General features: G+C 39.8%; 3 protein-coding genes and 1 non-coding gene across 11 annotated transcripts in view; 2 read left to right on the top strand and 2 right to left on the bottom strand.

Moving 5' to 3' along the window:
* PAIP1 (poly(A) binding protein interacting protein 1) overlaps positions 1 to 15,106 on the bottom strand; it is a 31,019-nt gene extending 15,913 nt beyond the window's left edge. Inside the window, exons 1-4 of one of the 4 annotated variants that reach the window (XM_011286290.4) lie at positions 14,906 to 15,106; positions 13,365 to 13,534; positions 4,508 to 4,693; positions 988 to 1,100 (exon numbers count right to left, since the gene is read on the bottom strand). In XM_011286290.4, coding sequence (XP_011284592.1) covers positions 988 to 1,100; positions 4,508 to 4,693; positions 13,365 to 13,463 — 398 coding nt within the window. In that variant the 5' untranslated portion in view covers positions 13,464 to 13,534; positions 14,906 to 15,106. Of the gene's footprint in view, positions 1 to 987; positions 1,101 to 4,507; positions 4,694 to 13,364; positions 13,535 to 13,733; positions 13,861 to 14,123; positions 14,654 to 14,905 lie in introns of those variants that run through there. The other 3 variants (XM_023260866.2, XM_023260868.2, XM_023260871.2) reach the window with 3 other exon arrangements.
* Positions 15,107 to 36,616: 21,510 nt separating this feature from the next.
* Positions 36,617 to 131,403, top strand: NNT (nicotinamide nucleotide transhydrogenase). 5 transcript variants are annotated; one of them, XM_006928023.4, is made up of 22 exons: positions 36,617 to 36,755; positions 42,119 to 42,322; positions 47,281 to 47,510; positions 50,287 to 50,504; positions 55,147 to 55,234; positions 61,404 to 61,492; positions 66,691 to 66,878; positions 85,396 to 85,529; positions 85,830 to 86,021; positions 86,642 to 86,795; positions 89,834 to 89,995; positions 91,509 to 91,619; positions 92,629 to 92,774; positions 94,016 to 94,211; positions 96,518 to 96,751; positions 97,924 to 98,084; positions 100,091 to 100,270; positions 108,027 to 108,186; positions 109,102 to 109,183; positions 127,272 to 127,390; positions 128,634 to 128,749; positions 130,436 to 131,403. In XM_006928023.4, the coding sequence occupies exons 2-22, from the start codon at positions 42,166 to 42,168 to the stop codon at positions 130,583 to 130,585; spliced, it is 3,267 nt and encodes a 1,088-aa protein (XP_006928085.1). In that variant the 5' UTR covers positions 36,617 to 36,755; positions 42,119 to 42,165; the 3' UTR covers positions 130,586 to 131,403. The 5 variants fall into 5 exon arrangements, with proteins under 5 accessions (XP_006928085.1, XP_003981475.1, XP_011284587.1 ...); XM_003981426.6 differs by lacking the exon at positions 36,617 to 36,755 and adding an exon at positions 36,784 to 36,896; XM_011286285.4 differs by lacking the exon at positions 36,617 to 36,755 and adding an exon at positions 36,877 to 37,010.
* LOC111557031 lies at positions 49,437 to 49,565 on the top strand. Its single transcript, XR_002736778.1, has one exon. It is a non-coding gene; the product is annotated as a small nucleolar RNA SNORA33 (small nucleolar RNA).
* On the bottom strand, positions 83,464 to 84,245 carry LOC101090993 (ubiquitin-conjugating enzyme E2 N-like). Its single transcript, XM_019811190.3, has one exon. It carries the CDS (start codon positions 84,209 to 84,211, stop codon positions 83,795 to 83,797), a length of 417 nt encoding a protein of 138 aa, XP_019666749.1. The 5' UTR covers positions 84,212 to 84,245; the 3' UTR covers positions 83,464 to 83,794.
* Positions 131,404 to 144,179: the final 12,776 nt, after the last annotated feature.

Here is a 144,179-nt window from a genome sequence, read left to right as displayed (position 1 = left end):
GTGTTTCACTTTTGAGTCTTTTACAGATTTGAAATATATTTTGGTGTAGACAGGAACCCATCTTTTTTCTACCCCCAATGAATGGCTAGCCAGTTGTCAGCAGCACATATCTACATACATACATACATATCTGAAGTAGGACCTTCATCAAAAGCCTTATTTTCAACAGTCTCTGGAGTCACTTTTGGAATCCTTATTCTGTTCCAGTGCAATTTAACCAAATTATGGAATACACTACAACCATTAAAAGTATCCTTAAAGAACTAATGGACTAACTGTAATAAACTTGAAGACAACCCTGTTATTGAATAAAACGATTCCAATAAGAAAATGTTTCCCTAGATTAGCTTATGAATTCAAAGTCATGCCAAAAAGATCTAGTAATACCAAAAAGATTTATGTAATTTCACATGTTGATTCTAAGGTTCTTTGGAGAAAAGCAGCATGCAAGAATAGCAAAGGAAACTCTACCCAAAAACTATGGGGAGGAGACTAATATACTAGGTATTAAAAAACTAGAGCTTTTTAATAGTATAATAAAATAAAAATAGAACAAGTAATAAATGGAATATAATGAAACCCAAATATTAGGATGTAGTTTAAGGAAGTTAACAGTTCAAATCAGTAAGGAAATGGATCATTTTAAAAATGGTAGGGATAAAAAACTAGTTCAGCCTGTAGCAATTAGGACCTATTCAAATTGAAAGTACAGAGTACTAAGAAATACATAAGTGATCATATTTAAGATCTTGGAACATGAAGGGCCATCTAAGCACAAAACCAAAAGCAGAGATCATTACAGAAAAAAAGAGACTGATATGTGGGACTATAAATTTTTTAACAGTACATACCATACTATAATACAAGAAAGAATGGTCCACCCTAACTTCCCCTGCAACTTTCCATAATACACACAGTCTTTAGAAAAGAATCGTCAAATTCTAGTATGTTTAAAGTTTTCCTTTAACTTCATATGTTCACACTGACCTTTGAAGCAGCAACTGACGAAAGTTGCCACTCTGTGGGCTAATTGTCAGATGATGGGACAGGTAATTACACAGGCGAGCTCCCATGTAAGAGAAATTTGGGATAGATGTGGCCTTTCAAAAAGAAAAAAAGTTGTTTGTAACACAAATACATTGTTATTAATGCAAATACTTAACAGCAACATTCTAAGAAAAACATTTCTACCCCTAAAACTGACATTATACAAATGAACAAGTCTTTATCGTTTGGCGTAAGGAAATTAAGTTAACGCTCCCTCCCAACTTCATACCAAGAACAAGAACAAAGGAAAATGTTTAAGGCAAGTTCTCCCCACAATTTACTTGAGGTTACCAGAAAGCAAATTAAGAAGATCTCTTTATACTAGCCAATTTTTGCATAGGATGTATACATGTGCTCAGTTGCACAGTGCTAATTATGAATAAGAGTATTTGCCAAACGATTCTTTTTCATGGTGTTTTTTAGGGCAAGGATAGCAGAGACTTTGGCATCTAGCAGTCCAGAACAACATTCCCAGGCCTGCATGGAGACCTTGGACATCAATTACCCTCCATGGGCTTCTGCTTGATTCCTAGGAGAGGTGATAAATGGTACCTGGTATGAGAGATTAACACTTAAAGAGTACTCCAAAAACACTTGGGGTAAAGAGGAAATGAGAAGCTCTTCCAAAAACTAAGACAGTGCAAGACACTATGTACCGAAGATAGTTTCACATAGCCAAAGCAGTACTAAGTTTTAACTTTAATTACAGCTTTTAAAGAACAGTAGAGACAACATAGCTTACTATCCAATATTAGGTAACACATTAAAAGGCTAAGGGACTCAACCAAGGTTACAAAAGGTAGTAACTAACCAGAGAGTATAGATGTAACGGATGGTCTGATGCCTCTCTGACCCGATACTGAGTCTACTTACGGAGTTGTGGTAAATCTTAAACAAGTCACTTAACTTCTGTTAAGATGTGTATAAGGGAGAAGAGTAATACCTTGCAACCATGGAGGATTAAGTGAGTTAATTCATTACATGTTAAATGTTTAGCATTGCATACAGTACCTATGTTATAATTAGATCTTTTTATTTCTAATTATTTCATTGCTCACAAGAGACCCTTCTTATCACAGCAGACAGACTGGGTTCTCCTGAGATCACGTATGCGTATCTGGTACCACAGAAGACTTGAAATTCAAAAATCATACTTTTCCCATTATGGACATTGCCGGTTTTCCTTTAGTTTACTTTTAAAATTATCACATACAACTTAAAAGGCAAGAAGCTCTACAAGGCTTGTTATTAAGTGTCATACTTCCCCACTACACCTCACCTTTACACTCCACAGACAACCACTTTCAATTCTTTCAGCTGAAAAGGTTTCAACCTCTGTATCTCCATGCTCCGGGATTTCGGTTTAGTTATTATTTCTTACGAGTTTCCCACCATGGAAAAGGAATATCCAGTTTTCACTGGATATTCACGTAACACCACTCCATTCTGCTATTTGCCAATCTTTCCACCTACCAATGTCGTTATACCATGATCTGATTGGTTTTGTGTTTCCATTTATGGCTGGACCACGTAACACAGATTTCTCCTTTCCTACACAACTTTGTTTTCCCTGGACTTAATTTTTCCACACTGTTCTTTACTTAAGTCTCATTGATGTTACCCCTAAACTCACAAGTTTTTAAGTTTCTTAACATCTTCAACCACAGCAGCTATGCTCACCTTACCAGGAATCATGCCTGGAGCCTTCTGCCCTACGCCAGCAAAGCCTGGCCATCATCTTGGGATCTTCTTCACCACCATCTAGATAATCCACTTAGCCACTCCTCTAAAATGCAGTTTCCTAGTTTCTACATCTTTGTCCTTGGCTTAATTCTTTTTGGTGGAGTACTTCCCTTCAAGAACGTCTCAAGAAGGGTTACAATAAAACTTCAAACTGGCTACTCAGTGCAAAAAGAGGGAGAGGGTCTCTCTCTTTCTTTTTTAAAGATTTCCAAGCAATCTTTTTAGTCTCATTCCAACCGTGTCCTAGAGCTTTCCAAAGGCTCTACTCAGTAAATCAGGGGGGATTTTCAGCTTTCCCCACTGGCTTGGAATTCAACTTTTTTTTAGATCTGCCAAGTCAGTTACCACTCACCCACCTGCTTTCTAGTCTCCATCTCTTCTCCTCATCTCAGCCCCTACAGGCTTATGGCTTCTTAAAAATCCTGTCATTTTAGCAGTATTAGGGGAGGAATCAAAGTTGAATATGTAGGTTTAATCTGCCATTTTTATAACAGGCATTCTGTTACTATACATTCCCTCAATGAAATGTAAAAACAAGTAAAAACCTGTATCACTGACACAGAGTATCAAAACTTAAAATAAGGAATACATATTCTAAGAATTGGCTTTGAGACAATCACAAAAACTGTAGTCTGTCAGGCTACAATCCTTTTGTCCAGCCCTGAAGAACTAGAACCAGGCAGCCTATGAAGTGCTGCAACTAAAACAGAAGAGAAACCAGAAAAGCAATTTCAAGTATATTTCTCCATTTTCTTCTCCTATCCTTTGCAATCTACCTAGAGGCCAAAAGTAGGTATGAGGACAAATAGAGCAATTCTATCTTCCTAAAATCTCAGGCATGTTCCAAACCTGAGAGTTGCCAGGTAATACCAAGGGGTCCACGAACTACCCAGAACCAATTGTAAAAGCAATCAAATGAAACACTAAGTAGGATGAAAATTATCCAGCCATCATAATCACCCTTCCATATACTCCAAATTAACCGGCCACCATGATCACCCTTCCAAATACTCCAAATTCGAGTTGCTCTTTCAGCAAGGACTTAAATAACACTTGTGTTTATAATTCTAGTCCCCTCCCACTGTTTTTGGTCAGTTTCAAACACTGCCCTTAAATTGGTCTTCAAAATCTAGTGTTATCTAGTTGCCCCCCTTAAAATAGCTTTAATGTATCACTGATCAATACACTAGGATCAAAACTAAACTTTGTGTGAACAATCTAGAATTACGGAATTAAGATGTAAATCCTTGGAAATTTAAGATATAAGCATTAATGTTAAGACTCAACAGTGTTTTATGGGTTTTTTTTTTAAATGACTCCTTTATGAGGCAAAAAAGTTCTCCCATGATTTTTTTCTCTTAATCCAAAAATGCTATATAATTCAACACCTAAGAGAAAAGAACTACAGTTAATTTCAGATCCTTTAGAAACAGAGTGGGATGGAAAAAAGGTAGGATACTTACCTAGCCTTCTTCATAAATGTCTTAACATTCCTTCTGACTGACTGTACAGAGCCTTGAATCTCCAGTCTGGCTCCAGCCCTAGATCCCCACTACAGGGATTTTATACAACAGAGACTTGAGAGTTCCCAAGAACCTTAAAGAGTTAAGGAGTGTGGAAGCCAGGAAACATGAACCTGGCCTCCCTGAAGGAGCAACACCACTCTGGGGCTTCAAGAAAGCTATCTGATGATCACCCATGCCATCAGCCAACCTACCTGTTGATAGATGAGTTCTACAAGTTCTTGCAAAGCATCATCTGTTGTAACCCAGCCATTCAGGGTCTCTGCAAACTGCTCAATTTCAGTTTCAAAACTGCCAGGCTGTTCTGTGAGATGATTCAAAAAATCCTGAACATATTCTGATAGAGTGGGATAATCCTCACAACCATCTTCATAGGATTCCTATAGATCAAAAGTTAAAAAAAAAAAAAAAACGTTTTAATCCTTGCAACTGGCTAAAATAAAACTAAGGCAGCTTTAAGGTGAGAAGTCTCTAGAACAAACAATCCTTCACACGATAAAATTTGTTATTTTCTTTAGCAAAATTAAGTCCACTGAACTATTCTTCCTTCCCCAATAGCCGAAGTGTTACATTAAAGCAGAAGGACACCACCTAACTGGGTGGAAAATGGTCTTCTCATCCCTGGCAGATTTATAAGATGAATGACAAAATTTAAACCAATATTTTACTATAACACCAATATCAAAATTAAGATTTTGATCTATTTATGGGTACAAGAACTGAGATTTGCTTCAAAGTGGGAAGGGAGAAGAGGCCACAGATAGTGACATTAGAATGCCCACAGTTAGGCCACAGGTACCTAACTGTTGGGGCCATGGGGGGGGGGGGAGGAGTGGGGGGTCATCACACTCTTCATATTCTTACAGTTATTTAACAATTTCTATATTGAAAAAAGAACCCAGTAAGGTCTGTCATCTGTTAATTCCCAAGGACAGAGAAATATATAGTTAAGGGACTACAAATTTCACCACAGTGTAACTGGCAGACTTGGGCTGCTATATCCAGGCTTCTAGCCAACCTTGACTGTAGCAGTTTCCAACTATGTTTTACCACGATCACCTTTGGTAATTTTCAGTCTTTTAGTGAATGGCAAGAGGCTGAACAGGGTGAGTACTGCAAAAGGTTTCAGATGCGATTATCAACCTGGATACTTGCAATGCCTCCAACACCAACCAAAGTATTCTGAAATTTGCTTAATAGTTATGACCTAATAAGAATTATACTAATGAAACTTACCCTTTTCCAAAAGGAGTCAAATGAGAAACCACATGAAAGAATTATGACAACATAGAAGCATTTTATGAAGAGATTAGGTTCTAAAGCCAGTGAGTGCATAAAGAAAAAAAAAATCAGGAGTCCAAATTTTCCTTAGGAAAATTAAAGGGATGCTACTTTACATTAGTTGCATGTACTATGAGACACACTAAGGAAATAAGACCAACTGCAGGAAGAGCAGATTCACGTGCCCATATCATGCTCATAGCGTTTGTTGAGAAGAGCAGGTAAACTGATACATTAAATGTTCTGATCTCAAAACTGAATGCAAATTAAATGACTCTCCTCTAGGGGCACCTGGATGGCTCAGTTGGTAGAGACTCCTGATTTCAGGGTCATGAGTTCTAGGCCCACGTTGGGTACAGAACTTAGTTAAAAAAAAAAAAAAAATTTTAGGGGCACCTGGGTGGCTCAGTCGGTTAAGCTGCCGACCTCGGCTCAAGTCATGATGCTGCAGTTTACAAATTCAAGCACCACGTTGGGCTCTGTGCTGACAGCTCAGAACCTGGAGTCTGCTTCAGATTCTTTGTCTCCCTCTCTCTCTGCCCCACCCCTGCTTGCATTCTCTCTCAAAAATAAAAACATCAAAAAAATTAAAAAATAAAATTTTAAAAATGACTCCACCCTAAAATAAAGAAATTAACATTGATGAAATTCAAATTTATTCATCATAAACATTACACCTATATGACTGAAGATTAAATGAGTTAATGAGTAAATGCCCTTAGACCTGTGACTAGCACATAGTAAGGCATTAAGAGTTCAGCAAATTTCTACATTTCTGGGAAAACAGTAAAACATTACAAATGCCACAGTCATGTTCTCATACCTAAAGAACCACACCTAAAAGCATCTGAAGAACAGAATAAAAGTCCACACTTCTTGGTATATAAGAGGATACCCTGATTAATAAGCTATGTATAATATGCGACAGACACTGTTAAGAGCTCTGCAAGCTTGTCTCACTTAACCCTAAAAAACTTGGCACAGATGGAAGAAACGAACCCAGAGCAGTTAAGTCACCTTTGGTTATTTATTCAAAAGTGTTCACTGTTGAGTTCCTACTAAGTGCCAAAAACTGTTCTAGGTGCTGGGGGGGTACTGTCTTGGCATGAACAAAGGAGACAAAGTCCTCCTCCAGTGGAGCTTATCTTCCACCATGGAAGACATTATTCACATGTTAGGATATCCTATGAAAAAAGGTGGGCTAAAAGTAATAGAACACTGTAGATTAACTATATTGGAATAAAAAAAAAAGCAAAAACAAAAAAAAAGGAAGGATTTAGAAGAGTTAACATCTCATTTGAAGATGAAAAGAAAAAAAATAAACCCAGCCATACAAATATCTGAGGCTTAGAAAGTAGGCTTACAAAGCACATAGGCCCCAAGGCGCTTGGGAGACTCAAGTCAGTTGAAAGTCAAACTTTGGTTCAGGTAGTGATCTCAGGGTTCAGGAGTTCGAGCCCCACAGGAGGCTTGCTGCTGTCAGAGCAGAGCCCAACCCGGATCCTCTGTCCCCACTCTGTCTGCCCCTCCCCCGCTCGTGCTCTTTCTCAAAAATAAACATTTAAAAAAAAAGAAAAAAAAAGGGCAGCACACAGGCCTCAAGACGATAGGTGCTTATCTGATACCTTTAAGAAAAGCCAGAACAGACACTGAAGAGGGGGTAATAGCTAACAAGATCAATGAGGCAGATGGGAAATCACGTACAATCTTAGGGACCACACTAAGACTGGCTTGAAAGCCAGTGGAAAAACCATTGGGCAAAGAAGGCTGGAACAAGGAAAGACCATGTACCAACTTAAGTAATTGCTGCAGTCACACAGCTAGTCAGAAGAACTGAGCACAGAACAAACCCTGTGGTTCTAACCTCTATGCTACACTCCAAGGAACTGACAAAGGCTTAAAATCCAATTTTGACATATGTACAAGAATATTCATTGCCAACAATCCACCTAACAACAAAGAACTGGCTAAATATACCACCTTATATCCATGTAATAGATCAAATAGCCACGTAAACACGATAGATTTACATCTATTAATACAGAAATCACTAATGTTAAATGCAAAGAACAGAACTGTATTTTAGGACAGCTTAATTTTAAGAGATTTGGAGACGGTGAAAATTTCTGGAAAGATAGACAAGGGATTACAGCTCTGGAGTCCATGAATGTTCATATTATAAATAGTGACCACTGTTTTATAAAACTGAAAGCAGTTAAGCATTATAAATGCATACATTAAATACACTTAATATTAGCTACGTATACATTTTACATTAAAAATACTTTGACATACAGAGTTTTATAGATTTGGAGTGTCCTGTTACTACTGACAGAAAAGCAGGAATCCGACACGTCCTAGCTGAAGGTATTAATTTCTGGTTTCTATCAAATGTCACTCACTGTGGCAAAAATGCAGTCTCAAAGAAGCAGAACTCTTTTAAGAGAGCCCAAAGTCCAAAAGTAAAGAAGGGAGAGTAGAGCTGTTCTGATTATAAGCATTACAGGGGACTGGTTCACAAGCTGCCATTTCAAGCAAAAAAGGAAGCACAGAGTATTCTGGACAGACCAGCACTCCGATGTGTTTGCATTATTTCTCTAGTACCAGATTTTTCCAAGTACAAATTTCATCAGTCTTCAATGTGGAGTTAAATGGCTTTTAAGCTGAGGGATGAAGTTTTACTTATTTTTCTTAGAATTCTGTGCCAAGAGATTAGGAGGGACAGTTAGACAATGCACTTTTCATGGAAGATACTTTGAATACATTGGTACAGAGAAGACCTTAATCCAAAGCAGCAGGAATAAAAGGAAACCGATCAGACACCTAGACGGTGGCAGAGTCAAGACTACTTTAGTTTGAAGGGGGCAAGAGTGTGAAAGACAAACAGGAGTCAATATACTGTTTTTGGCCTACACAACTAGTTAGAATATAAAAAAAAAAAGGCTTGCAGAAGATAAATTCTTTTTTTATACTTGAATTTCAACGTGAGATCCTCATGAACAAGTCAAAACAAACACAAGGCAGGAGTTCAGAGAAAGAATTAGATTTCAGTATCAGTAGACAGGCAATGGTCAGATTCTAAGTGACAGGTAGGATCACCAAGGCAGGTAATAAAATGTGGGGGGGTGGGGGGAAGAACCTCAGGGGACTACAGTCTGAGTGAAGAAGGAATGATCTGCAAACTGGAAGGATGAAGAAAGCACTGCCCCAGTGGCCAAAGGAAAAAGAAGAGGTGCTCAGAGGCAAATGCTACAGAGGCAAATAATCTTAGGAGTTGAAATCTGAAAGAACAATGGTTGCAGTCTTAGGAATGAAACACTAGGCAGAGAGAGGGAAAAATTAAAATTGGTATCTTAAATATTCAGTTTTTATAAAAACAAGAGGAACTTCTAAAAGACTGAAAAGGTACCCTTGGCCCCTAGCACAGGACCAGACTCACTGGGACTTGTTAAACTGCACAGATCATACGGTGGTCAGTCTACTAAGATGAGGGTTAAGAGGACAATAGATTTTAGGGGTACCTGGGTGGTTCAGTAGGTTAAGCATCTGACTCTTGAATTCAGGTCAGGTCATGATCTCCCGGTTCGCGAGATCAAGCCCCATGTCAGGCTCTGCACTGACAGTATGGAGCCTGCTCAGGATTCTCTCTCTTTGCCCTTCCTCCGCTCGTGCTCTCAAGGTAGATAAACAAATAAATAAAAAGAGGACGATAGATTTTAAAACCCAAAGAGCATCAGTAAAGGTCACAAAAATAGTACCAAATCAAATAGGGGGATCAGCCTACAGAGGTTTGATCACTGAGAAGTAAAATAGTACTAACAGTGAATAAGTTTACATTTAGGAGAACATCACTATTGAAAGGCAAAAGAAATAGGCAGTAACTTGAGGGGAACATTCTTAGAAGAAAGAAGGGATTTTGACGGGTGGGAATTTTTGTTTCTTAATAAATGCTTTGTGAATTCCTATGTAGAATTTTTGGTTCTTGTAAGTGAGCTGTGATTAAATATTCAAGATGTAATGGTTGATCCGAGAAGAAGCAATAGCCAGGAGTTGACAGATACAGCAACTCCCTGGTAAGAAAGCATAGAAAGCAGGAAATTCTAGCAGTGGGATTAGAGGAAGGACTCGAGGATAAAAGGGTTCAGAACCTTGGCAGGGTTGAGAAAGCACAAGCAACTATCATAAAGGTTTCAGAAAAAAGTATGAATACTTGAGAACAGATCCAGTTCAAAGATACCCAGATTTTCATGCATATCAAAGCAGACTTAAGGCACTTTTATTTTGTTCACTGCTGTATCCCCAGTGCTTGACTCACAGTAAGAATCCAACTATCTGTTGAATGAGTGAGTGAATATAACTAACTTTGAATTATGGCTACTGTTATCTGTCACAAGACCCTATCCTAAGAGTCAGGGAAAAAACCAAGAATACTGTCATTCTGTGACTAAGTGGACAGAGTAAAACACTTACCTTTGATAGAGGGTAAAAGGGTAAATGAGGAAGACTAGAGAATGCACCAGAGCAGGGGTAGCAATCTTGAATGATTATAGAATAGAGGCGGATTACAAACAAATGAGGCAAGCCAATGAGCAATTAGAGGTCATGTATTCCATCTAAGGTGGCTGCCTCCATTCGCTGCAGACAATTTTTTGCTCTAGCAAAGTTAACAGTCCGGTACAACCCCATCTTATGATTTTAAGAGAAACCAGAAAATTTAGATTTGCAACATCTAATTTAAGTACTGGTTGGTTATTAAACAGGCCTTTAAAAAAAAAAAAAAAAGGAAAAACAATGAGGGCCAAAGACGACACACCTGCAGGCCACATACGAGCCATGGGCTTCTGGTTTGCAATCTGTTCTGGCCAACTGAGCATAGAAGAAACTAATCTAATAGAAGATATCAAGGAGTGCCTAACAGAGGACAATGGCTCAAAATAAGTGGACCAACATGGCTCTGTAGCCCAGGAGTCACCTGAACTATGTAAACTAGTTGATACAGAACTCTGGAAAAAACAAAAAACAAAACAAAAAAAAAAAAACACACAAAAAACACATCCCTATCATAAAATGGCCCAACAGGGAGACAAATGGGAAACAGTTTGTGGCTGTCTGAAAGTGCTCTTCAAGAGTTAATTCAACTACTCACAGCTCTCCAATGGTTCTTTCCCTCTCCGAGCCAAATACAACTTTTTGGCAAGAATCCAAGCTGTCCTCGCTTCTATTTTACATGACTGACATCAAATCAACTGCTCTTTCTGAATGCCTATCCTTTCCCCTTCCCGGCCACAAAGCTTTTTTTTGTTTTTTAAGTTTATTTATCTTCAGAGAGAGCATGTGAGCGTGCACACGTGAGCGAGTGAGTATAAGTGGAGGAGGGGCAGAGAAAGAGGGAGAATCTGAAGCAAGCCCCTTGCTGTCAGCCAAGAGCCCATGTGGCACCCGAACTCATGAACCATGGGATCACGACCTGAGCCGAAATCAGAGTCAGACGTTCAACTGACCAAGTCATCCAGATGCCCACCAAAGCTTTTTCCTACGGCAGTCTAAGATGCATGGAGTTTCTAAAACATGGGGTACAGTTTTTCCATACCTTTTCTATCAAATATGGAAGGAAAGCACTGCCCCCCACCCAAGAAGCAACAAAATAGGTGTGCCATCATTAGTTATCAGGTAAACACAAATTAAAACCACAAGTAGTGGGGCGCCTGGATGGCTCAGTGGGTTAAGCATCCAACTTCGGCTCAGGTTATGATCTCATAGTTTGTAAGAGGCCCACATCAGGCTCTGTGCTGACAGTGTGGAGCCTGGAGCCTGCTTCAAGTTCTGTGCCTGCCTCTCTCTCTCTCTGCCCCTCCCCTACTCAGTTTCTCTCTCAAAAATAAGCAAACATTAAAATTTAATAAAAAACCACAAGTAGATACCACATACCCACCAGAATGGCTAAACTTAAAAACAGAAATTTCCAAATACTGACAAGGAAGCAGAGTAAGTGGAAATTACATACTACTCAGAGTGTACATTGGAACATTCTCTTTGGAAAACTATTTGGCAATCTCCATTAAAGTTGGCTACCGGTGCAACTGGGTGGTTCTGTTGGTAGAGCATAAAACTCTTGATCTTGATGTGGACTTCAAGCCCTATGCTGGGTGTAGAGATTACTTAAAACCTCTGGGGGGAAAAATGAGTTGACCACCCTATGTCCCTGCAATTCCACTCCTAGGTACGTACCCATGGGTAGAATAGCAGCCCTATTTATAATAGCCCCAAAGTGGAAACAATCAAATGTTTATCAAGAGACAAAGGGAAACAGGTGCCTGGCTGGCTCAGTTGGTAAAGCATGCAACGCTTGATCTCAGGGTCATGAGTTCAAGCCCCACGCTAGGCGTGAAGCCTCCTTAAGATTAAAAAAAAAATTTAGAGAAGACAAAGGGGACAAGTGTTAAAACAAAAACAGACAAGATGGGACTGTGGTATATTCTCACAATGGAATGCTAGATTAAGTCACCTTCAATTATAAGCTAAAACATGGATTAATTTGAATGTCAAAAAAAGTGAAAAAAATATATTCTGTATGAGTGCTTTCATATAAACTTTGAAAACAGGCAAAACTTGTAAATCAAAATAGTAGTTAACCTGGAGAGCAGTAATAATTAGGAGGACACATAGGGAGCTTTGTTAATGTTCCTTTTTTTGGTTTGGACACTGGTTGCTTAAGTGTTCATTTTGTAAAACTTTGAGCTAACCTTTATGTACCCTATTGGGTTAAATGTCAGTAAAACTAAGAAATTAGGAAAGAGAAGACTTCTGTGCTAAAGTATCATTTTAACCCTCTAATGGTTCCTGCCCCACTTATCTACAATCAATTGCTATGCATTTACCCAGGACATATTCCCAATTGTGTTGTGTTTTCTCCCACTTAAAAGGAGTTCAGTTTATTAAGTTATTGACAAAAATGAACCTGAAAGTTTAAAAGTTCTTCATACTTGTGTAAACACTTTATCAAAACCTCCTACGTTTCTTTAATTACAACCAGAAACACCTGTTTTAACATAATAGAGTCCAGATGTGTAACATTAAAAAACTTACCTCAAATTAGTCCGCAGCATAACTATGGTTTAATTTACTCTAAAACTACCAATGAATATTCAGTTATCTTGCTGAAATCCAATTTAAAATCAGCTTTGCCAGGCCATTATTCTATAGATCATCCACTTAGTCTGGACACAAATTTTGTTATTTTTTTAATGTAGTTTTTTTTTAATTTAATGTTTATTTTTGAAATAGAACCAGAGAAAGTGTGAGTGCACAGAAGCAGGGGCGGGGGGGGGGGGGGGTACAGAGGATGGGAAGCCAGCTCTGTGCTGACAGCAGGGAGAACCCCATCAGGGGCTGGAACTCACTAACCTGAGAGCATGACCTGAGCAGAAGTCGGAGGCTTAACCCACTGAGCCACCCAGGTGGCCCTGGACACAAATTTTAGTTTTATATATTGAAAATACCCTAAGTATATCCTTTACTAGGCTAGAAATACTCTATAGATACCGGGAATACAGTGAAAAAAGACAAAAAGGTCTACTCTCAATTTACATGGATATTTTGAACATCACAAACCACAAAACATATTCCTGAATCTGTCTGGTTTCTTGGAGAGTGTAAAGAATTCATGACGTTTTTATGTGTAGTAGAAAGTTCCAGCATACCAATTGACATAAAGTAATCACGTTATTCCAGTAATATTAACCCAGAATTGTAGTAAAAAGGCATACTTACTGTATAATTAGAAGAATAACCTGATGGATAAAATTCAGGAGCGTTCACAGAAAGCTTAGACATTAATACAGGAGCTACAACCACCTGGGGTTTAGCCATTGCTGACTCCAAGTTCTGCTGTGGGATATTATCCTGTGAACTAGGTGGAGCTCTCAGGGGCCTCGTTTGCTCTGAGAAAGGAAAAACGGGGTGTTAGATGCGTTCATTCCTTTGTATAGCAACTTACTATCTGCTGAAAAGCCACAGGAGAAGGACTGGTTTTTAAGAGTTAAACAAGAACTGTCACGAATATTAAGGTTATCGCCAGGATATATACAGAAAGCCTGCAAAAAGGAACAATAGGCTGCTTTAGCTCATTTATGGCCATACCTGCCTCCTAAATGAATGCTCGAGAGCTTTCTTTTTCCTTTTTTCGTTTTTAAGGAGTTAAAAGAGGTGGTTGCACGCTTAAGGTCTCCCTTTCCAAGGCTGGGAAGGGGGAGGCGATTTTTACTTCCTCCCCGGACGGCAGAACTCAGAGACCGCGCTTGGGCCCCTCCCCCCAGCCGGGGCGCACAAAGGATTCCGGCAGCCACCTTCCAAACCCCGTTCCGGGCCCGTCCCCACCCCGGAACAACCGGGCCCCTCGGGGAACGCTTTCGGGGAACGGGGGGGTTGGGGGGGGGGTAGAAGGAAAAAGAGCGCCGGCCTTGCCTCGCGCCAAGGGCCGTGGGGAAGCGTTGGCCCAGGAGGACAGGGTCCCCTAGAGCAGCTCCGTACCTGGGAGCGCCCCGGGCCGGGGAGGCCTCTGGGGGCCGGCGGGGACCTCGCACTGGGCCCCTGGCGGCGGGGCCGTCCTGGGCTGGCGCAGCGGCGGCGGCTGCAGGAAGCCCGGGGCTTTGGGCTGCGGCGGCGGCTGGTGCCGCGGCCGCTCAGCAGCCCCCGCTCCGTTCGGGAAACCGCCGCCCTCAGGCCCGCCCCCTCCGCGGCCCAGGCCCCGGCTCCGGCCCCGACCAGCACCTGGGGCCCGATCGAAACCGTCCGACATGCTCCTCCTCCTCCGCCGCCGGGGGCCGCTGCCGCTGCGCTCGGGAGAGGACGCGGGGGGGGGGGGGGAGGCGCCGCGGGCCGGCTCTCGCCGCCGCGCTCACTCGGGCCTCATGGAGGAGGAGGACTGCGGGCCCCTGCGCGGTTCCTTGGCGCCTCGGGCGGAGCGGACCGCAGCCGGAGCACCCGCCGAACCCGCCGCTCCAGAGCGCCCGCCCCCCGCGGCTGCCCTCCGCTTTTCGATTCTCCCCCAAACCCGGCTCCCCCGCCTTCGGCGCGGCGGGGGCGAAGGCGGGTCACAGCGGCCCCCCGCGGCCCGGAGGCCCCGGGCGCGTCCTCCGCGTCTGCTGCGGTTCGTGGCGGGCTGGGTGCCGCGGCCCAGCAGGCCGCTCGGCCAGTGGCTTCCCGGCCGCCGGACAGCCCTACCCGACGCGGGGACCTGGCGAGGGCATCTCGGCCCACCCCCCGGGGCGGGCCGAGAGCAGAGAGGGGTGCTCACCCCAGGCAGGCCTTACCTACGCGGTGCCTCTCGGTAGAGAAGTGCGAGACTGACGGTTGATGCCAGGAAAATAAAAATACGGGGGGAGGGGGCGTGGAGGCAGCGCCAGGGTTCGCGGACGCGCACCTCCGTGGGCGCGCAGGTGTGTTCAATGACCCGGAGCCGGCCGGCCCGAGGACTGGCCCGGAAGGACCGCTGCGGGAGAAGCTCCGCCACCTGTCTGGTCGGCCGCGGGGGAGGGAGTGGGGAACGCAATCAAAATGCACCTCTCTCCCCCGCCCCTTTCAATTCACATAAGGTAGTTATCAGAGTAGGTCCTACCTACTGTGCCCAGGCTTCAGTCTTCTCTCTTTTCTCTTCCCGTCCGGAAATGTTCACAAAATGCACTACCTTTCAATGAAATTACCCTCTTTTTCGTCGTCTACCAGTACCGTCCAATAAAAATATAGCGCGAGCACAAACGCAAGCTACTTATGTAATTACAAATTTTCTAGAAGCCACATTAACGAGTAAAAAACAAAAAAAACAAAAAAAAACAGGTGGAATTATTTTAATCTATTTTACTTTACCGAATATATCCAAAATGGTATTTCAACATGTAACTAACACAAAAAAATGTTAATGAGATGTTTTCCCCTTTCTTGTACTAATTAAAACACAATGTGTATTTTATACTTGCAGCACGTCTCCGTTGGGATTGGCACATTTCAGGTGTTCAGTAGGTACATGTGGCGAGTGGCTACCGCATTGCACAGCAAAGTTCTAGACATTACTTATGTGTAAATTATTGTTTTTGTCAGGTCTGGTGCTGTGACAGCCAAATGAAGAATGAATGTAAGTAATGAAAAGGAGAAAAAATTCATTTCTTTACTGTTATACTGAAATATCCTCACAAACTCTGATTGTAGCCCTTTATATTAAGTCAGGTTTAATGTTTTTCAATCTTGTCTTGAGAATCATTTCAATTAGGAACAAAACTCATGTTAACCATTTTCTCTTCTTACTAATAAAAACAGTATTAACAGCTTCACCTAAATGAGTGAGAAGAATGGCTTTAATTACGGCAATCCTAAATAAATGATTCATGCTGTTGATTGTTGGCAAAAATTGAAGGGAAGGAAGCCAACAAAAAGTAAAGTTCTTTGGTGTGGTGAAAAATGTAGGATTCAAAGTGGACCAGAGCTTGGCTTAGATCCTGGCCTTGACCCTTAAAGCCTGTGTGATCCTAGGTAAGCCAGGGATTTAGCTTCTCTGAGCCTCATTTTCCTCATCTTTAAAATAATAAGTATGTTGTAGCACTGAGCATGTATTACAAAGACAAGACAACAGTGTAAAAATTCGATGGGGACATTGAAGTCCATTCTTTTATGTAGCGGTCAGTCACTTCTTACTTTTCTGTTCTTCAGGAAGGACTCACAAACTGTATATTCCAAAACAGTGAGAGTGAGTTATCCTAATGTTCCATTAGGTAGATACCCTCGACCTGTGCCAGGCTTTTGTTCGCATTCATTACCCTTTTGTTCCCCTAGGAACTTTGATGATGGCTAGCACTTTCTTTACACCTGAGACATTCTTATCTGAGACTAAGGCTACTATGCATCCATGGAGACATCAGGGTTTCTTTACAGGGTATCTTTAATTGAGATGTTATCCTGTGCCTTCTCCCTATTTACTGTTACGTAACTTTACCCCTATTCTTATGAGATGTGAAAGGTAGACTTAGAGATAACAGGGATGGATTTAGCTTCATCACAATAACAATAGTTAATATTTAGTATGTGCCAGCCATTGTTTCAAGAGCTTTACTTTTACCATTTTATTTAATCCTCACATCCTATGAGACAGCCATTCCAATTACCCACATTTTACAGAAAAGGTGCCAAGATACTACAAGGACTATATCCATATCTGGGGACTGTTACAGGACTAAGTGGCAGGTGGTAGGTAATGCAAAATGCCAAGAGGCCAGGGGCACCTGGCTGGCTCAGTTGGTAAAGCTTGCAACTCTTTTTTTTTTTGTTTGTTTTTTCCTATTTTAGAACCTTTTCTTTAAATTTCATTTTAATTTTTTTAAATTTACATACAAATTAGTTAGCATATAGTGCAACAATGATTTCAGGAGTAGATTCCTTTGTGCTCCTTATCCATTTAGCCCATCCCCCCTTCCCACAACTCCTCCAGTAACCCTCAGTTTGTTCTCCATATTTTTGAGTCTCTTCTGTTTTGTGCCCCTCCCTGTTTTTATATTATTTTTGTTTCCCTTCCCTTATGCTCATCTGTTTTGTCTCTTAAAGTCCTCATATGAGTGAAGTCATATTGATTTTTGTCTTTCTCTGACTAATTTCACTTATAAAGCTTGCAACTCTTGATCTTGGGGTTGCAAGTTTGAGCCCTACATTGGGAGGAGAGACTACTTTTTAAAAAAATGCCAAGAGGCCACACACACACAAACATGAGCACCAGGTAGGACTCTCTGGAGAGAATCATCAAAAATGCTCCTTCTCCACATTTACGCCTTTCTTATTGATTTATGAAGGTAGGGCTAAATTTGGAGAGGCTGGAAAATATGTTGTAAATCTGGGAAAAGGACCTGCTGTAAACTATGGAAAGAATTTGTTTCCTTAAGCTGGGTTTGAAAGAACTTTTCTGGAAGACTTCCCCAAGCTGTCTAATCTTAGATGCTTCCCTTATGATAGTTGTATCTTGGAAAAACTGTATCTTGGCACTTAGTATGCCGGATTTTTACTGTTTAGTCTATTTAACTGTCCTCTTCACTAAACTACTTCTGAAGTCAGAGGACACATTTTTTTTTTTTTAAGTAAACTACGCACCCAACATGGGGCTTGAGCTCACAACCCCAAGATCAAGAGTTGTACGTTCTACCCACTAAACCATCCAGGCACCCCAACCAGAGGCCACCTTTCATCTCTACACCCTTAGATCTTAGCCCAGTACTTGGTACGTAAAGGCTTTTAACAGTGATGGGAATCACCTGCAATACAGCTTTTCCTTTCCTGTGTCACCAGTATAGTGATGATGAAAAGACTGGTTTTCTTTCCTAGTTCTTGAGAGATTTAAGTTAAAAGATGAATGCTTTAAAAAAGAAAAGATTGTTTTTCAGAAACCAGTAGCACTTGATGGCTTCAAAATCCCCATTGGTTGGGGTGCCTGGGTGGCTCAGTCGGTTGGGCGGCCAACTTCGGCTCAGGTCATGATCTCGCAGTCCGTGAGTTCGAGCCCCGTGTCGGGCTCTGGGCTGATGGCTCAGAGCCTGGAGCCTGCTTCCAATTCTGTGTCTCCCTCTCTCTCTGCCCCTCCCCCGTTCATGCTCTGTCTCTCTCTGTCTCAAAAATGAATAAAACGTTAAAAAAAAAATTAAAAAAAAAATCCCCATTGGACCATATGGGAGTAGACAGTGCAGCCTTTCAAGTCCAGCTAATAGGAGAAAGTTTTCATAAAAATTTAAATAGGAGAAGATATTTACAACCATATACTGACAAAAGACCTGTACCTAGAATATATGAAGAACTCTCAAAACCCAACTGTGAAAGAATAATCCACTTAGGGAGCAGACAAAACAGACATTTCACTGAAGAGAATGTACAGATGGCATTTAAGCCCATGGTGGAAGAATGTTCAACATCATTAGCTATTAGGTAAATGAAAATTAAAACCCCAATGAGATTTCACTACCTACGTATCACAATGGCAAAAGAAGAAAATCGTGACAACACCAAATGCTTGCGAGAATGTAGAGAAGCTAGAAACTGAGTCACTTGTTGGTGGGAATGTAAAATGGTATAATCATTCTAGAAACTAGTTTGACAATTTCCTTAAAAGTTATACATATGACTACCATATAACCCAGAAATTGCACTCCTGGGTATTTGTGATGGTTAACTTTATGTGTCAGTTTGGTCCATGGGATGCCCAAGTAACTGGCTAAGCATTATTTCTGAGCATGTCTCTAAGGGGGCTCCTGGAAGAGATTAGCATTCACGTCAGTAGACTGAGTAAAGCAGATGGCTCTCCCCAAAGTGTCATCTTAACCATTGAGGGCCTAAAGAGAGCAAAAAGGAGGAGGAAGGAAGAATTCCATTCCCTGACTGATTGCTTGGGCTAGGACATTGGTCTGGCCTTGGACTGAGACACCATTAGTGGTGCTCTGGTTTCCAGGCCTTCAGACTTAGACTGGAACTATGCCACTAGCTTTCCTGGCTCCCCAGCTTGCAAACAACAAACCCTGGGACTTTTCAGCCTCTATAATCATGTGGGACAAATCCAAGGACTGGTTTTGAGTATTAAGATATCATGGAATTTGCCTGCTAGTAGGTTTGAGATTTGCTTGGGATCTGTTACCCCTTCTTTTCTATTTCCTCTTTGGAATGGGAATGTTTGTCCGATGCCTGCCCCATCATTGTATTTTGGAAGCATATGACTGGTTTCACAGCTTCGTAGCTGGAGAGGAATTTTGCCTCAGGATGAATTGTACCTCAGATCTCATCCATATCTGATTTAAGCAGACTCCATGCATGGGGCTTGAACTCACAACCCTGAGATCTTGATCTGAGTCAGACATTGAACTGACTGAGCCACCCAGGTGCCCCCATCCATATCTGATTTAGAGGAATTTTTTTTTTAATGTTTATTTATTTATTTTTTAGAGAGAGAGTGTAAGTGGGGGAGGGGCAGAGAGAGAGAGGGAGACAGAGAATCCAAAGCAGGTTTTGTGCTGACAGCAGAAAGCCCGATTCAGGGTTCAAACTCACAAACTGTGGCATCATGACCTGAGCCACCCAGAAGCCCCTGATTTGGGTAACATACAGATGAGATTTTGGACTTTAGATTTTAAACTTGGTGCTGGAATGAGTTAATACTTTTGGGGTTCTTGGGATGGAGTGAATGTATTTTGCATGTCAGAAAGGCATGAATTTTGGGGGGGGGCAGGGGCAGAATGCTATAAATGTTTGTCTCCTCCAAATTCATATGTGAAAGCTATAATCCCCATTAAGATGATATGTGGAGGTAATTAGGTTTGGATGAGGCCATGATGACAGCCTCCATAATGGGCCTCTTGCCCTCATAAGAAGAGGAAGAGATCAGAGATCACTCTCTCTGCACCATGTGAGGACACAGCAAAAAGATGGCCATCTGCAAACCAGAAAGAGGGCTCTCACCCAAACCTGACCCTGCTGGCACCCTGATCTTGGACTTCCCAGTCTCCAAAACTGTGAGAAACAAATTTATTGTTTAGTTCACCCAGTCTGTGGTCTTTTGTTAAAGCAGCTCAAACTAGGCGCTTATCCCAAAGAAATGAAGATTTATGTTCACACAAAGCCTGTACCCAAATTTTAATCACAGCTTCATTCATACCATCCCCAAGCTGGAAACAACCTACGTGTTCTTTAATGGATGAATGGTTAAACTGTGGTGCATAGAATACTACTCAGCAAGAAAAAGGACAACTACTGAGACACAACAATTTTGATGGCTCTCACAGGAATTATACTGAGTGAAAAAAAAAAGAGCCAATCTCCAAAGGCTATTTTGTGATTCCATTTAGACAACCTTGAAATGACAAAATCATAAAGTCGGAAAATAGCTTAGTGGTTTCCAGGGATTAGGGAAAGGCTGGGGTTTAGGGGGAAGCAGTGTGACTATTAAAAGGGTGGCTACTGGGGCACCTGGGTGACTCAGTTGGTTGAGTGTCTGACTTTGGCTTAGGTCATGATCTCATGGTTCCTGGGTTCGAGCCCCATGTCAGGCTTTGCACCGACAGCACGGAGCCTGCTTCAGATTCTCTGCCTCTCTCTCTCTCTCTCTCTCTCTCTCTCAAAAATAGACATTAGGCACACCTGAGTGACTCAGTTGGTTAAGTGTCCAACTCTTGATTTTGGTTCAAGTCATGATCTCACGGTTCATGAGTTCAAGTCCCACAACTGGCAGTGAAGAACCTGCTTACGATCCTCTCTTTCTCCCTCTCTCTCTCCCCTCCCCCACTCGCTCTTTCTCAAAATAAATAAACTTAAAACAAACAAACATTAAAAGGGTAAGTAGTATGAGGAATCATTGTAATGGAACTATTTTGTTCTTGACTGTGGCGATGCTCACCCAAATCTACACATGTGATAAAACTGCATAGAACTAAATGCATATATGCTTGTGTAAACACACGCACAGATGAGTGCATGTAAAACTAAGGTGGGCATATTGTCAATTTCCTGGTTGTGATATTGTATTATACTTATGCATAGTTACACAAGATATCACCATTGAGGGAAACTGGGTGAAGGGTAAATAAGATCTCTCCATATTATTTCTTATAACTGCCTGTAAATCTAAATTATTTCTAAATAAAAAGTTTTAAAAATGGAACACAGAAATAAATCTTATTTCCTCTTATTCTATCACTCCCTATACTTCCCTAGTTACTTCAGTTCCCCACCCACATTATCATGGCAACATACATACCATAAATTAGTGGGGTCATCATTAAGAGAGAGAAAAATTAGCTGGCATGTTTATTCTCTTGGGTTTCATTTGTGTAAATTATCTTTCTCTCCTAGTCTCTTGGGCCTTCTATGAAATGTAGCCCCAGCCAGTCAACACTTGACTGCTGGATCAAGGCTCCAATCCATCTTTGAGTGCTAGGAATGCTGCTTGGGATCTCCCCAATGTCTGCTGTGGTTACTTGTTTAATGATGATCTCTTAGCTGGACTGTAAACTCCATGAGGGCAGGAATTCAGTAAATTCATTCAGTAAATATTTATTGCATGTCTGCTCTGTGTCAGACACTGTTCTAGTGCTGAGGATAAGCAGCGGTATGAGATCAGTAGCTGTGAGGCGTCTGAGACTAGAAGCAGGAAGACCTGTGATGGCTGTAGCAGAAATTCCAGAGGGAAATAATAACGGTGACTAAGGTAGTGGTCGTGGGGTTGGAGAGAAGGGCCAAATTCAAGAAATGTTTCTGAAGAAATTGACAGTTGTATGTGGGGCTTACTGAGAAGCTGGAGACAAGGTTGACTCCCAGGATTCTGGCTTTGATACATCATTCTCCAAGAGTGGGTGTCCCAGAGGGGAGCAGGTTCAGCGAAAGAGGGGACTCTCACTAGCTTTATTTTGGACATTTCATTTGGCACTTGGAGCATCTGAGTGGAATTGTTCAGTGGACAGGTAAAAAAAAAAAATGGAGTTAGATTTCAGAGGAATGTTGTCTACAGTTAGATATTTGATAACTGAAGCCACAGGAGAAATGAGATTACTTGGGGGAAAGTGGAAAGAGGCCAAAGAAGAAAGAGAAGTGCAAATTCCATGGCTGGGTTGAAGAAGAGGAATCTGTTTACTGTGTTTACATAGGACTGAAACCGAGAGAAGCCAGCGGCGATGTTAAAAAGGGAGAGCCCAAGAGTGTTGTAGGTTAGAGAGGTCAAATAAAAGTAGGATTATAAAGAATCTAGGGGTGCCTGGGTGGCTCAGTTGCTTGAGTGTTCGACTCTTGCTTTCATCTCAGGTCATGATCCCAGGGGTGTGAGATCAAGCCCTGAGTTCCATTCTGCGCTGAGCCTGGAGCCTGCTTTAGATTCTCTGTCTCTCTCCCTCTGCCCCTCTCTCCTGCTCACTCTCTCTCTCTCTCTCAAAAATAAGAAGGAGAAAAGAATCTGTGAAAGTGCACCTTCTCTGAGCTGGAGCTGTCTACTTGCCTTGGCAGGTACCTACTGCCTGATGCCACTAGACGCTTGAACGACAGCCACCTCTGGGAACCAAGTCCTCCTTCACCAACCGATCTTCCGGTTATAATTTGCCTAAATTTGCACTTTGAGAACAACAATAACAACAATAATAGCTAATATTTATCACTTACTGTGTTCCAAGTAAACACATGGGTTATCTCACTTAATTGCCTCATTTAATTTCCAAACAGCCCTGTGAAGTACGTACTATTATTTACTATTTACCTCATATTATAGATGAAAGCGCTGAGATTCAGCGAAGTTAATTAATTTGCCTAAGATCACATAAATAGTGAGCAACCCAGTTCCGTTAAGTCCAGAGTCCACACGCTGAAACAACACTACATTTTATCTCTAGAATAAGCGGGTCACAGAGATGCAAAGATTCTATTCTCTTGGAGTTATACTGCTCACTGTAAATTAATAAATAGGTATTCTCATGATATTAGCAAATGAAATAATAGAGATTTATGAGTGATTTGGGTGCAACCAGTTGTCAGTATTAGGAAGTATTGACAGCTCTAAACTTGACAGTAAAATAAATGGGAGAGACATGGCAAGTTTTTAAGGCAAGTGTATTAAAGATGTTGTGTTGCCATTATAGCGGTGTTTTTTTGTTTGTTTTTTTAAGATGGGAGAAAAATGCATTTGTTAGCTAAAGGCAATGAGGGAAAGGAAAACATCAGGGGAAAAGAAGGAAACTGAGAGAATAAAGGACTAGAGGAGGAGGCAGGTCACAAATTCAGAGTCTAGGTGGCAGAAATAACTTATGATGAGGGAAAGCTATTTCACTAAGAAACGGAAGCAGATGCAGAGAAATTGCAGGAGAGGGAGGGTGCTGGAAACTTAACACGATCTCCATGTTCTCAGTAAAAAGGGGAGGAACTGTCTTTACTGTGAGGGTGGGAGACATAAAAAGAGGGAGTTTGAGGAAAGTGGCAATGCTTGCACGTGGTGCTCTGGGCGAGGAAGCTGCTTAGGAAGGGGGTCAGTTCACAGGAGAACCGCTGGGTGCTGCACAAAGTCCAGCTGAGGTCAGAGACCAGAGATTTGCAGGGGCAACGCTCTGAACAATTTTGTGATTTTCCTCTAGCAACCCTTGGCAACCTGATGTAAGAATTGAGAAGCCTGTTAGTGGGAGTGAAATTTCATGATGCAGTTGAGGCAGAACAGTAAAGTCAGAAGGGGCTGAAAGGTTGCTCGTGGCTTAAACTAGATAGAGACAGGATTGAAGATGAAAGATAAGTGATAGCTTGGAAGGAAAAAGGAATCAAGAGTCAGAAATAGGGGAGCTGGAAAGGAAGAATGTGGTGGTCAGAGCATGAGATAGGAGTTGAAAATTTTAGAGGAAGTTCTGGGTGAATAATTACAGCAGGCAATATTCTACTGATTGCACAATTCAACTAATTGAACTGAAATGCTTGCTGGCTAGCAACAAGGTAATGTAATAGCTAGAAATGTTATTTTCAGAGTCCAAATTTGGCATTCAAAAGACAATTGGGAACATGAGTGTTTAATATATAAATATCAAATAAGACATCTTTTGCTACTAACGTGTTCTGCTTCCCTATCTCTCTGGCACAGTCTATGTACTGCTCTTTTGTTGGCATAAGGTCAAAAGCCATACAGTTGATCTCTGAACAACATGAGTTTGAACTTTACAGGCCACTTACATGCAGATTTTTTTTGCAATAAATATAATATGGTACTGTAAATGTATTTTCTCTTCCTTATTATTTTCTTAACATTTCCTTTCTCTAGCTTAAAGAACATAGTATATAAAACATGTAACATACAAAACATATGTTAATTGACTGTTTATGTTATTGATAAGGCTTCTGGTCAACAGTAGGCTCTTAGATAAGTTTTGGGGGCATCAAAAGTTATATGTAGATTTTCAGCTGTGGGGGATGAGAGAAGGCCAGGGCTCCTAACCCCTCATGTTTTTCAAAGGTCAGTTAAATCTCCTTTCTGTTTCAATAGTACATAAAAATTTTATGTTAAAATTTAAAAAAAATGTTTTTTTAATGGTTATTTATTTTTGAGGGAGAGAGACAGAGAGCAAGTGGGGGGAGGGGCAGAGAGAGAGGGAGACACAGAATCTGAAGCAGGCTCCAGGCTGTCAGCACAGAGCCTGACATGGGGCTCGAACTCACGAGAACCAACCATGAGATCATTACCCTAGACGAAGTTGGATGCCTAACTGAGCCACCCAGTCACCCCAAAGCTTGGGTCTTAATGAGAGGGCATCTTACTCAACCTTGGTTAGTCAGGAAAGGCTTTCGTGAGAAGGTCTTATTTCAAATGCAATAAGGGAGTAGAAGCTATAATCCAGGTAAATGAATTGGGAGGTACTAATAAGAAGGACTCTTGATGTTCACAGAAATGTGTCTCCCTCTGAAGGGGCCTGTTTTCCTTATCTTCCTTATCCTTCACCCCACAGGCCAGTCAGTTATCTTAGCATCCTCTGCCTAGAGGATGCTCTTCCCCACCAGGAATCACTGAACTAGAAGATCTGCATCCACATCTCAGCAATATCTCTTTTTTGATGTGACTTTAGGTGGGTCAGCTAACCTCAAACCAGTTTCTTCATCTTAAAACATGAAGAACAATACTTACTTCAATTATTGAAATGATCAGGTGAAATCACATATGTGAAGGTACTATGTAAATTGTAACATATGACACAGATTTTCACTATTCTTAGTATCCTAAAGTGGAACGTTGTATGCTTTGGTATTCTTGAGCCCATAATGGATATTAAAAAACAAAGAATTCTTAATGATCGCTATGAATTTATAGGTACTTTTCAGGTCAGCCAAGTTTAAACTCTGAAATGAATTGTTCCCTGAAACTACTTAAAATGTTTGAGTTAATGCCATAAATTATTGTAACTGGTCTTTGATTCAAAATCTACCACAGAGATGTGATAGCTAAAGTATCACCTAGTGGTAGAGTAAGCAATGTGATCCTGAGAGTATGCTGGTCATTATATAAATAAAAAGAGCAGTAGAGAGGGAAATTTGAGAATCAGCAGGCCTAATAAATATTGGAAATGTTGAAAAAAAACTGAAGTGGGGTAGGGGGAGGATGAAAAATTTCATTACCCCCCCCCCCAATTTATCATGGTCTCTTGAACCATCAACATTTTCTACCTCTATTTCAAAAAAGCCCCACTACTGAAAAACCATTTCATGAAATTTATTTCTTGTGCAGTGGGTAAACTCACTTGACAAATCTGTATCACGAAAAAGAGGCACTTAGAAGTGAATTGAATATGGGGTGCCTGGGCGGTTTAGTTGGTTAAGCATCCCAACTCTTGATTTCGGCTCAGGTCATGATCTTGGCTCAGGTCATGATCTTGGCTCAGGTCATGATCTTCTGGTTCGTGGGATAGAGCCCTGAGTTGGGCTCTGCGCTGACAGGGCAGAGCCTGCTTGGGATCCTCTCCTCCCTCTCTTTCTGCCCTCCCTCGCTCATGCATGTGATCTCTCTCTCTCTCTCTTTATCAAAATAAATAAATAAACTTAAAAAAATAGCTTATAAAAAAAGAAATGAGGGGCACCTGGGTGGCTTAGTTGTTTAAGCATCCAACTTCAGCTCAGGTCACGATCTCATGGTTTGTGAGTTTGAGCCCCGTGTGGGGCTCTGTGCTGACGGCTCAGAGTCTCGAGCCTGCTCTGTATTCTGTGTCTCCTTCCCTCTCTCTCTCTCTGCGCCTCCCCGTCTTGTGCTCTCTCTCTCTCTCTTTCTCAAAAATAAATATCAAAAAAAAAAAAAAGAAAAAGAAATGAATTGAATGTATGTTACTAATGAGTTGAATCTGTTTCACTTTTATCCTCTAGATGACAGGAGTGGAAAGACTGCCTCAATCTAATTATAATAGTTTGCATTAAATTTTTTCTAATTATACTAAGAAAAATTTCAATAATACAGCTAATTTGAAAGAATTTTACGTACTAGCCTGTATACCCTCCTTTTAGATTTCTTCATTAATGTTTTACCACACTTGCCAGGATTATTTTTAAAAATAAGTATTTTATTTTGAGATAATTGTTGATTCACAAGCAATTGTAAGACATACATGATACAGAGAACATCAGTACTCTTTACCTAGTTTCCTCCAATAGTAACATCTTGCAAAACTCTAGTACAATGTCACAACCAGGATATTGACACTGATACAGTCAAGATACAGAACGTTTCCATCATCACAAGGATCCCTCATGTTGCCCTTTGTTAGTCACATCCACCCTTATCTCCTCCTTAAACGCTGGAATCTACTAATCTGATCTTTATTTCCATAATTTTGTTATTTTACCAATGTTATATAAATGGAATCATACAGTATGTAATCTCTTGATATCAGCTTTTTTCTCCCTCTCAGCATAATTGTCTGGAGACTCATCAAAATTGTATGTGTTGGTGGTTCATTCTTTTTCCTTGCTGGAGAACTATTCCATGGTAAAGCTGTGCAACAGTCTGTTCAACCATTCACCTGTTGAAGAACATCTGGGTTGTTTCCAGTTTTGAGCTAATATGAAAAAAGCTAATGAAAATATGTGTATAGGTTTTTGTGTGAACATAAATTTCCATTTCTCTGGGACAAATGCCCAGTGTAATCGCTAGGTCACAGGATAGGTGCATGGCTAGTTTGTAAAGAAATTAGAGAACTGTTTTCCAGAGTGACTACAAGTTCCATTTTACATTCCTGTCAGTAGTGTGTGAGCGATCCAGCTTCTCACCATTGCTAGCATTTGCTATTTGATATTATTTTTAATTGTAGACATTCTTATAGATGTGTAACATGTCTTTAAAAAATTTTTTTTAATGTTTATATTTGAGAGAGACAGAGAGACAGAGAGCAGGCAGGGGAGGGGCACAGAGAGAGGGAGACAGAATCTCAAGCAGGCTCCAGGCTCTGAGCTGTCAGCACAGAGCCTGACACAGGGAGCAAACCCATGAGCCATGAGATCATGACCTGAGCTGAAGTCTGACACTTAACTGACTGAGCCACCCAGGCACCCCAGATGTGTAATGTCTTATTGTAGTTCTAATTTTCATTTTCTGTTTTCATTTTCAATTTTTTTAATGTTTATTTTTGGGGGAGAGAGAGAGAGAGAGAGGCAGAGAGAGGGAGACACAGAATCTGAAATAGGTTCCAGGCTCCAAGCTGTCAGCATAGAGCCCCATGCAGGGCTCAAACTCTCAAACCATGAGATCATGACCTGAGCTAAAGTCGCACACTCAACCAACTGAGCCACCCAGGTACCCTTAATTTTCATTTTCTTAATGACTAATGATACTGAAAATCTTTTTATGTGCTTATATCCCTCTTCAATGAAATATGCTTTTTGACCATTTTCTATTTATTTTTTATTATTTTATTTTTTATTATTATATTTTATTATTTATTTTTATTATTTTATTTTTCTATTTATTTATTTATTTATTTATTTATTTATTTATTTATTTATTTTTATTTTGAGAGACAGAGAGAAAGCAATATGAGTTGGGTAGAGGGGCAGAGGGAGAGACCGAGAATCTCAGGCAGGCTCCACACTGAGCGTGGAGCCCAACGCAGGGCTCAATCCCATGACCCTGGGATCACGACATGAGCTGAAGTCAAGAGTCAGATGCCCAACCGACTGAGTCATCCAGGTGCCTCTCTCTCTTTCTCTCTTTTAAAGTTTATTTAAGTAATCTCCGTCCCCAACATGGGGATAGAACTCACGACCCCAAAATCAAGAGTCGCATGCTCCTCCAACTGAGCCAACCAGGCACCCCTACCCATTTTCTATTTGGATTTTTAAAAACTGTTGAATTTTGAGAGTTCCTTATATATCCTAAATATATGCCCTTTGTAGATAGGAGTTTTGCAAATATTTTCTCCCATTATGTAGCTCTTCTTTTTATTCTGTTAATCAGGTCTTTCACAGTACCAAAGATTTTTATTTTTTTTTAAATGTTCATGTATTTTTGAGAGAGAGAGAGAGAGAGAGCGAGCATGTGCGCATATGGGTGAGGGGCAGAGAGAATCCCAAGCAGGCTCCGCACCCCCAGTGCCACCAGCGCAGAGCCTGATCTGGGGCTGGAACCCACAAACTGTGAGATCACGCTCTGAGCTGAAACCAAGAGTCAGATGCCTCGGTTGAATGAACAAACACGAGTTCATTCCTTGGTGAGTCAGAAATTGCACCAGGTTGAGTTGTTGCCCAAAGAAACTTTCATCTGTAGCAAATAAGGAGATCACAGGGAATGGTTTCCAAAGCTGTGAATACCCAAGGGAGGGTGAATGGGTTCTTTTTGTTTAGGGTTAGGATGAATATTTAGATAAGGAAGCTTCATCATCCTACACAGAGGAGGGCATAAGGTCATGCATGTGCCTTAAGGAAACACGCTGATACATATGTTGCATGTGAGGCTCCTCCTTAGGTAGAGACTTTAATACTATGAAGTAAAGATAATTGTAGGTCATTCTAGAGGTCACTCCATGGTCCGTCTGCACAGGCACAAATCAGGTTTAGCTCAACTGGTCTTGGTAGTCTGGCCCAGCTGGGAGATTTTGCCCAGGCAGTTGCTATCACCGGACGGTGTGGGGGGAGGGGGGGGGCTGGGGTGGGGGGGGGTGGGGGGGTGGTTTCTGGTTTCATTTGCCTGAGTCTAGAGGAAAGCCAGAAAGAAGAGCTTATAGGAAAATGTAAGAAAAAAGTTAGTAGATACAAGCAGGTGAGCAGTGAAGGCCCAGTTTTGGGGTCTAGCTGGGGACAATTTTACACTTAAGTCTGTATTCCATTCTGATCGAATTACTGTATAAACTGTGAGACTTAGATTTAGGCTAAGTGTTTGTTGCCTATGGATGTCCAGTTACTTCAACATCATTTCTTAAAAAGGCTATCTTTCCTCCACTGAATTGCTCTTGCATTTTTGCCAAAATTAAATTGGGCACACTTCTGAAAATCTTGTATGCCAGACCCTGGGCTATCTTCTTTACACTAGTTTTTTCTCCTCTTTACAACAACCTGCAAAATAGTTATTTAGCATCTGTTCCATGCCAAGCACTGTGCTAGCTCAGAGAAAGAAAAGACAAACAAGTCTCCCTGGAATGCTTCACAGAGGAAGCGAGAAGCCTCAGCACAAGTCTGCAAAGAATAGGGAGAACCGGAGAGCATTCCAGAGTGAAGAAAACGCATGCAAAATGGCTGGGGGGGGGGCAGGGGGGGTGTACAACAGCTTTGTACATTTAGGAAGCAGTAAGTATTTTGTTGCAGCTAAAAGGAGAGGAGCAAGAGAGGATTTTCTTACGTTGACTTTAAAATATCTGTGGCTAGGGGTGCCCGGGTGGCTCGGTCGATTGAGCGTCTGTCTTAGTCTCAGGTCATGACCTCACGGTTCATGAGTTCAAGCTCTGCATTGGGCACAGAGCCTGCTTTAGATACTCTGTCCCTCTCTTTCTCTGCCCCTCCCTTGCTCTCTCTCTCAAAAATAAATAAACATTAAAAAAAAAAAAATACCTGTGGATATCTCCTTGGAAATGACCCGAAGCAGTTGGCTGCATGAGTTTGGAGCTGAAGAGAGATTTGGGCTGGACATTAAGCTCAAAGTTGCCATAGCACAGTTGACATTCGACTGCCAGGAAGAAAGTATTCAAGTTAAAAGGAAAGAGAGCCAAGAGAACATTTGAAATGTTGGCACATTTAAGTGGCTAAAGAACTGAGAATGAATGGTTACAGAAGTAGGAGGTCATAGGAGAGTGGTATATTGACAGCCAGCAAAGGTGAGAAATTCTGGTTTTTACAGGTAACATCTAGCATAAAAAAAGATCTACAAAGAGACCATGTTTCACAAAGGTGTTGAAAAAACTTTATTTGAACTAGAGTTTTCATCAAAATGCAATATTTTTTAAATCAAATATAAACAAGTTAACTGCTATTGTGGAGTTTTATAATCTAGTAGTTTGAGAGGACAATATATACTTATATGTATTTTAAAACTGAAGGAGGGGCGCCTGGGTGGCTCAATCAGTTAAGTGTCTGACTTGGGCTCAGGTCATGATCTCACGGTTTGTGAGTTTGAGCCCCGTGTCAGGCTCTGTGCTGACAACTCAGAGCCTGGAGCCTGCTTTGGATTCTATGTCTCCCTCTCTCTCTATCTCTCCCTGACCAGTGGTCTGTCTCTCTCTGTCTCTCAAAAACAAATAAATGTAAAAAAATTCTTTTTAAAAATTGAAGAAAAAATGTAGTTACATTGAATTTTCATTTAAGAAGGCAAAACATGGGGCACTTGGCTGGTTCAGTCAGAAGAGCATGTGACTCTTGATCTTGGGGTTGTGGGTTCAGGCCCCATGTTGGGTGTAGAGATTACCAAAAAAAAAAATAAATTTTAAAAACTAAAAAAAAAAAAAAAAAGCACATATCAAGTATATGAGGAAATTCTTCTAATTATTAATACAATACAACTTTCATTTGAATTTCCACCAAATAATTTGGATTTTCACTTTAAACTCAAGAACTGTTAAATCTATCTATGTTTAAAAAAACAAAAAACAGGGGCTCCTGGGTGGCTCAGTCGGTTGAGCATCCGACTTTGCCTCAGGTCATGATCTCATGGTTTGTGAGTTCGAGCCCCGTGTTGAGGTCTGTGCTGACAGCTCAGAGCCTGGAGCCTGCTTCGGATTCTGTGTCTCCCTCTCCCTGCCCCTCTCCCACTCATGCTCTATCTCTCTCTGTCTCAGAAATAAATAAACATTAAATTAATAACAAAAACCAAAAAACAAAATACTACTCCTCTTTACATTGTAGCACCCTTAAAAACACAGAATGTGGCGAGCCTGGGTGGCTCAGTCTGTTAAGCACCGACATCAGCTCAGGTCATGATCTTACAGTTCATGGGTTTGAGTCCCACGTCAGGCTCTGTGCTGACAGCTCAGAGCCTGGAGCCTGCTTCAGATTCTGTGTCTCCCTCTCTCTCTGCCCCTCCCCCACTTGTTCTCTCTCTCTCTCTCTCTCTCTCTCTCTCTCTCTCTCAAAAATAAATATTGAAAAAATTTATTAAAAAAGACACAGAATGCCCCTTCAGTGGGTTGAATAGTGTCCCCCACAACTTATCACCACCCTTATTTGGAAATACAGCTTTTGCAGACGTAATTAGTTAAGGATCTTGAGATGGAATCATCTTGGATTTAGGGTGGACCTTAATTACATTTACTGGTGTCCTTTTTTTCTTTTTTTTTTTTTTACAGGTGAGGGAAACACCCAAAGAAACTTGATTTGTTCTAATTTTTAATTTTTTTTTTTTTTTTTTCCAGAGAGAGAGAGAGAGAGCACATGCCAGTGGGGGAGAGGAGCAGAAGGAGAGAAGCTCAACATGGGACTCAGTCCCATGACTCTGGGATCGTGACCTGAGCCAAAATCATGAGTTGGATGCTCAACCAACTAAGCCACCAAGGCGTAGCTGATTGGTGTCTATAAGAGAAAGAACATGGAGATTTGGGCACAGAGAGACATGCAGAGAGGGTGGCAATGTGAAGAGGAGGCAGAGATCGGGAGTCATGTGTCATGTGTCTATAAGCCAAGGAGGACCGGAGGACTGCTGAAAATCAGAAGCTTTCTCCAGAAGATAGACACAGTTTCTGCCTCAGACGCTCTAGAAGAATCAACTCAGCTGACACCTTGATGTCAGACTTCTGGCCTCCAGAATTCTGAGAGAATGCATGTCTGTTGCTTTAAGCCACTCAGCTTGTAGCAACTCGTTATAGCAGCCCTAAGATACTAATATGGCCCTATCTCTCACCATTTTCCCGGGGCCCCCAAAGTTATCATTAGATAAATCATTTTTTATAAGATTTTTTAAAAAAAAGTTTATATATTTTGAGAGAGAGAGAGAGAGAGAGAGAGAGAGAGAGCGCGCGCATACAAGCAAGCATGGGGAGGGGCAGAGAGAGAAGGAGACAGAGAATCCCAAGCAGGCTCTGCACTGTCAGTCGGGAACTTATGAACCATGAGATTCTGACCTGAGCCAAAGTCAAGAGTCAGACACGTTACTGACTGAGCCACCCAGGCACCCCTAATTTCTTAGATATTTTTAAAAAACATAGATTTTCATCATTGGCACTTACTATATGGGGAGAATATCCACAAAGGTATGCAGAGTTAGTTCTAAACAATTCTAAATACAAACTGGTTTTACTTAAATAAACTGCCAATTACTTAGCTTTGTCCTAGCTGTTTAAGGTCACTTCTCCTTGATCTGTTTTCAATTAATGTGGAAGAGTATAAGTTAATTTAATCAGTTAATGTTTGTTTCTTTTAATTTTTTTAAATGTTTTTATTTATTTTTGAGACAGAGAGAGACAGAGCATGAGCCGGGGAGGGGCAGAGAGAGGGGGAGACACAGAATCTGAAGCAGGCTCCAGGCTCCGAGCTGTCAGCACAGAGCCTGATGTGGGGCTCGAACTCACAAGCTGTGAGATCATGACCTGAGGCCAAGTCGGATGCTTAACCGACTGAGCCACCCAGGCGCCCCGATATTTGTTTCTTAAAATCAACATATCTTGGTTGGTTTGCTGGGAGAAAAGGGCTGAGATGGGGGTTAGTGATGGTTTCCTTAAAATCAGTCAAGTGTCTACATTATTCAAAATCCCTGAAGTCTAAGAATACGTTCTCTTTGGAGTTGTTCACTTTGCTAATATTTACTTGTAAAAGGGAAGCTTGAAACTATAAACTACTGATAACTGTTGAACATAATAATCACAATGAAAACACATTTAATTGACCCATTCTCTGGCCAGGTTTTAACTGGATGCAGGGTTTTGTTAACATGTCCTCTTTAGGATTCGGTTTTTGATCACAGATTTTCTTAGGCTCAGTCTACATTTTGATTTTTGACTATTGGGCACCTCTCTGGCTTGAGGCCTCAAAGCAGACCCTAATGGTGTGTTACACTCTTCTAAAGATGTAATCTTTTTTGATTTTGATAGATTAGGACTCTATCTATAGAGTCCCAGTAAATATTTACTAAAGATAGTAAATACTGTCTTTAAGCATTTGTGGGTACAACGTCTCCTAAATTTCAGGGGGTTTAAATTTGAATGTTCAAAATTGGATCCACCCAGGGAAGCCTGGCTGGCTCAGTCAGTAGAGCATGCGACTCTTGGTCTCAGGATTGTGAGTTTGAGCCCCACGTTGGGTGTAGAGATTATGTAAAAATAGATCTTAAAAAAAATAAAATTGGATTGTCCAAGTTTAAGTTATTTATTTATTTATTTATTTATTTATTTATTTATTTATTTAGTGTGAGCAGGGGAGGGGCTGACAGAGAGGGAGAATCTTAAGCAGGCTCCCTGCCCAGCTTGGAGCCCCAACATGGGGCTTGATCTCAGGACCATGAGATCATGACCTGAGCCAAAATCAAGAGTTGGTCGCTTAATTGAGCCACCCAGGCACCCCTACATTAAGTATTTATTAAATATTTATCATTTAAGTTTTTATTAATTTAAATTAAGTGATTATTAAAGTATTAAAAGCATAGAACAATCTATAATGAAAATTTGCATATATGTATATATATATATACACGCATATATACTTTTCTGAATGAGGGTTGCAGGTGGAGAAAGTCTGGAGGAAGAAGCAGATATCGAAGTGGACAAAGCCCTTAAAACCTAACAGGGGATATAAAATCTTTGCAAAAATTTTACACAAGGTAGTTTCTAAGATTCAGAAGCAACTAACTTACAAACTTTTGGAACTTAATCCAATTTTCTTTGGGGACTCCTAGGAATATTTTGTAATTATTCTGTAGGAGATTAGGGCCTAAAACAGAACCTTCCAAATGACAAATGTTTTTGTCTGAAGCAATGGCACCCAAGTTATGTTGGATAAATGAGAAGAATGAATTTTATTAAAAAAAATTTTTTTTTAACATTTATTTATTTTTGAGACAGAGAGAGACAGAACATGAATGGGGGAGGGTCAGAGAGAGGGAGACACAGAATCCGAAACAGGCTCCAGGCTCTGAGCTGTCAGCACAGAGCCTGATGCGGAGCTCGAACTCACGGACCGCGAGATTGTGACCTGAGCTGAAGTCGGCCGCTTAACGACTGAGCCACCCAGGCGCCCCAGAAGAATGAATTTTAAAAATTACCACATACTTACCATTTAATAGAAAAAGTGAGAAGTGGTATGTCCTCCTTGGATTTCTTCCAATGTGCTGTAATCATAAGAAGATGAAATTGATGTGCTATAATCATAAGAAGATGAAATTGAATAACACATTGAGCATTTATTTAAGCCAGGGTTTCTCAGTCTTAGCACTATTGATGTTTGGGGCCAGATAATTCTTTGTTGTAAGGGGCTGTCCTGTGTAATGAAGGGTGGTTAGCAGCATCCCTGGTCTCTACCCATTAGATGCCTCCCCTTTGCAGTTGTGACAATCAAAATGTCTCCAGACATGGTGGGATAAAATTGTCCCTATCTGGGAACCACTGATTTTTTGTTTTAATTTTTTTTAACGTTTATTTATTTTTGAGACAGAGAGAGACAGAGCATGAACAGGGGAGGGGCAAAGAGAGAGGGAGACACAGAATCTGAAACAGGCTCCAGGCTCTGAGCTGTCAGCACAGAGCCTGACGCAGGGCTCGAATTCACGGACCGTGAGATCATGACCTGAGCCGAAGTCAGCCGCTTAACCGACCGAGCCACCCAGGCACCCCTGGGAACCACTGATTTTTAAGCCTTGAAAGAGAAAAGCAGCAAACCCCTGCCCCCAGTGTTTATTTTATTTATTTTGAGAGAGAGAGTGTGTGCAAGTAAGGGAGAGGGAGTGAGTGATAGATGGAGCAAGAGAGAATTCCAACCAGGTTTCACATTGTCAGCCTGGAGCCCAAGGTGGCTCCAACTCCCAAACCAAACTAGGAGATCATGACCCGAGCAGAAAACCAAGAGCAGGATTGGATTGAGCCACCAGGTTTTAAAGCAAGTGGGTTTTTTTTTCCCTCCAGTTTTAGTTTTTCCCCCCAGTTTTATTGAGATATAGTTATTTTTTTCTTTTTTAATTTTTTTAATGTTCATTTTATTTTTGAGACAGAGAGAGAGAGAGAGAAAGTGGTGGAGGGGCGGAGGGAGAGGGAGACACAGAATCCGAAGCAGGCTCCAAGCTCCGAGCTGTCAGCACGGAGCCTCACGTGGGGCTTGAACTCATGAACCATGAGATCATGACCTGAGCTGAAGTCGGACACTCAACTGACTGAGCCACCGGGGCGCCGCAAGATATAATTAACATACAGTACTGTATATATTTAAGGTGTATAGCATAATGATTTGACTTACATATATCGTGAAAGGGGTTTAGTTTTAATCCTTATCAGTTACTTCTGCCTCATTGAATCTACAGTATCTGGAACCTGTTTCTATGGTTGCATTTATCATAGTTCATTATAGTTTTTAAAACATGGGGCTTGTGTCGTTTCTTGTCTGTGAGCTTTCACGAGTGGGGCAGTGTTTTCCCTTGACATCCTCTGGATGTCAGTGAAAGTCCATTAGTTGAATGACCTTTTATGCTGGTTAAACACAAGAGATGTTCTTAAAGGAAGGGTTTCTCTGACCTTTCTTTCTTTCTCTCTTTCTTTCTTTCTAAAGGAATATCTGTTTTGCCAATCTCAAATATTTCACTTGAAGTAAAATGCAGTGACCATGCTGACACTTAATGATGATTCAGCTTTGGGCAAGTGAACCATTTTATACTGTAAATTTTATTCTTCCCACTTTCAATCAGAAAACACCTGCAGACTAACAACTATGCGCAAAGAACAAATAGGCTCATGTTTTGCTGAAGTCAACCTAGGCCTTCTCAAGACACTTAAGGTCCACCAAAGACGCTCTCTAGCCGTTGGATATTAATACTACCAGCAGCACACGGCTTTCTCTGGGCCCATCGGGGGAAGACGAATACGTAGACGTGTGTTAATTTTCGGGCCTTGACATCGTTTCCGAGGAATTTAACTCCACCTCTCCCGGCAAAAAGGAACAACAACGCCCTCATTCCCGCCCTTCACCACCCCTTGGCCTCCTCCCACTTTCCTTTTGGTCCTCTTCTGTTACAGAAGTTCTGATTTTTCCTAGAGTGCTAGAGGAAAGGTACCAAAGTGGAATTATATTACCCTCTTACTTGCTCTGGTGGGACACTAGAGAGGAAATCACACTTGGGATTGTAACTGGCTCTCCAGGGGAGAGAGCAAATGTAGCCTTGAAAACTTCAGCGGCCGCGTTGGGCTCCAGGTTTGATTGACAAGGACGCGCCGAGGGAAGGCGCGGAGGCGGGGCAGGGGGCCTCGGGTCAAGCCCAAGACAAAGAGGTTTTGGTTGCCACCCAGGAGTGGAGGGCCCTTTGGGGTAACTAGCCTTGGCGCGCTAAGGGGGCGTTTGGTGCGGTCGCTTTCTTGTCCGGAGGGAGGGCGGTAGGCTCTGGGGGCCCGGAGGGCAGAAGGGCCTGGTGGGGAGGGGGCTCCGGGCGGAGGAGGGGGCTTGGGGGTGGGGGTTGGGGGGGGGGGGCTGCGCCGCCGTCACGTGGCCTCCGCCGCCGCCGGGTTGGGGCTGTTCTTCCGGGTTGGAGGCGCAGCTCCGCGGGTCCCGAGCCCAGGGCTGCCAGCGCGGCTTCCCTCGCGGCGCGCTGCCCGGCCGCCCTGCCTCCCAGCCAAGGTGAGCCGCGCGGCGCGGGCAGTCCTGGCGCGCGTTTGGGGCACAGCTGGGGAGGGGGCGCGGGGCTGTTGGGGATGGTCCGGGCCCCCGCAGGGGAGGAGACCTGTCAGGGAGAAGGGGGCGGGGTCGGTAGGGACCTGGATGTGGGGTGTACCCGGGCGCCCGCAGGCCAGAGGCTGGGGTCCGGAAGGAGAACCGTGCCTTGAGGGCCCCATTCCTTGTCTTTTGCCGGGGCGACGTGGAAGGGAGCGGGCGGGTGGTTGGGAAACTGGGTCCTTGCAGAGGGCCGGGAACGAGGCGGCAGCTGTGTAGGTGCAGGTCTTGGAGCTTTGGGAGGACAGCGGGAGTCCTACGGGGTCATTTCGACCGGCAAAATGGGAGGAGGGGGGAGGTCATAGAGGACTTTCCATAGAGGGTGCGCCCAGAGAGGTGGTAGCTGGACGCCCCGAAATTGTGCTTGAACCTTGAGGGAATTCAGGGTCGGCGATCGTTTGGTGACTTAGGAGGTGGCGAGCGAAAGTTGTGAGTGTGTATGTCTGTGAGGGTTGGTGGTCTGAGCAAACTTCATCCAGGCAGAGAGAGGGACCCGGGTTGGCGACCGGGAGGAGACAGCAGTGGGGGCAGAGCTGATCTGAACCCCGGAGGAGGAATGACTGTAAAGCGACCGGGGCCAATAGGCTTCCAGGGAAGGTTATAAATAGCGGTCCCGCGCAGATGCCAGCCAAGCTGTAGTGTAGTTGCCCAAGGAGGGGCGGGACCGGTGGGTTTGGGCGAGGTCACGCTGCCTGCCAGTCTAAGCTTCTGTAGGGTATTGTGTCCTTGGTTGGTATGTTTCGCTTTAAAAACGTAACTTGTTTACGGTGGCAGGCGTCCTTTATTCGCCCTGTGGTGCAGGGCAGTCCTAAAGCCATCTCTTTATAAGGAGTCTTTTAGGACAGACTCTTCCCATGGTGTTTGCATGCTTTTATTAAAGTGCTTCCCTCTTTAAAAATGTTCATGTCTTCTGCCATTTTTTAAATGTTTATTTATTTTGAGAGAGAGAGAGAGAGAGAGAGAATCCCAAACAGATCTCGTGCTGGGGCTCCCAACTCATGACCTGAACGGAAACCAAGAGTCCCTCGCTTAGCCAACTGAGCCACCCATGTGTCCCACTTCTGCCCATTTCTTAACTGGATTATTAACTCTAGAGAACAAACTGAGGTTTGCCGGAGGGGGGATGGGTTAAATGGGTAATGGGGGTTAAGGAGGGCACTTGTTGTGGTGAGCACTGGGTGTTATATGTAAGTGATGAATCACTAAATTTTACTTCTGAAACTAATATTACACTATATGTTACCTAACTGGAATTTAAGTAAAAACCTGAAACTATAAAAAAATTAAAGAAGAAAAAATATTCCCCTTTTCTCTGTTGCACACCTTTTATTTGCAAACCTGGCTTTAAAAAATGTTTTTATTAAATGGACAGTTTAGGACTACTTTTTTATCAGCAATGTGCTAAGCTGTTTACCTTTGCTGATGGAATCAATCTTCCGCAAGGCTACACAGCATTTCGTTTTTGAAGGAAATTTCCTGAAACTCTGGAGAAAGAATGTGTTTTTATAGACACGCAGGTTTCAGGTTACCTAGTCCTAGTTATTTATTCATTCAGTTAAAAAGTACTTGTCCTCCTCCTTTGTGCAAAGCGCCGGGCCGGAGGTAATACCAAAGTGAGTAGTAATAGCAATAAAGATATTGTGTCCTTTTACTCCTTACAACAACCCTATATAACACAGGTGCTATTATCATTTTAAAGATGAGAAAATCAGGTTCAGAGAAGGTAAGTGACTGACTTGCCAAGGACACAGCTAATAATTGCAGAATGAGGGCTTGCAACCCACAGTTCACCTTGTTAGCCTCCTAGGCTGTCATCATTCTGACGTGCTTGCCCTCAAGAGTTTTAGTACCTATTAGGGGAGATAGTTGCCCAAATAACTTACATTGCACTGCTGTATGAGTGGTATACTAAATTTTTTTTTCAGTTTTGAGTTGTAAAGCTTTCCCCCATTGCTTCAAAGCCATAGAAGCACATGAATAAAATAGCTTTAAAATAATGATAGGGGAAATTCAAATATTCTCTGAATATATTTCAGGGTCATTTGTATTTAATTTAGTCTTAGCGATAGGGACTGTTCTTGCCAATAAACTACTTTCTTAAACATTATTTGTTTATTTACTTTTTAATGTTTATTTATTTTTGAAGGAGAGAGAGACACACAGTGTGAGCAGGGGAGGGGCAAAGAAAGAGGGAAACACAGAATCTGAAGCAGGCTCCAGGTTCTAAGCTGTCAGCACAAAGCCTGACACCTGGCTTAAACTCATGAGCTGTGAGATCATGATCTGAGCTGAAGTCAGACGCTTAACTGACTGAGCCACCCAGGTGCCTTTTTTAAATTTATTTTTAAGATAGAGTATAAGTGGGACAGGAGGGGGGGCGGGGACAGAGGATCTGAAGCATGCTGTGTGCTGACGGTAGAGAGCCCGATATGGGGTTTGAACTCAAGAAACGTGAGATCATGACCTGAGCTGAAGGCAGACACTTAACTGAGCCAATTGGTGCCTTACCAATAAAACTACTTTCTGTTCACTGTCTTACATGTTTATAACTTAAATAAATTGGGATTTTGGGGCGAAATTGGCCTCTGAAGTCCTCTGCCTTAATTGCCATCTGATGCTAGGGATCTATTCAACATCAAATTACCATTTTCCAAGTAGGCAAGGCTGTTTTTCCAGATGGCCCGAAACAGGACTTCTGCTTTAAAACATTGTAAAATCTTATCTATTCATAAATGTTTTAGAGCCTAATGGGGCCCTACAAACAAACTTTCTTGTGCTTTTATATATGAGCAGACTGAGGTGCAGAGAGATTCAGGGAGTGAAGTGGCCAACTTAGACAATACACGGGCGCTATTATATCTAGCTTTGTTCTCTCCCAGATGAGGTCTGGGTAAACCTCATCAGCCCCATGAGAACAGTGGTTGTTGGGGAGCTGGGATGATCTAAGAAGAGAAACTAGAGTGAATGGGGAGGCGGAGATAAGACTAGGTCATTGGTAATGGTAGGACAAATCTCCCCCAAGGCAAGAATTACCTTTTATATATCTTTGTATCTCCCTTGGTTGTTGGCATAGATTCAGTGACTGTTTTGAATATGTGGCTGAGTTTCGAATTTTTGGCTCTCTGTTTTCAGCCATGGACAACCCAGAAGTGACCCATGAATAAATGAGGAGTGTATTTATGGGATTCAGGGGTGCTTGGGATTGAAATGAAATGACATGTGGAAACACTGAAAATCTAAAAACCTGTTCAAGTGCAAAGCATTATTATACATTTTTGATTGCATGCCTGAACCCATCTTGCATACTTCCTCTTCCTTAGCTTTTTTCATATTACTCTCTCTATCTCAAATGTGTTTTTTTTCTTTTCCTGAGCTCTGTAGAAGGACATAATCTCCTTTGATCCCTCAAAGAACTTTGGACTTGCCTTACTCTGTAGTGTTATTACTTGTTGACTTTTCTTATCTCAGAGCGTGTGATCTATTCCAGTTTGATTCCACAGATGCTTCTAATGACTGTGACTCTGAAACTCAGCCCTCTATATGTGTTTGTTGAATTAAAGGTCATTTTAAGAATAAGCACCATCTGGATTAAGGATTTCCATCCCCCGTGTTGCTTTCTGGTATTTGTAAGAAGTTGCTTCAGGGAGTTGTGGCAGCAGTTCTGAGTGAACTAGACCTTTCTTCCTCTGGAGACTGGAAGAATGTTCATGGAACTGCTGGGATTGGGTGCTGGGCCCCCTGAGGGCCCACATGATGGGGCAGAGCCTAAAAGTGTAGTTGGTGGAGTTAGCTGAATTTGACTGAGAGTTCCAAATCTTCTGCTTCCTGATTTTGAAGGAAAGAAAAGAAGGATGGGGGAACTCTGAGAATCAAGGGGATGGTGGGCGTGCCTTCCATGCACCCCTGGGGATCTGCCATGGAGAACAATGGAGGTTGCCACTGAAGCTTAGGTCAGTAACAGCAAAGGTCAGTGATCCTCCATCCAGCCCAGTTAGAGCTGGTGCAAAGTGGCCGCTTGTGAGAACCACTGATGGAAGAGTTCCTAGTTACACCCATATCTACAAGCACAAACCTATGTGATATTGACATTCTTCTTTTTTAAAATTGGAGTCATATCCCACACATGCTTAATTTTCTTGAGATGAGCACTTGGCAGACACGAATCTCATGTTCACTCAGGCTCAATTCAGGGGGTCTTACAGGATAAGCATCTTGCTGCACTGAATAGGTTGCCAGTGTTTTCTGTACAACATTTGTAGCTAAACAAGTTGCTATTGTACTATACAGCATTATAGACAATTTAAGGGAAATCCAAGGGTGACTATGCAATTTTTGCTGCGCATGCAGACTTAGAAGATAACTTTCATGTAAGATGTGATTGGACTCTATAGCAATTTTCTTTTTTAGCTTCCCTGCTACATTAAGGATCAATTAAGGTGACCAAGGCTTGGAATTGAATAGTGAGTTTATAACCACAGTTTTAAGTGGGAGAATGTATTCCGAGTTTTAAATATATGAATTGGAAACAAACTTTTGAAGCATCTTCTCTAAGTAAAGGACTTGGCAAATAAAATTCACTGTAGATGCCCACATACAGCTGTTATATTCCAAGCTCTTTGAATTAGTATTTTTTAAAAAAATTTTTTGATGTTCAAATGACAAAGTATGTTTTTCTTGGCATATAAATATTTTATTTTCTTTCTTCTTAGTGATTTACCCTCAAGGAAATTTGGGATTCAGGAAGTTGGGAGCTCATATGAACATGGCAAACCTACTGAAAACCGTGGTGACTGGCTGTTCATGTCCTTTACGTAGCAATTTGGGGTCCTGTAAGATTATACCCGGGAAGAAGGATTTTTTACGAACATTTCATACTCATCAGGCACTGTGGTGTAAAGCCCCTGCCAAACCAGGTAAAGTCTCATTTCAGTGTATATAGATCAAACCTTCAAGTTGTAGGAGCGAACAGATCTCCTGATGATTGATAAAAGGAAAAGCGATGCAGTTTTATAGCCTGGTGTTGGTGAGTCATCATTTTTTGTTAAAAAAAAAAAACAACCCTAATGAGTGCTTTTAAAAATATTTTCCATGTATAGAAGTTTCTGACTGTCAGTGCTAATAGAGAAGAAAATAAAATAGAACAAGAGAAATGATAAACCAGTTGAGTTGTATCCGGGAAACTATTGCTCATAGTAACCATTTGTCTTAGCAGCTCTTCCTCTTTCCTTGTCTTTTTTGAGGCATTGTACTGTATATGGCTCATCTATGCTGAGGAACTAACAACTGAGTGTATCAATTAATTTGTAGTACTGCTTCTCGATTTACTGAATGACAGCTTCATCTCAGTTGCTCAGGTCAGAAACCCTGGAGTCATCTTGGTCTTCATAGTAGGTATGGGTTAGCTCTACCTTGTATCCAGGGTCTGTTCTCATCATCGCCACTGTTATCGTCCTGTTCCGAGCCACCATCATCTGTCCCTGGACTGCTGTGCTAGTCTCCTAAGTGCTCTCTATGCTTTCTGCCTCTGCCCCCACGACAGTCTGTTCTATACACAAAAGCATCGTCTTTTTAAAATGAAAGATCATGGCACTCTTCTACTCAGAATTTGCCACCAGTGTCCTAGCTCATGCAGAGGAAGAGCTGAAGTCTTTGAGTAGCCTACAAGGTGTTCCCTGCTAGGGTCCCCACTCGCGTCTGTTCTTGTGCGCAGGTCAGAAGGAGAGGCTAAACGAGGGCTCCCTAAGCTGAGGGAGATCCCTTTATTATGCATTTTGTGCAAAGACCCTCATAGCTCTCTGTACCTCATTGGCAAAAACTCAGACAGGCGGCAATTATTTAGCTGTAAGGGAGACTTGGACACAAAAGAGGTCCTTTATTCCAGATGGGGACAAACTCAACTAAAATTGGCATTCTTTTTTTTTTTTTTTTTTTTTTCAACATTTATTTATTTTTGGGACAGAGAGAGACAGAGCATGAACGGAGGAGGGGCAGAGAGAGAGGGAGACACAGACTTGGAAACAGGCTCCAGGCTCTGAGCCATCAGCCCAGAGCCCGACGCGGGGCTCGAACTCATGGACCGCGAGATGGTGACCTGGCTGAAGTCGGACGCTTAACCGACTGCGCCACCCAGGCGCCCCTAAAATTGGCATTCTGTTATTCAGGTGGAAGACTAGGATAGATACCTGTCTTTGCCACATAGAATAATGCCCTTCTTTTTAATTTAAGTTTGCAGGACTCTGGGCAATCAGAATCCCTACACTGCTATGCTTTTTGAGTTCTTATGTTTGTCTTTAATAGATTTCACAGCCTCTTTTCTTGTTCTCATGTGACAAGTGACTGTTGGCAGGGTACCTGTCCCTGAGAGCCCTCAACTTTATCTTCAGATTTATTTGTATTTATTTGTATTTTTTTATTTATATTTTTTATGTTTATTTAGTTTTTGAGAGAGAGACACACACACACAGAGACAGAGAGACAGAGTGCCAGCGAGGGAAGGGCAAAGAGAGAGGGAGACACAGAATCCGAAGCAGGCTTCAGGCTCTGAGCTGTCAGCACAGAGCCTGATGCAGGACCTGAACTCATGAACTGTGAGATCATGACCGGAGCCAAAGTTGGATCCTTAACCAACTGAGCCACCCAGGCATCCCTCTTCAGATTTTTATTTTAGGTGTTTTAGAAAGCCGGCTTATCCAAGCGTGATAAAATTGTGTCTAAGATAAAAGTAAGTAATTGCACTGAGGACATGAAAATTTTCCTTGTGAGTAAAGGCATGGACATCAAGATCTCTATATTGACTATGCAGGAGACTCTTAATTTGTAGTTCGTGACTATTTCCCAGATAATTACTTTTTATCTCTAAAAGATAGGGATTCTATTTTAAAAAATACATAACCGCAATTTCATTACCACATTGCAAAGCATGAAAAGTAATTCCAGTCAGTATTCGTATTTTTTCAGTTTCTGTTTTTACAGTTGTCTTATCCAAATAACGATCCAAACAGGGTCCACATGTTGTATTTGCATACTGTATCTCTCAGGTCTTTTTTGATCTCTGTTCTTTTTTTTCTTTTTTCTTTATTTCTTGAAGAATGTAGTTGTTGCCCTGTAGAATTTCTCACATTCTGGGTTTGGCTGAATGAATTCCCTTCATATTATTTAACCAGTTTCTCTGTTCCTTGTGTTTTCTGTACCATTTAGCTAGACCTAGAGGCTTGGTTAGACTCAGGTTTGTTTTTGTTTTCGTTTTTTTTTTTGACAAGAATACTTCATAGGTGGATGCTGTGTACTATCTGTGGCATTTCGTCAGGAAAATTAATCAGTGAGTTTAGATGTTGATATTCATCCATTATGGAGCTCCCATCAGTTTTTCACTCAAAGGCTATAACAGCCATTTAATGATCATCAACTAAATCCATGGTTTTATGGGGAGGGGGTTTGAAATGGTGATACACTATCATTTTATCTTCATTTATTAGCTAGAATTTTTCTATAAAGAAAAACTTTCCCTCTGTTATTTAGTTACCCTGAGGTTGTAGTGGTAAGGTGGGATAAATGTTTGGTTCTGTTCCATTCTTTATAGTTTTGGTAATAATCTCTTGGTTTTCTTAAAGTATTAGTTTTCTATTCAGCTGTAACAAGGTAACACAACTTCATACATACACAAATTTATTATCTTACACTGCTGGAGGCCAAAGTCTAGAATGGCTCTCACTAGGTTCACATCAAGGTGTTGGTGGGGCTGTCTGTATTCCTTCTGGAGACTTTAAGGGTGGTCTGTTTCCTTCCCTTGTCCAGCTTTTGGAAACTGCTTATATTCTTTGGCTCGTGGCCCCTTCTTCCATCTTCAAAGCCAGCAGCATAGCATCTTCAGACTACTATTTGACTCTGGCTCTACTGCCTTCTCTCACACTTAAGGACCCTTGTGAGTACAGTCGGTCCACCCAGATAATCCAGGCTAATCCTTATTTCAAGGTCATTTGATTAGCAACTCTAATTCCATCTGCTACCTTAATTCTCCTTTGCTGTGTATCCTGACACATTCACAGGTTCTGAGGATTAAAAGTGTGGACACCTATGGAATACCATTATTCTGCTTATCACACACCCGCTAAAGTTGGCCAATGAAGCTTTTAAAAAATATTTATTTTTTGAGTATCATAATGAACTCCTGCATTTTAACATCCTCGGATGTATTTTATTACATTGCAATTAATTATTCTTTTTCATGCTCAAATTGTTTCATATTTGGCCTTTCAAGTTGGCTCCCGAACCTGTTTGATGGGACTTCATTTGTCTTTGGTGGCTTCTTTGACTTATGGTATATAGGGCCTAGGTAATTTGACCTTGTCAGATAAGTGAACTCCAGATGTTTATGTGATTTAACTTTGCACATCAATCTGGAATATTTTCCAGCTTTCTATTATTTTCCTCCCTCTCCTTCAAACAGAGGTTAAGGTTCACCACATGTTTGCCTTTGGCTTACTTTTAGTTATTACTGCTAATGGAGTATGGGGTTTAAGACTCTGTTTGAATGCAGGTATTTTTAGGTTGACTTAATTTCTCTAAGGCCTCAATATTGTTACTCTGTAGAGATAATTTGTTTTCTTATTATGTATTTTCAGAGTTTAGGTTGCTAGAGTGGATTTCCTGAACTTTGGTACAACATACAGAAGCAGATTTTTTTAAAAGAAAAGTCTATTTGTGCCTGCACGTTGAATAAAACAACAGAAGCAACTTTAGCTAAAATTGTTCAGAGCCATATATAAATACTTTATGTATTTTATACAGGCTCTTTTGGGTTACAAGGAACAGGATTGCATCAAGGTCCTATTTTGTGATGAGGGTTTATTGGGTGTATTCTTGGGAAGTACAGAAGTCTAGGAAACCCCTCATCTACTTCTAGGAAAAGTGGAATGGTATTCTGGATTCCATAGCTATGGCTCATCTTCCCTCTTTGTATCGCCACTACTGATGTTTCTGCTACTGTTGCTGTAGACCTCCCTTTGTCTACCTTTAACCTCATGGCTGCTTACAGATAGCTTTTGTACCCTTTACTCCCCCTGTCCTTTTCTGTGGGTCTCGCATTCAGACACTCAGAGTACCTGAATGGGTTGGGTCATCACTGGCCAACATAGAGTGTCCTTGGGCAGTTCCTATGTAAGTCATCTCAGGGACTCTCTGGCCTATAGACTATTATCTTTGACCCAGCTGTTGATCCTTGGTCTTATTCGCTGTGGCCAAGAATGTAGGGTCTCAGGATACAACACTTGGAAATCTGTGAGGAATTGCCTGTGGCCAAATTGCCAGGAAGAAAACTTTGAGTGTAGCCAACAATGTGTCTAGTATAGGGTTGTTCTTCAAAACAGCTAATTAGTTCTGTCTTCCTTAAAGGTGAGGACAAGGAGACCATAAATCCCAGAGGATTAGTTTGAAGAGTGGAGTTAGCATTTTGATTGATCTCTCAACCCATTTTTTTCCTAAGAATAATCTAGTCATGTGCCTTGAAGAGAGCTATTTGGTTAAATGAAATATTTGGAACTTAAGAGAGTGGGCATAAATATTTCCCATTATTCAAAAAACTCAATTATGATTATGAATCAGGAACATTATTTTGAGCAGCAACTTATATGTTCAGTATATTTTGAACAGACTGCCCATTTTCATTTTTTGAACTGTTATTAAAACATTGTTTTTATGTTTTTTACTGAATTAATTTTTCTTTTTCTTTTTCTCTCTCTTTCCCTCTCTCGTTCTTTTCTCCTTTTCTTTCTTCATTTCTTTCTCTCTTTCTTTCTCCTTTCTCCCTTTCTCTTTCTTTCTTTCTTTCTTTCTTTCTTTCTTTCTTTCTTTCTTTCTTTCTCTCACTTTGTAGGAATTCCATATAAGCAACTGACTGTTGGCGTCCCCAAGGAGATTTTCCAAAATGAGAAACGGGTGGCATTGTCTCCTGCTGGTGTTCAGGCCTTGGTCAAGCAGGGTTTTAGTGTTGTCGTGGAATCGGGTGCTGGCGAAGCTTCCAAGTTTTCTGATGATCACTACAGAGCAGCAGGTGCCCAGATCCAAGGGGCGAAGGAAGTGCTGGCTTCTGATTTGGTGGTCAAAGTAATTATTCCTTTCCACCCCTCATTTATAGCTCGCTTTTTAAAAAGTGTTCATGGAAAAATCATATTGTTATAACTCTTCATATTTTCAAACACTGCCTTTTCTCAGAGAAATGGTTGCCTGTTGTGAATATTCTTCATAGTCTGGTAGAACTTTTATCAGGCAGTGTGATCTCTGTTTAACCATGAGAGTAGAAAAAGTGATCTTCCTTTTTAGATTTTCATGTGGAAATTCCCTTCTTATTGGCTAGGGAGAATTTGCACTTCATGGTTCATACATATCCAGAATACCCACAGGTGAGTATTTAACTGCTACCAGAATGGAAAAAGGGCACGGGACTCCTCCTAGGACTGAACGTACCCTGATCTTCTGATATGTAGAAGGAACAGTGATTTAACTGACCTAAGTGCTATTTCTAGAGAGGGCAGGGCTGCCTTGGAGAAAGCAGCATGGGGCTGAGTAGAGACAGCCTTACCTACTTTAATGAAAGGTCTTAATGTGTAATAGAAATCTATGTGCTGAAGAGCTTCAGACATAAAATCTGAAGTAAAAAAAAATCATATGGAAAAAGGAAGGGACTATCACAAGTGTACCTTAGATAATTATTAGGGAGTAGCATTAGCCTAAATCCTAAGCCTTCTGCAGCCAAGACAAAGAGGGAGATAGGGATTGTAGTAGCATGATTATTAGGCAAAAAGAAGCTCCTCACTTGTTCAGGAAAGACCAGCTTTTTTTGGTATGTGTGTTAATTTCTAAGGGGCATCAATCATGAACTGTTTTTTTTTTTTGTTTGCTTTTTTTTTCTTTTAACATAAATTCTGCTGAATAACTTGGTAGAGTAGTGATCTTTGCAGAAGACAAAACAATTTTTTGGTGTGGAAATTAATAGTGAAATTTATGGTATGTGGGGAAGTTGCAATTCAGCCAAAACTTTTAAAGTGTTTAGGTGTACAGATACTTGGTGATATAACTTAGTATAGTAAAAGAGCTTAGGGCAAATAGAAAAATGAGTATGATCCATTCCAACATATGCTCTAGGGATCAAAACCTTTTGAGATACCCCACAATAAAGGGTTAGTAGGGTGTATATAAGTTGTGGAAGCACTTTGTGTTCCTTTAGATCCGCAGTGTGTGTGAGCATGTTACAAGCACGGAGAAATCCTATGATATAATAACTTAGATAACTTTATACTTGCATTAGTAAACTATTTTTGAGTCAAGCCTGTTAATATCCTGGGGAACTAGTGATCCAAAAAGCACATTCAGGAAAACATTCTGTTGACTTAACTCACTCATATGCCAACAGTCTCAGCTGAGCATGTGATAAGGGCCAGTAGGATTAATTCAAAGTTGACCTCTAATTTTTATTAAATATATATTTTAGATTCTCAGTGAGGAAAAATAGGCCTTGCCAAGGAGTCTTTTTAAGTTTATTTTAGAGAGAGAGAGAAGAGAGAGGGAGGGAGGGAGGGAATGAGTGGGGGAGGGGTAGAGAGAGAGAGGGAGACACAGAATCTGAAGCAGGCTCCAGGCTCTGAACTGTCAGGACAGAGTCTGATGTGGGGCTTGAACCCACAAATCGCAAGATCATGACCTGAGCTGAAGTCAGATGCTTAATCAACTGAGCCACCCAGGCGCCCCTAGAGAGTCTTAAAATCCAGAATCTTAATTAAAATCATATGTGTCACCAGATCAGCAACTGAAATGGCAGTAACAAAGATGTTTCCTAGGTAAATGAGATGAAGTGCTATGAAATGAAAATATTGACCCAGTGTTTGTGTTTCTGTTTCCTTTAAAGATTTAAGTCCCTGGGCTATTGTTTTCTGGGCTTACTTGCCTAAAAGTGCTACTGCGAACTTAGAGCTAAGGACATGATACATGTTAATTGAAGATCGATTTTAAACTTGGATATAAAACACACCTTAAAAGCCCACAAATGAATCTGCTTATCTGAATGTGTTTCTGCAGAAACTTAGGAAAAGCTGGCAATGGTAAAGCCATGTTATGAGCCTTACTTAAAAATAAAATTTTGGGGGGCGCCTGGGTGGCGCAGTCGGTTAAGCGTCCGACTTCAGCCAGGTCACCATCTCGCGGTCCGTGAGTTCGAGCCCCGCGTCAGGCTCTGGGCTGATGGCCTCCGAGGCTACATATGCTCTATTTTCAGTTTCTGAATGTCTCGAGACACGCTATTCTGTCCAAATAGATGCACAGAGAGGACACTCGGATTGCTACCAAGAGGTACTTTGTTAAAAGTAAAGAACCTCCGGGGCGCCTGGGTGGCGCAGTCGGTTAAGCATCCGACTTCAGCCAGGTCACGATCTCGCGGTCCATGAGTTCGAGCCCCGCGTCAGGCTCCGGGCTGATGGCTCGGAGCCTGCAGCCTGTTTCCGATTCTGTGTCTCCCTCTCTCTCTGCCCCTCCCCCGTTCATGCTCTGTCTCTCTTTGTCGCAAAAGTAAATAAACGTTGAAAAAAAAATTAAAAAAAAAATAAAAAATAAAATTTTGGGTGGGGGGGGTGGGGTGGGAAACCTTCCAGAATGATAGCATGCTCTTTACTCAGATCAGTTCCTAGGTTGGTCATCAGTCAGAGGACAGATGGCAAAGATCTTGCTGCTCCTTACCTTGTTTAGGAATTTAGTCCAAAATTCATTGCTGAAAGATTACTTCTGGCCTATTATTTCAATCATGGCATGTCATTTAGATTGTCCTGTTTACTTAAAAATATGATAAAGGTATTTACATTATTAATCAGTGACTTGACTTTTTTTTCCTCAGGTGCGAGCTCCCATGGTTAATCCAACATTAGGTGTTCATGAGGCTGACCTTTTAAAGACATCGGGAACATTGATTAGCTTTATTTACCCAGCCCAAAATCCAGACTTGCTAAATAAACTTTCTAAAAGAAAAACTACAGTTTTGGCGATGGACCAGGTTCCAAGAGTCACAATTGCTCAGGGATATGACGCGCTAAGCTCCATGGCCAACATTGCTGGGTATGTTGATTCCTTTCCATTTTGGTTGAACAAAGCACAGTGCTACTCTAGAAACATGCTCATTGTGACTCTTCTCTCTTACAGTGCTTTTACTTGTAATAATTGTTGGGGATAAAAGTGCCAACACTTTGAGAGTGCCCTTATTTATTTTTTTAATTAAAAAAATTTTTTTTTAGTGTTTGTTTCTGAGAGAGAGAGAGAGAGACAGACAGACAGACAGACAGCACAAGTGGGGGCGGAGTAGAGAGAGAGGGGACACAGAATCCAAAGCAGGCTCCTGGCCCTGACCTGTCAGCACAGAGCCTGATGCAGGGCTTGAACTCATAAATGATGACATCATGACCTGAGCTGAAGTTGGAGGCTTCACTGACTGAGCCACCCAGGTGCACCAAAAGTGCCCTTATTTTTTAAGGCTCGGTTTATTATTTCATAGTTAAAAGAAATGACTCTTCATATTCTACTCTTCATGGGTAGAAGTCTTATTTCCTTCCACCAGAGCAAATGATTGTGAAATTATTTGTATGAGGAATAGACTGTCTTGCATGTATGTGTGTATATACGTGTATACACATGTATACATTAGGTAGAAATTGCTACTTTTTTTCTTAAAAAATTTTTTTTTGATGTTTATTTACTTTTGAGAGAGAGAGAGAGAGAGACCGAGCACAAGTGGGGGAGGGACAGAGAGAGGGAGACACAGAACCCAAAGCAGGCTCTGGGCTCTGAGCTGACAGCTCAGATGCGGCCTGATGCAGGGCTTGAACCCACAAACTGTGAGGTCATGACCTGAGCCAAAGTCGGATGCTTAACCGACTGAGTGACCCAGGCACCCTGCTACTTTTTTTCAGATTTTATTTGAGACGATTGACATATAACATTGTGTAAATTTAAGGTATAAATATAATTATTTGATATGTCAGTATATTGTGAAATGATTGCCACAGTAAGTTAGTTAACATAAATTGCTGTTTTTATAGGTCAAAAAAGGTCAGATATTGGCAGTTTCATATTGTTCAACCTGACACATACATATTAGCATTTACCATTTTAATTATGTTTTGCTTAGGTAAATTCATAAAATATTTAGCAAATATGGAAAATGTCTGTATTTGGCAAAGTTCTACCTGGTGTCAAAACACGTATTAATAGGGGCACCTGGGTGGCTCAGTTGGCTAAGTGTCCAACTTCAGCTCAGGTCATAATCTCACTGTTCATGAATTTGAGCCCCACGTCAGGCTCTGTGCTGACAGCTCAGGGCCTGGAGCCTGCTTTGGATTCTGTGTCTCCCTCTCTCTCTGTACCCCCCTGCCCCCACTTATACCCTGTCTCTCTCTCAAAAATAAATATTAAAAAAGTTTTAAAAAATTATTACCCCCCCCCCCCCCCAAACCACATATTGATAACTGAGGGCTAACTACGTCCTCTTACCTTTGCCCGCCACTGCTGCGTTCCCACTTTACTGCCTGGAGAGCTGCGCTGAGAGGAGACTAAGGCCCCTCCTGCTCTGAGGAACAGGGCTCTGACTGAGCAATCACGCCTGCCCGGGGGGATGGGGTGTATCGTGTTGCTGACTGACTAGAGAGCGGGAAAAATCTGGAAATTGAAGATGCTTATGAAATCAACTCCTCAGGAGATAGTTGAATTAGATTTTAAGCATGCAAACTGCTGATAGTGACAATTTGCTAATATGAATGAGGCACCAACAAATGAAAACGGTTAAAAAAAATCAAACAGCGCATGCAAGAGAGACTAACGTGAATAAAGCCTTTTATGGCCTGACACATGACCTGAAGGTTTTCTTAGGTTTTATAGCTTAGGTGTAGCATATCAGCTAGGCCAATAGATCAAATAGAGTCTACTTTGGGTTTCATTTTTGAAAGAAAAGCAGAAAACAAAAAGGACAAGCTAAAAACACATTTTGTTATCCTTACTATAATATAGCAAATGGTTGGTTTGAAGATATTTTTTGTGATATAAAGTATACACCAAAGGACAAAATAAATTTTTGCCATATTATTTTGTTTGTAGAAAAGTTACATTATGTATCATGGGACTTCAAAGATTTTCTTTTATTTTTTTTAAAGTTTACTTATTTATTTTGAGAGAGTGAGTGACTACAGGGGAGGGGCAGAGAGAATCCCCAGCAGGCTCTGCACCGTCAGCCAGGAGCCTGATGCGGGGCTCGAACTCACGAACTGTGAGACCATGACCTGAGCCGAAACCAAGAGTTGGATGCCTAACTGAATGAGCCACCCAAGTGCCCTGAGACTTAAATGTTTTCTATAGAAAACGTACAATGTGATCTTTGATTTTGTCTTGTGAAATGTAGAATATGAAAGGTTATCGAAGCCAGTGGTTCCAGCCCAGTGCTTTTTAGCCGTAGAATCTTTTGGGCAAATGACATATTATGAGGCAATATAAACAAATGCAATAAGAGCAGAGTGGCCTTAGTTGAACTGAGGGACGGAAGGGTGTCCAGAAACATGTTTGTTCTCTACCCCACCCAGTATGGCCCCAGAGTTGGCTGGAATTTGAACCTTTGGGGATCCATGGGACACAGTTTGAAGAATCGCTATCTTACATCCTGAGCTGATATATGCAAAGGGCATAGTTTGAGGTGCATCTTCTAGGATACTTATCCACACAGTACGTGGTAAATCATTATCTAAGTCACACACACAGCCATATTACAGTGAAGACACGCTCCTTCCAGTTCATTCATGTCCATTCTGAGCTTTTTTTGCTGTCATCAAAAACAGGCAAACTGTTATCACTTTTCCCCACTATCAACGTTTTCTTGTACATTCCTGTGTAACTCATCTCATTTTTGTTATTTGTTTCAGAATAGCAGCTGAATCTTTTAAAACATTAATTCTAAAATTTCTTACAGTGGCCTTTGAATCTTTATCATGTTTGGTTTTTTGAAAGTTTCTGTCACTTGGATTCAGAAGTGAGACTAACAAGTAATGTGATCTCTATAATATTGCCTTTCTGCTATAATATGATTTAAAGTCATAGTGGTTACCATTATATGCTTTTGCATCAATTATTATATCAAGTATTATTTTATAAAAAATATGGCCAGGAAAAAAATATGATCAGGGAAAGGTTTTATTGTCAGCTAGCAGGTAGATTTTAATAAATAGTTGCATTGTAATTTTAATTATAACGTGTTATAGTTAATGTGTAGAGGTGCCTTTTAAGGATAAAATGCTCTGAAAATGAAATTAGTATAATATGTTAACAGTATCCTCATAAGAAAAGATGGTATGTATGGTATATTTTACTTGTTTTTGCTGCACAGAATGTTTCTTTAGCCAAAAACACTAGTATTTACCAAACACTTATGATGGCAGGCTTTGTGCTAAGTGCTTTACCTGCCTGGTCTCACTTAGTCCTCATAACAACACTAAGAGATGCTCTTTTTGTCCCCACTCTGTAGATGAGGAAACCAAGGATTAGGGACTTAGAGAAATTTACCCAAGGTCACAAAGCCAGTTAGTGGTAGAACTGGGTCCTGCACGGAGGTCACTGTGACTCAAAATTCCATACTTTCAACTCTTAGCGATCAAGGGAAGTTTTTTTTTTTTTAATTTTTTTTTTTAACGTTTATTTATTTTTGAGACAGAGAGAGAGACAAAGCATGAATGGGGGAGGGTCAGAGAGAGGGAGACACAGAATCCGAAACAGGATCCAGGCTCTGAGCTGTCAGCACAGAGCCTGACGCGGGGCTCGAACTCATGGACCACGAGATCATGACCTGAGCCGAAGTCAGCCGCTTAACCGACTGAGCCACCCAGGCGCCCCTTGTTTTGTTTTTTAATTTAATTTATTTATTTTGAGAGAGAGTGTGCACAAGTGGGGGAGGTGCAGAGAGACAGAATCCCAAGCAGGCTCTGCACCATCAGCGTGGGTCTCGAACTCATGAACCAAATGGCGACTCATAACCTGAGCTGAAGTTGGATGTTTAACCAACTGAGCCACCCAGCTGCCTCAGGGGAAGTTTTTTGTTTGTTTTTTGTTTTCTGGTTTTTTTTTTGGTTTGGTTTGAGGTTAGAATTTTATTATGTACAAGCATATAGCTATATCTCATTTCTTTTTCATTTTAAAGTTTTTCCCTATGACATAAATACTACATAATCATTAAAGAAAATTTGGACAATACAGTGAAGTAAAACAGAAAGTCTGAAGTGTCTGTAGTTTCAGCACTGGAAGAAAACCGTTGTTAGCATTTTTTTTGGTCTTTCCTTCATTTCTTTTTTTACACCAACTGATCTTCTGCAGTGTTCATTCTGAAAAGGCCAGGGAACATCGTGGGTAAGAGTGTGCTTGTGGAGGTAGGAAGCTAGCCAGGGTTAGGCTTCTGGTTCTGCCATTTGCTAGCCGAGTGACAGCAAGTCTCTTCCACTCTCTGTGTGTCTGTTTACTCACCTATAAAATGAAGGTAAAAACTGTACCTGTCTGTAGGATTGTGGAGGAGGTTAAAGGAGTAGTTATACATGTAGCACTCAGCGGTTTTTGACACATAGTAGGTACAATTTAAATGTTAGTGATTATCTTTGACTATTAAAGCTTCATTGGTGGCTTACAATAATATATTAGTCTAAGCTCTTTAATTTTATGGAAATATTTATTTTTTCAGCTACAAAGCTGTTGTACTAGCAGCAAATCATTTTGGACGGTTTTTTACTGGTCAGATCACAGCTGCTGGAAAAGTTCCTCCAGCTAAGGTAGGTAGAACTTTTAATGTTTCTTCAAATACGAATTATTTATAATTTTTTTAATGTTTATTTGTTATCAAGAGACAGACACAGAGCGTGAACAGGGGAGGGGCAGAGAGAGGGGGAGACACAGAATCTGAAGCAGGCTCCAGGCTCTGAGCTGGCAGCCCAGGGCCCAAACGTGGGGCTCGAACCCACAAACCGTGAGATCATGACCTGAGCCGAAGTCGGACACTCAACCGACTGAGCCACCTAGGAGCCCCCATAATATGAATTATTTAAAGGTAAGGGTATGTGTAGTACTAAAATACAGTTATTTTAAAATTTTTGTTTTGTGTTAACTTAACAGTGTTAACCCTGTGTATATTTGGTACAAATATATGGTAAAGCCTCAAAGCTGTTTGTGATTGCTTGACAAAAAAGAATTTTGACATTTCTGGAAGTTCTAGTTTTTTTTTTTACTTACTAACTTGAATTCTTAAAGGGGTTTTGGATAACTTGTTCTGTGTATGTAGGGTGTTTATTACTGATGTTTGAAAAAGCTTCAAGATACCGTTCAGTAGATTCTTGATTTCCCAATGTTGTGACACTTGGTTCATGGAAAAGATTGTCTTAGTTTTGTAGATTCTAGATTTCCCAATTGTGACATTTTGTTCATAGAAAAGATTGTTTTAGTTTTTTCACTGGGCAGAGAGAGAGGGAGAGAGAGAATCCCAAGCAGGCTCCCAGCTGATAGCACAGAGCCTAACTTGGGGTTCCCTCCCACGAACCATGAGATCACTATCTGAGCCAACATCAAGAGTTGGACACTTAACCGACTGAGCTGCCCAAGCACCCCTTCACTTTTTTTCAAATATGGGTTAAGAGGACGGAAAAAGGGAGGTGGTATATTTGGGTAATTGGCAAAGAGAGTGGGTGTGGTTTCTTTAATGTAGATTGAAAGCAGAGAGGAGCAGTTGATGACAGGTTGGGATGGCTAGGTAAAAGAATAGATTATGTTATGACCCTTCAACATTACATATACTAATTGACCATATAAGCATGTTGTCTCGGTATAGAAAATAGGACTTTAAATGTTGTTCATCTATCTGAAGAGTATACTCTCTGCCTGTAGGCATAGGTTTACTCAGTGCTTCCTGCTCTTATGTACTTTGTTATATAAAGCGAGAACACACATGAAATAAATCTCCTAGAAAAAAAATGAAAAAAAAAAAAAGATACTAGCAGCTTTGAGAAATAAATTGCTTTAAGAACAGGCCAGGTAAAGAAAATGCAAGTGCTTTGAGTGGAGGCCAGAATATATAACAAGGAAGTTAGCAAACAACAACAGAGATGTGCTATGTGAAGTGACTATTTTTTTTTTTTTAAGTTTATTTAAGTAATGTCTACACCCAAGTGGGGTTCAAACTCATAGCTCTGAGACCAAGAGTCACATGCTCTTCAAGCTGAGCCAGCCAGGTGCCCCTGAAGTGATGACGTTTTGACTCCTTTGTCAGGATCATGGGAATGGGTCTGGCACTTACGGTGGCCAGAAGTTGAATGCAGGTTTTATTTTATTTTATTATTTTTAAAGTTTATTTGAAAGAGAGAGAGATCGAGAGCACGTGCGAGTATGCTTGTGCAAGGGATGGGTAGGGGGGAGGGGGAGAATCCCAAGCACAGTGAGGAACTCGATGAGGGGCTGGAACTCACAAACTGAGATTATGACCTGAGCTGCAATCTAGTTGGACGCTTAACCAACTGAGGCACCCAGGTGTCCCTGAATGCTGTTTTCAAACTGGCCAAATGCTTTGATGCACAAATCTACTCAGTTTTGGTTAGACTCTTTCTCGAACTATGTGGAAGCTGAGAGGAAAGCTGTGACTATATAAGAGATTAAAAAGTGAAGCAAAAGACCAGAGGCTTAAAGAAAGGAGAATCAATCAGCCCTTAAGAGGTAGAAAAGTGACTGTCTTTGCTTTGAATTTAAATTGCAGCTTCAAGGACTTTGGTTACATGTCAGAAATAGTTACATATTGAAGAATTAGACATTAGGTGAGTTTATCAAGGTAGATTGAAGAATACTTTATTTGACTTTTCTTTAAACACGGAAGGTTCTTACTTGTCTACAATGAGCTATCAGTTAGTTATTTGATGGCTTCCAATATGCCAGGCACTGCTCTAGGAGCTGGACTATGGGATGAACAAGGCAAAGGAGATCCCTGTCATATGAAACTTACACTCTAGTAGGGGCCATGGTGAGGTGATAAATACATAATCTAATCAATAGGTGAGATCATTTTAAATATAAAAGAAATGAACAGGATGATAGGATAGTGAGTCATGGGAGCAAGCTGCTTTTGCTAGGGTGATGGGAAGGCTTCCATTTGACATTAGAACCGAGGCCTAATGGATGGTGCGAAAGAAACCAGGTATTTAGGATTTCAGAGGAGCAGCACGTAGGAAAAGGAGCTTCCAAAGGAGCAGCACATATGAAGCCCTGAGATGGGAAAGAGCAGACTAAAGAAGGCTGTTGGTCTGGAGTGTGGTGAGCGATTGGAGATGATGGTGGAAAGGTAGGTTGGGGCTGGATGACATTGAGCTTCTCTTACAGGTCTTGTTCACATTTTCTCACAGAGGAGGGAAGTGTCTGATTCAGGATTGTTTTGGAAAAACTCAGTTTTTTTTCAAATAGAACGCTTCACTTCTGACATTCTGGTCACCTAATATGTGGGGGTTTTCTCGACACAAAGCAATTCTGTGACACCAGCACGGTGTGCTACAACTTAACTCGGTTCTAACACTGTCTACCTGGAGGTCGTGTCAGATCCCGCAGGTGAAGGGCTAGTCCCACGAGACTGCCTTCTCCCCGCTTCACATGACATTCACAAGCTCAGGTTGTTGCCTGTGCCTCTGACAGATTGACTATAAATCATTTGGAGTTTCCCACGACTCCCTCCTTAGGTTCGGTTAATTTGCTAGAACTCAGAGCTCAGGAAAATAGTTTCCTTACTGTTTACCAGTTTGTTATAGAAGGATATGATAAAGGATACAGGTGAATACCCAGATGGAAGAAATGCATGAGGTGAGGGATGTGGGAAGGGGCATGGAGCCCTCCTTGGACACACTACTCTCCCTGCACCTCCGTGTGTTCACCACCCTGGAAGCTTTTAAACCTTGTACTTTGGGAATTTTTTATATGGAGACTTCATCACATGGGAACAATGGATGATTAACTCCTTTTCCAGCCCTTTCTCCTCTCTCTGGAGAATGGGAGGTGGAACTGAAAATTCTCAGCTGCTAACCATGGGCTTTCTGGTGGTCACCTGTCATCCAGGAGCGAACCAGGAGTCAACTCATTAGAACAAAAGACACTGCTGTCACCCTCAAAATTCTAAGGGATTTAGGAACTCTATCACTAACTGGGGTCAAAGATCAGATATTGGAACAAAAAAATGTTCCTGCTGCTCTTGGTTTTAGGAGTTCTGTGTCAGGAACTGGGGACAGAAACTAATATATATATATTCTATTATCTCACGAGGATTTAAAAAAGTCATCTGGAAGTTCTAGGGGCGAATGGATAGTAGGGGGAAGAGTGAAGGCAAGGCCTGTTCAGGATTGATTGCTGAAATAGTACCCTGGGAAGGTAGTGGCAGTAAAGATGTAGAGAAGGGGGTGGATTGGGAGATCTTTGGGGGTTAACTCCAAGAGTGCTTGCTGAGGGATTGGAGGTAGAAATGTGCAAAGGGAGGGCACAAGATGACCTCCCTGTTTTGGCTTGAATGGTTATGTTGCACAGTTAGTGCCCTTAACTGAGATGGGGAGGTCAGGCGGAAGAACAAGTTAACTGACTGGAAATTAAGAACATTCCTAAACGTCATTCCTTTACCATGACCTTTCCCCTATTTTCTGAGTATATGTCTATGTTGTGCCAGTTAGCAGTCAGTGCTTTATATCCCATCATTTAATGTAACTGCCTTCTGGGAAGGTTTTTTAACTGTGTTATTGCAGATACTAAGCAGCTTGCTCAAAGTTACCCAGAACTAGTTGGTAGCCGATTCGGGATTTCACTCCGATTCTTAACCTCTGTCTTTTCCTTCACCCCATCCTGGAGAGAAAGAGTAAACTCCTGTTGTCAGATCTACCTGGTTTTATTATTGTGCGATTCTGCCTTTTAAATTATGAGGTCTTTTGTTATTTCTGGATTCAGGGTAACTTGGTCTATTCCTGTGATTTTTACTTATTTTATTTTTATTTCACATTTTCATTGTGTGGAGCAGGGTTGGTGCCTTGGATCCCAGAGCCAGCTTGTTCCCTGTGCTCCTTCTTTGTCCCCTTCCCTGTAGCTTAACACCCTCCCCCATGACCTTCACCATCTAGATCAATTCACATGATCTCGGAGACACTGCTTAGAGGTCACTGGAGTATGGTTTGACTAGCCTTTTTTTTTTTTTTTTTTTTTAAAGACAAGTCTTTTTTTTTTTTTTTTTTTTTTTTTTGAGAGAGAGAGAGAGCACGCAAGTGAGAGCAGAGAGGGAGAGAGAATCCTGAAGTGGGGCCTCGAACTCACAAACTGTGAGACCATGTCCTGAGCTGAAGCCAGATGCTTAACCGACTGAGCTACCCAGGCACCCCTTGACTAGCCTTCTTAAAGAGGTGGAAGGAGGGGCGCCTGGGTGGCTCAGTCAGTTAAGCGTCCGACTTCGGCTCAGGTCATGATCTCACGGTCTGTGAGTTTGAGCCCCGTGTCGGGCTCTGTGCTGACAGCTCAGAGCCTGGAACCTACTTCCGATTCTGTGTCTCCCTCTCTCTGACCCTCCGCTGTTCATGCTCTGTCTCTCTCTGTCTCAAAAATAAATAAACATTAAAAAAAAATAATTAAAAAAAAAAGAGGTGGAAGGAGATGTGGGCATGATGGGTAGGTGGGGATTTATAAGCTTCACCGTTTTCTGTGGGTGGCTTTTTTCCTTTTCTTTCTTTTTTTAAACAGCAACAAGGAGTTGCCTCAATTGACTGGGAAGTATAATAGAACTTTTCTCTGAAAGGCCCATTCCAGACTGGAGACAACATTGCTCTTATTGTGTTTCTTAGAAGGCCGGGAGACTCTTGTTTCTGAGAAATTCTTTGGTTTTCTTGGCTCTAACTGTTCGATGGTTAGGGAGATTAGTTATGTTGCTTTGGTCATTCAAATTGGTTCAAAATTAGATAGTTGGTCACCTGCTGTTCTTTCAGAAGCATTTTAACTCAAAATAGAAGGTAGACATTTTATCAAAGTTGTATCCATCTTTGAAACTTATTTTGATATTTTGTGAACATAGAGGAACCTTAACATTTGTGAGGGGAGAGATAGCTAGAATGCTGCGCCAGGAGTTTATTTCAGTGCAGGTAGCTTTTACACACTGAGAAAGACTTGTTAATCTATTTTTCTTTAATGGTTACCTTATTTAATTTTTTTTTTTTTTAATTTTAGGGAGGGAGAGAGCACATGTGTGAGCACAAAAAAGAGGGGCAGAGGGAGAGAGAGAATCTTAGGCTCCTTGCTCAGTGTGGAGCCTGACATGGGGCTTGATCCCATGACCCTGGGATCATGACCTGAGCCAAAATCAAGAGTCTGATGCTTAACTGACTGAGCCGCTCAGGCTCCTCAAGACCTGTTAATCTTTAACACGTATAATCCCCATTGTGCTGTATGTGGCTTCCACACCGAGATGCTGGTTGTCAGACTTCTTAGTGAAGGTTGTGGGCCTTTGCCAGCAGTCGTTCCTTTGGTAAATTTTTAAAAACAGCGGAGGTTCAGATAAAGTGTTGTCTATCCACTCAGTATATTTGAGGGCTGATCACCACTGCCGGCACCACCCGGTGTATTATTGAATGCTGTGTACCAGGTGCTGATAGTTATTAGCTGATGATTTTTCATAGCCAGTTGATAATGAACTTTTTAAAAAACATACTGTTCTGGGGCACCTGGGTGGCTGAGTCGGTTAAATGTCCAACTTTGGCGCAAGTCATGATCTCACAGTTCGTGGGTTCAGCCCTGCAATGGGCTCTGTGCTGACAGCTCGGAGCCTGGAGCCTGCTTCTGTTTCTGTGTCTCCCTCTCTCTCTGCCCCTCCCCCACTTGCACTCTGTTTCTCTCTCTTTCAAAAATGAGTAAACGTTAAAAAAAAATGGAAACATACCGTTCTGCCTTTTCCCCTAGATTCTGATAGTTGGTGGTGGTGTTGCTGGGCTGGCTTCTGCAGGTGCAGCGAAGTCTATGGGTGCTATTGTTCGAGGATTTGACACCAGGTAAGTGCTCTATGAGTGACTGCTGTTAAGGTGAAAACATTTTGTTTCAGGTGGATATTATGCTGTCTTTGGAATTTATAAATGGAAGTTTCACATGGAAAACTGCTTTACAAGCTCTTGACATTTCAAAATGTTTCTACTTCTTCCAAGTTAACCCAAAGTAGAAAAATATTATCTAGTGGGAAAAAATATCTAAGGACCCAGACTCCATACAGCAGAAATAATTTAAAAAGCAGAAGAATTGAAAACAAACAACTCGTATTCAGTTTTCTTTATGTGGATTAGCAGTGGGACCAGAATTATTCCTATCCTTAGTTTGTAATCTGTTGCTCTGCAGATTGCATTTACAAGTCAGAGAGGACATTAACCAAGATGTCTGTGAGTTAGAGGAGAGTGGTATAGGAGATATTTTGGGGACACCTGGCTGACTCAGTCACTAGAGCATGTGACTCTTGATCTTGGGGTCATGAGTTTGAGCCCCACGTTGGGCATTGGGTTTCCTTAAAAAAAAAAAAAAGTCAGCATAGGACGTATTTTGGAAAACAGACTGGGGGGCAGAGGGTGGGGAGAGGTATGCTCTGCATTTTGATGGAAGCAAATAAAGCTGATTGGGCAGTAGTGGAGCCCTTAGGAGAAAATACTCAATTATGTTGATTGCATAATACTTTAAAGCAGACATACCAACATTTTCTAGAATTCTTTAAAGAAAAGTTTGATTAAAATTGTTCTTCATTTCAGAAGATATTAGATGCTGGATTTTATTAAATGCTTATTGAGAATTGCTGTTATTTTTATGTATGAATACTATTTCAAGGTTAAAATGCATAGTTCTTCATTATCAGCTGAGATCAGTAGAGGAATAATACTGCTGCTAATCTTGAATATAGAATGATCAAAAAAATGTGCAGCCATTCAAATTTGGAAAGAATGTGACTTTCTGGAGTAAGGAATGTTCCATAGAATATGATTTACAGGGCTTACGTGGAGTTTAGAGAAGTGATGTACTGATAAAAAGCTGTCCTGCTGAAATGAGAAAAGGCTTTTCTGCAATAACGAGGATGCATGCCAAGGATAGCCAGTGTTAAGCATGTTATTTGTGCTTTTAATTTTTTTTTTTAAATTTTTTTTTCAACGTTTATTTATTTATTTTTGGGACAGAGAAAGACAGAGCATGAATGGGGGAGGGGCAGAGAGAGAGGGAGACACAGAATTGGAAACAGGCTCCAGGCTCCGAGCCATCAGCCCAGAGCCCGACGCGGGGCTCGAACTCACGGACTGCGAGATCGTGACCTGGCTGAAGTCGGACGCTCAATCGACTGCGCCACCCAGGCGCCCCTGTGCTTTTAATTTTTAATGTTTGTTGATGTGAAGTTTTTGAAGACATCCAAACCTGGAGAGAGGAGGTTGTGCAAGTTTTCAGTGTAGCGACAGTAGCATTAATGTGGAAATGTGCATATTTGACTTAGATATGATTTGAAACTTGGTGTTGGGTCAGCTGCTGAGAATTTACTGTGTATTTTGATGTCATTGGTTTAGATAGTGTACAGATCTCATAGCTAGAGGATGGCTGTTGCTTAACTCCATTTTTATTTACCATTTACTAGGATAGCTCAAGTACACAATGAAGAAAGATGTGGCTGAACTATATAATCCTTTTCTAAGGATTATGCATACCTCAATCACTATTTTGAGACTAGGGGTTGGTATCATAAATATGAAATCCAAACACATTAGAAAACACACTTGATTATAAATTCTTTTTGGAAGACTGAACAGTATATATTTTCAGATAAACATCCTAAAAACTTAAGGACAACTCATTGCTCATTAATATTAAAGGAGTGTGATTTTTAAATTTTTTCAAACAATAGCTGAGAGATTCCCCTGGTAACAATAGTGAGCATCCTACTTAATGCCTGTGTCACAAAGTTTAGAAATAAAATAGCTTTACTTTATTTTTCTTTTTGTGTATGTGTGTGTTCCAATAAAGCTTTATTTACAAAAACAATTGGCAAGTCAGGAGCTATAGTTTTCAGACACCTGTACTAATGTTTACTCTCTTCCAGGCATTGTGCTATCTGCTTTGTTTTATTTGTTCTTTACAAACACTCAGGGCACCTGGGTGGCTCAGTTAAGTGTCTGACTCTTGTTTTTGGCTCAGGTCATGATCTCAAGGTTGTGAGACCAAGCCCTGCTTCTGGCTCTGCACTGGGCGCGGGGACTGCTTAAGATTCTCTCTCTCCCTCTGCCCCTCCCCTGCTTGTGCTCTCTTTCTTTCTCAAAAATAACAACAAAAAAACCTATGATGTGGGGATGATTAGCCCTATTTTACATACTACAGACATATCAATTTTATAACATTCAGTTTCCTTTCTTATCATAAAACTAATACATGCTTATTCCCCCAATTCAAAAAAAAAAAACATTAAAAAGTACAAAAAGTGAAAATAAAATAGCCTATTCCCTGGAAATAACTGTGAACAGTATATATTGTCTTTTCTACACATTAACTAAAAATGTAATTTTACTAACAGTACTATTTTAACTGGCTTTGTTTTTACTTAGCAGTTAATTGTGAAGATCTTGACTTACCTACAAACATATTTAATGGCTGCATAGGATTCCACTGTGTGGAAATAGAGTGACTTCTTTAATTAGTCTTCTATAATGGACATTTTCACTGTATATAAACAATACTGTATATATGTTTATGTAAGAACATATGTATTTGGAGATAGTTCATTATTTCCTTAGGATAAATTCCTAGAAATGAAATTTTGGGGTCAAAAATATTCACATCTTACTTACATTTTGATACATTATAATAGTTTTAAGTGATAATTATTTTGAGGGCAGAGATTCTAACATAGCATTTATGTTTCTGATTATTTATACATGTCCATTATTGAAAAATACAGAGAAACATCAGAAAATGAAAATACCCTTATAATTCTACCAGCTAGATCCAATTGCTAATGATTTTTTTGGTATCATTTCTTATAGATATTTTTGCAGATACCCTTTGAATGAAATTGTGATCACTCACACATACATATAGGTCATTTTAAATTCATCTTATTTCATTAAAACTAGTATACATTTCTTAAACTTTGTAAACAGCAGTATCCTTTTGGCTGTAAGGAATAGAAAACACCAATTCAGACTGGCTTAAACTCTAAATAAATGTATTAGCTCTTTTGAATGAAAATCCATGGGAAGGAGTCCCTTTTCACATTCGAGTCAGCAGTTCATTGGTGCCGTCCAGCACCGGGTTCTTTCTGTCCTCTCGGCTGTCCTCAGCTTTGGCTAATTTCCCTGTGTCACAAGTTGGCCTTCCTGGGCAATCAGGACTACAAGCTTCCTTGTTCAAGCCAGCAGAAAGGGTGAGAACCTCTTGCTGAATCATGTCCTACCCTTTGTGTCCTCTCTCTGACCATTACTGTTGCTTGGGACTGATGGCCTCAGGCCACGGTTTCCCAAACTTCCCTGATGGCCAGAATTACCTGCAGCTCTTGCTAAAAATAAAGCTTCTGGCCTCTCCCCTGGAGATTGTAATTCAGTGGGTCTGGGAAGGGGTCGATGTCATTAGTGGGGTTTGGGATTCACTATCGTGGGATAGGGGTTGGTAAGTTAAACACACTTTCCACCACAGAACTGAGATCTTTGTTGGCTCTGGTTTTCCAACTAGTACACGGTACATGGCTAGAGTTTATTTTTTTAAACTGAATGTATTTTTATATAGTTTGAATATGTTGACTGTTCACATTTTAACATACACTATTTATAGGTTGCTTTTTTCAAACACAATTTAATGAGGACTAGGAACAAAAATCACTTTATTAAAATATTTCTAAGAGTCCATTATATGAGAGAAGTCCCCATAAATCAGAACATTTACAAATGAAAATCTCAACCTGAGTGATTGGAATGAAGTCAAATGTTAACGTAGGTCAGAGCTCATGTCATCATTGACAATGGAGGCCCAAGAAACATAATTGATTATTGGAGTTATCAGTAGTGAAATTCCTTTTGCAACTGAACTAAGTAGAAGTTGGAATTCCCTATAATTTTTATTTTTCCAGAAAAAAAAAGTTATAGAAGTGGTATGCACTTCTGGAGATAATTGAAATAGTCCAGTCAAAGATATCAAAAGAAAATCTCCAGTTTTGAAGATAGACAGTTCATTCTTCTTAAAACTCAACACCCAAAAAATAAATAATCCAATTAAAAATTGGGCAGAAGACATGAACAGACATTTTTCCAAAGAAGACATCCAGATGGCCAACACACACATGAAAAGAGGCTCAACAGCACTGATCATCAGGGAAATACAAATCAAAACTACGGTGAGATACCACCTGACACCTGTCAGAATGGCTAAAATCAGTAACACAAGAAACAACAGGTGTTGGTGAGGATGTGAAGAAAAAGGAACCTTCTTGCACTGTTGGTGGGAATGCAAACTAGCGCAGCCACTCTGGAAAACAGTATGGCAGTTCCTCAAAAAGTTAAAAATAGAAGTACCCTATGATCCAGCAATTGCACTACTAGGTATTTACCCAGAGAATATAAAAACACTAATTTAAAGGGATACATGCACCTGATGTTTATAGCACCATTATTTACAATAGCTAAATTATGGAAATAGCCCAGTGCCCTTTGACTAATGAATGGAAAAAGAAGATGTGGTATATGTGTACAATGGAATATTATTCAGCCATAAAAAGAATGAAATCTTGCCATTTGCAACAATATGGATAGAGCTGTATTAAGCTAAGTGAAATAAGTCAAAGAAAGACAAATACCATATGATTTCACTCATATGTGGAATTTAAGGAGCAAAACAAGCAAAGGGAAAAGAGAGAGGGAGAAGGAGGGGTAAACCAAGAAACAGACTGTTAACTATAGAGAACAAACTGATGGTTACCAGAGGGAAGGTAGGTGGCAGGGGGATGGGTGAAACAGGTAATGGGGATGAGGAAGTGCACCTTTTGTGATGAGCACAGGGTGTTCTATGGAAATGTTGAATCACTCTATTGTACACCTGCAGCTGATATTACACTGTTATGTTAGCTAACTGGAATTTGAATAAAAACTTAAAAAAAAACCCAACCCCCCAAATATGTATGTAAATAATGACCTCGATTTCTGCATTAAGGGCCTGAAATAACCCCTGCTTTCCCTTCAATAATCACCAGAGCTGCAGCTTTGGAGCAGTTCAAGTCTCTTGGTGCTGAGCCCTTGGAGGTGGACTTGAAGGAATCTGGTGAAGGACAAGGAGGATATGCGAAAGAGATGTCCAAAGAGTTCATCGAAGCTGAAATGAAGCTCTTTGCTCAACAGTGCAAGGAGGTGGATATCCTCATCAGCACAGCCCTTATTCCAGGTGTGTCATTAAGCCCGGGGTCATCAAAAGCACTTTCACTGATGATATTTTAAAATGAGAGAGTTGTTCAACATGTGAATTGCTTTAAGTAAAGATTAATTTACTTTCTAGGAATTGGGAAAGCATATGAAAGGCAGAAAAGATCAAAATCACTGTAGTCTGTAGAGAAAAATGATCATTAATAATGTGATATGTTTTTGTTCAGTCTTTTTTTCCCATGTATTTTTATCTAGCTGTGTTCATAGGTCATATTCTGTGTACAAAATTCTATTTGTAAGCAATTTCCTGTTTACACCTTTGATAAATTGGTTTTTAATTTATTTCTGTTCTCTTTGTTAAGATACAATGTTCTTATTGTAGGACATTCAAACAGGACTGAAAAATATGAAGAACAAAAGTACAGACCTAAAATTCCACCAGAGATGGCTGTTATTAATATTTTAGCCATTTTCCCATGCATGAGAGAGAAAGGGACTTTGCATGTGTGTGTGTGTGTGTGTTTGTGGAATTTCCGGTATATATTTTTTACTAAAGGATATGGCACTTTATCACTTTTTAATTATTTCCTTTGGCATGTTTGGTCTTTGCAACCAAATTGTAAGCTTTTTGATGGCAGGAATTACTTTTCAGTCCTTTGCCACATCCTCTTCTAAAGAATATTCTTCATTCAGTAGATGATTGATGCCAAATCAGTAGGCTCTTATTAATCAGTAAAGAGTAACTTGACCTAGCAAGATTTGGGAGTGAAAAACATTCCACCTTTTTTCCTCCTTTCCTTCTACTATTGAATGATGAATACCATGCTGACTCTAATATTTTCCTTTCTGAAAAGAAGTGGGCCAGATAATGAGAGTTTACAGGGCTAATGGTTACTTGTGTCAGATCTTACTAAAGGAGACTTGCTTTCTAATGTTTCTCAACATTAGAAGTTGCTTTGTCATGAGACCATGGGAGAGGAGAAATTCTCTTCTGTCATCTTCCCCCAAGCCCCAGTCTGAATAATATACAAGCAAGGGCAGGAAGATGATTGACATCATATCTATGAGCTTGTGGGGGAAAATATGTCCCTCAAGCTCTTCTTTCTGTCCTGTTTACCTGAGTGATACCAGATAGGTAAGCTGGGCTCTCAAGACAACCAGCATCCCACCAGAGCTGGCTACATGAAGCAGACTGGACAGGCTCATGACATGGCTCAGCCCATAGAAGAATCTGTGAGTGTAGAAATGAGGCTGGGTCGGTCACTATAGGCGGAATGCAGATCGGTCAGGCAAGCCAGGGGCTCAGGGTGATATTTTGAAATCTGCCGGCTATGATAGGACTCATGAACAAGCAGTGGCAGGAGGGCATTTAAGGATTTTGTTCTTTCCTTTTGTGGCAGTGGCCTCTGGCCCAGCTGTTGCATGGGTGGCTTTGAAGGAGGGATGGGGTGGCCTTTACTGTAGCTACCATCTGACCTTTGGAAGTTAGCTCCATGGTGGAGAGTGGTTATGAGCTGACTAGATATAAGTGGCCAGTAGAGGGTGCTAAAACATTTCCTCATGGAGTAAATGATGCGGACATGAAGCTAGTTTTAGTCAAGTCATACTCTCATTGGACACGGGATACTTTGGACATAGTATATAGAATTATTATTGATTATAAAGCCCAAAGTAAGCGATACAACTCAAGACTTCTTATGTAAAACACGTAATTGACTTTTAGGGTCTACCCCTCCCTGATAATATCTTTTTTTTTTTTTTTTTTAATACTTTCCTAATAGTGTATTTTGGTAAAAGGTCAAATAGTCTTAAAGAAGATTTGTTAAAAACGTTTTGTTAATCTGTTCCACTGAAGCTTTACTGTTTTCCGTCTTTTCTGAAGCTGTGATCTGCTTGGAGCACATTTAAGTTAGACAAAGTCCTTGACCAGTGGACTGACCCAGAGCCGGTACTCAGAGGGCTGGTCTTTCTGTTATCCTTTTTTTTGTTTTATTTGAAAACAGAAAGAAAGAAAAAGAAAGAAAGAAAGAAAGAAAGAAAGAAAGAAAGAAAGAAAGAAAGAAAGAAAGAAAGAAAGAAAGTATTATAAGGAAGAAGATCTTTCTAAAGGTTTTTCATATTGCTTGGGGAACTGAGACCTGAAAGCATAAAGCATGAGCATTAAAACAAAAAGAGGAAAAGATTCTATAAAGGCATAACACCCTTTGAAAAACCATCCTTGGCATTAAACGTTTACTGGTTTATGTCCTGAGCCTTTGCATAGGTCACCTGATGGTGTGTTGAGCTCATGAAAGACTCTTGGAACAGAAGTTGTTCTCAGGTTTTCCTTGAGTGGATCCAGAGGAGATTAAGTCAAATGTCAAAAGTCCTTCAAACTGAGATTGCTTGCTAGGATCCAGGTGCCTTGGAGGCTGCCCTGAAGACCTGACATGGATAAGAATGCCGAGAGGGGCACCTGGGCAGGTAGCTAGCTTCAGGTAGCAACCTCACAGAGTTGGTAAATTTTCATTCCTCCAAGTCCATGGGCTTGAAACAAAAATAATGGTATATTTATGTTGATTGGATGTGGAATGAGATATTTCTGTAGCTCGCTAATTATTTTGCTGCCTCGTGCCATCATCTGGACTCCCTAGATTGGGTTGGGTGGAGGGTTAAAGGCTGGAGTGTCATTTAACACAGGTCGCTTCAGGATAGAGTTGACAGTCCCATTTTGTGGTGTTGTGCACACAAGGGAAAGCTCTCAGCTTTCCTGTCCAGCTCTTTGCCCTTTGGGGCTATTGTTAAAGAGGAAGGCAGCCCCACCTTTGGTCATGTTCAGGCTGTGCTCACAATCTTTTCTGTTAAACTTTTTGCAACCAAAGAGATTTTTCAGCATCTTTATTGTTCTGGCACCCTTTTAGACTTTCCACAGACTTGGAATATTTCATCAGGAACAGACTGAATCAGGTTGAAAATGTGATGGGTAAGTTAGGGAGGGGTGGTGTGGGGTGAGGAGGAATCGTATGGTTTAGCACTACCTCTCTGTCAGGCATATTTCACCTAAATCCCAGTGTAAGAATGAGGAGTTCTGTGGTGCCCATGCTAAATCTCCTCTGACAGAAACAACCTTCTCCATATAAAACCTTCCTGATGACTGTCTCACTAAAAATTTATAACCTCGTAAGCTCTTCCACCTTTCCTGCTCTCCTCTTTACCCCCTCCTCAGGTCTTGCCCTTATTTTGTAATTGAACCATAGCTACTGGAAAGCCTGGGTTTTTTGTTTAGTAATGATGGCAGTGACTTGGACCACTGGGGTTCCCACCATCATTGGACAAGGCACCTGAAGTGATCAGGATTGGCTTACAAGCCCCGCCCACCATGCCTTCAAGTTCATGCTCCTTGGTAAGGTGTCTGTTGCCTTTTAATTTCTAGTCTCGTTTCGCCTTCGGGCCTCATGTTAAACTAATTTCTTACTCTCTGGGCCTAATTTCAGTCATGCTGGCTGCTATTGTCTTTTCAAATAGGCCAAGGACTTTCAGACCTTTGCACATATTGTTCCTTCTCTTTGGAATGCTATCGCTGCCTTTCCCTGCCTTTTGAAATCCTGCTTAACCCAGTTACCGCTTCCTCCGCGGTTTCTGCTCTCTCCTGTAAACACTGTTCTTTCTGCACCCACAGCACTCTCTGCCTGTGCCATGGATTCCCCATAGTTCCCAGTCTCATTGCCCCTAGTGGCCCCATGCAGCATATGTTGGGCTTCTTAAGATCTGTCATGGTGGGTGCTTACCACAGGGCCCTGTGTACAGCAGGGGTTCAGCAAAAGTGGTTGAGCTAATGTTCCTGGATGCCTTCCTTAGGTCTCCGTTGGTACGGTCTCTTCTTTTTCCAGTGCTATCCAAGGAATGAGAGAGAGAACATTCTGTTGGCTCATTTTTGGATGGGAATAATGCAGAGGCTAACCTAAGACTGGAAACCTAGCTTTCTTAAACTGTCAAAACTAGGACACTTGCCAGGTTTGCAATTTAAGGTGGTTAGCTCCTCTTAGGAGATAGACTTAGGAAGTAGTAAGGTCTGTCCTGGAGTTAGAAAGTATCTACCAGCCAGGAGGGAAGATAGTCGTTGCTTGATTATAAATTATAATATCTCAGTCCATATATACTTGGACCTCTTTTTAGGCACAATCCAGATTATGGTAACAATACTTTTTATCTACACTAGATAGGGTCTGTAGAATATACCCCTCAAAGGACACTTCTGATAATTTTACATGACTCTAGAGAATTGGCAGGGCGGCGGGGGGTTGTTTTCCCCAAAATAAAGGCCTTACGCATATCACACCAAACCGGAGAAATTTTGCGGTCTCCTTGGAAAATCAACATCGGTTCTTTATCTGACATTACTTTTGTCTTTTTGAAATCTGTCTTTCATAAAGAGCAGAAATATAGTACAAAAAAATAATTTTTCACAGTAATGTTCACACTTGTTCTTTCAGCCAGGAGAATAACTGATATGGTGATAATATTTGCCATTTGTGAAATTCCACAAAGACAACACGGCTTTGACAACTCTACAAAGTTTTTGCCTAAAGTAAATGTTTATTGTTCAGGTTGTTCTTTTCCTTCTTTGTAAGCATGATGATCTGACAGGACAAAGCTCATATAGATCGGCCATTTCTCACTTTTTTTGAATTATTTATTGCTTTGTTTACTGACTAACCTGATTCATCTGTCACCCTCCCCTCCCTCAAATGTATTGTATGACTGTATGGAATTTCTAATATTACTTCTACAAAGTTTCATTTGTTTTCAGAATTTTGAAGGACAGAGAGAAACACTTAAGTGTTGCAACATCAAAGATTGGTAACCACAGGCTGTCTACACACCTCTTGGTAGCTTTCAACACGGACAGGGCAACTTGTCATCAAGAGGAAGATGCCAAGACTGGGGAATGTCCCATTACCATTTATCAGTCATGACTTCTTAGAGTGTGTTTGAGCACGCTTAGTGAGTTATTGGGCCGAATTTAACAAATGTTTGTTAGGAAAATTTATGGCACAGAATTATATTCTGGTTTGGTCTATTATTTCTCCAAACATATGTTGCAAGATTGGAAGTTGTGTTTCCCTCCCTGGCAGTCCCTGAGTTGAAAAGGATTGGGAGGCTGAGGCCATCCCTGGGGAAGCAACACCCCATGGAGTTACTGCTAACAGCTAGTACTGCCTACCACATGTGTTTCTGTATTTCCTTCTTTCCACGTTCCCTATACTTTCTTGTGTCTCAGCGTCAGGGTGGTCTGGCTGCTATAACAAATCAGCACAAAAGCCTGGACGTGATAGAAATTTACTTCTTGCTCAGTTAGCAGTAACGGGTGGTTGACATGTTGGTGGGCATCTCTCCTTCACATGGTCATCTGGGGATTCAGGTATGACAGTGTCACCATCATCATGATGAGGCTCTGAAGATCACTGCAGGTACCGTGTCTCCTCCAGCCAGCCAGAGGGAAAGGGACATAGAGGAATGCACATAGGATGCCTACGAATGGCACATACCACTCGTCACATTTCTTTGGCTAAGACTTAGTCACATGGCCAACCCTAACTGTGAAGGAAGCTGGGAATTGTTTCCTAGCTGTGTGCCCAGGAATAATAGAACATTGCATTAGTTTGCTAAGGCTGCCGTAACAAAATCCCAGCTTAAACAACTGAAATTTCTTTTCTCACAGCTCTGGAGGCTGGAGGTCCCAGGCCAAGGTGTAGGCAGGTTTGGTTTCTTCTGAGGCCTCTCTCTCTGGCTTGTCGATGGTCTTCTATGTAGATTTCTTTGTCTTCTATGTAGATGGTCTTCTTCTTGCTGCGTGCTCACGTGGTCTTGGTGTCTCTCTTTTTTTTAATCCACGTTTCTTCTTATTTTAAGGATGTCGGTCAGATTGAATTAGGGCCTCATTTTGACTTAATCACCTTTCTTTAAAGGTAGTTAAAGAATTCACCAATTTCCCAGTATCATGATATTTTAAGGTAGTAGGGGTTAGGGCTGCAACGTATGAATTTTCTGTGGACATAGTTCAGCTCATAACAAACATGGATTTTGGTGAACAGCTAATAGCTTTTTCCTTTTTCTTGCTTTGTAATTTTATCTGCTTATGTTTAATGTATTCACTGGGGATCAGATCTTGGATTTAGAGCCAGAGAAAGTAGATTCAAATTCCAGTTCCGCTGCTTAAGAGCTGATGTGTCTCTCTGAACCTCAGATTCTTCATCTGAAAAGGAGGTAAACATTTTTATCTCCCAGAGCTGATTCATTGAATAGATGAAGAAAAAAAGCCAGTGTAGGGATCAGGGAGGGCCTGGCCTAGAGAGAGCATTAGCATCATTCTCTTTCCTGCCACGGGTGATGTCTGGTCCTGCACATGGTACTCAGGACTGAAAACTTACTGACTTTGTGAACAGAAGGTCTAGACATTCTCAAGGATTACATGGAATGTCTAAGGCAGTCCCTGAAAAACTGAATTTTCTGAAGATATGCATTTCAGTAAGGCTCTTTTGTCAATTAATCTCATTCTGGCCTAAGTTGAATAACATGGGAAATAAATAACATGGTAAAAAAATGTTTCTATTTTTAGAAAGAATCTTTTAATTATTTTATAAAACTAGTTAAATCAGATTGTGTAATAAATATTCATTTTTTTATTTTAAGACATTTTGGTAGCAAAATGCTAAACATGCATTGGAGAGAACACAATGTTATAATTTATATAAAAATATTATACATTTCCTGTTTGTGCTACCATTTAACTTTGGTAGACTGTTTTAGTGTTTTAAGAATTCCCATCATTTATGGAACCATGGTAACATCTTGACTAATTATGATCTTTATTTATACAAATTTATAGCTATGAGAGGTAAATGATTAAGATGATCCTTAAAATTTTTTATAAATGTGTTCTTTAATTATTAGGTAAAAACTTGTTTTTAGGTTTTTTTTTTTCTTCAAACAGATCTTTAGGGATTTCTCCAGTTTGCTAAAATATGCTGTTGACTAATCCTATTTCGTAAGTATTACATTTAGAAATATCACGGTATTCAGTTTGTGAAAGCCAAGGTTTTCCTGGCCTGAGTTTCTCTCTAGTTCCTAATACAAATAATTAATTGTGCAGAGAAAATTTGTCTCTAGTTCCGTGGACAGAATTCACCAATAAAGTACTCTGCTGGGGTCAGAATCTCTTTTCATGAACATAGCTGTCTATAGCCTAGCCGGTGATAACATAGATAAAGGGGTTGAATCAGTATGTTGCTGTCTGCACCGTGAGGCTGCCTAAATCACAGACCCAGGGGCAGCTAGGTGGCTCAGCTGGTTAAGCATCTGACTTCAGCTGAGGTCATGATCTCACAGTTCGTGGGTTTGAGCCCTGCATCAGACTCTGCTGACAGCTCAGAGCCTGGAGCCCACTTCAGATTCTGTGTCTTCCCCTCTGTCTCTGCCCTTCCCCAACCTGTGCGCTCGCTCACTCTCTGTCTCTCTCTCTCTCTCTCTCTCAAAAATAAACAAACAAACTTAAAAAAATTAAAAAAATCACAGACTCATTAGATGATAGATCAGTGGATCAAATATTCAGCAGTTTCTTGCCACTTCCTGTCTGTTACATAATCAGTTATCTCTGTGTGTGTGTGTGTGTGTGTGTATATATATATATATATATATATATATATATATATGTATAAGAAACTTTTTGTCCTTATCTGTAACATCTTTATAGCTTACAAACCATTGCTTTAACCCCATCTGTGATTTTGAAATTCCAAAATTTCGTGTGTATCAGTTAGCATACCTTTGGCTGTCAGAAGCAGAAATTCCAACACAATCTGCTTTAAATAAGAAAGGAAAGAAACTTCTTGGGTCGTGTATCCGAAGAAAGTCCCCTTGTAAGTGTGGATAGGTGTGCTGACATCAGGGGGACTTTGGCTGTGCTCCTGTAGTCTGTCACCTTGCCCTGCTCTGAGGTGGTAGAAAGAAGGCAGCAGCGGTGTGGGGCCTCTAGTCTGCAGGACACGACATCTGGAAGGAAGGCCAGCTCTGATGGCTCCCTCTTGAAGAGCAAGGAAATGTCTTTTTCAGAAGCCTTTAGTAAACTTTTCTTTGTTCTTATTGGCCTTAATGGGGTTCGTGCCCATTCCTGAACCAGCTGGTGGAGGCAGGACAATGCGATGCCCCTTGGCTTACATCTGGATTTCAAAATGGTCACTAATAATATGATGAGATTATCCTTAGGCCAGCCTGCATCTGGAGTGGTGTCTGAGGTTATTTCTCCTGAAGTTCATGGACTGTGTGGAGAAAATGGAAATCAGAGTAGTGACAAGAGGAGGAAGGAGATGGGTGCTGGGTAAACAACAATGCTCAGTGCAAAACTGTGTTGTCTTCTAATGATATTTCTTTATATGTAAATGCTGTAGTTCACACTGTCTTTACATGCTGTATTTTCCACTGAGTCTGGATAGTATTGCATTCCATTAATAATTATCCTTGTTTTCTTAGTACTTATTCAGAAATCTATCTTGGTTTGGATAAATGTATTCTTTAATTTGTATTTTTTCTTTTTCTTTTTTAAAGCTTATTTGAGAGAGAAAGAGTGTGCAATTGTGTGCGAGCGGGGGGGGGGGGGGGGCAGAGAAAGAGTCCCAAGCAGGCTCCACACTGTCAGCATGGAGCCCAATGTGGGGCTTGAACTCAGAACCCAGAGATTATGACCTGAGCCAAAATCAAGAGTCAGATGCTTAACTGACTGAGCCACCCAGTCATCCCTATTGTTTGTATTTTTATCTCTTTGCCACTATACTGTTGAATATACTATGATCTTGTTAAAGCAGAAGGTTTTTCTTGAGCCTGTCTAATCTGACACCTCACTGGCCAGAAGTTCAGGAAGTTAGAAATTTCGCCATCTGATTACATGCTATAGAGTAATCCCAGTAAATAATGCTAAATGCTGTTTGGAATCAAAATTTTGTGGTAAACCCATTTCATTTTGGTGTCTTATTGTTCTTAATATTTTTAGTGGTTTCCTCTTAATGGTTTTTTGTTTCATTTTGTTTTTGGGTTTTGCTGTTGTTGTTGTTGTTGTTGCTTTGGTGTGGTTAAAGTTGTCTGTGAGGGCTTAATTCTTTTCCCAGTAAGGTAGAATCTGAGAATTTATTGATTTCAGATGATTAGGTTAGCTTTGATTCATTTAATGAAGTATAATGTATTGTAAGACTTTCTGATAAATCTTTACCCATTGATATTTAGTTTAAGCTAAATCACTCTTTTTTGAAATTAGTGCTACAGAGAAGCCAATGATTCTTTTGCTACGTAGCCATAGTTGTTAAAGCTATGTTTTTTCTTTTTCTTTTTGTTAAATAATCTCGACACCCAACGTGGGGCTCGAACTCATGATCTTGTGACTGAGCCAGCCACATGCCCCTGAAGCTGTTTTTAGAGAGGAGCAATTTTTTCTAGAAGTTTCTAGCTTTAATACTTTTGAAACTTCATCTTAGTATTTGTTTAATGAGAAAATACAGGAGTATGGGAAGAATTCTGTGAATTCTGTGGCCATACATGCATACATCTAGAAACAGTGCACGTGTGAGGCATGTTTTCAGTCTATAGTCAATTCTTGGTGTACACAGAGATTCAAGGATACCTTACAGTCATCTATGCCATCCCTGCTCACCCTAAATAATGGCCAACCAATTGGGAAACCACACAGATTTTTAGATGACTGCTTTATTAAATACCTCAGCTATTTTGGATAATAAAACTGTTTACTGACCTTTGAATATAGCCTCTTTCAGTCCTAAAATATTAGTCTTCAGAGCTGTAAGGAAAATTTTCCTTCATATCCAGTCTGCACATGGTAAGCACTAAATATTACTTGAGTGGATAAATGGATGCGTATTTGAATGATGACTGGGAGTGCATTTTGTCCTACCATTGTTTTGGCTACAGTATGAAAATAGATTCCCAGCTGGGAGGGGACCGAGGAATCTTCCCAGGGAACTTAATGTCCAAGAACGAGAAGGCACCAAGAAATATTTCATGAGGTTGTACATCATGCCAAATCCTTCATCCACATTTTGCATTGTGCTAGGAAATACATTTAAAAAAATTCTCTCATTAATTTTTTCTGTCATATTGATTTTTGTTATTGTTTTGGGGGAAATTGGTTTGAGAAAGTGTAAAAATTTCAGTTTATTTGTATATCTCCTCTTTGGCAGATAAAATTATAAAATTAAAAGAAATGAGCAATCAAAAGGGGAAAGCCCAATTGTGCTTGCCTCAAAAACAAAAACAAAAACAAACATAACTCTTACCTGCCACCTTCTTTTTTTTTTTGTCACGTTTATTTATTTATTTTGAGAGAGCGAGAGACAGCAAGAGTGGGGTAGGGTTAGAGGGCGAGGAAGAAAGAATCCCAAGCAGGCCCCCCGCTGTCAGCATAGAGCCTCATAAAGGACTCGAACCCTCTAACTGTGAGATCACGACCTGAGCCAATATCGGGAGTCGGGATGCTGAACTGACGGAGCCACCCCGGTGCCTCTGCCTTCTTCTATTAATTCTTCTGACATCTTCTACAGTTATGTCTTGAAAGATCTGATATGATCACTTAGCCTTTTATTCTTGTGTCTAAAATCTATACCAGACTATCTCTGGGGTATATGGGACATCTCTTTATATTTGTAGGATTTGTATTAAACATTGGGTATATTCTTCTCTATGTTTTATATTGTAAAAATCTTCCTGTTTGTTATCCATCCTTAGTCTCTGACTCACTTTGTAAGTGTTTTAGAAGCACTCTTTGAAAGGCTGTCCTAACTGTATAGCTTCATTTGCTGTAGGGAGGGCACATAACGTTGAGTGAAGCCTTTCAGTTGGTAAGTAAATAGATTGGTCTGATGGCATTTTTAAGTTATTTTAATTTTGTAGTACAACTCTGAACCTGTGTCTTCAACTTAAAGAAGAAACTGGTTGTGATTACGCAGGAGTACTTTATTTTATTGTTTTTTATAAAAATAGTATGTGACTTTTGGAAATGTAGTACGAAGTAGAAAATACAAAGTAGAAAGTAAAGATCATCCATCATCTCTCTACTTAATGAAAAATACTATTAACATTTTACCATTTCCTTTCATCCTTTTTTCCATGCATTTTTATCATGTTAGATCAGGATACAGTATCTTTCTCATTTTCTACATATAATATTATATCATAAATTTTCCCCTTGATATAATATGATGAGTCATTAAGAAATCTTTGTAAATGGGGCGCCTGGGTGGCTCAGTCAGTTAAGCTTCCGACTTCAGCTCAGGTCATGATCTCACACTCCGTGAGTTCGAGCTCCATGTCGGGCTCTGTGCTGACAGCTCAGAACCTGGAGCCTGCTTCGGATTCTGTGTCTCCCACTCTCTCTGCCCCTCCCCTGCTCATGCTCTGTCTCTCTCCATCTCAAAAATAAAAAACATATAAAAAATTAAAAAAAAAAGAAATTTTTGTAAATATATTTTAATGGTTTTATAGAATTTTCTTGTTTGAATGTACCATATTTTATTTAATGGTTCCCGAAAAGTTGGGCTTTTCATTTAATTCCAGTTTTTGCCAATTAAAAATAATGCTCTAACCTTTTTTCTGAGTCCTTCCAATGTGTGTATTTTCATTTATTTCCCCAGGATTAATCAAATCTTAGAAGTAGAGTTACTGGATGAGTGAATATCAACATTTTTGGCCAGTTAATATATGTTTGTAAACTATGCTTTCCTGAAACTTGTGCAGTCCATAATCTCATAAATAGATCATCCTGCTACTTGTTTCATTTCAACATTATGATTTTTAAAAATTTTTTTTTAACGTTTATTTATTTTTGAGACAGAGAGAGACAGAGCATGAACAGGGGAGGGGCAGAGAGAGAGGGAGACACAGAATCTGAAACAGGCTCCAGGCTCTGAGCTGTCAGCACAGAGACCCACGCGGGGCTCGAACTCTCGGACCGAGAGATCATGACCTGAGCCGAAGTTGGACGTTTAACCAACCGAGCCACCCAGGTGCCCCTCAACATTATGATTTTTTTAAAAGATTTTATTTTTAAGTAATCTTTACACCTAACATGGGACTTGAACTTATAACCCCAAAATCCTGAGTTGCATATTCTGAGTGAGCCAGCCAGGTGCCCCTATTATTAATTTTTGACTCTTTCAGTTTTAGAGGCAAAGAAAAAAGTATCTCACTTTTTGTAACTCACATTTCTTTATTATTCATTATGAAGGTGAACATTTTTTTTAAGTTTATTTATTTATTTTGAGAGAGAGAGAGTGTGAAAGAGAGAGCATGCAAACAGGGGAGGGGCAGAAAGTGAGGACAGAGAGAGAATCCCAAGCAGGCTCCACACTGTCAGCGCTAAACTCAAGTGGAGCTTGAACTCACAAATGGCGAGATTGTGACTTGAGCCAAAACCAAGAATCGTTCACTCAACCGACTAAGCCACCCAGGCGCCCGGAGGAGGGTGAACATTTGAAAAAAAAATTTAGTTGTTACCATTTCTCTTAGAATTGAGTGTTTGTTGTTCATTTATTAGGATCTTTGTGTTTAAATTTATGTGAGCTTTTTAATATATTTTTTGTCATATTTATTTTTGAGGACGATAATGTACTTTTTTCATACTTAAATCTATTGTTTTCCCAATTGCTTTAAGAAATACTTTATTTTAAAGTTTATTTCTTTAGTTTGAGAGAGAGAGAACACGAGTAAGCACTTTGCATGCAGGCAGGGGAGGGGAAGAGAGAGGGAGAGAGAGAATCCCAAGTAGGCTATGTACTATGGGTAGGGGAGCCTGATATGGGCCTTGATCCCACGATCTGCAAGATCATGACCTGAGCCAATATCAAGAGTCCGATGCTTAAGTGACTGAGTCACCAAGGCACCCAAGAAAATACTTTTTAATCCAAAGACTAGAGGGCTATTCACCAAGGTTCTCTTTCTTCTCTCTTCCTTTTTGGGTTGATTCTCTTTTTTAAAAGTTTTATTTGTTTTGAGGGATCTCTATACCCAGTGTGGGGCTCAAACTCATGACCCCAAGATCAACAGTCTTATGCTCTTCCTACTGAGCCACCCAGGTACCCCAAGGGTTGATTTTTTTGTAATTCATTCTGATGTATAGAGTTTAAAGTTTAATTTGAAGTCTGGTAGTAGATTCACCCCTCCATACCTAACTAATCATCTTATTCCTTTTGTTGCTTCCATTTTGTGATGCTACATTATCATGTATTCCATTTTTGCCCTAGGAGGACATCAGGGTAAGATAGTATTTTGAAATTTCCTTCTCAGTCTTTCCTCCTCTTGAACTATTCTTTTGAGGATTTTCTCATTTGGAACTTTTATGTGTTACCCTGCTCCTCTTTTGGCTCTATTTTTTCCCCTTCTGTTTTCAATTTTCATTTCTACACTTCCAGAATTAAAAAAAAATTAATCCACATGTGAATGCTTAAAAGCCAGCTGTACTGTTCTATTCATCATTGTATTCCCTGTGGCCTTTATTGATTTTTTAAATTATAAAATTAAAACTAGCTCTTAAATTTGTTTTATTTATTTATTTTGAGAGAGAGCATGAGCAGGCGAGGAGCAGAAAGAGGGAAGAGAGAGAATCCCAAACAGGCTCTGTGCCATCAGCACAGAGCCCAGTGTGGGGCTCAAGCTTACTAACTGCAAGATCATGACCTGAGCCCAACTCAAGAGTTGGGCACTTAACCCACTGAGCCACCCAGGTGCCCAAATTAAAACTAGCTCTTATAGAAAATTTGTGAGATAAGGAAAAGCACAAAGAAGAAAATATTCTTAGCATTTAAAGATATCCTGGTATGGTTAAATGTTATACTATATGGAATTTACTAGAAACTATATAAGATATGTAGTATAGTATATGTATATATAAAAATACATACGAAACACTCATAAATATGTATGTGAAATTTTTTTACCAAATGGCAGTAGTATATACATACTATTTTGTTGTGTGCTTTTTATCTGTAATAATTTAACGTATCTTAAATATTCCTATGTGACTTAAATTTTAACTCATCCTCTAGTTATTTGACTATACACTAAATAAATTATGTGAAGGAATATCCTATCCTTTCAAAAGTGATTGAATTTCAGAGTGACAATATGGACAGAATATTTATTATTTTCGTTAAGATGCCAGTGTGTATGTATGTGTGTGTGCATTAAAGTTGTGTCAGCCACTGCATAATTGTTTTGTGAAGGTTGAGTGAGTAAAATCAAAGACAAATAGGTAATATATAGGATGTTTTCTAGGGAGCCTAAATGGTTTTGGCCACTTGAGGTCTTGTAAAGTCAGTAGGGTTACAGTCCTGGAATTGATCCTTAAAAAGAAGGAATCCAGAATTTTTAAGGCAGGAGGAATTAATTAGATGCCAAATCAAATTTGTGAAGTTGATGGCTATACAGTTAGTGCAGTTAGAAGTCAAAGGGGGTGGGCCTGGATCCAAATTGCAGTTAAAGGCACATCAATCTGAGACTGGAGGGTACAGGTAAGGTGTAAGGAAAAGCTGTAGCAAACAAGAGGCTGATTAATGGAAAAGAGGCTCTGGACTAGAGAAGAGGAAGGGGGATGATGGTAAATACCTAGAAAGCACACATTAGTGCTTTAAATTTGCCACTTTATGTGGATGCACCTATATGATCTGTAGCTTTAAATTACTGCAGAGCTGAGCAGCATAACCTTTTTTGGGGAGGGGGGAGGAGTCCTCAAATGTATGTGGTTTGCATCCCCAGATTGTTATGTTTAATAAAGTTTAAATATTCAAGCTTTTGTTGGACTGTAGTGGGGAGAGTAGATGAAAGGAGTATTTCCAGAGAATTTTGAGAAATGATGAAACCACCAGGATGTCAGAGTATTGTCTTTGGGGAAAATATCTCCTTATTCTTGCTCTTTCCTGGAAACTCAAAAGATTATCCGACAAACTGTGTGGCAGCTAGCTACCCCTGTGTGGCTGGAGCAGAAGGTCCAGTGGGGCGGTAATGAGAGAGAATGTGAGAAGGAGTGAGGGAGGAAGGCCTTCAGTAATAGGAGGCTTAGAATTTGGACTTTATCTTGGAAGTATAAAGTTGGCATTGAGAAAGAGGGAGGTACTATATAAATACCGATTTGTTATCTTTTCAGCTTTTTTCCCCCACATGTGCCACAAATATTTCTTTTTCTTTTTTCTTTTATTTTTTTATGTCGAAAATGTAATTTTAATAGATAATTCTTCATCTTACATAGAAGCACAACAAAATATACCACATTCTGAAGAAACTCCAGACGTTATGAGAATAAAGAGTAGGGGGAACTCAGATGGGCTACAATATCCATTACCTTAAATTGCAAGACAAAGGTTCCAACCCACAGGTTAACATTTACATACTTAGGACTGGCTACACTGATGTCTTAAAAATAACAAGGATCAGAAATTACATACGGAAACGGGTGGGAAAGAACAGTTTTTCTGAGGGGAGGAACTCTATCAATGCAGAAAAAATTACTGAATATCAAGCAATAGCTCTCAGAGCAAATACTGAAGGATGAAAATAAGAATCATGAACTGAGGATTTGATGTTCACAAAGGAAGAAACCTTTCGGATGACACTTATGCAAGCTGGTTGCTTGAGGTCTGCTCGTGAGGTCTACAAGGAAGACTCATAAATATCTCCGCAAACCCCAGATGGTTATCAGATTGGTGTTTCCTAATAGTATCATACACCAGTGGTCACACATGGAGTTTTCAGACAAAAACTAAGAAAGAGGTCATACCCGAAATGCCAGACAAACAAATGTGGCACAACATATGAGTCCTACACAAAGCCAGTCACAACGGCTGCTTTGCTGTGACTCTCCTGTACAGTAATTTTCAGACATCATGGCAAGACACTAATGATCATCTAATCAGACAACACATATTTCAAATTTCTAGGAGGTAAGAAAAATATCAGATACCAATGCTTTATGCATGCTCAGGGCCAGCTTATAAATACTCCATTCAGTGATATCTTAACACAAGTTTGCATCGGTGAAAAGAAATGGGCAAAATCCACTTCTTGTCATTCGACTTGTCAGATGGTGAAGACCAAAACAGAATGTTCCATCAGTTTTAATTTTTAAATACGATTGTCACATTGGGAAAATGAAACACAGTAAAATAAACTGTACAAAGCAAAGTAGAATAACAAAAAATATTTTACTATAACAAGATTTACAGAAGTTTCCAGATAAGCCATACAGAATGGTCACAAGGTTTTTTTGAAGGAAGGATTCTACACTTGACAGCAAAGTCACAATGTTATTAGTGAGAGCTGTGATGTGTGTTTAATGTTCCCATTTTGGTTCAAACAATCAAGCTTGTCCATCTACAGCATCTAAATAAACTTAGACTTGGCTAGAGAGCATATTCTAAAGAACTGGTTAGATGCTTTTATCCAATGCAATTAGATCACCATAAAAAGGGGAAAGGAGCCCATAAAATTAAAACTACCTCTCCCCCCTCCCCCACCAAAAAAAAGATAATAAAGAGAAAACACCCACACCCCTTGCAGCTAACCCTGACCACTACCTTCATTCACAGTGCTTTATACTTTAACCACTATTGGGGGAATGAATAAAAGCAGAGAGGGGCCACTGCTTTTAAACGTTTCGCAACAATCCAGATGGTACTTCTAGCCTCTGCTCATGCTTTACAACAGTGAATCAGGACAAGACATAGATTTGCTAATGTGCATTTAATCACCAAAGGACTGAAGATGTCTGAACTTTTATTCTGTAATGTTTCTGTGTCCATTAAATGCAAACAAAAAAGGAAGAAGTCTTGGCAGAACAGGAGAAGTGATGCACACTTGATGATCAGATTGATTTTAAATATTATTCATGGCATATAGCCTATCCATGCTCTAGCCGTTTCTGTTGCTTGGGCTTCGTTGGTCTTCCACTGCTCTATCATTTGCTAATGGATCATCTGGATTGGGAGCACTTAACAATGCCTGGATCGATAGCAGAACTGTGCGAATCTGCAGTGCTGGGGACCACTTATCTTTCAAAGTATCTAAACATACTCTTCCCAACTTGTCTACATTAGCATGATAAATTTTGCTCATGAAACATACTTTAGGGGCTGCCATTGGGTATTCTTCTGGAAGGAATAGTTGACGTTTAAAAGTCCCTCCCTCAAAGGGGGAATCCTGGGGGCCAGCAATGACCACATGAAAATAATGGGCGTTGCTTTTGTCAGGTTCTGCTTTAATGCCAGGAACAGGTTCCGCCAGCAAATGCTGGGTTTCCTTGATAATCCTGCGGGGCAGCCCGGCCATCTTGTCAGATCCCGAGCTTGGCTTCTGGTCTCGACTCTGGCTCCGCTCACCTCGCGCACCTAGTTTTCTTTTTTTAAACCCATATGTGTTCCAATCAAGAAGATTGAAAAACAGATTATTATTATAATGGAAATTTCATTTGAAATTAATTTTCATTTATAAAATTGATAGTACTTTTACTAAAATTCTGTAAACACAGAGTTGAAAACTTACTAAAAGAGGAGAAGATAAAGATAATTAGGCTATTAACTCTCTACTTTCCTACTACCAATCTCACAAGTTTATGTCCTTTGTCTTTTGGCTTAGGTATTTATTGTTTTATGAAACTTGAACACGGTAATATACTGACATTGTGGGCCCCCTTTGAACATACTAATATGTTAGGTTGGTGCTTTATCTTCTATGTAAGAATTAGTGAATGAATTTAAAATGTGAACTGTCTCATAACTAGAGTGTTCCATAAGAACAGGGATCTTTTCTGTTTATCTACCAGTATATTCTGAGCACCACGTATAGGGCTTGACTCATCAGAGGCAGAATAAATAGTGTTGGGGGAAATAAAAGTCTATGAGTGATTTCCAACCCCAATCCCAGGTTGGGGTTTCCTATTGTTTTCATTTCATGGCATTTCTCTGTCTCTCCTTGAAGTTATCCTGTGTTAAATGAAGGTAGATTAATTTAACATGTTGGAAAATCTGGTGAGGTTTGTTAAGATGTTTGAAAATATTCCATTTTTTAATTTGGTAAATTGCTAGTGAGTATTCCCCTTGACTTTTGTGATCTTTATGGATTGTCCAGTTCAGGTGCACATAGTTTCCTTAATAGCTTATGCATTAAAAAAAAAAAAAAAACAGGCAAATGGTTATGTCTTCATGAGTGGTGCTGAATGTAAATCAGTGGGGAAGAGCCGTGCTGAGATTTCCATGCTGAGTAAGTAAACGGAAAGGCTGGCTTATTAGCCACACGTCTCCCTCCCGCATATCGGCTTTGCAGGTTATACTAACCATATTTCTTCCTGAGGAGGATGACCATTTCCTCCACCTGTGTATAGACTTTTGGGTCTCTTGAAAGAGTTAAATTTCAGATGTTACATTTTTGAGCCTCCAGAGACTACTGTAATAATTAGAAAATAGAGTTTAAAAAAGTATAATATAATTTGTTCTGTTTTCTTTCCATTTTATTAGGTAAAAAAGCCCCAGTTTTATTTAGTAAAGAAATGATTGAGTCAATGAAGGAAGGTTCAGTTGTTGTGGATTTAGCTGCTGAGGCTGGCGGAAACTTTGAAACCACGAAGCCAGGAGAACTTTACGTTCACAAGGTATAGGAAACAGCTGCTTCTCTCTGTGGACAATGTCCCGTGGCTCACCATAGTGATTTGCAAGAGAGTATTTATGCCTCAAAGCTCAAAGTGTTCAGAGAAACTGAGGCCTGAAATTTTTTAAAATTAAAAATAGGCACATTTAAAGCTCTTTTTGAAATATACTGTTTGTGAGATGTGTGCATATTTACAAAGATCATAATTTCACAGCTTAGCCTTGGCTATGACTGCGAATTGTCCTAGCAGGAAGGTGAACAGACCGGATTAGACCTTTCAGACTATATATTTTTGTTCACGTAGGGAGTTACTCACATCGGCTACACAGACCTTCCCAGCCGAATGGCCACTCAGGCCAGCACCCTCTATTCCAACAACATCACCAAGCTCCTGAAGGCCATCAGCCCTGACAAAGATAACTTTTATTTTGAAGTGAAAGACGACTTTGACTTTGGTACAATGGGTCATGTCATTAGAGGAACTGTAGTGATGAAGGTAAGAGACCCAATCCTTCCTGCATTTTCATTACAAATGTATGTGTTGTGTGTAGAGATAACTTAAAATCTTTAGGGGCACCTGGGCGGTTCAGGAAGTTGAGCATCTATCTGACTCTTGATTTTGGCTCAGGTTGTGGTCCCAAGGATGCGGGATTGAGCCCTGAGTTGGGCTGCCCACTGGGTGTGGAGCCTGCTTGGGATTCTCTCTCTTCCTCCCTCTGCCCCTCCCCTGCTCACACATGTGCTTGTGTACTTTCTCTCTCTAAAATAAAAATAAAAATCTTAAAAGAAAAATTGTATTTAATTTTCTTTAATGTTTATTTATTTTTGAGAGAGACCAAGCACGAGCAAGGGAAGGTACAGAGAGAAAGACATAGAATCTGAAGAGGTCTCCAGCCTCTGAGCTGTCAGCACAGAGCCCGATGTGAGGCTCAAACCTGCGGACCATGAGATCATGACATGAGCTGAAGTCAGACACTTGGCGGACTGAGCCACCCAGGAGGCCCAGAAAAATTATATTTAAAAGAACAGCTCTTTCCCCCCCCAGCACTGTCACTATCTTCTGTGTTTTTGAAATGCTGGATTGACTTTTAACATTGTTTTTCTAATTTCTGTTAGGATGGAGAAGTGATTTTCCCCGCTCCCACTCCGAAAAATATTCCTCAAGGCGCCCCAGTAAAACCGAAGACAGTGGCTGAGCTGGAAGCTGAAAAAGCAGCTACGGTCACGCCCTTGAGGAAGACCATGACTACGGCTTCTGCGTATACAGCAGGTGAGGACCCCCTTCCTTAGGGTTGAGTCCTAATTATTTGGATTTTGTAAGAAATGTATCAATTGTCAATTAGCGAACGAAATGCTGTTCTCCTTTGGATTCCATTAGGAAGTGGGCCTGTTAGAAGCGAGTTTTCATAAACGTGTTGTCTCACCTCTGTGGCATTATACAGGTGCTCGCCAGATACTGGAATGAATGTGTGTGAAAGCATATACAGGCTGTTAATGCTTTTCTTTCATAGAAAACATTTAAAATATAGCTGTTAATAGCTTCATCTTCCATCAAATATATCGAGTAGTGATGTGTGTTGGATTGTGTTGGTTTTAAGTGCCCGTAAATGTAGTTACTTACTTATCTATCTTCGTGGGTTGTAAAACATCACTTGTGATCATCTGCACATCGGGGAAGCCTAGGGAACCAAACGTTTGCATTGAAGAATCAACAGTATGATACAGATAGAGCCCTTGAATGTTTGTCTAACATCCTAGTTATTTACCTAGTAAAAAAATTCAGGTTTTAAATTTTCATTTCTTTCTTTACAATTGAACACAAATTCTCTGCTTTTCAGTTCATCTTAACGAAAACATTAAGCAGTCACTGTAAAAGAGTGATAAATATTCATTCTGGGTATGAATTATTTGAGTTTGAAATATGGTCATTTGGTTTTAAATTGGTTTCTCTCATAGAATGAATTAAAAATATTTAGATCTACTTAGAGCCAAAGCAAAAAGAAAAGCAAACTAGAAAGAATTAAGGACCAGCACCAGGCACACAATTCTTGTAGCCTCAGCATTCTCCAAATTCCCATGCGAGCCCAGATGTTTGAAAGCGAAATGTGTAACTCTCCTTGAATAAAGAGCAAGTCTCAGCAAAATGACTGAAAAGCCTCTAGTTCTGAACATGGTGAATAAATGGGGCCATGTCCCGACTTGCACTTACTTGTCAAAGAAAAAAAGAAACCAGCTTATTATATTGTACCTGCAGAGGATTTTTGGAAAGATTGTAAATTTCCATTTCTCTTTGAGATTTGTCAGGAAATAGAATGAGGCATATATGATGGTTTATTTTTCTAGGTTTGTTTTGTGTTAAGTCAAGGTTTATTGCATTTTAATAGATATGACAATAGCATATTCTAGTGAATGAAAGGATGGCCATATACTTGTTTTTCTTTACCTTAAACTTCCTCCGTAATAATAAAAACAAGTATTTTTCTTTTACATGTGTGTTAGGAATCTATTTGAATAGTATTCTTCAAAGAATATGATTTACTTTTTTTTCCTTTCTTTTTTTTCTCTTTCTCTTCTTTTTCCTTTGTTACAAAGACTGTAGAAATAGCATATTTGACGTTATTAAATATGTTATAGAAAAGACATTAGTTTGTTAAATAGTTGATTAAAAAACCTTCAGATATGTGATTTTTATCTTAGGTGCCCAACAAAAGATGGATACTTTAGTGCTTCTCGATTAATGTAGTCCTTTAATGAGTGCTAAGCATTGCACTAAACACTTCATATGCCTTAACTTATTTACTTCTTACAAGACCTCAGTGAGGTGCACATATTACTTATTATTTTCTTTTTCCAGCTGAGGACAGAGAGGGTTAATAATTTTACAGATAAGGATACTATAGCACAGACAAGTTAAGTAACTTGCCTGAGATCACACAGCTAAGGAGCAGTAGACCCAGGATTTGAACGAGGCATTCTGGCTTATGAAACCATATATATATTTTTTAAGCTTATTTATTTATTTTGAGAGAGAGAGCTCAAGGGAGTGAGAGTGCATGTGAGTCAGGGAGGGGCAAAGAGAGAATCCCAAGTAGGCTTTTCACCCTGTCAGCGCAGAGCCCGAAGTGGGGCCCATCTCACAAACCATGAGATCATGACCTGAGCCAAACTCAAGAGTTAGACTGAGCCACCCAGGCGCCCCATGAAATGTATTCACCACAGTTCTATACAGCTTCTCTGATGTTTAGCTAGAACACAAAACAGTATTCTAGCTCTACCTCCAGGTGGTTAATGGGCCATGCATTGGAACCCTGGAAATTTTATATGTGGGTAGGGAAATATAAATTAAAACTGCAGTCTTATTACATGATTTAAAGTAAACTTAACGTCAATTTCTAGATGTTCTAGCTGTGCCACTTAGAAAGAAGTAGTTCATATCAAGGAAAAAAAGTACCTTATTTCAGAAAGTTGAATTCCAGCTCCCTGGTCCCCCATTAGCATTATTTTTACTGACCACTAGGTAACCCTTCTGTTGCAGAACAGCCATCCACATGTTTGCTATTAAGAAAGGCAATAATTAAAGATGTATGTTCAGAGCTGACTTTGTATTCTGCACATTCTTAATTTAATTTGTTGTTTTTTTTTTTTTTTTTTCCTTTTCTTTGTAAAATCCTGTTTGCTGACTTGGTGTTGAGGCTGGAGCTGACTGCCCTGGCCAGCAGTCCAGTCCAGATTCAGGAGCAATTGCAAAACTTCTGTCCCGGGTGGGTGGAAGCCATATGTTTTGGGGAGGTGCTGGAGTGAATGAAATCCTTCCTACTCTTTTAAAATCCCTCTTCCTTAGCCAAATCTGAGTGACATGAAATTGGCTTCAAAAAAGTCCTGTCTTGTAAAGGTTGTGTCTTGCCCAAGTAGAAATGCTTTTTGGTAGATCTGTATAGGTCTGTAATTCTGGAACAGAAACACTCATATAAACACATGTGGCATTGTCAATGAAAATTAAAACAGGGAAGAGGACAATGGGGAAACTGTTATTCAGGTGACTCATAAATTCTACTAGATCTTTATAGCTTGTTTTATTTTGAGAGGTGGCAGTCAGGAAGTTGAGTTTGTTCATAATACCTTTAACCACCCCCCCCCCCCCCATCATGAAATGTGTAAAAAATCTCATTATTGGCAAATCTCATTATTGGGTGCAGAATTTAAAAGGATTGACTATTTCACATGCTTGTGTGTGTGTGCGTGCGTGTGTGTGCTTTTAATCTTGAGGTAATTAATTGGATGTCAGCTCACACTCTTCTCTTTCTGTAGGTCTCACTGGGATTCTGGGTTTGGGCCTTGCGGCACCCAATTTAGCCTTTTCCCAGATGGTGACCACTTTTGGCTTGGCCGGCATCGTGGGCTACCACACTGTCTGGGGAGTGACCCCTGCTCTCCACTCACCACTGATGTCTGTGACTAATGCAATCTCAGGTTTGGTCCTCTCTTGTCTTCCCTCATCTTAGGTTTTCATGGGCTGTTCAATTCTCCAGCCGCTTTCAGTGAGGTTTATAAAGTCTTTGTTTACAAATTGTATGGCTTGGCATCTGAGGCGGTGGTTGTGGTGATTTGGGCTCCCACAGGGGCAAGGATGGGGCCAGAAGTAAGGGGCTGAGCAAGTAAGTGTCAGGCCTTTGGGCTGCTCCCATCTCAAGCAGTGCAGAACCGTTGTTATTTCTTTCAATTATAATTTCCTTTATTTTTATTTATTTATTAAAAACATTTTTTTAATGTTTATTTTTATTTTTTTAATTTTTTTTTTCAACGTTTATTTTTATTTTTGGGACAGAGAGAGACAGAGCATGAACAGGTGAGGGGCAGAGAGAGAGGGAGACACAGAATCGGAAACAGGCTCCAGGCTCTGAGCCATCAGCCCAGAGCCCGACGCGGGGCTCGAACTCACGGACCGCGAGATCGTGACCTGGCTGAAGTCGGACGCTCAACCGACTGCGCCACCCAGGCGCCCCTGTTTATTTTTATTTTTGAGAGAGAGAGATACAGAGGACGAGTAGGGGAAGGGCAGAGAGAGAGAGACACACACACACAGAATCTGCAGCAGGCTCCAGGCTCTGAGCTGTCAGCACAGAGCCCGACGTGGGGCTCGAACTCACAAACTGTGAGATCATGACCTGAGCTGAAGTCGGATGCTCAACCTACCGAGCCACCCAGGCGCCGCTACAATTTCCTTTAAAGAAGGGATTCCTGTGATATAATTTGGAAACTTCTGTTTCACAGAATTATAGTTGCGACATCCGTTAGGAGCTTTTCTTAGATTCATCTAAACATTCAGCTCAGCAAGTCTGCACGCAGCAAGCCATACCTATCCTCAGGTTCACCATGAAGGCTTTGGAACAGGAAGCCCAGCTGCCCAGCCAGAGTAGCATCAGGCATTTCTTTTTGGTGTGAGTCTTGATGGTGGTCTGTGCAGCGGTCCACACAGTTGTCCAGGAGCTGGTCTCTTTGGCCCCCTGTGATGGCTCAGATCTAGGAATGAGACCCACCCTGGATCTGCCCTGGCTTAGAAGTCTCATGGCACCAGTGCACAGCCCTGACAGCAGTGCTGGAGGCCCAGCATCCGGGGTCTCTGCACAGAATGTGTCTCATTCCCAGAGGCACTGTACTCTGGAAAGTTCAAAGTTACGGCTCCACCATCATGTATTTATAGTTCGTGCCAAGTTACTTCCAGTTCAGAAGCAGTTTATCCACTTTTTGATAATGTTATTGATTTATATCTTTATCGGAGGAACAGAGCTAGAAAGTTAAAGGAAGGCTGAATTTTTATGCAAGAGGAAAAACATTTGTTAGCTTTTTGCCCACAATAGTACTTGAGTGACAGAGTTGTGTGGGAACATTTTCCTTTGTGTCTATACATGTGAGATCCTGCAGCTATGAATTGGGTGTGGCTGTGTCACTATGCCTGTTCACCATCTTGATTCTTTCTTCTTAGGGTTGACTGCAGTTGGTGGGTTGGCACTGATGGGAGGACATTTGTATCCTTCCACAACTTCTCAGGGCCTTGCTGCTCTTGCTACGTTTATTTCCTCAGTCAACATTGCAGGTACGATGGCAATGGTGGTAAAAGAACCCACGGTGCTGTTTATGTATGTATGTATGTGTGTATGTGATCTCTATACCCAACGTGGGACTTGAACTCACGACCCCAGGATCAAGAGTTGCATGTTCCATGCTCTTCTGAATGAGTCAGCCAGGCGTGCCCCCTCCCCCCCCACCGTGCTACTTTTAATGGAGACATGAGAAGCAAATATAAATCGATATAGACTTTTAGAGTGTTAGACATTCTGATTTTAAGAATTTAATTGTGCCTTTAAAAATGGTCTCAATCAGATCATAAATGCTCTCTGTGAAGAAAAATTATTTTGCCCACTTGTAATTTTTAGAAACCATTTGATAAAAGAACACCCTCTTCCCCTGTGCCCCGAAATAAACAAACAGAATGATTGTCTTGCTACAGGTTAACTAGAAGGTTATTGAATGCATAGTTTTGAATTAAGTTGACTTGTAGCTATCACCGTAACATCTCTAAATGAGTATACTTTTAGATAAAATTTTAGCCTTTTGCCTTATCCTGGCCTGTGTTCCTGAAAACTGAAAGCCTGGCCCATCACTTGTATAAACTCATTTGATGCTATTTTGTATCAAAAAATCAGTTAATATGTCCAAGAAATCTGGTGCCTGTTAATATGGCATTTTTTTTCTTTTATCACTTAATATAGGTTTAACAAACAGAATAACTTATTAGAAAAAATTACTAGCCTTTGATCTTTTGCGTCCCCAAGCTGTTTGAATGCCTGTTTACTTGTAGTCACGCAGAAAGAGTTGGTGCTGCACCCTGGTCACAAATTTTGTTTTTGAATATAGGGTTCCCTGCATTCAGTGGAACTGGCTTGAGTAATAGCCTAACTTAATTTTGAGCTCTTAAAATGTTACTTAATATTATATTTATCCTTAGGTGATAAAGATGTGCTTAAAATAGGAAAAGTGTACCACTTTAAAAATCATGTTGCTAAATGAGATACCTCTTTCTGTTTTATATTTACTTTGATAAGGTGGCTTTCTGGTGACCCAGAGAATGCTGGACATGTTCAAGCGTCCCACGGACCCCCCAGAATACAACTACCTGTATCTGATCCCTGCTGGCACCTTTGTTGGAGGATATTTAGCAGCTCTCTACAGTGGCTATAACATTGAACAAGTAAGAGGCTATTTTGAGAATTTTTAATTTTGCCACTGTGTTTTCTTTCCAACTAGATTTCACATTATCGTTATCAAAATTCAGGCTCTGACAAGCAAATATAATAATAACTCTAGAAACATCTTGGTCAAATGGAGCATTCCTATCCCCTAAGAATCCGTACCCCAGATTCTAGTGACAGATTTGCCTGCTAACTGAATGTGCTAACGTGGGTTTCCCTGTCTGTCCCTCAGTTTTTCTACATGTAAAAAGAGTCAAGAAAGTTATTAGTATCCTCTTTATGTACCTGGCTGGATTGTTGTAGGGATATGGTGAAATAATCAGTAAAAAATTTTGAAAATTTTCTGTTTCTCCCCCAACAAATTCAGTGCATCATCTTTTGTAAGCAGGAGATGTTATGTCAATTCATTTAAAAAAGACAGTTTAAAAATAAACGTTATGTAGAAAAGCAGAAATAATCAAGTTGAACTTCAAAAGTTCCATGTGCCAATATAATTATAATTGAGACTCAATTTTGTTCTGAACTGAGTATTTTTTTTTTATCACTTTTCAATGACTGTCATGTGATTGCATCTACTCTGACAGCAGGAAAATCGTGTCTCCCTTGGTTTCCGCTGTTCCCAGCGTTTCTTACTTGTTGATTGAACAAAATCTTTTTTGAGAACAGTTGGAGTGGTACGTCAGGGAGACCCTTGTCTGAATCCCAGATTTGCTATTTTCTGATCATTTGACCTTGGAAGAATTATGTAGTAACCTCTTTAAACTTTGGTTTCCTCTTGTAACATGAGGATGATGACTCTTTCAACTTTTGTGAATCTCATGGGACTGACCTACAACTTCAGTAAAGTATAGGGCATGGTCCCTGGCATTTACTACGTCAGGGATTGGCTCCTTTACAGCATTTGGTCAGGTCTAGAGCCCATAACTCTGTTTAAACTTAGGTACTTCTGTATGCATTTGTGCATGCCATCCAATACAAAAGAAACCAATTTACCTAAATGGTATAACTGCAAGTAGAATTTCAGGTATTTAATTTGTTAATATCCCTAATGGATAGAAAGATATATTGAAATATTCAAAGAAGAAGTCATATTGGTCCCTCTATTATCTGAATTTAGAGTTGTTCTTAGGAAATCACGTTTCCTCAAGAGAAGTCCTCCCTATGCTAATAGACTGAAAGTTTTGATAGTCTTTCTGTCTCTCTCTCTCTTTCTCTCTGCTCTTCTCTTTTGTTTGCAAAGATCATGTATCTGGGCTCAGGTCTGTGCTGTGTTGGTGCCCTGGCCGGCCTTTCCACCCAGGGAACAGCTCGTCTTGGCAATGCATTGGGCATGATTGGGGTGGCTGGAGGCCTGGCAGCCACTCTCGGAGGACTAAACCCATCCCCAGAATTGTTAGCCCAGATGTCTGGAGCAATGGCTTTGGGCGGTACCATTGGTAAGCACTTGGCAGGTTTCTACCTTTATGGGAACCCATGCCCATTTTTTAGCTCACTCTTTTGGTGCAGTTGATGTACTTACTCAGTGTTAAATGTTTTAAAATGTTTGTATTTGAATGAAAATTATACCAACTTGATGACTTTTCACCAAAATAAAATACATTATATTAGAAAGAAAGGTAATTATATTATTTATAACTTTCTAATTTATTTGAGCTTATTTTCTATGCTCTTGAGATTACCCATGTTTATTATCTGTTTTTAGGAATACCGTGTAAAGGTGGGCTTCTGTCCATGGCTTCCCAGCTCCATAGTTAATGACATAACCTTGGTAGTTAGAAATTGATCATGATGGTTGCATTTACACGGTGGAAATCAACAGATACTAACATATCTGGGTTTCATTTATTGTTTTGTTGACTGTCCAGCCCTGAGAAAGTGGTGTTAGAAAATATTAATAATGCAGCTTAAATTCAAAAGTGTGCTGTGCCTATAGCCATTATGTGGTGAATATCGCAAAAAAACTGAGAAAATATTCTCATAGTGTTTGAAAACTATCATCCGATTTAGTGAAGCAGCTGCTCACATTGTTGATAATGAGTGAGGTTCTCACATGCATCTTTCAGTTTTGTCTTACTTGTTAATGCAGACAAAACTGTCAGCCAACATTCCCATGGGAACCACACTCATTCATCAGTTGCAACCACTAGGTTGGCGACAGACACAAGAGTTGGTAAAAGTCAACAAATGCATTCTGTGAAAGTCAATTGGCTACATGGAGTTTACAATAGAGAGTATTATATGTTTTGTTATTTGAAACTTGTGTGCTCTATACCTTCATATCAGCGAAAACTCATGTACATACTTCTAACAGGCACAGGCACGTGTTTTTATCCCAAGGAGCTGGTGGTTATATATTTACCAGCATAACAGTAGCTTTAGACCTCCTTTTGTACTTGCGCAGGAATGCTTTGTGTCCTTTCTCAATAGTCCCTGGAAAGGAACTGGAAGGAAAATGTGTTGTAGGTTCATGGCAGAAAAACTTTTAGACAGGATCTTAGCAAGTATTCTGAGAGGCACTCCTGTACCACCTGCCTAGAACCAGGCAGGAGTTCAAGAGTCTCCTCATTTGCACGTTTACTCTACCCAGCTATTTGCATGTGTTCACCTTTGCTCCCACCCACTGCCCTGAAAACCTAAGCCTTCTTCAAATATTGAAGAAGCAAATATTGGCTTTTCGAGAAGAGAGCTTGAGTTATTCTTGCAGTAGGGGGATGTAAAGGCATGTGAAGAAGCGTTAGTCAGGGGAGTGTTTGCAGGTTGTGAGGGAAGAGACAGGTGTCAGTGCTGTGTGTTGGGTTTTGGAATTGGACTGTGTGTTGAGAAAGCCTGCTATTTTGAAAGGGTATACATAGCCAGCGTCCTTACCTTCTGTATAGTCCCTGTGAGAGAATATTTAGCCCATATGAGGAAGCAGATAAATACTTATTAGTGATAATGATGGGAAACCCTTAAATGTGTATACCCAAAAAATTGAGGTAGAATCGGCATACATTGTATTAGTTTCAGATGTATGAAATAATGAGTCAGTATTTGTGTATATTGCAAAATAATCACAGTAAGTGTAGCAAATATCTGTCACCATACGTAGTTGCAGAATTTTTTTTCTTGTGCTGAGAACTTTTCTTTTTTAAATTTTATTTTAGAGAGAGAGTGTGAGCAGGGGAGACTGGCAGGCAGTGGGGGGAGAGAGAATCTTAATTAGGCTCTGTGCTTAGCACAGAGCTGGACGTGGGGTTTGATCCCATGACCCTGGGATCGTGACCTGAGCCGAAATCAAGAGTTGGACGCCCAACCGACTGAGTTATCCAGGGGCCCCTTGTGATGAGAACTTTTAAGATCTACTTTCTTAGCAACTTTCAAATATGCTATACAGTATTATTAATAATAGTCACCATGCTGTATGTTACATCCCCACGACTTATTTTGAGCCTGGAAGCTTCACCCATTTTGCCCGTCCCCCTTCCCCTGCCTCTGGCAACCACCAGTCTGTTCTCTGTATCATGAGCTTGGTTGTTTTTTTGTTTTAGGTTTCATATGCAAGTGAGATCATATGGTATTTGTCTTTCTCTGTCTGACTCATTTCACCTAGCATGATACCCTCAAGGTTCATCAATATTTTCACAAACGGCAAGATTTCTATCTTTCTTTATGGCTGAATAATGTTCAGGCATGGGCTTTATCAGAGTTGCTTCTCAAAGCTGTGTTGAGTTTTAATATCTCTTTGACCTTCATTTCCCAACAGGACTGACAATTGCCAAACGCATCCAGATTTCTGATTTACCTCAGTTAGTTGCTGCTTTCCACAGTTTAGTGGGCTTGGCAGCGGTGCTTACTTGCATAGCTGAGTACATTGTAGAATACCCACATTTTGCTGTGGACGCAGCAGCAAATCTCACCAAGATCGTGGCCTACCTCGGTACTTACATCGGAGGCGTCACGTTCAGTGGCTCTCTTGTTGCCTATGGAAAACTGCAGGGTAAGTAATTTAGCACCTACCTATATTATTCAGTGTAAATATCTCTTGTTTAGGGGTCCATTTCAATTTTAGAAAATGGCTTAACTGTCAAAGCTGTTAGGTGAAGAATTCAGGTAGCGCTCAAATATATAAAAGACCCCCTCCTCCACATCACGGTTGCTTTCCTTTATTTGAGCCTTCCAGATCTCCTAAGGCTTTGAAGCTGTTCCTTCTGTAGACAGCCAACAGAGGAAACAAGTGCACAGAAATTTGTGTAGAGGGACTAGTTGACATTTGATGATAAATGTGAACAAAACAACATCTTCATAACCCTTAGAGATGCCTCTGTAGAGTTCACAAGAATGAACTTTATACGTTTTCCAGAATAGAGAGCAGCTTATTGAATAAGCTGGTGTGATCACTATGCAGTACTGATTCTGAAAACAGATACACATTTTACAGCTGTAGCATGGCATCTTCTGCTACTGCCAAAGTCAGCCAGGAAAATAGAAGTGGGGGTAAAAAAAAAAACAACAAAAAACCCAGAACTCACATAGGCTGTTTTCAGTGTTTTCATGAAAAAGTGAGTCTATATAGAAACTAGTTTATGATATAAAAATCTGGTCTGGCCTCTCAGTAATCAAGTCATTAAAATTAAATAGGAAACTTCCATGGAACTTAAAATCCCCAAAGAACTTCAAGCCTACGATGTTCTTGTCTCATGCTTTGTTTTTAAAAACAAGTAGCAAACCAGGGCTCTGCTCCCTTGGGCTCAGTTGATAGAGTCAGAAATGCTAATGTGCTAGGACTCTGTTTTGAAGTTTTAAATAAATGAAACCACACTTAACAACTTGTGTGTCGGTCATACGGGAAAAAAGTAATTTTTTAAGATTTTGTGACAAAGAGTAAAGAAATTGTTGTGTGATCAAAGTAAAGAACAGTTAAGTTGAGCCATACTTTTCCTACTTCTGTTAACATTTGTTACGTCTAAGAGCCCTAATTTGCTTTTATGTTTCAGGTCCTTTTTTTATGCTGATATTAAATTTTGGTAGCTTAGGATTAAATGACACACACGTGTGTGTGTGTGTGTGTGTGTGTGTGTGTGTGTGTGTGTGTGTTGTTGTTGTTGTTGTTGTTGTTGTTTTAATTTAATGACACGTGCTAGGTTCTGACTGACATGCCCTTGGTCCTAGGTATCCTGAAATCTGCCCCTCTCCTGCTTCCTGGAAGGCACTTACTTAATGCAGGCCTGCTGGCTGCTAGTGTGGGTGGAATCGTCCCATTCATGATGGACCCTAGCTTTACCACCGGCATCACCTGTCTGGGCTCTGTGTCGGCTCTCTCTGCTGTCATGGTAAGAAGTCAGAGATGGAAAGCATGCACTCAGTGAGGAACTGGCAGTATTTTGTTTGATTACAGTCTAATCATATTTCTATCTCTTCAAGACTGTTGATGGAATAAACATGTTTCAAAATGATGTCACATGTTCTGTTTAGAATTTGGAAAACATGGAAAAGTGTAAGAAGAAAAATCCACTCTTTCTTTCCACGTAATGGTTCCTTCCAAAGTTGTCATGTGACACATTTATTGTTCTGGGGTCTTTTCACTGGATCAGTGTGTTGGTGAATAGGGAATTTTAAAAAGCCAAGTGTTTTCAATACCATTTGTTAGGAGCCTCCCTGTTGTGACAGGGCCACAGAATAATGCTTTGGGTTTTATGCGATAAGTGGAAGGTATTCTCTGCCAATTAGTTGTGCTAACATTTATTGGAAACCAGGATACCAAGTTAAATAACCACAGTAGATAAAATGGAATTCAGTTAATAAATCCTCTGGGCTCAGTGGGGGAGTTCAGCAAAGCCTTTCATGGTAGGTTTGGTCCTCCTCTTCCTCTCTAATTTTTGTATTTAGTGTATTGATACATACAGCATTCTCTAGTTGGCCATGTGCTACAGTGTAGCATTTCATTGTATCAGTGTAGGAAGCCTTTGCGAACAGCTCTCTGTTATTCACTGATTCCCTTATTCGTCTAGTCTGGAGTCAACCTTAAAGACAAGGTTAATGTTTTAAGTTTTTAAAATAATTTGTAGTGCTTAGCACAAAATTAGACATATAGTAATTGCTTATCAAACACATATTGGCTGCTTGATTCATGATTTACAGTGTTAAAATAATACTTACTATTATGTAATCCTAAAAGGACTGATTTTGACCAAGAAACTTTAGAAGTCTGAAAAGTAACTTAAAATTCTTTTTATGACTACTGACAATCCAATTTTTTTCAGGATTATATAACACTAATTTTTGTTTTATTTTAAACCAATGAAAAGTAGTTTTGACACTTTTTTTTTATTCAGGAGAGCAGAAGAGGTCAAAAAATGTCTCAAAACCATTAGCATAGAAATAGAAAATTTTAAGAATTACTATTTTTGAGAAGAGATGAATTTGATATTTAAGAGCTACTTTATGCTTTTATAAGGATGTCTGAGTAAGATAAAATATTTTGTGGACTATTTTAATTGCTTTTGACTTAATTAAGTAGCCTGTGAATACATTCACATCTTAAACTCAACGTATGTGGGAGTATGTGGAATAAAAAGCAAAACTCTTCTTCCCCATCATGTTTTCCTTTCCTGTGTTTAGTGATTTGGGGTTGCACTAGACAGACTTTGGATTCTGTTGTATTCCTCCAAAGAGTATTGATAATTATTTTTTAATTTATTTTTGTAGGCAGCTAACTTGGCTGCCTTCAGATTTCAAATCTGGCTCACCTATGATTGCGGGGGGCGGGGGGTGGTTGCTGAAATCTGTTATTAGATCAATGCGTAATGCATAAAGAGTGAGCCAGATATTTGGGCCGAATTTATATGTAGAGTTTGGGGCTCCCTCTCTTCAGCCTGCTCCTTTGCAGTTTGCCTTCTGCCTTTCCAGCTGCCTTAGTCACCCTAAATCCTGTCCTTGGATCTTCAAACTAGTGAGACTGTGGGCTTGTGATTTAGTTTCAGCTCTCTCTCCTGGCACGAGCAGGTGCCTGCCCTTAGACTAACCATAAAAACCATACAATTCACTCAGTGCTCTCACCTTTTTCAAGTGCAGACCCCTCTCTAGTTTCTGCCTGCTTTTCATCACTGCCTTTTAGGGACTTAGGGATATTTCGGGGCAGGGAGGTGGTTCACTGTTCTCACTTGGTGCATCTGCGGGAGAGTTGACCGGATAGGAGGCACTTGGTTGTTACTGGCAGGAGAGCTTCAAGGGAAGTAGGTTAATTGAAACACCAGAATGACTAAGAACCAAGATGTCCAGTGTCAGAGGTTTTATTTTTAGCGTATTAATTTTGGTTCTGCTCTGGTTTTCATCGTAGGGTGTGACTTTGACAGCTGCTATCGGGGGTGCAGACATGCCCGTCGTCATCACCGTGCTGAACAGCTACTCAGGCTGGGCCCTGTGCGCAGAGGGCTTCCTGCTCAACAACAACCTGCTGACCATCGTGGGCGCACTCATAGGCTCCTCTGGTGCCATCCTGTCCTACATCATGTGTGTGGTAAGAAACGTGTGTGCACAAAAAAGACATGGTGTTCTCAAAATAAGGATGTGTTTGGTATTTTATTTGCAGTAGAAACGACTGTGTCCGTTCCTATTTTCTTCAGTAGAAATCTCAGAGTGTTTCATCTGAATAAATTTGCAAGACTGCTTTTAAAGCACCCAAGTGTAGATAATTAGGAAAATTAAATATAAAGATAAAAAAATCTTCCGACTCCCTCCAGCTGGAGGTAAGCATTTAAGATTTCGGTCTATCTCTTGTATTCTCTCTTTTTTTTCTCTTTCACATACCCGTGTATTTACTTGTCTGATCATATCGTATACTGTTTTACATTTTATTCTTTTCGTCTTACTATATTCTGGTCATTTTATTATTTTGAGTATTATTTTTTAAATAAATAATTTCTGTTTATTTTTTAGAGAGAGCGCACGTGTGAGAGCAGGGGAGGGACAGAGAGAGAGGGAGACACAGAATCCGAAGCAGGTTCCAGGCTCTGAGCTGTCAGCACAGAGCCTGACGTGAGGCTCGAACTCACGAACTGCGAGATTATGACCTGAGCCGAAGTCGGTTGGTTAACCAACTGAGCCACGCACGCACCCCTCTTGCCATTTCCTTATTAAAAGTGATTTTTAACTAATATTTTAATGGACTTCATATAAATCCATCATATGGATATATAAAATTTATTTAATATTTCCCTATAAAAATGATATTGTTTGAGTTTTAATTATTCTTTGTAGAAAATACATCTTGGGCACCTCTGATTTTTGTCTTCGGATCGATTCTTCGAAGTGAAAGAGTATGCTCGTTTGTATCAGTTCTTTCTACTTACTGCTGTGTTGTTTCCGGAAAGCTTGTTTCAATTAACACTCCCACTGGTCATCTGTGAGAGTGCCTATCTTGAAGTTTTGTGGTCAGCATGATCTTTTTTAAAAAAGCAAAAAAAAATTAAGAAAACAAATACTTCTTAGCTTCCTTTTTGTTTCTAATTCTCTTCTGGATGGCAAGAAGATATCCTGCAAATAATTAAAGGTTTGACTAGAAAATGTTTTCAGATGATAGATACTATTCTCTAACAGTTCTGAATGACTGTGAAAGGGCAAGTGTGAAATGGAGTGACATCAGAATGTGGCTCTGCTGATTAATAATTCGGGCAGAAAAAGGACATTTATTCTGCCTCCATTCTTTTATTACAATATTTAAAAAAGACCCACCCTTATTTTATAACTCAGAATTTCTCAAATGTTTTCACTGAAAATCTCTTTGTAAATTGAATGCTGAGGTTATCTTTTTATAGTAAAAAAAATTAGTTTTCTTTGGCCATATTGTAAAACAAAGGATTTGATAGCCCAAGTTCAAAGAAAGGAAGAGGTTTTAAAATGAAATCTTCCAGGTTGTTCAGGGAATTTGGAAAGGTGGAAGCTTGTGTCTCCTGCTTGAAAGGTGTCAGGCTTTGGGGTTTAAGAAAAACAAATGTTTGGGGCATCTGGTTGGCTCAGTTGGTTAAGCATCCAACTGTTGATTTTGGCTCAGGTCATGATCTCACAGTCCATGAGTTTGAGCCCCAGGGAGGACACTGTGTTGGCAGCACAGAGCCTGCTTGGGATTCTCTCTCTCTCTCTCTCTCTCTCTCTCTCTCTCTCTCTCTCTCTTTCTCTCTCACTCTCTCACTCTCTCACTCTCTCACTCTCTCTCTCTCTCTCTCTCTCTCTTTCTCTCTCTGTCCCTCCCCTGCTTGCACTCTCTCTCCCTGTCTGTCAAAATAAATAAACATTAAAAAAATTAAAAGACAAAAACCTAATGTTTGTGAACAAGGAAAAATGTATTCAATTGTATTAGAGATAGTTTTCTCAAAAAATGAACTTTTTTAAAATTAAGTTTTTGTTTGATTCCAGTATGATTATATACAATGTTATATTAGTTTTGGGTGTACAGTATAGTGATTCAACAGTTCTGCACATTACTCAGTGCTCGTCATGGTAAGTTTACTCTTCATCCCCTTCACCTATACACCTGTCCCCACCCACCTCCCCCCCTGGTAACCATCAGTTTGTTCTCTGTAGTTAAGAGTCTGTTTCTTGGTTTGTGTCTCTTTTTTTCCTTTGTTCATCTGTTTTGTTACTTATATTCCACATATGAATGAAATCATATGGTATTTGTCTTTCTCTGACTGACTTATTTCACTTAGCATTTAAAAATGAACTCTTGGTTTGACTTTGCTTCATTTGGTGAATTTGAATGACCAGGAGGGGGCAGCAGATTTTCATCATTACTTAAACTTGTTGTTCAAAACACTGATTTTAAAATTACACGGGAAGACTTAAATTTTAACAAAGCCAGTGGCATACTGATCTGGGGAGAGGTGAGGAGTACTTATGTCTAGTTCTTAGAGCATCATCATGGGTCTTTCTTGGCTTTATCATTTTTTTTTTTCCTTAAATGGTTTTATTTAGGTTCTTAAATCTTATCAGTAGTATTTCCCAAATTTCTGTGTGTCTTTTTTAAATTTCCTTCCCATTCCCTTCTTCATCTAGTTTCTTTTATTATTGTTGGTTATAGTAACTGCAGAAACTTACAGTAGCAATTCTATGACAGTAACTAGAATAAGGTTGTGAGGGGCAGCTGTTGAAAATACTTTTTTCTGTGTGTACTTCTGTGACTATATCATCTTTGTCTTATGCTTTTCTCTTCTTTCATATTTCTTGATCTGGTTTCTGTATTTCTTGTTTTTCTTTCAATTTCTACCACGTCACTTACTGTCATTTACTGTCAGCATTTCACAGATATTTTTTATTCCTGTACCGTATAAGGCTAACAGCGTATTCTTACAGCTGTCTGTGACCCTAAGTGTCACTCTGGATCAGACTGATACTCTGTTTATAATAGCAACTCAAATTAATTTGGATTCAAGGACAGCCGAAGCTTTAAATTTTTAGAAAATACTATTCAATTACAAAAATAAAAGATGCTTAATGTGGGAAATTTGGAAGAAAGTAGAAAAGGATAAATACATAAAATCATTTGCAATACCATTACCACTTAACTCTTAAAATTTAATATTCTAATTCCAGTATTTTCCCATATACCTATGTTCAAATATATTCTGTGTTGTTCAATGTTCTCACCAATGATTTTCTAATAATTTTTGGTGTCTGCCTGTTGTATCACACAGATATGCCATAATTTATCCAAGTCCATAGTATTGGTTTTTGTTTTTTTCTTCAGTATACCTCCTTGTGCATTTTGATTTTTTCCTTTAGCTGACCTTTTTGTAAGTACAATTACTTGGTCAAAGGGAGTAAGAGCTTTCTGTTGGCTCTCAATATCTATGAATTGATGTCCACAAAGGACTGTCCAGTCTTAGCTCTCAACGGTGATGCGTGGGGAGCTAGTTTTCTCACACTCTCTTCAGTCCTATGTCTTATTATGAAACAAACAAGGCAACAACAGAAACGACCCTGCTGTAGTTTTCAGTTTTGAAGATAGAAATTTTCTCTCCTTCCAGATTGCCCCGATTCCTGACTTTTCACATTAATCTTCATTGATTCTTGGCTTGTGCTTGTTTTATTATCAAAAAAATTGTTTCTTCGTGGCCTATGCTTTAGCAGCTCAGAGTGGTTCCTAATAAAAATAAAAATGAAATAGCTGCTCGTGATTGGGCATTAAAGCTGGGTGCTTTACAAATGTTAGCTCATTTAATCTCCACACTAATTCCGGAGGTAGGAGATACTATTCTTATTTTACAAGGAAGATATTTTAAGATGTCATTTACTGTTTGCCTTTGTGTTTACGGGGCCTGACCTAGCCCCTGGCACCTCAGATGAGTATAATACTTGTTACGTAAACATTAGATAAATATTTGTCAGCTCATTTCATATTTTGGAATCTTCTCTGGATAGCATATGATAACAGATGTACTATCATATATCGATATCTATTAATATTACTAGTATGTTGTAGCTTCATTATTTTATTGTTTATTAAAGGAAACATGCAAGTCCAAACCGGAACAGAGTGCTTTTATTATGTGAGAGGGAATGAAATGCTCCCCGAGTGGCTAATCAGTAATACCGAAAATTGAATTTTTGTTTTGACAGTTCTTCTCTTGTGTGTCTTCTGAGCCGAATGCTGTGGTTATACAATACCCAATGTTAAACTGAAAAATATCGATAGTGTCCAAAGAAGCAGCTCAAGTGAATAATTTGCTTTATGTCTAGAAGTCATATAGACATTAACCTCTTCATGATTTTACAGTCCATGTACTTGAGATTGTGTCCAAACAGCCTGGGAGGTAGAGCGCTTGTAGAAGGGGAACAGCATTTTCCGACCGAATTTTCTGATTTTTGTACTTTGTTGCTTATTTCCAAATGAAAATAGAACAGAATGAAGTACATCAAAGCCAAACCAAAAATAATTTCTTTTTTTGCTTTGCAGTCAATTATTTGGCACCCACAAAGCACTGAAATGAGAAATGATAGTAAATGGACTGTATGTTATTATTGCGTTAGTTTTGTCTATTTTATGACCTTTCTTTTGTTTTCAGATTTATTTCTTATAGTTTGCTTGGAATGATGTGAATTAAGGGTCTCTTTAATGTAGCATACAGTTTTCATTATAGGGCTTAGTAACTTGAAAGGAACAGTCTTGGATAGTGTTGCGAATACTTTGTCTTGGGAGCTGGGAACTCCTCAGTCTGCCCAGGATAGTCTCATTAATCACTTGAGCAAGCAAAAAAAAGAAAGAAACAAACAAACAAAAGAAAGCCCTACACCCTAAGCATTTGTTGAAAATATGATGTTGCAATGGTAAATTCAGGGATGAAAAATAATTTAGTTTTTAAGAGACCACATAGAATTAGCTTAATGGTGATATAATTGTGGATATGTGTTTAACAAGTTGACTTTGATTGTTAAACTACTGTGTGGTTCCCTTTCTTTCTCCTGAAGATGCCATTAGAAGTGGGTAAACATTAATTAAATGTCCTCAGAAATTCTTCTCCTCCATTCAGTTTTATAGGGAGAGAAGAATGGTTCCTTTTACACCAAGTTAGAGTAAAGTGGTCATATCCTTGTACATCTGTCCCTCTGCAGGACTGAGTGATGCAGGTAATGGAACCATTTTGTGTGTTTCACTTTTTAAAAATTATCTATGAGCTGGGGCACCTGGGTGGCTCAGTCGGGTGAATGTCCGACTTTAGTTCAGGTCATGATCTCGTGGTTTGTGAGTTCGAACCCCATGTTGGGCTCTGTGCTGACAGCTCCGAGCCTGGAGCTGCTTTGGATTCTGTGGATTCTCTCTCTCTGCCCCTCCCCTGCTCATGCTCTGTCTGTCTCTCTCTCTCTCTCTCTCTCTCTCTCTCTCTCTCTCTCTCTCACGAATAAACATTTAAAAAAATTTAAAACAAGAAAAAAGTTATCTATGATAGAAATATCTCTATGTCTGAAATACTCCTTTGAATCAAATGTTTTTTAATCTTTCAAATTTTTATTTAAATTCTAGTTGCTTAACATACAGTGTAGTATTGGTTTCAGGAGTAGAATTTAGTGATCATCACTTACATAGAACACCCAGTGCTCAACACACATACCCTCTTTTATACCCATCACCTATTTAACCCACCCCTTACCCACCTTACCTCCAGCAACCTGCAGTTTATCTTCTGTAGTTAAGAATCTCTTATGGTTTCTCTTTCTCTCTCTTTTTTCCCCTTCATCTATGTCCATCTGTTTTGTTTCTTCAATTCTACATATGAGTGAAATCAGATGGTAGTTGTCTTTCTCTGACTGATTTATTTCACGTAGCATAATACACTCTAGGTCTATCCACGTCGTTGCAAATGGCAAGATTTCATTCTTTTTGATGGCTGAGTAATATCCCATTGTATATATATATACCACATCTTCTTTCTCCATTCATCAGTCGATGCACATTCCTTTGATTTAGTTTTTAAGGCAAACATTTATTTGGTAGAACATATTTCTGTTAATTTCAGAATCTTCTAATTCAAAACTAGAAAGGATTAACAAAATCAACAAATGTTGAATGTTTGGAAGTCTCAGACCTGGCTATTTGGATTTTCAATAAAACCTGGATTTAAGTATAGGAGGTTGGGTTAAGAATTTAAATCTTTATGTCAGATTGGGACTCTATACCTAAATAAAACCATTATGAATTTTTCTCTGGCCCTCTTGTCTGTTCATAAATATATAAAGATATTCTGGACTTTATTTTGTATGTGATAATCTTAGACAAGTTTACCAGAGTTTGGGCTCTGTAAAATGCGAATGCTGTGTCTGATAAGTGAGCTTAGGTCAAAAAGGATAATTACAATTCTGACATTTGGATCTATCCTCTTTATGTTATTGATATGCCGCCTTTAGTCAGGTATGGCTCTCTGTTCATCGTCTCTGCACCTTGTCCTCCCTGCCTCTACCTCTGTCCCACTTCAGACGTGTATGTTCAAGTCTGCATGAAGGTGGTAGCAGGCTGGGCTGTCTTCGTGTGGGTTGTCATGTTTTTTTCTCCTAGTGTGTTTACGTGTCCCTGGAAATCCCAGTTGCTTTTCATTCTTTAAGAATACAGTATTGTCTTTTTTTTTTTTTTAAGTAATAGATTGCATTTATATAGCTTTTACATGGTATACACATTGGATCAATCATATGTTTATTATAGCCCTTTCAGAAGTGAGAAATCCAGTGCTGATCATGTAGAATGACTGCTTTGTTCATGTACAGTGATTTGCATTTTTTTTAAGCTTATTTATTTATTTTGAGAGGGAGGTAGAGACAGAGAATCCTAAGCAGGCTCTGCATTGTCAGCACAGCGCCTGATGTGGGCGAGAACTCACCAACCGTGAGATCGTGATCTGAGCCAAAACCAAGAATTAGACGCCCAACCGACTGAGCCACCCAGGCATCCCTGCAGTGATTTGAATTCTTAAAAGGCATTTGCTTCTTGTCTTTTACCACCACAGCTCCAGAGGTCTACAAATGAACTATTGTAGAAACCAGACCTGTGATTTTTTTCACATGATTCACTTGTGTGGCACATTGTTGGATGATTGTAAATGAGCATGCCTTCCTCTTATTTTTTTTTCCCCAAGATTATTTTTTTAGTTAAAAGGGTGGGTATAAGTTTTAATGAAATGGTGTATGAACTTACTCGTTTACCTTTTTGGAAGTAAAATATTTTAGGAACCTGATGATGAATCCAGTCACTTCTGTTACTGCTTCCTGGAGCTGTATGTAGTTGGTTTGGAAAAGAAGAACGAATCAACTCCCGCATTTCTTGTTTTCTTGACGACAGAGGGCAGCAGACTCCTAAATGATGTGAATTCCTATCCTTTGGATTCCTCCCTGTTGGAACTGGTAGCAGGATTCACCTGAGAGATCTATAGAGTCACCTTGTAAAATTTCTCATAGATATCGTTCTCTTTCACTCTGGTGAAATACATATGGAGGTAGAACTTGCTTAATCAGAACACAGACAGTAATAACTGGATCTGAATTTCATTAATTTCTTAATGTTACTGGTAATTTTCCATTAAATTCTTTCTTAAAATTAACTTTTATTGAAAACATGTCAGTGTGCAGTTGACTTTATAGATGTGATCTATGTGATTTTTTTAGATGATCAAATAAAAACCTCTTTAAGTGATTGTGAATATTGTATACATTGGATACAGTAAGTTACATAGATTAAAACTTTCAAAAAGTTATGTAGATTAAACTCTCACAGCTGTTTTTTTGTTCTCCAGGCAATGAACCGCTCCCTGGCTAATGTGATTCTTGGAGGCTATGGTACCACTTCGACAGCTGGTGGAAAACCCATGGAAATTTCTGGCACACATACAGAAATCAACCTTGACAATGCAATTGACATGATTCGTGAAGCTAATAGCATTATTATTACTCCAGGTAAAAAACCAAAAGCGAAAAGTAAACAACCTATAAGAGCTGCTGGAATTTATTGTATTAATACAGTTTCTTACAACAGGAAAAAAATTGAATTGGAACTTACTTATTTTTTGAAAATGTAATGGAAACATAGAAACAACCCTCTGATTACCAAGTAAAAAATGGTGAGAATCCTTGGCTTAGGTTAATTTTTTGGGAATCATATAGAGATTTTACAAACTGATGTAGAGGGTTCTCGCCATGTCTTTCTCTGATTCTGTACAAATGTTTTAGTCATCTTTGAGTCTTGGTTTTTTTTTTCTCAATGATCATTTTTGGGATTACTGTATTAAATTAGAAATAGTGTATGAAAGTATCTAGCTCACTCATTAGACTCCATAAATGCTAGTAAATGTTAATCTCTTTCTTATCAACAGTAAATATTTAAAAAAATCATTGAGAATCATGTGATTTCCAATAAGATGAGGTAACATGACCTAATTTTAACTCTATCATGCTATCGTAAGAGTTTTCTAAAAAGGAAATCTATTGATTTGACAAGTCTAGAAGTTTGCTTTCATTTCTAGTCCTGTTAACAGATTGCCCCTTTTTTTTTGGCCTAAAAATATGTTTTGAAGGGGCGCCTGGGTGGCTCAGTCAGTTAAGCGTCTGACTTCGGCTCAGGTCATGATCTTGAGGTCTGAGAGTTCGAGCCCCGCGTCGGACTCTGTGCTGACAGCTCAGAGCCTGGAGCCTGCTTCAGATTCTCTGTCTCCCTCTCTCTGTGCTCCCCACTCACACTCTGTCTCTCTCTCTCAAAAATGAATAAACATTAAAAAAATTTTTTTAAATATGTTTTGATCAAGGGAGCAATTGTAGTTTATAAGATTTCAAAATAAAAGTCACATTCTTCTGTGTCCTTCATGTTCTTTGCAGGCTATGGTCTCTGTGCAGCCAAAGCGCAGTACCCCATCGCAGACTTGGTGAAGATGCTCGCTGAACAGGGCAAGAAAGTCAGGTCAGTGCTTATAGTGCCTGGTTTGCAGCACGTGTGTGAGAGGAAAGGAAAATAGAGGACTCACGTTTAGATGACTTTCTTACAGTGGAGTTTTACGTATGTAATCCCAGGTAAAGAAACTGAGTTGTCAAAACCCTATTCTAGCCTTAGTCTTGCTACCTAGTTGCACTGTCTCTAATACCACAGAACCTAAATACAGCTCCATTGTAGAAAGGGAAACTTTATTATACTGAATTCCGGGATTTTTGTTAAAGGGGTAAAACAGAAGTCCTGTTTCTGGTTGGATTTGGGGAAGGAGGTCACACAAAGGATTAGAACCACATCAGGTTGTACCTTTTGGTTTCTCTTGTTCCCACTGACTGAAGAAAAACATCTCAAACGAGAGGTCTTTGTAGAGTGAGTGGGACCCAGTGGTGATCCCGTGGGCTGATGAATGTTTGCGTTCACTCTCCTGTTCTCATGGCAAAGACTATTGAAATTGTTTTTTTCCTAAAGCCATACGTTTTTCGAAATATGGATTAGGGCAGTAGCTGTCTCTGTTACTTGGCATTTGGGCACTAGACTCTGCCCTTGAGAGGATCTTGAACACAATGAGGAAGTTGAGGACTCTGCAATTCTAGATTATTCCCATGACCTTGGATAAAGGGTTTGAGGGATGTAAAGGTGGGGCCAGTGGGTGACAAACCCTTACAGTACTTTGTATCTGGCTTATGCACTTTTGGATCCCTATTTTGGAGTGAAGAGACTGTCTGGAGGACTGTCCTCCCAGGGGGGAGGGATACCTGTTTCCTCTTGAGTAGAGAAGCTGTTCTCTAGCAGTTTCATTGACATAGTATCATAAGTCAGAGAGACAAGCCAACTCTATTATCAAATAAAGTTAGTTTGTTCACCTGAAAGTTAATGTATGTTGACAAAACTGTTAATGTCTGTTCATGAAAATCCCTTTTAGATGTCTATCTTATACTTTTTCTGGGGAAGATGATAAGAATAAGCCTAACCACGTGCCTAGAACTAATCAGAGCTAGTCAGAGTGTCTACACAAGATTGAATCCTGAATGTCCCAGCTATTAGTAGTGGTGAAGAGACTTAGCCGATGATAGAAGGGGATCTAACATTTTAGCATCAGCTACATTTTTTTTCCTTCCTTCCTTCCTTCCTTCCTTCCTTCCTTCCTTCCTTCCTTCCTTCCTTCCTTCCTTCCTTCCTTCCTTCCTTCTCTCACTCCTTCCCCACTCTCTGCCTTCCTGCAATCCATAGTTAGTCTGTGTTTTTCAAATACAGAGAGTCAAAATACTATTTTGTGGTAGGACCAGCTTTTCTGTGATGTAGATGTTACCATGTTTAGTGTAATCTTCGAGGAATTGAAAATCGAAGATGAGAAAAATCACTGGCTTTGTTTTTTGATTTTCACATATGAAGTCTCATTTTGGTCACTGATTCCCATGTTCTTATCTGGTATTGTACAGGGCCGCCCTTTCAGTCATACGTTTGCCACTTAAAACGTTTGCAGACCTACACAAGGAATGGATGTGTTAAAGAATCTTTTATGATTTTCTTAAAAAGAAATTGTTCTTTTATTCAGTCCACATGTGAGAAGTCTAACGTATTAGTAATGCCTTCTATCACCACAAATGTTTAGGACATGAGTGGCAATCTTAATGAAGTAGAGAAAGATAGCTTCCCTGTCTTAGTTCTCCTTTGGGAAGGGATGATTAATCTGACATACCTCCCTTATTACCCACGGACCAGCCTATATTAACCAGACAGCTTGGAAAATCAGTCCAGGGTGAGGTGGATGCAAAGTTGGGGAGCATCGTGACCATAGGGTAGTTTGACAGAAGCAGGATGTGAGGGGAGAGGACTAAGAGGGATGGAAAAAATGATAATAAAAGGGATGAGACAAATGAAATTTCGGTTTCTGACCTAATTAAAATGTGATTTTGATCCATGAGGACATAACAAAAATTGTTGTTTTAGGTTGATTTCTGTTACACTGCATGGGAAAAATAATTACTTAAGATTCATGGGAGATATTTAATTAAACATATATGAATAGTTTCTCAGTTATAGTTTGTGTTTTATTGAAGTAATTTTGTGAACAGAATATCAGACTTTATGTGAGAGAGAGTTCGGTCGTTTTACTGAGAACGTTTTACTGAGAGAGTTCAGTTTTTTACTGTGATCTGTTGAATTTTCACCGTGGGCTTCATATGCAAATCTCATGTTTGAGTTAAATGGAAGCAAAGTGTTCTTGCTAACACAGTGACAGTAGATTATCCTATTTTTCCTTTCTAGTTTCTGAGTGGGTTTTGTTTTTTTTTTTTAACTGAAAGGGAGTCATAGAAATTGTTGATTTTGTCTCATGTGTATTATCATCTTTTCCTGGGAGAAATGCAGATTTTCTTGATGAAGTTAGGAATATGTCTATCTGTAGATGCTGGCTTTCTTCTTCTTCTTCTTCTTTTTTTTTTTTTTAGGAGACAAATGTCTGTTTGCATGAGATGGCTGCAGCATTACCTCGTATTTTAATGAAATAAATCTGTATTTACAGTTAGCAGTAATTTCGTCCTTTCATCACTCTGTGGAGCTCCCACGGTGTTCATTGAGCACAGCTGCTGGGCCTCTGGTGTCAGTAGATCTTTGTGCCTCAGGACCCCAGCATGCCTAGCATCCAGATGTGGTGACATATTCGCACACATACCCCATGGAAATGTGCCAGTGAGGACATACGATTGTCATCAATTAGTTATGCCCAAGTGGTGCCAAGAAAAATTGCATCTGTCATACAGTCTGTCTGGCTTCATGGCCCATGATTGATTTAGAGACACTCCTGTTTTCCTTTCCTTTGGCTACAGTCATAACATACTCACCGGGAGCTGAGATTGCATAATGCAGCACATGACATTTCATGACAAGAGCTCCTTTCCGAACGGCATGAATGTTCACTGACTTAGACTTTCTCTAGTGGCCAGTACATTGTTGCTTCCCAGTTGGCCAGAACGCCTCTATAGCTTCCCTAACCTCTGCTTGATCTCTAAAAGCATTTTATTACCAAAATCTTATGCTACAAAAATGTAGACATTTTTTTTTTCTCTTTATTTCCCAATCTTTGGATCAATACGATGGGCTTTTCGTTATAAAGCAGAGATAGTGTTCCCAGTGAGTAATTCTTAGAAAGAGGTGTAATTTTTTTCTGTTTGCAATTAATCACTGCTGGGTTTTCTTTTCAGAAAGCCTTATTGCTTGGCTCACCACAGAAGTCTTTTGAATTTGTGAAACCACCTTTCAGTTTCTCTAATTTACTGACTGATATTATGTATTGCTTTCCTATTAATGTTCAACTACATCTTTCTGTTAATAATTTGTTGGTAGAAATTTATACTAGGGATTGGGATTCAAGGGTGCATAAGTGCAATTCCCACTCTCAAATGTTTATAGTTAGGAGGAAAACAAATCTGTACACAAATGAATCCATGAATGAATTCCATTTAATGTGATAGTATGCTAGGAAAAGTAGAGTGGAAGGAGGATCAGAATGCAGAGGAGAGGAGTAGGTAATTAACCAGGGGACGTTTGAAACCTCTTGTGCTACTCAGAACATGAATTTTTTGCAGGTTTTTAAAAACATTTAATCTTTTTCATTCTCTGTCGAAACACATCTAGCTGCCATTGGTATTTGCGGTTTAATAGTGCTTTACAGTCTCGTGTGGCATGGCTATCGGTTTAAATATATGTTATTTTTTGCTAAGGAATCCATTCTTTGAAGATAGTTGAAGATGAAATATTTTGTCAGTCTAACTGGATTTTCTTGTTTTTCATGGATTACATATAATTCAAGTAAACAGAGTTCAGCCTTCTTGGATTTGTTATGTATTGGGATGCAGGAAGAGATAGGACATTCAGATTTATAAGGTAATAAAGGCACATGCTTCTGAGGAGAATAGATATTAATTAGGCCTGATAAAATATTCCGAAATTTGAGTAACGAAAGAAGACATTTTATTTAGCATTTCAGCGACAACTTGCAATACATTCTTTTTAGACATGACTATTCATGTTAATGACCATTCACTGAACGGATAGTTATATAGTGTTTGGTGCCAGGCACCGTTCTAGGTCCTGAGAATAGGTCCTTGAGTACACGGATGAAAATTCTGCATATTCACAGTGAAATGTACATTCACGGGGAGGTTATATCATAGGCTTGAAGATTCTGACTTGGAGACACTTAACAGCCCCATTGTGTCTTCAGCTCAGATGCAGCTGAAATGATGACAAACAGCTGTAGCATAGAAAATTGTATCAGAATTTCGGAGTTACAGCTGGTACTACTGGGTGATGAATTAGCCAGTGCTTCAAGTTTTCTGAAAGAATATGGTGTTATTTCTTTGCACTTTGCTCCGAGCCTGCCTTTTTGAAAAACATAGTGGCCAGGAAGGTGGGTGTGATGGGAGTTATTTGTGTAGTTAGTCATATGAACGAAACTTTTGGTAGAAGGGAGGAAAACTCAAGAAAGTATGTACATTCACTCACGTCTGTGTTCAGCCTATTGTATAGAATTGCCAGTAACTTCTCAGATCAGAGGTGTCAGTTGTGCTCCTAAAAAGCGACCCTGTTCCTCGCGGGTTGACTGTTGGCCAGACCACCTTTGGCCTTCTATTTGTATTGTTCACAGCATATTGGTGTGGTGGAAAGAAAGCCTGTGATTTGGGTATTTTGTAAAGGCTCTGCCATACCCTTGTAGGACTCATTTCTTGGACACGTTTGTCACGGGCATTCTGGTGGTCTGAGGGAGAAACTTTTACTACTCATGAAACTGGTGCCTCTGACCATCAGGGTGGTTTTTGGCTTCTTGTTCTAGTATTAGTCATAATAAACTCTTTGAGCCGATGTTCTTCAATGAGGTTCATGTAAACATGGCGGAGTATAAATAAATAAAAGCCCTTTTCTCATTTCATGTTCCAGTTCTTCACTATCTTGCTGACAATTTCCATTTTATGGTGCTCACTGGCTATTGCCTTCCAACAGCCGTTCTGCAACATCATTACAGTTATTCAGACAGGAAGATAAAATTATGTATAATTCTTACCAAGTCTCTGTAATATGCTGAAATATAATATTTTAGAACATTAGTGAAAAATAGAATTTTGGTTTTTTCCTCTGATATCACTCTTCATAGTCTTGTTGGTTATTTTGAAATAGAAAGCGTGTCAGTAGTCATACCGTTTCTATTCTGGGCTTGGTTGCTGGATTTGGTTTAGTGATGGAAAAGCCAGATTTGGGCACAATCTATAAAAACATCCTCAGAGTGGAAAGGGTAGTGTGACGCAGTTCTGCAGAAGACTGCATTGATGTTTGCATTGTCGTCTGACCTGATCCTCTTTTAAAAAAAAATTTTTTTTTAATGTTAATTTTTTTGAGAGAGAGAGAGAGAGAGAGAGAGAGAGAGAGACTGAGTACAAGCGGGAAGGAGAAGAAAGAGAGGGAGACACAGAATCCCTCCCTGGAGAAGCAGGCTCCAGGCTCTGAGCTGTCAGCATAGAACTTGATGCGGGGCTGGAACCCATCAACCACGAGATCATGACCTGAGCCGAAGTCAGGCGCTTAACCGACTGAGCCATCCAGGCGCCCCTGACCTGATCCTCTTTAGATGACTTCTCGTTCTTTGGCTGGACCTCAGCATCACCGGGCACTTGCACAAATGGAAAACGTGACCATAGCCTTCTGTCAAACATTTTCTCATTCACAGTCATAGGACAGGTTCTGTTATTCTGTCTTGGAAAAATTGTGCCCCTGAGACATTTTTGTAAGCTCTTTAACATTCATAATTTTTTTTCCTCCAGAAGGGAAGGCCATAGATGAACACCAGATTTCAGACCCGAGTAGCAGTTCAGCCCTTATTTGCCTTCAAAAAAAGAATGAAAGGTACATAATGTTCTCTAGTTCTGGCTATTGGAAAGTTCTAGGAAATTAAATGAACATTTTTTTTCCATTCAGAATTGTACAAGTGAGTTTGTCTGAAGCACTGCTTCGAAGGGCTTTCACAATTTTCGAGAGGCGGGTGTCTATCCTTCGGCCTAAGAAGCCTTGCCAGAAAGTTGCTTCCACAGCTTTTCCCATCAGTCCGTTTTTGAGGGTGGCAAGGAAGATTTTGTCCCACTTCATTACTCTGCTTCTATTCAGATGGATAAGCTAACCTTGCCCAGCTGGTCCTAGCCTTTTCACCAGTAAGGACGGTGTGTGTTACGTTTACCCCGCTTCATGTTTTAGAAGGTTTTATTCTCCACTGCATTTAGTGCAGTTACTTTTTAAAACAAACAGGCAAACAAAAAATGCCACTTTTCCTTGTGCTTCTCGTCAGTGACTTGTAGCTGTCAGTCAGAAGTTCTGATCAGAATGTGATGAACCAGAGAAACCTGCCCTTTCAGATCCCAGCATATTTTTCACAGGTGAAATGCACAATTACATTATGAAAGTAATTGAATGTAGTAACAGATCCTTCTGTTACCTTCATGGACCCTCCCCAGAATGGAGCACTGCCATGTGCAAACATAGAATACAAAAGTCCTTAAGGTGTATGTTGCCACCAGGGACTGTGTGTTGCACCTGCAGTGCAGCTCCCAGCCTGCTCTGTGACACAGTACAGTGCACACGTATTCGATGTAATTCTAGATAAAGGAGGCCTGCCTGAGGAAGTAGTTGGATTAGAGAATCTGTAAGGTCTATTTTAAGGCTTTTTTTTAAATTTCTTTTTTAAGTTGTTATTTGAATTCCAGTTAACACAGTATTGTATTAGTTTCAGGTGTACAATTCCATACAACACCCGGTGCTTATCACAAGATACTCCTTAAGCCCCATCACCTATTTAACCCATCCCCCCACCTGCCTCCCCTATGGTAACCATCAATTTCCTATAGTTAAGAGACCGTTTTGGTTAGTATCCAAAATATATAAAGAAATCATAAAGTTCACCCCCCAAAAAATGAAATGATCCGGTTAAGGAATGGGCAGAAGACATGAATAGACATTTTTCCAAAGATATACGGATGGCCAACAGATGCATGAAAGCATGCTCAACATCACTCATCATCAGGGAAATACAAATCAAAATTATGATGAGATACCACCTCGCACCTGTCAGCTTGGCTAAAATCAACAATACAAACAACAGGTGTTGGTGAGGATGTGGAGAAGGGGAGATCCCCCTTATACTGTTGGTGGGAATGAACACTAGTGCAGCCACTCTGGAAGACAGGGGAGTCTCCTCAAAAAGTCAAAAGTAGAACTACCCTATGGTCCAGAAATTTCACCACTAGGCATTTACCCAAAGAACACAAAAATACTAACTCAGAGGTTTATATGCACCCCAGTGCTCATTGTAGCATTATCTACAATAGCCAACTTACGGAAACAGTCCAAATGGCCATCGACTGATGAATAGGTAAAGAAGATGTGGTATGTTTACACAACGGAATACTACTCAGCTATCAAAAAGAATGAAATCTTGCCATTTGCAACAACATGGATGGAGCTAGAGAGTACTATGCTAAGTGAAATAAGTCAGAGAGGCCATATGAAACATATCTTTAAATTTTTTTAAGTTTTTTTTTTTTTTTTTTTTTTATCCATTTTGAGAGAGAGAGCAAGCATGGGGAAGGGGCCCAAGCAGGCTCCATGCTGTCAGCACAGAGCCCAACATGCAGCTTGATCTCAACTGTGAGATCATGACCTGAGCCAAAATCAAGAGTCGGAAGCTTAACTGTCTGAGCCACTCAGGCACCCTGAAACATATCTTTTAAAGGTTCTTTAGTGAGAGGTTAATGGTAGATTTTCTTTCATTTTGTATACCTTAAAATTCCATGATGACAGTTCTTTTCTCTCCAGTCTTTGAAGATTTTATCCCACTGCCTTAAGGCTTCCCTTGCTCAGAGATTATTACAGGTTCAGTTCCAGACCGCTGCAGAAATCTCTCAGCACCTTGATGCCACATTTCTCAGCCTCCAGAACTCAGCCACCCGGTTTAAAGTATTTTGTTATAGCAGCCTAAACAGACCAAGACATTCTTGTTCAGGGAGTTGAATGGCGCTCTCCCTGAGAAATATCATCATCATTAGCGCCCTTGAAAAAATTCTTTTACTGGAGATCTTTGGATGATAAATGACAAATACCTGAGAAATCCCAAGGTAGGGGAATGAGGAAAAAAAAATGGTGAACTGACTCCCAACAATTGGTTCTGAGTGTGGAAATTGTGACTCCGTCTCACCTGCAACCCCAAGAGGGAGAAGTGGCCTCAGGACAGAGGGGTGAGGCCCACAGCTTGTCCCACAGCCTGGCCCCAGTGCTGACTAGCAGGCGACAGCCATCCACAGCCTGCTCCCCAGCCCTCTATTTTAACTCGAAAGGTTTTATTGATTTATAAATATTTATGGCTAAAAAAGAAGAAATAGGCTTTCAACAAATGAAACTTTAAAAAAATTTCCCCATGTTATGTCTTTTTCTCATTAATTTGCGAACTTCCTAGGAGCTTAGAATAACATATTTAGGAAAATTGTGGGATGATGGTATTGGGAAGGCAGAATTCCCAAATGCAGTCTATGTAATTTAAAAATATAAAACACAGTAAAAGAACTACAAAGCTGTAATCATCAAGACAGTGTAGTATTGGCACAAAAACAGACACATAGACAAATGGAATAGAATAGAGAACCCAGAATTGGACCGACAAATGTATGGCCAACTAATCTTTGACAACGCAGGAAAGAGTATCCAATGGAAAAAAAGACAGTCTCTTTAGCAAATGGTGCTGGGAGAACTGGACAGCAACATGTAAAAGACTGAAACTAGGACACTTTCTTACACCACACAAAAACAAACTCAAAATGGATGAAAAACCTAAATGTGAGGCAGGAAGCCATCAAAACCCTAGAGAAACAGGCAACAACCTCTTTGACCCCAGTTATAGCAATTTTTTGCTCGACACATCTCCAAAGGCAAGGGAATTAAAAGCAAAAATGAACTATTGGGACCTCATCAAGATAAAAAGTTTCTGCACTGCAAAGGAAACAATCAACAAAACTAAAAGGCAGCCGACGGAATGGGAAAAGTATTTGCAAATGACATATCAGATAAAGGGTTAGTATCCAAAATCCATAAAGAACGTACCAAACTCAAACCCAAAAAACAAATAATCCAGTGAAGAATTGGGCAGAAGACACGAATAGACACTTTTCCAGAGAAGACGTCCGGATGGCAAACAGACACATGAAAAGATGTTCAACATCACTCATCATCAGGGAAATACAAATCAAAACTACACTCAGATATCACCTCACGCCAGTCAGAGTGGCCAAAATGAACAAATCAGGAAACTACAGATGCTGGCGAGGATGTGGAAAAATGGGAACCCCCCTGCACTGTTGGTGGGAATACAGACTGGTACAGCTGCTCTGGAAGCCAGTGTGGAGGTTCCTCAAAAAATTAAAAATAGAACTACCCTACAACCCAGTAATAGCACTACTAGGAATTTATCCAAAAGATACAGGAGTGCTGATGCATAAGGGCACATGTACCCCAGTGCGCTCTCAACAATAGCCAAATTATGGAAAGAGCCTAAATATCCATCAACTGATGAATGGTTAAAGAAGATGTGGTTTATATATGCAATGGAATACTACTTGCCAATGAGAAAGAGTGAAATCATGCTATTTGCAGCAACGTGGATGGAGCTGGGAGGTATTATGCTAAGTGAAATAAGTCAGTGAAAGATATCATATGTTTTCACTCATGTGTAACTTGAGAAACTTAACAAGGTCATGGGGGAAAGAAAGGGGAAAAAATAGAGAGGGAGGGAGGCAAACCAGAAGAGAATCTTAAATACATAGAACAAATTGAGAGTTGATGGGGTGTGGGGGAGAGGCTAAAATAGGTACTAGGCATTGAGGAGGGCACTTGTTGGGATGAGCACTGGGTGTTGTATGTAAGTGATGAACCACGGGAATCTACCGCCAAAACCAAGAGCACACTGTACATACTGTATGTTAGCCAATTTGACAATAAATTATATTAAATAATAAAACACAATGAAAGAAAGGAAATTAGCCATTTGAACATCTTGAGTATGAAAACATTTTGCACAGTGACTGGCAAAATGTATAACCAAATTGTTGCAGGTTGTAAAAAGATTTTTTTTTAAATCTGAAGAGATTTTGCAATATTTATAATAAATAGTAAGAGGTTGTAAAATGGGGAAAACACTCAATACTGTAGGATGAGGCCCAGTTGTCTCTGTAGTTTCTTTGTCTTATTGTTGAATTGGGATACTTGACTCTTCTTCATGTTTTATTGCTGAACTAAATCTGGATATTTTCATAATGCAAGAAGGAAAATGTAGTTAATTTGAACGGTTGTGGTAAGATCCATGTGGTGAATGTTTTATACTCTTTACTAGTCCCACATGTCCAAGAACCAACTGCTGTAACGCACCCTGGTCAGGACATATTGTCTCCATGACCCACAATCATGGGAGTAAACATTGTTGTGTCCCCTTTGGAACATGTGGTGTCTAAAATCTAACGTGAAGTTGTGAAAAGTGTAAGAATAGGCTTTATATCATCATGTACTATAAAAAAGGTTTAAGAAATAGGGTGTCTTTTGAATTGCATCTTTACCAAGTTCTATCCAGGTCACGCAATATTTACAAATAGCCCTTGTATACCCTCTTACTTGTTTTTATTCTTTCTTGGTTAGTTTAAAAGGCTCTGAAGATCAGGTTGATTTATTTGAGTAGATCATTTCACTGGTTTTGAACTGTGCCTGGGTCTGTCTTTAATCAGGGACCGAGGCCTTAGTTTTTATTCTATAATGTTTTGCAAAAGGCTATCATTTTCATATTTGAGAGAGGAAAACAGCAAGAAATGTTCAAATTTTTCTTGCTTCAAGATAATCGAAGAGATTATCCTGACTTAATAACATTTGTTGTATCTGTCAGTTGAGGAAACAATGCTTTATTGCCTAATAGTATCGGTGGAAGGATTATGTATAGCCTTTTAAAATTTGACTTTATCAAATAAGTATGTATTTGAATATTAGTTATGACCAAGTTCCCAGTGAGTGCAGTATTCACAATTACTAGCCTTCGTCTATTTTGACTACATAATTTCTCTAGTCTTTTGATGTAGTTGTGAATACAAAGAACTTCTGGCTTTTATTGGACTATATTGATATTTACTAGAATTTCAAGGTAAAAATTAGCCAACCAAAACATGTTGACATCAAACTAACATTTGTTTTAATGAAAAAAAAATGTGTATTAATTTTTATATAAGTGATCATTAAAATGTATTTGTGTGAAAAATACAGAGAGCATTTATATTACAGAAATGTATTGGAATAGAATTTTATAATTGCAGCTTAATTTATTAAAGGCTTATTGTGCTTGGCATTGGTCTAAAATACTTTGTATAAAAAACTCTTTATGTGAACTATCTCACTTAAATCTCACAATACTCCTCTGAAGAGGTTTTATTATCAATCCCATTGCACACAGAGGAGGCGTGAGGCATACAGACCAAACTGCCCAAATGCTGTGAATCCAGGCAGTGGCACTCTACAGCTTTTAACTGCTGTTTCTTGCCACTTCCTAAATTCTTTCTCTAAAAAGAGACATAAAAATGTATGAGTCCGTGTACCTTACTGGGCACACTGTGTTTCTTAAAACCCTTTCCTTCCCTCCCTCTCTTGGAATCCCTATAAGGAGTGCCAGGTGCTGTGGGAACTGACAGATAAGACCTGGTTCCTGTGCTCATGTTGTGCCCAGTTTGGAGGGCACAGTCATGTCAACCAGTTACTATGATGCAGTGCATCGTAAGGAGGAGATGCATAAAGAAAAAGTTCTGGGAACGTGGAATATCTTTTTTTTTTTTTTTTTTTTTTTTTAATGTTTATTTAGTTAGAGACAGAGAGAGGGAGCAGAGGAGAGGGAGAGAGAGAGTCAGAGAGAGAATCCCAAGCAGACTTCACACTGCCAGCGCAGAGCCCGACACGGGGCTTGAACCCACGAACCACAAGGTTATGACCCAAGCTGAAATCAAGAGTCAAATGCTTAACCAACTGAGCCACTGAGGCACCTTGGCAGATCTTTGTGATCTCATCGTAGTATTTATTTTCCTTCTGTAGAATCTTGTAGACAGGCACAGCTAATTCTACTTTAAGCATGTGTATAATAAAGATAATTTTCATGGCTCAGAGGAAAGAACTAAAAGGCTAGTAGGCTTTGCATTTTGAAATTCTGGATATTCTTTGTATGATGATGGAACATTAATGAGCATTGTCCATCAGTTCCCGGAAGTTGCTGGTTATGGCCAAACCATTGTCTGGTATAATTAACTTTAATACTGACTTTGGAGATTAGTCAGTTATATGGGCCAGAATTGTTATAAACTCACATTGGCTTATCAGTGTGCACATATATATTTCTAAAAATTTAGCGTGTTCTGTTATTTCTCTCAAAACACTGGCATTTTCTTGTTAGAGCCTTGCATGTGTTTTTCTCCAACCTTAGAGTCTTAAGGTTTGGTATAATAAATTATTATGCTAACAGATATAAAATGGTCTATCATTTGGGATATTTAGCATAACATATTGATTAGCTTTGTGATTGTTTACCCTTCACAACTAGCTCAACAGAAATAATGTCTTTATGTAGTCTGTAGCTAATTAAAAATTACAGTAACAACAAATACATTTAGAGGTCTTTGATTTCTAATCTGGCCCAAGACATGTCAGTTAAAGCATAAAGATGATAGCTAGATGGATTAATTTAAAGATAAGCAAGGGCAGTATTAAAAACAAATTAATTACTATTGTTTTATTAAAAACAATAAAATTACTAGAATAAAGGAAGGATACAGAATTGAAATCCAAAAGTAATTTACATACTGTATATATTGACTTTTCAGCTAAAATAGAAACCCTAGTTCCTGGAATTTTAGGACTAGAAAGGAAGTTTGTGGTAGGCTGAATAAAGGCCCTAAAGATGTCCACTTGTTTTTCTTTTTTTTATTGTTTTAAGTTTTTTAAAAAATGTTTATTTATTTTTGAGAGAGAGACAGAGAGAGAGAAAATATGAGTGGGGGAGGGGCAGGGAGAGAGGGGTACAGAGGATCTGAAGCAGGCTCCATGATGACAGCAGAGAGCCAGTTGTGGGACTTGAACTCACGAACTGTGAGATCATGACCTGAGCTGAAGTCAGACACTCAACGAACTGAGCCTCCCAGTCATCCCCAAAGATGTCCACTTTAATCCCCCAAACCTGTGAACATGTTACTTCACGTGGCAAAAGGGACTTTGTAGATTTAAGGCAAGGATTTTAAGATGGGGAGACTATCTTGGATTATTCACGTGGGCCCATGTGATCATTAGGGTTGTCATAAGAGAGAAGAGGGTCAGAGTCAGGGAAGGAGATGTTATAATGGAAGCAGAAGTCAGAGGGATGGAGTGATAAGCCAGGGAATGGGAACAGCCTCCAGAAGCTGGAAAAGGCTATACCCTTTTCTTTTCTTTTCTTTTCTTTTCTTTTCTTTTCTTTTCTTTTCTTTTCTTTTCTTTTCTTTTCTTTTCTTTTCTCTTCTCTTCTCTTCTCTTCTCTTCTCTTCTCTTCTTTTCTCTTCTTTTCTCTTCTTTTCTTTCTTTTCTCTTCTTTTCTTTCTTTTCTTTTCTTTTCTTTTCTTTTCTTTTCTTTTCTTTTCTTTTCTTTTCTTTTCTTTTCTTTTCTTTTCTTTTCTTTTCTTTTCTTTTCTTTTCTTTTCTTTTCTTTTCTTTTCTTTCTCTTCCTCCCCTCCCCTCCCCTGGGGGGCTCCACACCCAACATGCAGCTCAAACTCATGACCCTGAGATTAAGATTACATGCTCTACTAACTGAGCCAACCAGCCACCCCTAAAATACTATATTGTTACTAAAGTACTAAAATGATATTTATGTTCATATTTGAGTCTTAGTAAGTCTCAATAATAAGTCTGATTTATTGAGCATATCCTTTGGTTCCTGGAGATTTTTTTTTTCAAATGTTTTATGTTATTGCCACTATAAAAAAACACTAAAATCTTAAAGAAGTTACCTTAACCAGAGAGTCCACTTACCCCTGCAGAAGTGTTTTCTCTGAGGCAATTTGAAAACAGCTGCAGTGCTGAAGACAGCTTGCATTACCACATGAAGAGTGGGAGCCTAAATTGTCAGTATTTTGCCTTATTTCTTTTGTTTTCAGGAGTGATTGAAAACTTTGGTTTGATACAGACTATGACATTAAGATAGCAATGTCTAGTTTAAAAAGAAAGCAATTGGGGCACCTGGGTGACTTAGTTCAGTGTCTGACTCTTGAATTAGGCTCATGTAGTGACTTCATGGGGTCATGTGGGACTCCGTGCTCCCCATTGGGCTCTGTGTGGGAGCCCACAGAGTGCTCCACATTGAGCCTGTGTGGGAGTCTCTCTCCCTCTCTCTCTGCCCCTCCCCTGCCCATGCACTCCCTCCCTCTCCCTCTCTCTCTCTCTCTCTTTCAATAAATAAACATTTTTTGAACCTAAAAAGAAAGCAATCTTGTTTTTAGAGAACATTTAAAATTTTTTCTTAGGTGTTGAACTGTTACAGTCCCCAAAACGACAGGAGAATTTGTGGTGGAAGAACTTAAAACCCTATGAGGTGGTGAGCATGGTCTGGAGTGAACTAATGACTGGAGTGAAACAATGACTGCCCTTAATTTTATTTTTGCTAGAACAAAACTACAGCTAGCCCACTGAGGGGAAAGGTGATGAAGTAGTTGAAATAGATGAGACATATTTTTCTTCTGAGACATATTTTTCTTCTGTGTCTGTTCATGCAGATATTTAATTTTTTTTTTTCTTTTCTATTTTATAGCTTGTAGCACTGTTGAAACTTTCTGGGCTCTCAATTATTCTCAAAGAACACTGCGAATTGGATTTTTGGAACTCCTTTTTTTACCCATCCAAGCAGAGAATAATAAGTATTTCTCAAACCGTTTCTACACAGTTTTATATAGCCCTTGGCAGGATATGGGCTGATAGTAACAGCCGGTTACTACTCTGGGAAAACTGAGACAGTGAGAGTCCTTAAGTAACCTGCCTAGCAGCAACATAACTAGTAAAACCTGAGCTGTCAACTAAACAAAATACCTCTCAAATATATATCTCCCTTATACTACTATAATGTATAGAGCTAAAAGTTCAGACTCTTGAGGCAGAAAGACCGGAGTTTGAATCCCAGCTGTAACTATTTACTAAAAAAGTTATACAAACTGCATAGCACATCAGGAAGAGCCAGCATTGGCCATTGTGCCAGAATATATACCAGCAGCCCCCCTTACTACATTCTTGCTTCTTTCTGTTAGGTGTATGGGTAAAGCTCTGAAGCTCTGCTTATTTAACGAAGGACTGGGTTTGAATCACTTGCTCTTACGTTCTAATTCTTTTTGTTTTATTTTAATTCTTTTATTTTAGAGAGAGAGAGAGAGAGAGTGAGTACATGAGTTGGGGGTGAGTGGGGGTGGGGGGAGAGAGAGAGAGAATCTTCAGCAGGTTCCACACTCAGCGTGCACCCCGATGCGGTGGTCGATCTCACGACCCTGGTATCCTGATCTGAGCCAAAATCAAGAGTTGGGCACTCAACTGACTGAGCCATTCAGGCGCCCCAGTGTTCTAATTCTGGATGGAGAATTTTAAAGATGATTAGGGATAGAATGGAATAATATATGAGAAATCATTTGTAAATGGTGTTACAATATAATAGCATGAAGTATTAAGTTATTTTAAATGAAAATTTTTCCCACCATAAAAAGTGTACATTCTCCTCCTTTCAGCGACTGTGAAGCTGGGAAGATCCCGGCTGGGCCAAGGTCACTGATCTCACTGTCCTCCTAGCCCTTCGGGGTTTCCCCAAAGCCCCTTAATCACATGGTTTGATTCTCCCACAAAAGTGTACATTCTCATAGAAAATCGGGAAAATATATTGAAAAAAGAGGAGAAATAAAATGATTATCTGTTGTATAACTGCATAGGGGTAACTGTTTTGTTTCCTTTTAGCCTGGGGTTTCTGTTTTTTTAATAAACATAAATTATTATTTAGGGGCATTCGGTGATCTCCAAACTAAGATTAAAAATAAATTTGATAAGAGAGAGTACCTGTCACTTGATGTCCCCCCCCCAACTACAAGATCCCCCAGTAATTCAGACTCTTCATTATCACTTTAAAAATTTTTTTTAAATGTTTATTTACTTTTGAAGGAGAGAGAGACAGAGTGTGAGTTGGGGGGTGGGGAGCAGAGAGAGAGGGAGACACAGAATCTGAAGCAGGGTCCAGGCTCTGAGCTGTCAGCACAGAGCCTGACGCGGGGCTTGAACCCACAAACCGTGAGATCATGACCCGAGCCGAAGTCGGACGCTCAACCGACTGAGCCACCCAGGCACGCCTTCATTATCACTTTTAAAGATGTGGGAAAATCCCTTATCATCTATTTGGGCAGTTAAATGGCCATTTTAAAGCCCTTTCCAGGTCTGTGTTTTTGGGAGGGGTCAATTCCTGTGCTGCTTTGATCTGTTCCCAGCAGGACCTCTATTAACAGTGGGGACACCTGACTTGGCAGCAGTTTCTGTGTCTTAAATGACATGATTTTTGTGTGAGCCAGCAGTGTATTGTGGCAGCCCTAAAAGCTAAGGCCGACTTAGGCATCATTGTCAATGAAAGGTCTAAGGATGGGATTTTCTTGCTGTGCCTTATGCATCTAGATTGCATCCAGCATACTGTATTCACTTTGGGGGACTGAGATTTGAGCTGGATATTGCATTGTGGAAATGGGACTCAGACAGCAGCGGATCTGTCAGCATTGAGTAATTGAAAGAATTGAGGATGTTTTGCTTAGTAAGCATCGTAGGATAGCTGAAAGGAATCCACATATGAAAGAGAGAATAAACTCATTATGGCTCCAGAGCAAAACTACAGACCTTGGAAAGCAATGAGATAGGGGTTCCCTTCGGTTGAATATGAATGTGTGTGTGTGTGTGTGTGTGTGTGTGTGTGTGTGTGTGTGTGTGTGTGAGATATAATTTTTGAGATTGTCTAGTAATGGAATAGACCTTAGGAAGGAGTAAGTTTCTGGTTACTGAAAGTGTTTAAACTGAAGTCGGATAGATCCCTGCCAAGAACTACTATCAAATGCATTTCTTCACTGGATTCATTCACTCATTCACTCACTCACTCACTCACTCACTCACTCACTCACTCACTCACTTTTTATCGAGCCCTTCCTGTGTGTCAAGCACTGTGCCCAGTGCTGAGGAGACAGAGATCAATACTGTGGGCAAGGGGCTGGATTAAATGACTCCAAAGATCCCATTATGGTTGTGGTTGAAAGAAATTGCTTGATGCTTCAGTTTCTTTTGCCTTAATAAAAGTGTGGAGCTCTGATTTGTGTATCACTCTGTCTTTGAAACACTCCAGCATGTTGCTATCACATTTCTTCTGGGATGCAGAGTAATGCTTCATATCATTTTCTGAAAGACTGTAGGCTGTTAACTCCTGTCCGTGACACTATTTTATTTCTCCAGCTTTGAACATAGAGGTTAAAGTTGAATGTGAAGTCAGCTTTTGATGGAATAATGTTGATTTTTCATGGCAAGTGTTTAATTCCAGGCTGACTTACATAAGTTTTTAAAGATTCAAGATTTATCAGAAAGTATCATGAGAGAACATAATGCTTATTAAATGTAAGGTGATCTTATTTATTAATGTTGTTGGAAATTCTTTGTACTTAAAACATATGGAAGAGTCAGGTTCTAAGGTTACACTTATTTTTTGAGAGGAGTTATCATTTGTGTATACTGAGATATTAAACCTCCAACTTCAATATTTGTAGATTGATCATATATCTGGACTAGTTCTAGTCCCGCCTGTAGAGATCAGATAGTACCAGGAAAAGCAGAGGTGCCAAGAACAAAGTGTGCAGATTTGGAGGTGATGTTGGGGTCTCTGTACATTTTGGCCCATCAAGTAAGGCCAGCTGTTCATTTGTTTCATGTCTAGGTTTGGAATTCACCCAGTTGCAGGCCGGATGCCTGGTCAGCTTAATGTGCTGCTGGCTGAGGCTGGGGTGCCATATGATATTGTGCTGGAAATGGACGAGATCAACCATGATTTCCCAGGTAAGTGGTAGAGGCGATGCTGAAGTCTAAATATTCTTAGTCTGAATAAAGCAACGCCCGTCTTAGGACGTAAATTGTGGGATTTCTGAACACCCACTAGTCCAATGAAGAGTAACCTACCCCTAGTAGGTGTGCAGTTGGAATGAAAGCAGTGAAAGATGGTACTGAATAAGGCACAACAGACTTGTGAGTAGCATGGGTACTTTTGTGCCTTTGAGGGGTGGTGAAAATCTTGAGAGATAGTGGAGCTCATTGCAGAGGGACTCGGAAGAGATCTGGCTTTGGGATCTAGGTCACAATTCTCGCTTGTTTGCACTAGATCCCAGCCTCAGGTTCCTCATTTATAACATTGCTTCTGTTGCTAATTTAATGTATAATGCTAGCAGTGTCTGAGATTTTCCTGGCTTCTAATTGTCCTGATTCATAATCAATAAAGTAGTTTTCTATTTTCTTTTAAAGTACTAGGATTTCAGTAGATAAGGTGCTGTACTTTATGGCTGTCATTGGGTAGATGTTGAATGTTAATGACATTTGGCCCAAGATCATGTTTGTTAAAGTTAAACCAGTTCCCCCTGGCAAGTATCCACTGTAAACTTAAAAAATACTGTTTATTAGAGAAAAATAATGAAGTTATATGTGTATCTACATTCACATGGCATTTTTGGCAAAGTTCTAAGGTAATTTATATTATAGTCCTTAAAGAGGGAGTTTGGACCATTTTAATTTTATGCCCCCTTTGAGATTTCACTGTTGCAAAATTTTGTGTGAAACCTGCCAGTTCCAGGAATTATGGGCACAGCTTTAATACAGTACAGACTCTTAGACCATTTTCTTGGAGACATCAAATAGCATCATATGTGGTCATTTTAAAAGTTGAAAATGGAATGCCAGTCTTCTCAAAAATAATATAACCAACAAGATCATTTTGAGATAATAAAAAAAACCGCAAAGTCAGATTAGGTAGATGCATCTGGGGGGAGGGAAAGCACAATAATGTAAGCTCCAGTCAGCATGCTCAGGTTCACATGCAGGACCTACTGCTTTTAGCTGTGTGGCATTGGCTAAGTTACCAACCCTCTCTGATAAAGCTCTTTGTACAGTGCCTGGCACAAGTGTGCATCCTATAAATGTTGGCTTCTGTTACTATTGTTATAAAGTGCAGATCACCATGATTTGCCTGAAAAAAAATGAAAGTAGCCTATTTGAGACTTATATTTTCTCTTTTTTTCCCTTTATTACGTAGACACCGATTTGGTCCTTGTAATTGGAGCTAATGACACTGTTAATTCAGCAGCTCAGGAAGACCCCAACTCTATTATTGCAGGCATGCCAGTCCTCGAGGTCTGGAAATCAAAGCAGGTAAAGTTTCAGACTTGTGTTTCATTCTCATAGTCAAATGTCTCTTCAGACATGCGCACAGAGCCATCCTGGTTCACTCGGCGAGGAGCGCTGATGCCTTTTAAAGGCCGCAGGAGCTTGAGTGGGCGTAGGGCCTAGCTCTCTACATCCAGCTTCTGTCTGTTCGGTGGCCAATAGAGAACCCGAGTGAATGCCCTGGTCACCATTAGAACCAAACGATATTATGTGGACGGATTAACAAAATCTGTAGCCACAGCTGAAAAAAGAGCTGTGAGCTTTTGGAATGAGTCTGGCTGACTTCCAGATAGAGTCCAGTGAAGCAGATGGCTTCCCTCTGGGACAGTGAGTCAGTATCATTGCCTTCATATACGAAGATGAGCATGTTTTTTCATTTAATTTTTTTAAAGGGAATTTGTTGTTGTTATGGGGTGTCTAGAAGAAAGGTGATTTAGAAATCCAAACCATAACGTGGCATAAGGAAGCAAGGCCTGCTCGCGCACATCACCTCTGTGGAGGCTCACCGCTGGGTCATAGAGACTCAAAGGCTTATACCTTTCCCCTGCCTCATTCGAGGGACGTGCCTTTACTACCCTTAGGTCAGATCTGCATTTTAACAGTCATAATTATGTAATTATGTAAGTACATTTCCCTTTAATTTTGTTTCTCTTCATTGAAAATATGGGAGTGTGATACGCACTTATTCATGTGTAGATAAAAAATTACTGCATTCGTCATCAAATTGGAGAATTTGAAGAAGACTATACTAAGGCTGAGTGAAGTGTGAATAAATTTAGACTGCTTTCATTTTTGGATAAACTACCTAGACAACCACAGAAAGGCTTTTTATTTTCCTAAGAACTGACTTGCTATTTAACAGGATAGCACCATCCATAATCCATGTAGGTGTCAATGACTATACTACATCAATATTAGAGACAGGTTTGCTTTTTCCATTTTGCTTTGTAGGACTGTAATATTATTACCTCTGTCATGTGATGGGCTAGATTGCTCTTTGGGCTTTTGTCTTGGCACCTTCTTTTTCTTTTTAATGTTTATTTATTTATTTTGAGAAAGAGAGTGCGAGTGAGCCAGGGTGGGGCAGAGAGAGAGAGAACACCAAGCAGGCTCTGTACTGTCAGCACGGAGCCCAACCTGGTGCTTGAACCCACCACTGTGAGATCATGATCTGAGCGGAAATCAAGATTCAGACACTTTACTGACTGAGCCACCCAGGCGCGCCTGGAACCTTCTGATGTACTTTAAAGTGGTGGAAGAGGAATCATGCCATTTTCCCATTAGAAGCTTATGCACTAAGTTTGGTCTCTTTAACACATTAGAGAAAGATGCTTATTTTTCTGAGTAGAAAATGTTACAGGGTCTTTATAGAGAAAAGCTCTGAGAAGAAAATCACTTGTAATCTTATGTTTCATAGATAAACTATTTATTGTTAACAAGATTTTTCTCTCTTGGATGTGAGTATGGGCACATTTAAAAAATTAAAGTTAATACAATGTGTGCCTGCATTAAAAAAATGACGCCTTGTGTGTTTTAGAAAACTGTGTACTCAGGAGTTAGTAGTGGTGATGCTTCATTTAAAGCTAGGGCAGGGCAGTGTGGGCATACCTATCACATCCCAGCCCAGTCTGTTAAATACACTCATTTTGCCCCTTAATCTTTGCTCCTTAGGTCATCGTTATGAAGAGGTCACTGGGTGTTGGCTATGCTGCAGTGGACAATCCAATCTTCTACAAACCCAACACGGCCATGCTTCTAGGTGATGCCAAGAAGACGTGTGATGCGCTGCAGGCAAAAGTGAGAGAATCCTACCAGAAGTAAATTTTCAAGACCAAGCTGTTGTCCGACAAAGCCACCTCTTCTGTTGTGGGAACAGGCAAATAAAGTATCACTCTATACAGCTGATAGACATCTGTAGCAGAGCTCTTGGAAGAGAAGGAAGACTGAAGAATGCAAAGCAAACAGGGATATTTTTCAAGATCCCTTGATTTTTTTTTAAAAGATTGAAAATTCTGAATGTCTTTCTGTGCATATTTTTTGTGTTATGAATTCCAAAAGTATTTTATAAAAGGAGAAAGAACAGCCTCATTTTAGATGTAATCCATTTGGATTTTTTTATTCTTCCTCAATGGTCAACAATATTTTAAGAGATTAAGTTTTTAGGATCTTAGGACTTATATACATGGATCTGAACACTCTGACCTTGTAAACATTACAGGTACCTTCGTTTATGTTTTTTCAACAAAGATTACTAATTTGAGACTTGTGTCAACTCCTGAGCTATCCTCTTACCATTTAACCATGATCTGAATTAACCATATCAAATTGGCTTCAACCTTTCAAACTGTACTACCAATTCTAGATTTCAGGGATGTATTTTCTCACTTCTATTTTAATACCTTAAGGGACTAGGTAATCTTTCAGAGATGCTGGAAACAATGACATCATTTGCTTTGTATGCTTCATCAGGACACCAGTGAAACATATAATTTGAAATCAGTATTGTATTCTTAAGAATCCCATTTCCAATCAGAGGTGTTTTTAATTTCAATCAATTTATAAAGTGTATTACTGTATTAAGTGCACTTGAATGGAATTCAGCTATTTGACTAATAAATTGAGTTCATCATGTTTGCGTAGAGATGTAGCAATGGTCTCTGGTGACAAAAGGCTCAAGTGAATAGTTTTGCTGGTTACTACCATCCGGGGAAGACTTGCCACTGGGAAATAGATGAAATTACTCGCTCCCTTAATTGTTGGCAAGAATTTTTTTTTCCAAGTCAGAATGTGTTTTGAGGTCTTATGTAATTGATGACATTTGAGAAAAATGGTGGCCCCTTTTTTTATTAGCTACCTCTTTGTTTATCTAAACATCAGTAAAGACCATGTCTTTTTGCAGTAAAAGTGTAGATTTTCTTTGTGACTTTGCTACTGTGCCAAAAGCTGTATATAGGTGAATGAATGAGTGAATACTTGGAATATCTGTCTCTCTCTGTAACTAATTTGGTACTAAGTTTCTTGAAATAATTATAAGCACATATAAACTATCTGTAAACCAGAAAAAGAATTAACTGTTGTGAAATTTTTTACTGTAATGCTCATGTTTACTCAGTTTATAACTCACAATATCTATTGGTTTGGTAATCAACTTCTGTTTTGCTGTGCTTGAGATTAAGATCTGTTTGTGTGTGTTTGTGTGGGTGTGTACATGTGTTTTAAAGCAGGAAAGGCTCCTTTTTAATTTTTAAGTAATAAATGCAATTTGCTAATGGATCTCAGGTCATTAGTAACCTCAAGTCTGAATTACATCATGAAAGTTCTACTAGGAAAACAATAAATCGTATCTTTATGCCCTTTTCCTTTTCCCAAAGTACTTGTGGGTATATCTGGAAAGCAGCAACTTGGTTTTTTTTTTTTAATGAGATAATTCCTGGATTCAGCTTAAACTAAAAATAATGATACTTGGATTTATTTATTTTTGTCATTGTAGTAAATCTTTTTCTATATTTTCAGAATTTAGGACCTCATTCTTTGCTGCTGACTAATCCTTTGTCATCTAGTTGTATTACTTGAGTTAAAAACTATGCTTCAGTTGGTTTTATTTTACTTTATTGCTTAGGATATTTAAATGATTTTTTGGATACAAAATTTCTTAAATTAATACTCCCAAAGGTTGGTGACCTTGGATTATTTATGGTGAAGTCTAAAACCAACAGAAATAATTTTCATCCATCCTATTTTATTGTTCTTTTTTTTCTAAGGCATACAACTGGAAGATATGACTTATTTTTTATTCTTGTATTGTTACACTATGTATAGATATTCAACTGGAAATAATTTTTTTTTAAAAGTCCATTGTACCCCACAGTGCGTCACCAAAAAAAAGAATTACGTGTAGGCAGTGAAGTGCTAATGTTGATGTGTCTTTTAGACCTTTTTGACCATCCGTTATTTTCTCGTTTGTCTTAAATTGGAAGTTTGTGTTTAAATTACTCATCTAAGTAAAGAATATATATAAGTAAATGGATAAATTTTAATACATTATATGTATGTTTCTGTCTAACTCTGGACAGTTTTTCAGCATATAAATCTTTTTATCATTCTCTCTGTATTTTTTTTCTAGGGATTGGAATAGGACGGAGAGAGAGGACTAATCTTTTTCTGCAGTGGGCGTTCAGGCCTTGATGGAGTCAGGGAATAACAGTTAGGTATTTTGTAATGAATCTGGATAGTGGGCCTTGGCCTTTCTGATTCTATCCAAGTCATGGCCCTAACTTTTAGATTTTGCTGTTTTCTCATCCAACACAAATATGGGATATATTATCTGTCAGTCAGGTTTAAGGTTTAGTTCAATTTATCCTATCCCAAAGCCTTATTATGTATAATTAATAACTCATAACCCATGTGTTCATCTGACTTAGAGGCAAATTTTCAAGTCCCTTAAGGCATACGTCTTGTGAATTAAAGCATTTTAGTACTGGAAAGTTGGACAGCTCATTTGTATAGCTAGGGGAGAATAGTTCAAATATCTAATTTATAGCTCCTGCCAGTTTTTGAGAGTCTTTGCCAACAAATATTGGGTCGGAATGGTAAGAGGAGAAAAACAAACAACCAAAATTCTACACGTCAGTGGCAGCAACTTGCATGTTCCAGCTGCTCTTTAGATTCCCAAAGGAAAGATAAATTAGTGTAATTAACAAGGAGGAAAAAAAACACTTTTAAGTGAGACTTTTTTTTTTTTTTTTTTTTTTTTTTTTAATTTGAGAGAGAGAGAGGACAGGAGCAGGGAGAGGGGCAGAGGGAGAGAACTTGAGAATCTTAAGCAGGCTCCATGCTCAGCACGGAGTCCAAAGTGGGGCTCCATCTCATGACTCTGGGACCATGACCCGAGCTGAAATTAAGAGTTGGACACTCAACCGACTGAACCACCCACACGCCCCTAAAGTGAAACTTTTAAAGTGTTAGTTAAGTAAAGCAGTAGAAATGGTAACATTTGAATTTTGAAGCACTCAAGATTGCTGTTCTTTTTTATAAATGTTTATTTTGAGAGCGAGTGAGAGAGAGAGAGAGAGGGAGAGAGGAAGAATGTGAGCAAGGGACGGGCAGAGAGAGAGAGAGAGTGAGAGAGAACCCTAAGTAGGCTCCCTGCTATCAGCGCAGAGCCTGATGTGGGGCTCCATCCCACAAGTCGCGAGATCATGACCTGCCAAAATCAAGAGCCAGACGCTTAACCATCTGAGCCACCCAACACCCCAAGATGGCTGTTTTTAAACTTATCTCTTAGAAGTTACATATTGGGCTAAGGAATTGAACTGTTCACTATTTAAGTGGTTATATAGACATTTAGCATGGTATATACTGTAATTCTGGAGGGAAATCTTTTGGATAAAGTGGGTATAATGAGATAATGAGACAGTAATTAGATAATGAGAGACAGTAATTGAGATAATTAGACAGTAATTAGAATGAGACAGTAGATAGTCTTGTGCAAAAGGAAGGAGATAATGAGACAGCAATTAGAATGTTGACTATTTCAAACTCTTGACTTACGATGGTTAAGATAGTGGGAGGAAAAGATAGGGTCTTGGCAGATAATTTATTTGGGGGAGGAGTGGAAAATTATATTGAATAGGTAGAGAACATCTAGTTTATGATTATGAAGAACTTTAAAGGCTTGGACTCTAAATAGTGGGGAGATATTACATCTCTGTCACGTTGATTGTGAAAGCATATGACTTCCTCATTCTACGTAAAATATTTGTACTTCATATTCTTGTCAAAGATCACAACTTTAAACTCTGCTTTCCAATTCTTTTAAAAAGCCTATTTCTGAAGTATAATACTAATGAAAAAGTAGTCTAAAAGTTTGAGAGTCCAGTTTGCCCCTGGATATTTCAAATTTCACCCATAGACCAAAACAGCCCTCAGAGATCTGGGTACTTGGACTTTTGTTGTGTGGAGTTACTGGGGATAACAAAGGCAGAGAGGTAATGGAATGGGGAGGAGAGTTATCCAGCTCACCTAAGGTCACTGTGAGTTTGGGGGCACATACAAGTGGCAGCAATAGAATGGCGGGGAGTCAAAGTGGTTGTTACAGACTTTGAGAAGAATTGAAGTGATGTGGATTTGGGGTATGCAGGTGACATGTGGAATGATGGTGGCTAGTTCCTTCTGCCAACAATGGAGAGACACGAAAAAGGAAGTGAGAACTCAGGGCAAGGGATTGCAGGTGTTCCTGTTTCCTCTACCATAAAGAGAGAATAGGAAGATCTAAGAACCTTCTCCTTCTCCTTCCTTTTGCACTTGGGAAGATGAAAAACACAGCAGCAATGTGATTTGATGTAGGGCACAGTCAAAACACACGGAAATGGACCGTTCAGAAATTGAAATAAGGCCACTTTTTTTTTTTAATCCCCCCATCCACCTACGTTGTTTCTGGCTTACTCTAGGAAAAGCAAAACTTGGAAACTTCTCTAGTAATGTGTAGAACTGGAGTTAGCCAGTGAACTTTTATCTAAATGAGCTCTTTTCTGGACCTGATTTTCCAAAAGCCAGTGAGTTGCTATCAGCCAGCCTTGCCTTTGCCCCTTCTTTCTCCCATTTGGGGAATGCACTTTCCACAAGAGTACAGGGCTTACACTAATGTGGCAGGGTCTGTGCCTGGTTAATTCTATCCAGACCTTGTGATTCTAGTTCTCTGCTACACATACATAAACACTGGTTTGAACTGAAATGTCACATTTAAACGTCTATAGAGAAATAGGATAAAGTGTGACTGACTAACCACCTTGTGTTGTGTCAGTAGGGAGATAGCTTTTTCCCCAGACGGATGAAACAGAATGTCATGGCTTTATTTGTAATCTTTTTTTCCTTTAATGTTTATTCATTTTTGAGAGACAGAGATTGAGCATAAGTGGGGTAGGGGCAGAGGGAGAGGGAGACACAGAATCTGAAGCAGGCTCCAGGCTCTGAGGTGTCAGCACAGAGCCCGACCGGGGGCTTGAACTCATGAACTGTGAGATTGTGACCTGAGAGGAAGTCTGACACTTAAACAACTAAGCCACCTGAGTGCCCCACATGGCTTTATTTTTGAATGTTTTGTCACTACTCTCCGAGTTTACTGGAATAGTTTGCTTCAGAAATCACTCCCTCTAGAAAACTGCCTTTAAAACTTTCGGGCTTCTACTGATTCATGGAAAATTTTGTTCTTGCAAATTATAGCCAGCTCTGTGGCTTTGTCCCATTGGGGTATGTATGAGCATGGAAGCTTGGACAGGACATGCTTTAGGTCCACACCCTTGTGTCTGATTGGAGATCATTGCTTCATTAGTGTTGGGTATAATTATAGTAACTTGGAAACATGGTCACATAAAGATTAGAATCATGGTTGTAAATGAGACCAATAGAGCATTCGAAGACTATAATAGGAAATCTTATGAAAATCTTAACTCTATATGTAAGAACTTTAGAGTACTTGTACTGAATTTGGTCCTTGCTGTAATGCATCTCACCCAGAATACGGTCTGTGTAAGCACCAATGGTTGGATTTTAACGATGAACACAGGACAAGTAGTTGGATGATGGCATTGCCAGGAGAAGGGTTACTGTTTTCTCTAATGAAAACATTCATTCACTTTTGGTCATGCATACATTCCTGGAATGTTTCACCTTTTGCTAAATTAAATATAAAGGCATTTTATTAATAAGTATATTAGTATGCAGCTTGGATGGAGGGAGGGGAGTTGCATTTTTGTGTGTGTCCCACATGGATTTATGTTTAGGACTCATTATCTGGAAGCTTATCTTAACTTTTTTTTTTTTTTAATTCCAGATAGACTGACTTTGTCCCCTTATTCAATTTAGTATCTCAGCTGGTAATAGTAACAGTAGCTACTAGTTAACGAGTACTCATTTTGTGCTAGGCAACATCCTGTCCACATCCTGTGGGTTTTCAGTGCCTTCTACAATAGAAAATGGCAACCTAGATCTGGCGAGGTTCCACTTAACTGGGTCCACTTAACCACTCTGTTGATGTTTCTTAAACAAAAATAGCTAAAGGAAAGATGGCACTCAAGAAAGGGAGGAACCATATCTTTCTAAACTGTTTAAATATATTTTTAAAAAACCCAATTGAGATTTCAGCAAGAAGATACCAACCACTGACAATGATATGAAGAAATGTCAACCTTGTAGAAGAAACAAGCGACAGCTGTTTTTACATGACAAAAGTTGCTGGTTATCCAGTAGTGATTTGTCCTACCCTTTCTGTCTCCCAGCAGCTGCTGCCATTTGCCGCATACACAAAAGTTTAAGTCCTGGGGTCACTTCTTACTTAGGAGAAGAATAAAGGAGACTTTGGAGCAGATTTTCCAAAATGCTTTCTATGTTATGCTTTCCAGAATCATACCTACTGCACATCCATGCCTACTTGGACCTCCAACAACTGCCCACCTGACAACCAGTCTGGCCAAAGCTTTTTGCTATGAATTTTCATCTCCCAGGCCACAAACTCAGACATCCCAAAATATTTTATTTTCTATAACTGAACTGACTTCCATTTTATTTTAATTTCTTATTTCTTATTTTATTTTATTGTTTTTAACTTCAGCATAATTTACTAAAAAGTGCTCTCAGCACGAGTTGTTGGTTGTGGGGTTTTTGTTTTGTTTTGTTTTGTTTTCCTTTTTATTTGTTTATTTTAAAATTTACATCCACGTTAGTTAGCATGTAGTGCAACAATGAATTCAGGAGTAAATTCCTTAATGCCCCTTACCCATTTAGCCCATCGCCCCACAACCCCTCCAGCAACCCTCTGTTTGTTCTCTATATTTAAGAGTCTCATGTTTTGCCTCCCTCCCTGTTTTTATATTATTTTTTGCTTCCCTTCCCTTATGTTCATCTGTTTTGTATCTTAAATTCCTCATATAAGTGAAGTCATATGATCTTTGCCCTTCTGACTACTTTTGCTTAGCATAATACCTTCCAGGTCCATCCACATAGTTGCAAATGGCAAGATTTCATTCTTTTTGATTGCCAAGTAATACTCCATTGTGTATATATACTACGTCTTCTTTATCCATTCATCCATCAATGGACATCTGGGCTTTTTCCGTACTTTGGCTATTGTTGATAGTCCTACTATAAACATTGGGGTGCATGTGCCCCTTCGAAACAGCACACCTGTATTCCTTGGATAGATACCTAGTAGTGCAATTGCTGGGTTGTAGGGTAGTTCTATTTTTAATTTTTTGAGGAACTTCCGTACTGTTTTCCAGAGTGGCTGTACCAGTTTGCATTCTCACCAGCAGTGCAAAAGAGATCCTCTTTCTCCACATTCTCACCAACATCTGTTGTTGCCTGAGTTGTTAATGTAAGCCATTCTGACAGGTGTGAGGTGGTATCTCATCGTGGTTTTGATTTGTATTTCTCTGATGCTGAGTGCGGTTAAGCAGTCAGTTGGCCATCTGGCTGTCTTCCTTGGAAAAGTGTCTATTCATGTCTTTTGCCCATTTCTTCACTGGATTATTTGTTTTTTGGGTGTGGAGTTTGATAAGTTCTTTATAGACTTTGGATACTACCCCTTTATCTGATATGTCATTTGCAAATGTCTTCTTCCATTCTGTCAGTTGCCTTTTAGTTTTGCTGATTGTTTCCTTTGCTGTGCAGAAACTTTTTATTTTGATGAGGTCCCAATAGTTCATTTTTGCTTTTATTTCCCTTGCCTCTGGAGATGTGTTGGGTAAGAGTTGCTGCGGCCAAGATCAAAGAGGTTTTTGCCTGCTTTCTCCTTGAGGATTTTGATGGCTTACTGTCTTATGTTTATTTATTTATTTTTAATTTTTTTAACGTTTATTTATTATTGAGAGACAGAGCATGAGCATGGGAGGGGCAGAGAGAGGAGACACAGAATCTGAAGAGAGGAGACACAGAGAGAGAGGAGACACAGAATCTGAAGGAGGCTCCAGGCTCTGAGCTGTTAACATAGAGCCCGATGTGGGGCTCAAACTCACAAACCCAGCGAGATCATGACCTGAGCCAAAGTCAGATGCTTAACCGACTGAGCCACCCAGGTGCCCCTTACTGTCTTATGTTTAGGTCTTTCATCCATTTTGAGTTTATTTTTGTGTATGGTGTAAGAAAGTGGTTCAGGTTCATTTTTCTGCATGTCGCTGTCCAGTTTTCCCAGTACTACTTGCTGAAGAGACTGTCTTTATTCCATTGGATACTCTTTCCTGCTTTGTCAAAGATTAGTTGGCCATACATTTGTGGGTCCAATTCTGGGTTCTCTATTCTGTTTTATCGATCCGAGTGTCTGTTCTTGTGCCAGTACCATACTGTCATGATGATTATAGCTTTGTAATACAGCTTGAAGTCTGGAATTGTGATGCTTCCAGCTTTGGTTTTCTTTTTCAAGATTGCTTTGGCTATTCGGGGGTCTCTTCAGGTTCCATACAAATTTTAGGATTGTGTGTGCTAGCTCTGTGAAGAATGCTGGTGTTATTTGGATAGGGGTTGCATTGAATATGTAGATTGCTTTGGGTAGTATCGACATTTTAACAATATTTGTTCTTCCTATCCAGGAACATGGAACCTTTTTCCATTTTTTTGTTTCTTCACTTTCTTTCATAAGCTCTCTATAGTTTTCAGTGTATAGATTTCTCACCTCTTTGGTTAGATTTATTCCTAGGTATTTTATGGTGCAACTGTAAATGGGATTGATTCCTTGATTTCTCTTTCTGTCACTTCGTTATTGGTGTATAGGAATGCAACCAATTTCTGTGCATTGATTTTATATCCTGCCAGTTTGCTGAATTCATGGATCAGTTCTAGCAGTTTTTTGGTGGGATCTTTTGGGTTTTCCATATAGAGTATCATGTCATCTGTGAAGAGTGAAAGTTTCACCTCCTCTTGGCCGATTTTGATGCCTTTTATTCCTTTGTGTTGTATGATTGCTGAGGTTAAGACTTCCAATACTATGTTGAATATTGGAACATAGAGTGGACATCCCTGTCTTGTTCTTGACCTTAGGGGGAAAGCTCTCAGTTTTTCCCCATTGAGGGTGATATTAGAGGTGAGTCTTTCATATATGGCTTTTATGATATTGAGGAATGATCCTTCTATCCCTACTTTCTTTAGGGTTTCTATCAAGAAAGGTGGCTGTATTTTGTCAGATGTTTTCTCTGCATCTATTGAGAGGATCATGTAGTTCTTGTCCTTTCTTTTATTGATGTGATGTATCAGATTGATTGTTTTGTGGATATTGAACCAGCCTTGCATCCCAGGTATAAATCCCACATGGTCGCAGTGAATAATTTTTTTAATGTATCGTTAGATCTGGTTGGCTAATATGTTAAGGATTTTTGCATCCATGTTCATCAGGGAAATTGTCCCATAGTTCTCCTTTTTTAGTAGGGTCTTTGGTTTTGCAATCAAGGTAATGCTGGCTTCATAGAAAGGGTTTGGAAGTTTTTCTTCCATTTCTATTTTTTGGAACAGGTTCAAGAGAATAGATGTTAACTCTTCCTTAAATGTTTGGTAGAATTCCCCTGGAAAGCCATCTGACCCTGGACTCTTGTTTTTTGGGAGATTGTTGATTACTAATTCGATTTCCTTACTGGTTATGGGTCTATTGAAATTTTCTATTTCTTCCTGTTTCAGGAATTTGTCCATTTCTTTCAGATTGCCCATTTTATTGGCATATAATTGCTTATAATATTCTCTTGTTATTGTTCTTCTGTGTTTGTTGTGATCTCTCCTCTTTCATTCTTGATTTTATTTATTTGGGTCCTTTCCTTTTTCTTTTTGATCAAACTGACTAGTGGTTTATCAATTTTGTTAATTCTTTCAAAGAACCAGCTTCTGGTTTCATTGATCTGTTCTGTTTTGTTTTTTGTTTTGTTGTTGTTGTTGTTGTTGTTGTTGTTGTTGTTGTTTTGATAACATTGATTTCTGCTCTAATGTTTATTATTTCCTGTCTTCTGCTGGCTTTGGGTTTTATTTGCTGTTCTTTTTCCAGCTCCTTAAGGTCTAAGTTTAGGTTGTGTATCTGAGACCTTTCTTCCTTCTTTAGGAAGGCCTAGATTGCTATATACTTCCCTCTTATGACTGCCTTTGCTATGTGCCAGAGGTTTGGGGCTGTGGTATTATCATTTTCATTGACTTCCATGTACTTTTTAATGTCCTCTTTAACTTTTTGGTTAGCCCATCCATCTTTAGTAGGATGGTCTTTAGTCTCCAAGTATTTATTATCTTTCCACATTTTTTCTTGTGGTTGATTTAGAATATCATAGCGTTGTGATCTGAAAATATGCACAGTATGATCTCGATCTTTTTGTACTTGTTGAGGGCTGATTTGTGTCCCCGTATGTGATCTATTCTGGAGAATGTTCTAGTGCACTTGAGAAGAATGTGTATTCTACTGCGTTAGGATGAAATGTTCTGAATATATCTGTTAAGTCCGTCTGGCACAGTGTGTCATTCAAAGCCATTCCTTCCTTTTTGATTTTCTGTGTAGATGATCTGTCCATTGTTGTAAGTGTGGTTTTGAAGTTCCCTACTATTATGGTTTTATTGTCAATGAGTTTCTTTATGTTTGTGATTAATGATTTATATCTTTGGGTGTTGCCATGTTTGGAGCATAAATGTGTATAATTGTTAGATCTTCTTGGTGGATAGACCCCTTAATTATGATATAATGCCCTTCTTCATCTCTTGTTACAGTCTTTACATTAAAGTCTAGATTGTCTGATATTAGTATGGCTACTCTAGCTTTCTTTTGGCCACCATTAGCATGATAGATTGTTCTCCATCCCCTTCCTTTCAATCTGAAGGTGTCTTTAGGTCTAAAGTTGGTCTCTTGTAAACAGCATATAGATGGATCTTGTTTTCTTTTCCATTCTGTTACTCTATATCTTTTGATTGGAGCACTTAGTCCGTTGACATTTAGAGTGGGTACTGAACGATGTGAATTTATTGCCATTATGTTGCCTGTAGATTTGGAGTTTCTGGTTGGTGTTCTCTGGTCCTTTCTAGTCTTTGTTGCTTTTGGTCTTTTAAAATACGTTTTATTTATTTTATTTTATTTTTGTTGTCTTTTCTCCCCTCAGAGAGTTCTCCTTAAAATTTCTTGCTGGGCTGGTTTAGTGGTCAAGAACTCCTTTAATTTTTGTTTGTCTGGGAAACTTTTTATCTCTCCTTCTATTTTGAATGACAGCCTTGCTTGGTAAATAATTTTTGGCTACATATTTTTCTGATTCAGCACATTGAATATATCCTGCCACTTCTTTCTGGCCTGCCAAGTTTCTGTGGATAGGTCTGCTGTGAATCTGAGCTGTCTTTCCTTGTCAGTTAAGGACTTTTTTCCCTTGTTGCTTTCATAATTCTTTCCTTGTCTGAATATTTTGGAATTTGACTATGATATGCCTTGTTGATGGTCAGTTTTTGTTGAATCTAATTGGAGTCCTCTGTGCTTCCTGGATTTTGATGTCTGTGTCTTTCCCCAGGTAGGAAAGTTTTCTGCTATGATTTGCTCACATAAAACTTATACCCGTTTTTCTCTCTCTTCATTTTCTGGGGCCCCTATGATTCTGATGTTATTCCTTTTCAATGAGTCACTGAGTTCTCTAATTCTTAAATCATGCTCTTTTGCCTTAGTCTCCCTCTTTTTTTCTGCTTCATTGTTCTCCATAAGTTTGTCCTCTTTATCTCTGATTTGCTGCTCTGCCTCTTCCATCCTTGCTGCCATGACATCTATTTAAGATTGCAGCTCAGTTATAGCATTTTTTATTTCATCCTGACTAGCTTTGACTTCTTTTATCTCTGCAGAAAGGATTTCTAACCTATTTTCAATGCCAGTATTCTTATTATCGTGATTCTAAATTTTGGTTTAGGCGTCTTGCTGGTATCTGTGGTGATTAATTCCCTGGCTGTAATTTCTTCCTGTTCTTTCTTTTGGGGTGAATTCCTTCATTTCATCCTTTTGAAGAAAAGGAATTAGTAAAGTAAAAAAAAAAGAAAAATTAAAAAATTAAAAACAACACAAAAAAATAAAATAAAGGATGCTAGATCCTAGGTGTGTTTTGGTCTGGTTGTCGAAAGGAGCTTGATAGATTAGAGAAAAAAGGGAAAGATAAAAGAGAAAAAAGGAAAACGTTTGAAAATTTGAAAACATGAATATAATAGAAGAATAGAATGAAATGATGGAAGTGAAATGAATTTTAAAAATTTACAAAATAAAAAATATAGTGGGAAAAATTAAAAATATTTTTAATAAAAATGGAAAATAATTTTTTTCTCTTTCTGTATTCAAGAATAAGAAAAGAAAAAAAATCGAATAGATGGACCTGTGAACAGACTGAAATATGATTGAAATTACATCGGTTTCTCCTAGAAGTCAAACTACGAAGCACGTTAGAGTCAGTAAACTAAGCAGATGGAATGACTTGTGGTGTTCCTAAAGTGCACAGTTGGCCCAGTTGGATGGGGCTTAGTGTAATGGCTCTATTCTCCACTAGATGGTGCTGCTTAGCTTGCTGGGGGTGGATTGTTGTGGCGCTTATAGGTATGTATGCACATGCACGGGAGGGGTGAAAATAGCGTCACCCAGCTACCCAATCCCTAGTACCAGAACTCTATGCTTTCCCAGACAGACCATCAAGCACCCCACCTTTGTCTCTGGCTTATGTTCACTCCTTGCTTTTACACTGTAAACAAGCCGTCAGGCTGCCAGGCGACACCTCCCTCCTGAGTTTTATCACAGATGCGTCTGTGTTTCCCAACCCTTCGCTTCTGAGTGATTGGGGCTTTGGCCTGTTCTGACCCTCTGGATGAGGGTCTCACCAAGCAATTGCCTGGTGCCAGCTACCCCCAGGGATGTTCGGGAGACTGCACTGCTGCCGATTCCCTGAGACTGTGGGTGGGTACCAGCCCACCCCAGAAAAATCTCACATGATCATGTAGCAGCAGCAACCAGGGATCATGGAAAAATCACAACACCCATCTATCACCAGGCTTCCCACTTAACGTCCTTGTTCCAGTACCAGTGAGTGTGGTTGTTTGCCAGGGTCTGCTGGGACCTTTGCCTGTGGGGTGGCTGCACAGCCTCTACCAGATGTCCTCCCAGCAGGGGAACTGCCTCTAGTGTGTGACCCGAGGACCCCTCAGACCTAGCTCTCTGTTCCTAAGGATTCGCCCTTCCCACCAGAGCACCACCAGGTATTGAGCTGTGGCATTTCAGACTCTATGCTTCCCTGTTTATGGAGTCTTAATGGAATTTAAACCCTCTCCTTTCTCCTTTCTCCCTTTTTTGTTCAGTCTCTCGTGTATTCTTTCTTTTCTCTCCAGATGCTTTCGAGTGGGGGTATGCTATCTGTACTCTACCCGCCCCCCACCATCTCCATCCTCTCTCCACAAGCAA

The sequence above is a fragment of the Felis catus genome, chromosome A1 (assembly GCF_018350175.1).
Source record: "Felis catus isolate Fca126 chromosome A1, F.catus_Fca126_mat1.0, whole genome shotgun sequence".
Taxonomy (NCBI): domain Eukaryota; kingdom Metazoa; phylum Chordata; class Mammalia; order Carnivora; family Felidae; genus Felis; species Felis catus.
This window is presented reverse-complemented; position numbering and strand designations above follow the sequence as displayed.

What these genes read in the sequence shown, in the direction of transcription:
- NNT (XM_006928023.4), top strand. Translation starts at nt 42,166, where the DNA reads ATGAACATGGCAAACCTACTGAAAACCGTGGTGACTGGCTGTTCATGT. An exon ending in GGCTTTGGGCGGTACCATTG is followed by an intron (nt 94,212 to 96,517) that starts GTAAGCACTTGG and finishes ATTTCCCAACAG; the next exon opens with GACTGACAATTGCCAAACGC. An exon ending in TGTCCTACATCATGTGTGTG is followed by an intron (nt 100,271 to 108,026) that starts GTAAGAAACGTG and finishes TTTGTTCTCCAG; the next exon opens with GCAATGAACCGCTCCCTGGC.
- LOC101090993 (XM_019811190.3), bottom strand. Translation starts at nt 84,211, where the DNA reads ATGGCCGGGCTGCCCCGCAGGATTATCAAGGAAACCCAGCATTTGCTG.